This window comes from Phycodurus eques, chromosome 9 (assembly GCF_024500275.1).
Source record: "Phycodurus eques isolate BA_2022a chromosome 9, UOR_Pequ_1.1, whole genome shotgun sequence".
NCBI lineage: Eukaryota > Metazoa > Chordata > Actinopteri > Syngnathiformes > Syngnathidae > Phycodurus > Phycodurus eques.
Genome location: NC_084533.1, coordinates 15143861 through 15288039, shown reverse-complemented (window position 1 = coordinate 15288039; position 144179 = coordinate 15143861). Strand labels below are relative to the sequence as shown.

General features: G+C 41.5%; 7 protein-coding genes across 11 annotated transcripts; 3 read left to right on the top strand and 4 right to left on the bottom strand.

The window, feature by feature from the left end:
* Positions 1-29162: 29162 nt before the first annotated feature.
* On the top strand, positions 29163-29726 carry LOC133408087 (neurogenic differentiation factor 1-like). The gene has a single exon (XM_061686581.1). It carries the CDS (start codon positions 29163-29165, stop codon positions 29724-29726), a length of 564 nt encoding a protein of 187 aa, XP_061542565.1.
* Positions 29727-35181: 5455 nt separating this feature from the next.
* ddx41 (DEAD (Asp-Glu-Ala-Asp) box polypeptide 41) lies at positions 35182-52069 on the bottom strand. Its single transcript, XM_061686233.1, has 17 exons — positions 51900-52069; positions 49030-49125; positions 48764-48914; positions 48593-48667; positions 48438-48498; positions 48214-48350; positions 48007-48079; positions 44830-44983; positions 44544-44680; positions 43983-44145; positions 42725-42856; positions 42576-42647; positions 42392-42488; positions 39153-39302; positions 36145-36216; positions 35626-35736; positions 35182-35543 (listed from the first exon to the last, which is right to left on the bottom strand). Exons 1-17 carry the CDS (start codon positions 51924-51926, stop codon positions 35407-35409), a joined length of 1845 nt encoding a protein of 614 aa, XP_061542217.1. The 5' UTR covers positions 51927-52069; the 3' UTR covers positions 35182-35406.
* An 84-nt stretch (positions 52070-52153) lies between these two features.
* On the bottom strand, positions 52154-90520 carry fam193b (family with sequence similarity 193 member B). 4 transcript variants are annotated; one of them, XM_061686181.1, is made up of 15 exons: positions 90140-90520; positions 87775-88032; positions 86306-86492; positions 84329-84382; positions 84164-84226; positions 75536-75705; positions 73181-73438; positions 71686-71872; positions 67326-67544; positions 60497-60908; positions 60224-60404; positions 59889-60122; positions 56635-57658; positions 56472-56547; positions 52154-54706 (listed from the first exon to the last, which is right to left on the bottom strand). In XM_061686181.1, exons 1-15 carry the CDS (start codon positions 90296-90298, stop codon positions 54610-54612), a joined length of 3579 nt encoding a protein of 1192 aa, XP_061542165.1. In that variant the 5' UTR covers positions 90299-90520; the 3' UTR covers positions 52154-54609. The 4 variants fall into 4 exon arrangements, with proteins under 4 accessions (XP_061542165.1, XP_061542163.1, XP_061542164.1 ...); XM_061686179.1 differs by having other exon boundaries at positions 84164-84382; XM_061686180.1 differs by having other exon boundaries at positions 56659-57658; positions 84164-84382.
* Positions 90521-91197: 677 nt separating this feature from the next.
* mxd3 (MAX dimerization protein 3) lies at positions 91198-103433 on the top strand. 2 transcript variants are annotated; one of them, XM_061686184.1, is made up of 7 exons: positions 91198-91415; positions 93663-93762; positions 93882-93911; positions 93993-94107; positions 96396-96476; positions 99449-99614; positions 102395-103433. In XM_061686184.1, exons 1-7 carry the CDS (start codon positions 91337-91339, stop codon positions 102511-102513), a joined length of 690 nt encoding a protein of 229 aa, XP_061542168.1. In that variant the 5' UTR covers positions 91198-91336; the 3' UTR covers positions 102514-103433. The 2 variants fall into 2 exon arrangements, with proteins under 2 accessions (XP_061542168.1, XP_061542169.1); XM_061686185.1 differs by lacking the exon at positions 96396-96476.
* Positions 99362-108922, bottom strand: prelid1a (PRELI domain containing 1a). Its single transcript, XM_061686186.1, has 6 exons — positions 108798-108922; positions 108287-108401; positions 106296-106521; positions 105418-105531; positions 105231-105309; positions 99362-104157 (listed from the first exon to the last, which is right to left on the bottom strand). The coding sequence occupies exons 2-6, from the start codon at positions 108376-108378 to the stop codon at positions 104048-104050; spliced, it is 621 nt and encodes a 206-aa protein (XP_061542170.1). The 5' UTR covers positions 108379-108401; positions 108798-108922; the 3' UTR covers positions 99362-104047.
* An 8064-nt stretch (positions 108923-116986) lies between these two features.
* npy7r (neuropeptide Y receptor Y7) lies at positions 116987-122038 on the bottom strand. Its single transcript, XM_061686006.1, has 3 exons — positions 122001-122038; positions 121464-121615; positions 116987-119686 (listed from the first exon to the last, which is right to left on the bottom strand). The coding sequence occupies exon 3, from the start codon at positions 119632-119634 to the stop codon at positions 118519-118521; it is 1116 nt and encodes a 371-aa protein (XP_061541990.1). The 5' UTR covers positions 119635-119686; positions 121464-121615; positions 122001-122038; the 3' UTR covers positions 116987-118518.
* A 7959-nt stretch (positions 122039-129997) lies between these two features.
* Positions 129998-143613, top strand: trim105 (tripartite motif containing 105). The gene is given in 10 exon segments (XM_061686580.1): positions 129998-130010; positions 134232-134341; positions 137819-137914; positions 139202-139416; positions 142775-142841; positions 142843-142894; positions 142950-143008; positions 143099-143164; positions 143166-143311; positions 143313-143613. Coding segments are annotated over 10 exon segments (1125 nt in total).
* Positions 143614-144179: the final 566 nt, after the last annotated feature.

The window sequence follows — 144179 nt, the reverse complement described above, 5'->3', positions numbered from 1 at the left end:
AGCATCTGGCAGGACTAATCACTCGACATCACACATCTCTCAGCACGTGGAGGCAGTGCTTCAAACTGTCCACATTTGCGCCTAATTTTCAAGCTCATTCACACCATTGCTGTTGATGACCTGTGGTGACATCACTGAGCAGCGTGTTGGAGGGGAAGCATCTGCTGAGCACTCGGTCCAAACGCTTATGGAGAGTAATTTGCTTTTTGAAATTCATTTACGGATTTCATCATTTTTGGTTCTTCAGGGGTAATCACATAAGAGCGCTGAATGAATGATGTCGAGTATGCTTGATTTTGTTATTTTCGGTTTGAAGCGCAGCTATGAGAGAATCATTGCATCATTGTGCAAGATTCTTGCAATGATAGTTTCGTCAAAACAACACTTAATTAGTCTTATTTGTTGTGATTGCACTGCTTGTTTCTCTCGTCTGACCTCTTTCAACATATTTTTGGGACTGATCTCCTCGCTAAGGATGTAAGAAACTAATATGTAGCACTTGAAAGGGAAAAATGAATGTGGTAGGCCTTTGAAGATTAAAGCCAATTCATCTCCAATGAATAGATAATTTTCCTTGGAGTACAATGGTTTTTCTTATGTTGCTCTTTACTAATCCTTTATAATGTGTCATGTTCATTCTTCCAGAGGCCCGATAAATGCTTTTCTTTCCCTTTTTTTCCTCTTCTCCCGAGCTGTAATTTAAGCATGCCTTTATTCACTGTTCCTTTGCAATGCAGACAGACTCTGCTTCTCCCTCTAAGCAGTGATATTCTTGACACCGCTCATGGCAGCCATTCACCTAAAAGATATCCTGCTCTTAGAAGTTTTATGAATACTGAATGGTAGCGGAACGTTCAAACAGCACCAACAGTGCTCTTGTGTGCGGCTTGGAGACATTGAGACTTTGACAACTTCAATTGGACGTTTTTACAAGGGGTACACGGTCAGAGTATAAATGTTTAGTGAAAGGAAAACATGACAGTAGCTATTTAGTACAGTTTGACAAATTATTACTCAAGTATTTTTTGTGTTGTAAAGCAAACTATTACACCTGTCATCACTGTAAAAGCACTAATACTGTGAGAGACTGGCAATTTGCTCTGTTTGTCATGACTTCTCAGTGCATTTTGGTTTGCTGAATTTCCACAGATAGGGCATTTATTTACTCAGATATAGGGAGGTTTCGTTTAGGGGCTTTTATTTGTAGACATCAACTTATGGAATAATATTAAAGATTATGATATTTCAAATGTTGGCATGCAAAACTAGAGTTAAAACAAATTTTAAAATGACTTTTACAGGAAATGTACATCAACAGCAAGAACTGGGGCAGACAGGATGGTACAGATTTGTCACATGGACGTGGACAACACTGTGGGGCAATGACATTGTTAGAGTCAACTGACACGTCACCACATGACATAGACTCCACACTATCGATCATCTGACTGCTGACATGCTGGTGCTGTGGTCTGCAACGGACTTACACATTTAGCTATTTAATACCCGTGTGAATGATAGCACCTATGAAGTGAGATTAGTGATGCACTGAATTTAAAAAAATGTCAGCTGAAAATGGCCTAAAAGTGCATTTTGGACCGAAACACTTTTGTCACCAAAATAAAATGTTGTTATGATGCAAGCAAAAAAAGTGACCAGCTCGTGGCCATGTACACTATATTATTAAACAAAAACAGGGAAAATAAAAAAACAGCACATCCCCATTGAACAGTCCAACCTCGCTGATTTCCGCTGTTTCAGTACTACGGGGGAATGTTTGTTGCACCCTATTTCGCGCCGGCCCAGCTACCTATGAGCTATGGATATCGCTGCTAAATACGATGCCGAGTTGCAGAGGTGAATGTTCACTTTGCGACCAGTTTCAACACAGCTTCATTAAGTCACTTCACTTGCCTCAGTGGCAGCGAAAAAGCTATACTTCTGGCCAGTATCGTTATCACAAAGGGAGGATGAGGATTAAGTAAGCTATCGTGACACGAAGTCGCAAAACACCAAAATAAGTGACTGGGTGGTACAGCACCCTGGTCACATGGTCTGGGTGGAACCACGTTACAGCGCGGACTGAGTAACCAACTTTGAAGTGCAAAATAGCAGGCAAATTACTCAGTGTCTAGAGAGAAAATACTGTTCATTCATGCATTTTCTGTACCGCTTCTCCTCACTAGGGTCATGGGCGAGAGGCGGGGTACAGCTGAATTGGTCACGAGCCAATCGCACGGGACATATAAACAAACAACCATCGCACTCACATTCACACCTATGGGCAATTTAGAGTCTTCAATTAACCGACCATGCATGTTTTTGGGATGTGGGAGGAAACCGGAGTGCCTGGAGAAAACCCACGCAGGCACGGGGAGAACATGCAAACTCCACACAGGCGAGGCCGGGATTTGAACCCCGATGCTCAGAACTGTGAGGCAGATGTGCTAACCAGTCGTCCACCATGCCACCAGAGAAAATACTGTAATACACAATAATGCTAAAGAGGCCTAAAAACAGAGCAACCCCCCACTCTTATTTAGAGCCATCGGGTTTATATGGGAGAAATGAGGCTCGTGACCTTGGCTTTCTACATGGTCAAGTGCTTGTTTCATTTCCTCTTTGTTGATGGGTAGAAAGGCTGGCACTCCGATGGAAAGCCCACTCAACGGAAGGTTTAGTAATTACACACTGGAAACCAATCAGCCTGAGCAGTGCTTCTTAATTAGCCGAACAAAACAATAGTGCATGGATTGAAGGACCCTGGAGGTCACACTCTCCCCTCAGGTGTCCCACCAAGGTGTACTTGAAAGCGGCCCAGTCCTCTTTTCTTCACTCGACACGTCATTGCTGCACTGCCTGCCATCTAGTGAACACAGATGGATCTCAGCAGGCATCACGAGCTACAGCATGCAAACAAACCACACTGGATGAGTTGGAGGCAAAGTTGACACTGTCTGATGGGTAGAACAGATGAGCATTTAAGGTCTCTCTTTATGGATGCCCACGGGGGCGAGTAGAGGTCACAATCCATTCTAATCAAGGCTGCAGCAGCAACACACATGGTCTTCATTAGTAAACAAGAGAAAGAGCTGTTCTACAACAAACAACTTGACCATAATTAGTATGGAGTGGGTCTTCCTGTGGACAAAGCCTCTGATAGGGGTCAGGATAAACAAACTTCTATGTGGCAAGGAGCCAACTTTTACTTACCCTTATGATCACGCAGTGCTGTTTCAGCTTTGATGAATGCCTAACACAAAAAGGCTGTGCACAGTCCTCATGTACAGTATATTTGATATTTATATTTTTGGAGTCCTTGGAGGGGGAGCTGGAGAGGACTCACGCCATGGATTCCCTTGTTCTGCTGGGGGACAGGGACATGATTGGGAGGAAAGGCACCCCTGACCAGAACCTGAGTGGTGCTTTGCTGTTGGACTGCGCTCATCACAAATTGTCCATAGGAAACACTGTTTAAACATAAGGGTGTCAGGGCCAGGACACCCTAGTCCGGAGTCGGATGATCGACTTTGTGGTCGTGTCGTTGGACTTGCAGCTGGATGTCTTGGATACTCAGGTAAAGACGGGGTTAAGCTGTCAACCGATCACCATCTGGCGGCGTGTTGGGGGATAATGCCGGTCAGACCTGGCAGACATGTCGGCAAGGGTCTGCTAACAACATCTAGCAGTCTCCTGTCAGAAGGAGTTTCAGCTCCCACCTCCATTAGAATTTTAATCATGTGCCAATGGAGGCAGGGGACACTGAGTCAGAGTGGCCCCTGTTCCATGCCTCCATTGTTGAGGCACCCAAACGGGGTTGTGGCTGTTAGGTGGTGGGTGCTTCTCATGGCATTTGTGGACACCACCAGTGAGAGATGCTGACAATCTTCAGAAAGAGTCCTTTCTGGCCTTTTCGGCCTGTGGGGCTTGGTGGTTGCTGAGGAAACAACTATGCCATGCCACCAGGCTATGGAGAAAGACTTCCAGGTTACTTTGAGGAAATTCTGGTCCACTATCTGGCATCTCAGGAGAGGGAAGCACTACAATCTGTATTGGGGAAGGGGAGCCCTTTGTCACTGATTCTGTTTATTACCTTTATGGATGGAATTTCTAGGCGTTAAAGTGTCTGGTTTGGTGCTCTCAGTATTATGTCTCTGCTTTTTGCAGATGGTGTGGTGTGATGTTTGGCCACTTTACAGAGGCCTTATGATTTGACCTGTCTGCTGCTGTTACTTTCTGGAACAGTGAAATGTCTGGCCAACAAGGCGACATAGCAGTGTTGCCAAATTTGTGACTTTCTTTCTAAATCTGGAGAGTTTCCAATTTCTCGTAGTGACATTTTTTCTCAAAAGTGACTTTTCCACGTTTTGGGGACACAAAAGCACGTATCATGCTGCAGTTAATGTCCTCAACGAACAGCGGGTTTCACAGCAGCGCCTGTTCCTCCTCTTGTGGCTGTTCTCCGTCTCACTCAGTGGCTTGTGTTAGCATCTGTGTGAAGCACAAAGCAAGAAAAAAAACATTAAAAGAAAAAACTGCTCATAACTGCGACTTGGTCCCAGTTTCATCATTTATGTTAATGAGCCAGTCAATAGATTTGGTTCATTTGTGAACGTAACAATCCCTCCAGTCTTTTGATCAAATTTGATACTCAAACATTTAACAATGCAGAACAAATTATTTAAATTTAAATAAAACAAACTATGAATCAACAGAATAAAGTTCATTTTGCAGATCTAATCACATTGCATTTTTGAAACTCACTTTTTATCTCTCTCACAACATTATTCCTCTCCCCGACAGAGTCTGTTGCAAGAAATTATGCAAATAGGGCTATAGCATCATCTAGTAACTTCTAGCGACTTTTAGGACAGCCAATAGCTACTTTCCAGCCAATAGCTACTTTCAGGACTGGCGGCGAGGAATGAGGGCAGCGGCATGAAACTCCATTTTCATCACAAAAATTTTAATGCACAGACAATAACAATAACGTTATCCACCATAGCACACACCAACATCGTGACACTTGAGTCGCTTCCTGACACTGAAAGGGAAACTTGTCACTTTATGACACTGCCGTCAGTATATACGGCGGAATGAATGTTATGTATGAGTGGAAATATTTTGCAATAAATGAGACCAGTAGCAAGTATATCCTCAAATAAAATAAAAGCACAAGTGAAATTGAAACAGTGAAACAGAGAGATGGTTCATTTATTGCAGCTTGCCTACGATGCCCTGTTTTACAACACGCTTCGACATTGTTGTATAGCGACACTAGTGTTGTTTTCTGTCATAAAGCGACGTAAGTGGTGTCGGTGTGTTGTAGTAAACATCTGCTATGATGAATAAAATTCTGTCTAGCTCACAGTTGTCTGCAATATAAGACAAAACATTTTGGCAGCAAAGATGGGGTTTCACTTTGTGCCATTGCCCTCGTTCCTTGCCACCATGCAGTCCCGAGCTTCTGCTGATATGACTCTATCAAGACAAGCGGCGACTGAAATAGCAGACGTGATTAAGGCTAACTGCTATTCTCATCCACTGCCATCTTATTTTTGTACTCTCAAACCCATGCAGATGTAGCCTATGAATACACGCCTTTTTGGCTGGAGGTTTTGCTGCTCCACACAGCATTATGGTCTGATGACGGCAACAGATGGGTAAGTTTAAAGTCCTCCCTATGGAACAGTTGTGACCAGCAAGTTTGTTGTAGAGAAACCTGCGCAGGACTCAAACTAATTACAACTACAATTAGCGTAATGCTAAAATGTATTTTTCATGATCTGTTGTAATTTGTTTCTATGCCTGTCCTCAGAAATATGTCTTTACATGAAACATAGTGAAAATGATCAATAACGTCATTGATTTATGAAGTTCAACTTGACTTTCACCACATTACTGTCGACTACAAAAAAATTGTATTTGTTCAACCCCTAGTCCAGGGGTGTCAAACTCTTTTTTGTCTCGGGCCGCATTGTAGTTATGATTTTCCTCAGAGGGTGGTTAGAACAGTGAAACCATATAAATGTTTAATCATCACCAAAGCATATTACCCTTACACAACAAATTGAGGGATAACTAGTTTTGAAATCAGAAGACAAGGATAATAGTTGGTTCAAGTATTGTTTAAGTTACTGTAGAGGAAGGGTTTGGTAACAGAAAAATGCAATATCTCAACATTATTGTTTATTATTATGACAATTTGGAATTTAGGTACAGATTTTAGCAAAAATTACAGAAGTTGACGAGTATGATTTGCTTTTGCGGGCCACATAAAATGATGTGGCGGGCCGCATTTGGCCCCCGAGCCTTGAGTTTGACACATATGCCCTAGTCCGTTATTGTGAAGAAGGAGCTGGGCCAAGAGGTGAAGCTCTCGATTGACCGGCTGGTCTACATTCCTACCATCACCGCTGGTCAAGAGCTACACGTCGTGACCAATAAAAACAAGATCATTGATTCAAGCAGCCAAAATTAGTTTCATCCGCAGAGTGTCCGGGCTTTCTTTGAGGGATAGGGTGAGAAGCTTGGTCATCCAGGTGGGGCTCAGAGAAAAGCTCTTCTGTATCGAAAGGGCAGCCAGATGGGGTGGCTCGTGCATCTACCTAGTTAGGATACTTGCAGGACAGACTTTCTCTCCTGGCTGACCTGGGAACAGCTCAGGATCCTCCGAAAGAGCAGGACAAACTAGCTGGGGAGAGGAAAGTCTGGGCTTCCCTGCTTAAGCTGCTGTCTCCGCCACCTGAACCCAGATAACAGAAGAGAATGGATGGACTGATGTATGCTGGTGATAGTGTTAGTTAACTGAGCATTATGGTTATAGGGTGATTATTATTAATTATTATAGAGTGTTAAAATCAATAAATCTGGAAAAAACTGTTGACCTAATTAGGGTCACAGGTGAGCAGAATCCTATCCAAGCTGACTTTAGGCGAGAGACTGGTCACCAGTCAATCCCAGGGCACATATTGACAACCAAATACTCCTGCTATACATACTATCAATTGAGAGTCTTCAATCAACCAAACATTCATGTTTTTGGAATGTGGGCGGAAGGAAAAGCACCTGCAGAAAACCCACACAAGCACAAGAGAACATGAGAAATCCATACACAGAAGTTCCAAAAAAGAAACAAAATCTCATGACTGTGAGGCAGCCATGCTAACCACGACTTCACTGTGCTGCCATGACAAAATATTTAAGACAACATTAAATAATGTATGCTTTACATTATGATATATGTTGACTTGAGAAAAATCTTCCTAAACTAGACCTCTTTAACGGAACTGTAATTGAGTACACTTGCTCTACAATCTGTGTGTGTGTTTTTCAGATAGCAATTGGAGCTGACATGCTGCCACACTTTATTGTTCTCTCCAATTAACATCTCGCTAGAGCATACTAGTAACCACTTTTGCATGTCTGTTAATGTCTTTGTCCACAACGTGTGCAGCTACAAGGTGTTTAATGAAAGGTTAGAGCACATTGGATCATCCATCAACTCTTTGATAGCTCACGTTTGTCAATAACTGCTCTGATTTTTATTATTTTATTCTCTCAGTATTGATCAGTCCATGTACTGCAGGCATGGAGGAGTTTACTTGTTTCTTCATTGTCAGCTTTTAAAGTACAGGTAGTTTCATTGGGTATCTCTATTTGCACTGTTCACAATTGAAAAATGTGCTTTCACTCAGGTCGTGATTGCAAGTCATAGTAGCTCTCCCCCCTGCTGTGCTAATTCTTTGTGTGGTGTTGTTATGCAGGAAACTATTGTTGGCTTGTTGTATTTCCAGGCAATAAAACCCGGAGCAGTCATCTTTCATTTATGTCTAAAAAGTGGATTTAAATGAACTGATTTGGACTTGTGAGACAAACAAAACAGAACGCGCGCGATAACTTGTGTGAATGTGATAGCCTCTCTCTTTATCCGCCATGTGCTGCTAGTTTATTGCTTTATTTTTTTTTCGAGTAGACGTCAGTAACAAGATTAGGCAAGGTACTGTTGTGTTAAAACAATATGGGCTAGTGACTAGTGCAAATCCAGAAATGTGCTTGGCCTCCAACTCTGCGAGGAGGCCGGTGTTGGTAATTTTGTGGATCGGCGTACCCCGAGCACCTTTAAAAGTGGGATGTCTGCACTGGTCTGTGTCTGTTCACAGGCGACTTCAATCATGTCCAATCGAAGCAGGTTCTTTCATTCCCTTTAAAATAGTCTCGCATGGAGACGTCTTTATATTCGGAAGAGCTGTCTGACCTGTCTGTCTTGTCTGATGTGGCAACAGACCACTGTATTAAATTCAGTATGCGCTGGTGATAACCACTTGCAACTTAATACGTCCACAGACCTCATGTGCCTATCCCCCCCACATCGCTTCATCCATAAAATCCAAAATACTGAGGCGATCGTTCTAATATTTTCAGAGGTTGAAGTGGGCATGGCGGCACGGTGGACGACTGGTTAGAGCGTCAGCCTCACAGTTCTGAGGACCTGGGTTCAATCCCCGGCCCCGCCTGTGTGGAGTTTGCATGTTCTCCCCGTGCCTGTGTGGGTTTTCTCCGGGCACTCCGGTTTCCTCCCACATCCCAAAAACATGCATTAATTGGAGACTCTAAATTGCCCGTAGGCATGACTGTGAGTGCAAATGGTTGTTTGTTTCTATGTGCCCTGCGATTGGCTGGCAACCAATTCAGGGTGTACCCCGCCTCCTGCACGATGACAGCTGGGATAGGCTCCAGCACGCCCGCGACCCTAGTGAGGAGAAGCGGCTCAGAAAATGGATGGATGGATGGATGAAGTGGGCATAGGTAAACATGGGACAAAGTACAGCTTGAAATGGAAAAATGAGTTTTAGATATGTGGCTGCTGAAGTGTGGAACCAGTTGTAGGAAAAATTGGGCCAAAGGGAGCAGGTCTCCTTAAATATAAGTACCGTATTTTCCCGACCATAGGGCTCACCGCATTAAGAGGCGCAGTCTCAGTTACGGGGTCTATTTCTGTATTTAACACATACATAAGGCGTACCGTATTATTGGGCGCAGGCATGGTAAAACATACGGTAGCATGCATGCACGCTAAAACAATGTTTTTAAAAAGGCAGCGGGAGCAAAACTGAGTTTGGTTGTACTTTGTTGAAGTATTTAACAATGTACTCATGTTATTTTTTTGATCAATCCTCATCCACAAATCCATCAAAGACCTCATGTTCTGTATCCGAAATGAACAGCTGGGCAAGTTCTCAATCAAACCCCTCAGGTTCGAGTCAGTCTCGTTGCCGTCCGGCTCCTCAGAAATGATGCCGGCTTTTACGAAAGCTCGAACAACAGTGCAAGCAGACACATTAGCCCAAGCATCCACAATCCATTCACTAATTGTGGCGTAACTCGCCCGGCACTGCCTCCTAGTCTTACTAAACCTGTGTTTAAAAAATCTGTCATCCATCGCTCCCACGCCCCTTGCAACTTCACTTTAAACGCCCTGTTTACACCAATGTCCAGCGGTGGGAGTTCATTAATCCATTGCTGGAGTTGGCCTTCCAACTCGGGCCACCTCGCCTTGTTTCCGCGTTTTGTTTTTCTTTTTTTTCAGCGGAAACTCAGCTTCGTCTTCTTGACTTGGCGAAGCTCGTTTTCCTGCTTCCTCCACTTGCGAACCATGTTTTGTTGCTCTTGAATTCTCTCGCGGCTGCTCGATTCCCATGTTCCTCCGCGTAACGGATAGCTTGCAGGTTAAACTGTGCTTCCTAAGCGTGTCTCTTCGTCGATGCAGTTTTCGACTGCGGTCAAGCCAGCCTCCACTCGTAAAGTAGCAGTCAAGCCAGTCGCCCCTAATTTTGTTCATACTAGGCATTACGGTAATAGGTCGCCAACTCGCGGTGAAAGCCACCTTCAAAATAAAAGCGACCCAATAATACGGACGTCTGGGCTCTTCGGGTAAGGAATGCAACCAGCAAAGTTAATTTGAATCTTGACATACATTAAAAATTGTAGTTTATTTGATATCTTAGGAAAAATAAATGGTAACTGGACGGCACTTATATAGCACTCTATCTACATCATCACAGTGCCCAAAGCGCTTTACAAAGCCTCACATTCACACACACATTCATAAACCAATGGGCGACTTGATTGCTACTTTACGAGTGGAGGCTGGCTTGACTGGCGCTATATACCTACTGGGGGCGTGCCTTTAACGCGCACCCTTCCCCCTTTACGTCTGCATGCGGTCCTCAGCCACGTCCGCTTTTCCTCTATATAAGCAGCGTGTCGGCAGGAAATGCTCCCAGTCAGTCAAGCGGAGCGCTCATCACACAACAACATTTAGAGATTTTGGAGCTCGGTGCACACATAAGGCGCGCCGCATTATAAAGCGCCCCGTCCATTTTGGAGAAAATTTACAACTTTTTATTGCGCCTTATGGTCATGAAAATATGGTAATTGAATGGATTGGATGATGATGCAACAAGTTGTAAATGCTTTGATGGCTGATCCTTTGAGATTTCACTGGATACGTTGATATGATTTTTTTTTTTTTTGTATTGTTTATGTTTGTTTGTATATTGTTTGTGTTCCATAACTACTTGTTGTCCAGGACCAGGACACTCTTGTAAGGGATTTTTTTTTATCTTAAATGAGGCTTTCTTGGTTAAACAATTTAAAATAAAGATGAGAGAGAGAGAGAGAGAGAGAGAGAGAGAGAGAGAGAGAGAGAGAGAGCGAGCGAGAGACAGAGAGAGAGAGAGAGAGAGATAGATAGATAGATAGATAGATAGATAGATAGATAGATAGATAGATAGATAGATAGATAGATAGATAGATAGATAGATAGATAGATAGATAGATAGATAGATAGATAGATAGATAGATAGATAGATAGATAGATAGATAGATAGATAGATAGAAATTCTGGTGCATATTGATGGAAGTTTTCTGACATTAAGCAAAGCTTTTTTACGCTTATGTGATTGGGGTTGGGAGGGAATTGTAAACTAGTGATTAAAACGTTCACACAAACTATGGAGTCAATATCACTAACATTTATAATCCAATTTTGATTTTAGTAATTTGTATTGTCTAAAAGCTTCATTACCCACAGTAGGGATGGCAACTTGGGTGGCAAGGCATTTGGTGGGAGTGGCAACTGCCACCCCGCAGATCTGCCAATGCCCACGGCACACCTGATGGTCTTGCACAGCACATTAATGTGCCACAGCACAGTGGTTAGTAGTCGCTGGTGTATATTTAGACAATCACAGAGTTTTTAGGATGTTAAGGTAAACAGACAAAACAGTGCAATAATCTATTCAAGGGACTTTTTCTCAGCATGTTGGCATGGTGATAATTAGACGCACATAGCTTCCCTGAGGACAAGACAGCAGCGCCTCCCACATCCTTCTTCTACCATATTGAGTGCCAAGTTGATATTTCAGTTTCTGCTATGTGACATTTGGCTGACTGAACAGAGGTGTCGGGGACAGCCATTAGCAACAGAGCAGACAGTGCGGAATAGAGCAGACATAACAGACACTGAGCGGGGGGAAAGAAGGCGAGGGAGAAAAATCAGTCGTACCAGTCGTTATCATAGCTCCCTGCAGTTTTCCAAATGCTTCCTTTCATATAGGTGAAGGGGTGTATTAAATATGATGGCGGGCCTTTGTTCAGACTCCCCCTGGATCCGTTCAACTCCTGAATGGCTACATAACTGACCAGACGAGAAGCCCTCACCGGCTTTGAAACAATAGCTGCTTGGAACCAAGAGAATACATTAAAGGAATGGGGTTACACAGAAACAGTGGTGTTTTTTTAATCAAAACAAAGTGTGGCACCAACCATTCATGCCCTTTTTCTACTGTGCTAGTATTATCTCGGCTTGACACAGCTCTACTATGAGGTACCATTTCCAATACCAGGTCAGAAGGGGTTCCAACCGTACAGATTTGATACTACTGAATATGGTTGACGTAAGCCACCGCTATTGCTCAACTGAGATTTGTCATTGCTGTAATATTGTATAATTTGAAGATTTTAAAAAAAATGGCAATGGGAAATGACAAAAATTAACACACGTTAATATTAGCTTGGTCTGTTGCTGTGCCTTAGTTGCCTCAGGCCATCCCCGCACACCAAGCAATGTATCTGATGTGCGACTCCCAGCCGCACATCAGGCAATTGACTCTCGCACATAAAAACCAACTGCCATGGAAAAACTGCAACCCACGGTGTTCTTGCCCCCGTGTGGTGTCGTGCATTAAAATCTGGAGTGGCCCATGGCATTGGGGGGTAACTTGTTGCCAGTAACTTACTGTAAAAACCCTGTGAAATGTTTATCAGTGCACATAAAGCCAATCAGGATGTTGTTTTGCCCCTTTCTGACCAAGGATGCCAAACAGCAGCTGTCTTATAAAATGTCTTATGTCTTATAAAATTATCCTATAAGATTTTCCTTCGGTCTGAGGCGTGTTAAGAGTGGATTTGTCCCAATTTTATGGTCCAAAACAAGTCGGGGTCGACAATCTTAAATATTGAATGTGTTTAATAGTTACGACCAAAACTCTTCGTGCGTCTGAGGGCAGCCGGCATGTCCCGAGTCAGGATGCCGAGAATTGAGATGTGGAACAGAATATAGTCAAACAAGAAGCGCCCTGACTCTTCAACAAGGAAAAGATTGTAAATAAAAACAAACATGTCTTACCCAATGTCTTTTCTGGATAAAAGTGTGTTCCCCAGACAGCAAGAAATATTTTCCAAAGCAAGTCCTTTTTTGAGGACATCGCCATTTTACAAGGCCCGTATCATGGGGTTCGGTACCCCATACTCCTGAAGCACCCCCCACAGGACTCCCCAAGGGACACGGTCGAATGCCTTCTCCAAGTTCACAAAACACATGTAGACTGGTTGCGCGAACTCCCATGCATTCTTGAGGACCCTGTCGAGGGTGAAGAGCTGGTCCACTGTTCCACGGCCAGGATGAAAACCACACTGCTCCTCCTGAATCTGAGAGTCGACTTCCCAACGGACCCTCCTCTCCAGCACCCCTGAATAGACCTTACCAGGGAGGCTGAGGAGTGTGATCCCTCTGTAATTGAAACACACCCTCCGATTCCTCTTCTTAAAAAGGGGGACCACCACCCCAGTCTGCCAATTCAGAGGCACTGTTCCCAATGTCCACGCCATGTTGCAGAGGCGTGTCAACCAGGACAGCCCCACAACATCCAGAGCCTTTAAGAACTCCGAGCGAATCTCATCCACCCCCGGGGCCTTGCCACCGAAGAGCTTTTTAACCACCTCGCTGACCTCAACCCCAGAGATAGGAGAGCCCGCCTTAGAGAACCCAGACTCTGCTTCCTCATGGGAAGGCGTGTCGGTGGAATTGAGGAGGTCTTTGAAGTATTCTCCCCAACGGCTCACAACGTCCCGAGTCGAGGTCAGCAGCGCCTCATCCCCACTATACACAGTGTTGATGGTGCACTGCATCCCCCTCCTAAGTCGCCGCCGTATGGTAGACCAGAATTTCCTCGAAGCCGTCCGGAAGTCTTTCTCCATGGCCTCAGTGAACCCATGCACGAGTTTTTGCTTCAGCGACGACCAAAGCTGCATTCCGCTTGGCCAGTCGGTACCCATAAGCTTCCTCAGGAGTCCCACAGGCCAAAAAGGCCCGATAGGACTCCTTCTTCAGCTTGACGGCATCCCTCACCGTTGGTGTCCACCAACGGGTTCAGGGTTTCCCGCCACACCAGACCTTACGGCCACAGCTCCGGTCTGCCGCCTCAGCAATGGAGGCGCGCAACATGGTCCACTCGGACTCGATGTCCCCCACCTCCTCCGGAACATGAGCAAAGTTCTGTCGGAGGTGGAGTTGAAACGCCTTCTGACAGGTGATTCTGCCAGACGTTCCCAGCAGTCCCTCACAATATGTTTGGGCCTGCCATGTCGGGCCGGCATCTTCCCCCACCATCAGAGCCAACTCACCACCAGGTGGTGATCAGTTGACAGCTCCGCCCCTCTCTTCACCCGAGTGTCCAAGACATGCGCCCGCAAGTCTGATGACACGACCACAAAGTTGATCATCGAACTGCGACTTAGGGTGTCCTGGTGCCAAGTGCACGTGGACACCCTTATGCTTGAACATGGTGTTTGTTATGGACAATCCGTGATGAGCACAGAAGTCCAATAACAGAACACCGCTCGGGTTCTGATCGGGGTGGGCCCTTCCTCCCAGTCACGCCCTTCCAGGTCACACTGTCATTGCCCACGTGAACATTGAATATCAAACATTCAGCAGATATTTGCCTGAGTTATTACAAAAAGGAAATAGGATTTGGTGTTCAAATAAAGTAAAAACTTAAAACTTCCCCGTGCAAGGTCAATACACATAACTGGCTTTCATACATTTTCAAATTAAAGAGCAAATGGGTTCAGTCATAAGCAAAGATTAGTTTTATGTTTGTGGCTGGGGGTTTTTTGTGTAGGTGTTGATGCGAAGTGTCAAGAGCTTGTTTGTTTGTTTGTTGAGTGAAAATTAGTGAAATTTCATTCTGATGTGCATTTATATTTAATACAGAGCAGTGATTCCATTCCAAATAACTGTTTATGTCCTCAAAGAGTGGCCTCTCCTTTAATAGATGTCATGTCGTAATTAGTTGCTGAGAGCATTATCCATTTGAGTAAAAATAAATGCCCCCCTCCAAATAGAAACCCCCCTTAAAAAATATATATAAAAAATAAAATGAGATGGCACTTTGGTCCGGTTCCATCAAGAGTGTCTTGTAAATAGACACTTCCTTTAACTAAATGCCTGGTACTGTCTGCAGTCGTAGAAATAAACACTTTTGACCACTATTTGGAGAAATAGTCCTCAGTTTACATCACTCCAACATATGACCCTTTGAGCAAAAGATGGCACGTTCAGTTAGTTACGACCGTACATGCTTTTTTTCATTTGATTGTGTAATATTTATTACCTTTAAGGGGTTTTCCTGTAATTTTGACTTTAACTACTATCATGACCTTCTTCTTTAGTGCTCTGCCTTAATGGAAGGTCTTCCTACAAGTCTGACACCCATCATCTTTCTCTTTCTTCTGCCAGTTTTATCCTTTGTTATTTGCTGAAAAACTCACCTATTCGCTGTTTTTGTGCCAAAGCCAATGGCATGTCTCTTTTTAAAAAAAAGTGTTTTGCTGCAATATTGTGGCATCTCTCGGCAATTACAAACCTTTTGGGGGTGGGCGTCAACTACTTGCCGATCTTCGCTATTCGTGGCATGGCTCAGTCCTAGTGGGGAATTTATTGCCGTGCTGTTCTAATGAAGTCTATTATCATCCATTGGAGGTTGCACCCTATAAACTATGCCTAGCAAGAAGGGGCAAATGTGTGATGTGGAAAAGTAATACTGTGGTTCTACGTATCTGCAGGTTGAGCCCATTTCTTTCTAAATGTTGTTAATAGCACCCTCTTCAAACCTCTTATTCCACTTCCTCCAGTCTCTTCTTCTCAACCTTGACCTATGCCTCACCCATCTCATCCATCTCTGGTCACCCCTCCTACGGCCAAGAGGCTCCCGCATCACTACTTTTCCTCCCCCGGCTCTCCTACTTGCACTTTGCAAAATGAGTATCACAATGAAGGACAAGGTGCTAATGATTGTCATACAGTTTAACCATGGGCTTGGAAATATATGGACCGTATAAATCCTGAGACATCAACAAGTTAACCTCCACTTAAGTGTGGGGCGACTAAGGTGAGGGCTGCTGGGGTTGACAGAAGTGCAATCATGGCTTCCTTCACTTAATCCTTAAATACTTCTACCAGCTCACTAATACATCACTTACCGGTACGGATTACACATAGATCCAACACAATTTTATTGACTTCCAAGTTAAAAAAAAAAATAATAAAAAAAACAGAATCCCCAAGGAAATTTGTTCCAGGCACAAAACACTTAATAACTCAACCAGTAAATATTTTTTGTGACATTCTGACAGGCCTTACCGTCATACACATATGAAGAGGAGTAAACCACTTCAAAATAATACAAAACAATACTAATCCCATCCCTGAGAGACACATTCATGAAGAGGAAACAGGATGTTTGCAGGATCATAAGAGCACATCATCATTGCGGTTACATTTTTTTTTTTTTTTATGTTCTGTTCTGAAATTGATACTCAACATTGTTGGTTGTGAATAATGTTTTAAGCGCCTCTGTTCATTTGCATGTTTTTCCAGTTTGCCGTCACAAAAAAAAAAAAAAACACTGAAATTAAGCTCCAAGACAGGGGTTTTAAAAAATAGGTCAGCAGTGAGATGTGTCTAATTTCTTTTGAATGGGTATTATTATAAAAAATAATAAACTTGTACAGTTCAAAGGTCAGTATTGTATCGCATGAACAAATCATACCATTCGTGGGGTTAGATTAGCGGCCACAACTATGATTAGAATATGATTTACCGCAAAATAACTTGTGCAAATTTGTCTTTCCGGGAATGTGTATCATCGTGAAACTGGTAGCTCTTTGCATTAATCAGTACAGAAGAAGTACTGTAGCTCTCAGTTTCAAAAAGGTTGATGAATGCTGCTCTATCATTTAGACGATTCCATTCACAAGCAGAAGTCTCACTCAGCCTAGACCTTCACTCAATTTCTCACCTTTTTTTTTTTTTTTTTTTTTTAAATCTCATCAAATCTGCTTTAAAAGGAGCGATCGCACCAATGTGAATTATTAGCGCGGCAGTAAGTATTCAGGTGCCAACATATTTTTTCTTTTTTTTTTTCATAATTCTGGTTATTTATGTGTGCCGTCTGGTTTGTTTTCTCTCGCGCGTTCTCAAAAGCAAACTTACAACTTGCAGAAATAAAATATCACACCCGTGGATATATGCAACAGCTCAGACTGAGACATCACTGATTTCCAATCCAATTACTTTAATCAACCATAGAAAATCATACTGAAAGTTGATGAACAATCCTTTGGAGCAAATTTCAGGGATTCAGTGATTATAATTAAAGTTGGTTGTGGTTGTCACTATGTGTCAAATGAAATAGTCTTGTCAAAATAACCTTCTGACCTCCGTTGTGACAAGACTGAATTATCAGCCTATTAGAATTTTTTTTTTCTGAAACAGCTCAGTGTGGTGTGTCAGTCAAATGTGACAAAGACATCATGACAGCCTACAACACAGTCAAAGATGAGCCCTTTTTCACGCATTTTACTGACTACGCGTGTGTTTAACACATGAAGGTCATGCATTTTGTACAGGAAAAAGCCTCATGTGGCTCATCACGACTCCTCATTTTGTATTGCACCTTCAATTGACAAGGTCAAAGATGTCAACGGGTGAAGTGTTGCTCATCTCGGTAAAGACGGAAAGAGCAGAGTGTTGCTGCTCCCTACTGACCGCTGAATGTGTTGTGTTGAAAATGAGTGAGATAGTTGAGTCTACCCTGTACATGGAAAACATTCCAACAGAGAAGTGGAGCAGGCCAGGATTGGGAGACGATCATCACAGGTTGTCTTGGCCTGGATCTTGCGGGATGTAATCACCCAGGGAAGTGAGCTGGGCCGTGTTATGATAAGACCTTTAGCCATTGCAGTTAATGGGCGTCTGATGACTACACACTGCTGAGCCCCCTTCCAAATGTTTGCCCTCCCAAAAGGACTGTTGGATTCATTTCTGGAAGCTGGGTGGCAAATAAACTGATTTATCTAATTTCACAAAGTCTAATGTGCAGCTGTGCGCATCAATATGTTCTATTAGAGTTTTTGGGGGTTTTCTTTTCCAAGCAGCTACTTTCTTATCAGAGACCGCAGAGATTTCTGGAGCAAGGGTTTGGCGCTGTTGCCATCTAGTGGTAGCTGCCGTCGAGGCCGACAGTGAGAGTGATTCGATAGTGACTCAAATTTAGTTTTAATCTTTGTTGCGTCACTATTTTTTTTTTTTTTTTTTTTACATGTTTCGATTATGATGAAAGCATTATGACACTATTTGTTTTATTAATAAATAAGTACAAATCAACGTTACATATGGTGTCTGCTGCAAGGCAGGAAATTCATGCTGCATTTCTCTTTGGGTTCTTTTACCAGTCTTGGCAACAACAACAACAAAAAAAAAAATTAAATACAAAAACATGAAGACCAAAAAAGAAATACTCAAATGTGCTAAACTGAAATCGTTATCCACCAACTGTTTTATCCCGCTTGTCCTCATTAGGAGTTTTGGCAATAAGGCAGGTACACCCTGGACTGGTTGGTCCCCAGCCATTGCAATCACAGTGCTCATATAAGCAAACGACCGTTCTAGTCACATTTGAACCTATGAAAACCAGGGTCTTCAGCTGAACTAACATGCATGTTTTGGGGATGTGGTAGGAAGTCCAAGTACCTGCAGAAAACCTACCTAGAACTTGCAAAGTCAACACAGCAGAGCCTCAGATGTGATTCACAGCCAGAACCAGAGGCAGACATGCTAACCACTCTTCCTTCTATAGTGCTGAGATAAAGTAATCATGAAAAAAAAAAAAACATAAATCAATAAAAGTCGACAAAAAGTTCAACCTTGGTTTCATTAGACCATGACAAAATCTCCCAAACACATGTGGGAAAATGTGTTGTGGTTCGCGGCAACCTAGGTTGAACCTTTTGGCCATAATTCCAAAAGGCATGTTTGGCACAAACACAACACTGCTCAACACCAAAAGAACACCATACCAAAAGTGAAGCATGCTAGTGGCAGCATCATACTTTGGGGGACTTTTTCTTCCGCTGGAACTTCGACCTTAGAGAGGCTGGAAGAAATTATGAACAGTTTGAAATAACAGCTGCTTTTAGCATATAACCATCAGACTTGGGCTGGAAAACAGCAACAAGAAAAATGCATGAAAAGCCACCGACAACAGCTGGAATTTATTTGGGGTTAATCAGAGGCACTTTAAATAGCAGCAGGTGTGTGCCACTGCTGACTCCCGTTTACATTTGTTTGAATGTGATTGGTTAACTCTGAACACAGCCAAATTCCAGTCATAATAGGGTGTGCATACTTTTGCAACCACATTATTTCAGTTGTTTATTTTTACTTTCCCTCTCGAATTTTTGTTAAAAAAATTTACTGATTTGTACAACTTGTAAGTCACATTAATGGTTGAAAACGTTTTGAAATTTCATTTTATACTTCATATAAACTGCATTTGAACAAGGATCTGGAGATTTTTTATAGCCACTGTATACTGTATATTTTTCAAAAACCCATACACAGACACAAACACTGTAAAAGCCAAAGAACAGTGTTTATTAAGTCCATTAATCTTTTATGCAACATTTCAGTTATGTACAACCTGCAGTCCATCATACTGAGAGCTGTGTCTAATATTTTTGATGCCTTATTTGACTAAAAATAATGAATGAATATAGTTGGAAAATTAACTCCACCAAAACTGTGCTTACACGTATCTTAATATAGGGAGGATTTTTGACACAGTCCTTGGATCTCATTGGATTGTGCACAGTTTTGTGACAGGATTAATAAAATTTGTATTGAATAACACCTAAATCCATCTGCATATGCTTAGGATCCATAACCCCCCTCTTACGGTATTTAATCTATTTTGCATTAAACCTACTCCCTCCTCATTAGGGGCTTCATCATTCAAAATGCTTAATTAACGTCGCATGTGACAGGCTCTACATGTTGGACTTAGTTCTTTTCTTGCAATAGCGCAACATATGGCAGATAGTGGAGCGCAGTAGGCTCTTAGGACGCAGTCCATCAAAAGAAGAAGAAAGGCTCTAGACACTTCAGCACCATGCAGCCATGCTGAGAGCTGTCACTCGTGGATTAGTATTTAACAATGCATAATGGCGGCTCAGCCTATTGTTTGTCATGAGATGCGTATATCTTGTTTTGATGCGCATATGTGGGAACTAAAAATATCTACAACATGGGTCCAGTTCTACACACAATAGTAGTGGCAAGTCATAAGAAAACACACATGACCACTGGACTTACAGTGCCGGTCCAAGTGCCCATTTCTAATGTAATGTTTATATCAGATTTTTTTTCTTTACTGTCTAATAACGTACATTTGAAGCGACACATCGGATATGGCTGTGTTGCACCACGGATTCCCAACCACTGTGCTGCATGCAGTACATTGGTGTGTCTTGAGCGGTCATGTAATTTTACTTCAAGACCCATCCATCCATCCATTTTCTGAGCCGCTTATCCTCACAAGAGTCGCAGGAGTTCTGGAGCCTATCCCAGCTGTCATCGGGCAGGAGGCGGGGTACACCCTGAACTGGTTGCCAGCCAATCGCAGGGCACACAGAAACAAACTACCAATCGCATTCACATTCATGCCTACGAGCAATTTAGAGTCTTCAATTAACATGCATGTTTATGGGATGTGGGAGGAAACCGTAGTACAAGGTAACCCTTTGTTGTATTGGTTTTTTTTTTGCTAAAATCATTTATTATTTTTTTTCCTCATTAATGTACACACAGCACCCCATATTGACAGAAAAAAAAAGAGATTGTTGACATTTTTGCAGATTTATTAAAAAAGAAAAACTGAAATATCACACAGCCATAAGTATTCAGACTCTTTGCTGTGACACTCATATATATATAACTCAGGTGCTGTCCATTTCTTCTGATCATCCTTGAAATGGTTCTACACCTTCATTGGAGTCCAGCTGTGTTTGATTATACGGATTGGACTTGATTAAGAAAGCCACACACCTGTCTTTATAAGACCTTAAAGCTCACAGTGCATGTCAGAGCAAATGAGAATCATGAGGTCAAAGGAACTGCCTGAAGAGCTCAGAGACAGAATTGTGGCAAGGCACAGATCGGGCCAAGGTTATAAAAAATATTCTGCTTGCACTTAATGTTCCTAAGAGCACAGTGGCCTCCATAGACCTTAAATGGAAGACGTTTGGGACGACGAGAACCCTTCCTAGAGCTGGCCATCTGGCCAAACTGAGCAATCGCGGGAGAAGAGCCTTGGTGAGAGAGGTAAAGAAGAACTCAAAGATCACTGTGGCTGAGCTCCAGAGATGCAGTCAGGAGATGGGAGAAAGTTCTACAAAGTCAACCATCACTGCAGCCCTCCACTAGTCAGTGCTTTATGGCAGAGTGGCCCTACGGAAGCCTCTCCTCAGTGCAGGACACATGAAAGCCCGCATGGAGTTTGCTAAAAAAAAAAAAAAAAAAAAAAACACCTGTAGGACTCCAAGATGGGGAGAAATAAGATTCTCTGAGACCAAGATAGAACTTTTTGGCCTCAATTCTAAGATGTATGTGTGGAGAAAACCAGACACTGCTAATCACCTGTCCAATACAGTCCCAAGAGTGAAGCATGGTGGTGGCAGCATCATGCTGTGGGGGTGTTTTTCAGCTGCAGGGACAGGGAGACTGGTTGCAATCAAAGGAAAAATGAATGCAGCCAAGTTCAGGGATATCTCGGACCAAAACCTTCTCCAGAGTGTTCAGGACCTTAGACTGGGCCAAAGGGTCACCTTCCAGCAAGACAATGACCCTAAGCGCACAGCTAAAATAATGAAGGAGTCACTTCAGAACAACTCAGTGACTGTTCTTGAATGGCCCAGCCACAGCCCTGACTTAAACACAATTGAGCATCTCTGGAGAGACCTAAAAATGGCTGTCCACCAACGTTCACCATCCAACCTGACAGAACTGGAGAGGATCTGCAAGGAGGAATGGCAGAGGATCCCCAAATCCAGGTGTAAAAAACTTGCTGCATCATTCCCAAAAAGACTCATGGCTGTATTAGCTCAAAAGGGTGCTTCTTCTAAATACTCAGCAAAGGGTCTGAATACTTATGGCTGTATGATATTTCAGTTTTTATTTTTTAATAAATCTGCAAAAATGTCAACAATTCTGTTTTTTTTCTGTCAATATGGGGTGCCGTGTGTACGTTAATGAGGGAAAGAATTTACTTAAATTATTTTAGCAAAAGGCTGCAATATAATAAAGAAGGAAATATTTAAGGGGGTCTGAATACTTTCTGTTCCTAATTATCTATCTATCTATCTATCTATCTATCAATCTATGGTTAGGGTTAATTGAAAGTTCAGCTTTTTGGAAGGTGTGTCTCGTTACATCTGGTGTAAATGTAGCTCAGGATTGCAGAAAAAGAACATCATACCAACAGTCAAACATGGTGATAGAAGTGTGATGGTCTGGGGCTGCTTTGTCCTTCAGAACCTGGACAACTTGCTGTGATTGATGGAACCATGAATTTGGCTCTTTAACAGAAAATCCTGAAGGAGAATGTTCATGTTTGTCGTGATATTGTCAAAGGATGAGATTTTTTTTCCATCTTTCAGCTGACATCAAAACCATCTGACATCGCTTTGTGAGCTCTGAAATTACGAGGCTTTGCTCTTTCTTGCTGCCAAGCAGGAAAGCTACAAAAAGGTAATCCGTTGTTGATTTTTTTTTTTTTGCAATCAAGTGACAAGGTGCTGCACCATGTAACACAGCAACGTCTCGCATACTTAAAATCGAATGACAAAATATGAAGTTAACAGTGACAATGACAACATATGAAGTAAACAGTGAGACAACACCACAACAGAGCTCGTCTTCTGTTGTAAATAAAAAACCTAGTCACCGATTACGCCCATGTATCAACGTGGTTTGACAACACATTTTCAAGCCCTATGATGGTGTTTTAAACAAATAATCACACCCTTAAGGATAAAAGAAAATGGAATCCAATGTATATACAGGACACACGTCATGGTGGGACACCTATGATCAGCAATGCAGGCAAGTCGTGGTTCGAACAATAGCTTTGCTATATTTTCGAAGCCCCTTAAGGCCCTTTCTACTTCCTGCATAACGAGCCCCATGGTGGTGCACCCTCGTTAGCATCATCACAGCGACGATACATTACTGCCAAACGACAGAATAAAAAAATGTTACTTAAATAGGTTTTCTATGGATCATAGTCCTTTTCCACCATCCGTCAATTAGTACAACTGACTTAATGAAGCGTTGCTGTGTCTAAGATATGACTCCTCCTGAACCAAATTAATGAGGCACCTAATTGTTCTAATTTTCTTGTGGAATGAACCCCTGCATTAAGATTTGTAATGTACTGGACTGTATGTGCCAGAGAAGAAAAAGGAAGCACCTCTGTCGCAAGGGGGGGGGCTGATTAGTTACTTTGGGTCAACAGGTGAGGCTGGCCATTATGTATGGATTAAAGACAGTTGCACTAAAGAGACAACAGGAAGCAGAGCTGAACGTGGCAGAAATTAAGATGCTAAGGTTCTCTCAAGGAGTGAGCAGGTTGGATAGGGTTAGAAAAGAACTCATCAGAGGGACAGCCAAGGTTAGATGTTTTTGAGACAAAGTTAGAGATAGGCAGCTTTGATGGTTTGCACATGTCCAGAGGAGAGATAGATACAATTTAGAAGGATGGTGAGGATGGAGATGCCAGGCAAGAGAGCTAGTTAGTTAATGTTAGTGGAAATTAAAACAGCAGTACTTTTATGTCCAGAACAACAGTGGGATATTTCTTTAATTCTTTTGCTTTTGAGTTTTTGTTTTTTTTTTAAATTGTTTGTATAGAGGAATTGTTCATATAGCTGTTTTATTTTTGAGTGGATAAAATCAGAGAGACACACAAAAATAAACAAACCATTCAAATGTGTAATTATAATATTACACCGCCACTGCACTTTTAATCTCAAGCACCCCGAGGGTTGCCAGCACTGCATCAGCACAGTTTTTGCCTTAGTTTAATTTACTCCGTACTATTGCTATTTACTGGCAACTTTGGACCACAATAGTTTTTATATTTACAGTACTACCCCAATTCCAATGAAGTTGGGTCGTTGTGTTAAACATAAATAAAAACAGAATACAATGATTTGCAAATCATGTTCAACCTATATTTAATTTAATACACTATAAAGACAAGATATTTAATGTTCAAACTGATAAACGTGATTGTTTTTAGCAAATAATCATTAACTTAGAATTTATGGCTGCAACACGTTCCAAAAAAGCTGGGGCAAGTGGCAAAAAAGAAAGTTGAGGAATGCTCATCAAAAACCCTGTTTGGAACATCCCACAGGTGAACAGGTTAGTTGGGAACAGGTGGGTGCCATGATTGGGTATAAAAGGAGCTTCCCTGAATTGCTCAGTCATTCACAAGCAAAGATGGGGCGAGGTTCACCTCTTTGTGAACATGTGCGTGAGAAAATAGTCAAACAATTTAAGGACAATGTTCCTCAATGTACAATTGCAAGGAATTTATGAATTTCATCATCTATGGTCCATAATATCATCAAAAATTTCAGAGAATCTGGAGAAATCACTGCATGTAAGCGGCAAGGCCGAAAACCAACATTGAATGCCCGTGACCTTCGATCCCTCAGGCGACACTGCATCAAAAACAGACATCAATGTGAAAAGGATATCACCACATGGGCTCAGGAACACTTCAGAAAACCAATGTCAGTAAATACAGTTCGGCGCTACAGCCGTAAGTGCAACTTGAAACTCTACTATGCAAAGCAAAAGCCATTTATCAAAAAACACCCAGAAATGCCGCCGGATTCTCTGGGCCCGAGCTCATCTAAGATGGACTGATGTAAAGGGGAAAAGTGTTCTGTGGTCCGGCAAGTCCACATTTCAAATTGTTTTTGGAAATTGTGGACGTTGTGTCCTCCGGGCCAAAGAGGAAAATAACCATCCAGACTGTTATGGACGCAAAGTTCAAAAGCCAGCATCTGTGATGGTATGGGGATGTGTTAGTGCCAATGGCATGGGTAACTTACACATATGTGAAGGCACCATTAATGCTGAAAGGTACATACAGGTTTTGGAGAAACATATGCTGCCATCCAAGCAACGTCTTTTTCATGGACGCCTCTGCTTATTTCAGCAAGACAATGCCAAACCACATTCTACACGTGTTACAACAGCGTGGCTTCGTAGTAAAAGAGTGCGGGTACTAGACTGGCCTGCCTGCAGTCCAGACCTGTCTCCCATTGAAAATGTGTGCCGCATTATGAAGCGTAAAATACGACAACGGAGACCCCGGACTGTTAAACAAACTGTACATCAAGCATGAATGGGAAAGAATTCCACCTACAAAGCTTCAACAATTAGTCTCCTCAGTTCCCAAACGTTTATTGAATGTGTCATGAACGGAACAGAGGATAGGACCCAAAACTCTGAGCGGGGGTCACGGGACAAATTAAACTCGCATCACAAGGCAACACTGTACATAAAAATTTGGGAAAGATTCAGGAACAGACACAAATGTAATATGCAGTCACATTATGATGATGGCGCTGATCTGACAAAACATTCATTCAACATTTCACGACAAGATCCTTAGCAATCCTCAATTTACACACTTCCTGTTCTAGTTCATCCCAAAGGTGTTATTGAGTCTTTTTTTTTCAGATTGTTAAGGGAACGCGTAAGAACGAGTTAACTCTTCTTTTCATGCTTTCAGTTTTCATGCTTGAATGCAGTCTCTTCCTCATCATGCTCCACTGAGAGTTGCACCAGTGTCAGCATGTCTCTCCTCCCTTGGCTGGTCCGTGCTGGGAGGCATCAGTGTCGCCCCTGCAGGAGGTCACAAGGCGCTGACCTTCAAAATGTTCCTTACACCTCCCTGCTCGGCCCGGCAGCAGATGGGAAGTGTGGCTGCATTTTTTTTAAAGGCAGCGCGCAGGGCTGCAGGCTGTTGCTCTGCCAGTGGGGCTGAAGGAATGAAATATTCATGTAGCTCCCGAATTGAATGGACACCCAGGGACGGAGTGTGCCAATTTATTCAACTAAAAGCAGGCCTCATTACACTGCTGGCAGCAAGGCAGGTCACGGTGATTTTCTCTACTGGTGCTCAGTCATGCTTGTCACACAAACAGCAGAAGAGAAAGAGAGATGCTTAATTTGTTCAAGTGTGCATCGTCACAAACATGTCTGATGTTGTGCGCCGGTGCTGAGGTTCCTCACTTGTAATTGATGGCCTAATGAGGCATTAGCTCTTGTGTCAGAGTATCTCACGTCGGCATATGGGAGACGTAGGCGACTAGTCTTGTGTTGAGGTGCCAGGGGATGGCAGATGATAGGCACGCTGGCCTCAGAAAGGAATTTGTCTCTTGGTCTTTATCTCTGATTTGTATAGAATAATAAGCTAACTCAAGGCGTTCAGACATACAGACCTCCGCCAAGGCTAAACTGTTAGCAAAAAGAAAAGAAAAATGGTGGAGTAATGCATTTTTCCATTTGTATTTGTATGTATGGAGAGATGGGCAAATTATGGCATGCGGGCCACACCAAAAGATGCAGTTGGCTAAGACGGCAGACGCGAGTTACCGACCTCATTTAAAAAAATAAAAAGCCTTCAATGGAAATGGGCTGGCCACGTTGCCTGAAGAGTTGACAAAAGGTGGACCACAGAAACTATCAATAGGATACCACTGGACACAAAGTGACCACGGTGAAGACCTAAAAGTAGATGGATAGATGAAATCATTAAACACACCGGAATACATCCACCCATCCATCCATTTTCTGAGCCGCTTCTCCTCACTAGGGTCGCGGGCGTGCTGGAGCCTATCCCAGCTATCATCGGGCAGGAGGCGGGGTACACCATGAACTGGTTGCCAGCCAATCGCAGGGCACAAACAAACAACCATTCGCACTCACAGTCACACCTACGGGCAATTTAGAGTCTTCAATTAATGCATGTTTTTGGGATGTGGGAGGAAACCGGAGTGCCCGGAGAAAACCCACGCAGGCACGGGGAGAACATGCAAATTCCACACAGGTGGGACTGGGGATTGAACCCAGGTCCTCAGAACTGTGAGGCTGACGCTCTAACCAGTCGGCCACCGTGCCGCCCACCGGAATACACGGGCAACAAATTGTAAAATGTCGTAGTAGTTGGAAACTGTTTGTGAAAATGTTTGTATAATGTGTCTCACAAGTCATTTGCCACAATAAAAATGGACAAGAGTTTGCAACCACAGTGTAGTTACCAGAAAAGCTAACAGTTAGCTTAGCTTCTACAGGATATGTTTTCATTTTACGACTTTTTTTTTCTTCTTCTTTGTATTTCCGGCAGTCTGGATGCCTTGTGGCACCGTGCTGCCTCTTACAGGTCAGCCTTGGTACTTCAGGAGAGTCGTGCACATCGGTGGAAATATTGTCGTCATTCTCTCACATTTCAAAAATCATTTAAGATGTGAAAAATGATTGCATATTCCACTTGAGATATTTAAAATTGGTGTGTCTCCATATTCAGCAACTAACAAACCGCAGTCAAAATGATACATTATGGTTTGGCAGAGGTACTGCCCATGAGAAGAAAAATAGAAATATACAATATGATGGGCCTATTTTTTTCCCCTTGCAGAAGTCTGAACATCATGCCGTGGGTGTATGATGTATTTAACAACCCATAAATGGCTTTACTTATCAGTTATCTTGGACAGGTGTGTCTGGGCCCTTTTGTCTTCCACCTGTTCCTTTATTATTCTTTTGCAAATAGTGTTTACAATTTGTTTGAGAACAAACCCGCCTTTAAGGCCAATTAACAAGCATGAGAAATACATCTGAATCCATTTTCCACAAACTGCCATGACAGACACTTGCCAACCTAAACCTCAAAGTTTTTTTTTAACCTGGTTGATTGATTGATTGATTGATTGATTGATTGAATGATTGATTGAACGAACAATCTTCTTCTGAGCTTTTCACCATTTTCGATAACCCTTCTCCAAATGTTCTTCCTCCTTTTCTCGACTTTCTCCCTCCTTTTGTTTAAAGGGGAGATAAACCTTATATGTCAACATTTTGTGTTATATTGTAATTGTGCATACAGTAATCAGTGGAAATATCACAGTTCACTTATTGCGGATTCAGTGCAACATGGATTTATTTATTTAGTTTTATTTTTTTAATTGATGAATTCATTAATTGTAGTGCAGTTACTGGCGTGCACATTTCTGGTTCAGTTAGCATTATCAGCAATTTGACTGTAATGTTGTAATTTTAACTCATACATTTGGTAAGTCACCAAATTGCTTCGTGATGTGATGTGGTCATGTGAGCAGGTTGATGTGACGTTAATTTCCCCGCGATGGTTGCGTGAGTCACATGACCAAACCTGGAAGTATTCGCAGGAAATACCTGTTAGTAGACTGCCTGGTATGTTGCGCTTCCCGACGTGTTCGTTTGAACAACATTTGATCAAATTCAGATTCAAACGATCATGTCAGCAACCTGCAGCATACAGAAAGTGTGCGAACCTGTTTTCCGGGTTGTGTGTAACTATCACAGGGGTAGTTGTGTTGTTAATTTCGGTCACCAGCGGAAGGTGATGTTGCCTAAGACATTGTCTGCTGGTGATTGATTAATTATTCTGTTTCTTTCCTATTTTCTTTCTTTCCTAATATTAACCGGAATACTGTTTTCTGATTAGTGGTGGCACATACAGTTTACAAAAGAAATTATCTTACAAAAGAAATAATAATCTTACAAAAGAAATGGTGGGGTTACTTCCTCTTCAAGGCTTGTTTCCGTATACACTACTCACAAAATGTTAGGGATATTCGGCTGTTGTGAAATGTCAGGATGAACCTAAAGTGCACTTTAACCTTCACGGGTGAATTTTAACACACCTCCTCTAAACTTTTGAGCACACATTGAAACTGTTTGAATCCCCCCCCCCCCCCCCCCCCAAAAAAAAAAAAAAAAATAATAATAATAATAATTGAAACAACCAACTCATTTAGGGGGGCTTAGGAACTGCAGCCCCCTCAAATAGGCCTCACGACGCCACTGGTTTAAAGCACGACTGTTATCTATTCCACTTTGTAAAGAGTAATCCTCTCAGCGTACGCTTTTAAATGATTCATACACTGGACTACCTTCTGCGTGGAGTTAATAATAAGGTGCTGATTGAGTTACAATGCACAATAGGTGACAAAAAAGACGCTGCTTTTGTTTAATTGCTTTGTCAGGCTCAGAGGGGATTGGCTGCTGCGGACCTGTCAAGAGTCAGTGACACTGGGGGCAGGGGAGGGGGGGGGGCAACTTGGGAGGGGAGGTTGTGGCACTTGTATAAATTATTGCGTGCGTGTTGCAGTGGAAACAACTTGCGAACATCGCAGCGATGAGCACCACCAAGACAGAGCTTCCAATCTGGATACAGCATGCGGAGGAGCACAAAAGTTGGATTCGCCCCAATCCCCTGCGCGTCTTTTCCACGGAGCGTCTCGAGCCGGAGATGCCGGGCCGCGAGGAGACGGGCGAGACGCCGCCACACTGCGGCCCGCACAGACACCGGCGGGTGGCGGCCAACGCCCGGGAGAGGCGGAGGATGCACGGCCTCAACAAAGCCTTCGACGAGCTGAGGAGCGTCATCCCGTCACTGGAGAACGAGAAGAAGCTGTCCAAGTACGACACCCTCCAAATGGCGCAGATTTACATCACCGAGCTGTCGGAGCTCCTGGCCGGGATGGTCCAACAACACCCGGTCTCCGCGGACAAAACCTCCTGTAGGAGGAACATGATCCACACTCTCATCCCGGAGCAGAACCCACGCAGGGACTCGTCCCCTCACCTCATCATACTCGGAGCTAAAAGTGAGCTTCAGAAAAGCACCTCCTGTCACTGCAGTGATGGAGAATCTTCTCATCTCAGTGACGTAGAAGAAAGTCAAAGTGGAAGACATTAAAGCAACAACACTGGAAGTACAACGAGCCCAACTATTACGGCAAAAAAAATAAAAATACTAAAAGTTTGGATTGTACATTACGTTTGGGCAGTTCAACAAAGGTCCATTGTTTTTAAGCTACGAGCCTACCAAATGCCAATTGTCACTTGATGGTAAAAAGAAAAGAAAACAGGAATTAAAGTTACTACAATGTAACTCTAAGAAAGACCCAGCTCAAATGCTTTAGCACATTGGATAGTAACTGATTTTTGGTTTGTTTGTTACTATTTCATTGCAGTTTCTTTCAATACATGCAAATATTGCTGACAATATTACACATTACCATGTAGTAACTATTTATATTTCCATTTCATCTGTGTAGGGTGCAACAGGATTCCTTTATTTGAGTTATGCAAAAACATCGTGTTATAAATCATTCTTTGAAAAACAAAAAACAAACGGAGGAGCTGTCATCGCTGGTCTTAAAACTGATGATTTGTTTTCTTAATGTACTCTCCTGATTGGTTGATCCCAATGGTTAGCTGAAAAAAAAATTCCTGAATGTATGAAAATATCAGTCACAATGAACTCTTAGAAGCCTTTTTTTTGTTTTTGTTTTGTTTTTTGGTTTTTTTTTGCACTTTACATGGGCTGAACCATCAAAAATGTCATTATTTTCTACATGTTGGTTGTTATTTTGGTATTTCTGTATATATGGGATTTATAAATATTTTTGCGACAATAAAGAGAATATGGAGCTATATTTTGTAAATATCACAGTATATTAATTTATTGCCAGCAAATTATATTCAGGTCATAAAAGTGAAAGAGGGGAATTGCATTTTTGGAAGTCACCAATTTAGTGTTTTTATATAGAATCCAGGTCTGCAGCAGGTAATACAATATTTAGCCTCCTTTTTTGCATTTGCTTCACAATATAGTGATGGTGCACTGCTTCCCCCTCCTGAGACGCCGGATGGTGGACCAGAATTTCCTCGAAGCCGTCCGGAAGTCGTTCTCCACGGCCTCGCCGAACTCCACTCAAGCCCGTGTTTTTGCCTCAGCGACCACCAAAGCTGCATTCCGCTTGGCCAGCCAGTACCCATCAGCTACCTCAGGAGTCCCACAGGCCAAAAAGGCCTGATAGGACTCCTTCTTCAGCTTGACGGCATCCCTCACCGTTGGTCTCCACCAACGGGTTCGAGGATTGCCGCCACGACAGGCACCGACCACCTTACGGCCACAGCTCCGGTCGGCCGACTCGGCAATTGAGGCGCAGAACATGGTCCGCTCGGACTCGATGTCCCCCGCCTCCCCCGACACGTGGGTGATGTTCTGCCGGAGGTGGGAGTTGCAGACCTTCACAATATGTTTGGCCCTGCCACGTCGGACCGGCATCTTCCACCACCATCGGAGCCAACTAAGTGTAACTTATGGTACAGTACATATGCATTTAAAAAATGGATCTCCTGCCTTGTCACGAGGTGTGTGGTGTCCATTTCAACTCAACCAAATTTGGGTCCCCTCTCTAAAGGGTTAAAAAACCAAGGGTTACTGTATATCAATCCAGTAGTATGTACCAGGATGACATTTTTAGAAATATATATTTTTTAAATCTTACTCCACTTGTGTAGCTAAATAAGGTAAGTTATTGCACAAACACAAGCTAGAAGTGCTCTCTCAAAGTAGAAGAAGGCAAATAAAAAGAGAGACTCAAATAAAGCTAATGATGCTGCATGGTTATCTGTCACAATTAAAGTGGCTTTTCCTAGCTCCAGTAATGGCTTATAGTGAGAACAAATGGGAACTGCCTCTCTGAAGGAGAGAGCTGCTTGGAACTTTTCCAACCCCTTAGAAGTGCTTTCTGCCAGGCTGTGTGTCAAATTGGCCGAGACCTCTGTAGGGAGGGGGGCGTCAGCGGAGGAGCTGATGACCTCCTCGTCTTCCTGCGCCGTCTCCTTGATGTCATTCGCAGGCTGGATGTCGCTGCTTGCAGGGGGCTGGTATAGCAGGGAACTTGCTGATAGGTCAGGATACAAGGGAGATTCTAAACCTACTACGGCTACAGGTTCTCTCTATGTCAGGCTGCTGACCTTTTTTTTTTTTTTTTAGACATAATAAGGCTTGTCATCCGTGACATTATCCAGCCTCGGAGGAATGTCTCCTCTCATCCTCACCTCCAGCGGTATTTGCCTTAAGAAGAAAAAGCCGCTTTGCAAATACTACAGAGGCGTCATTACAGTGGACCCGCCTGATCCTCCATGTGCATCATCAACAGGTTGGCTGGTTGTGATTAGTAGAAGAAATGGAATATGGTCACCTTCTGTGGTGGGTTGGTAGCAGGCTGCACGACACGGTAATTGTTTTTCACACATTCCTGGTTTGATATATTGTAGCTTGGAAGAGCTGTGTAGCACGAAGAGGAACTCTCCGAGCACACTATTGGCCGGCTTCAAACCACTTAAGTCCTGCACGACCTGTTCCGTGACGCCAACTGCTTTCCAAGTTGTTCAAACTTGAAATTCAAACCCCAATGAAGTTGGGATGTTGTGTAAAATGTAAATAAAAACAGAATGCAATGATTTGCAAATCCTTTTCAGCATATTAAATTGAACACATTACAAAGATTTAATGTTCAAACTGATGAACGTTATTGTTTTTTGCAAATATTCTCTCCTTTTGAATTTGATGCTTGCAACACGGTCCCAAAAAGATGGGACAGAGACAACAAAAGATTGGAAATGTTGAGGTATGCTCAAAGAAATGCCTGTTTGGAACAGCGCACATGTGAACAGGTTAACTGGAAACAGGTGAGTGTCACGAATGGGTATAAAAGGAGCATCCTCGAACGCCTCAGTTGTTCACAAACTAAGATGGGGTGAGGTTCACCAGTTTGTGAACAACTGCAAGAGCAAATATGTTTCTCAATGTACAATTACAAGAAATTTAGGGATTTCATCATCTACTGTAAATATATGTAAATACAGCGTACCCTCGTTTTTCGTGCTTAATGGGGACCAGAACCCCCCACAAAAGGTGAAAAACCGCGAAGTAGGATTTGCCCCCCCACCCCCCCCAAGGAATTTTCATGGATGTGTATGTGGGTACCAGAATGTTTAAAATATGTAAACAGTATTTATACTTTACATATTTGAGACAAAGATTACAACAGTACACATATTTACTTAAATCTTTAATCTAAAATAAAACCTTATACAATAATTAACATTGACTTTGTCCTGATAATATTAGTGTGCAAACTCACTGTCTTTTCCCTGCAATCAGCAATCCACAATGCCAATGCAGCTTCCATTTTTACAATTCTCTTATTACGCGGAGGTACCACACGTTTCGCTTCCTTATTGAAGGTTATTGAAGCACTTTTGCGGGTTTTCTTCTCCTCGATTTATTTGGCATTGCAACAATTATTTTTCATGCAACATTAATTGGCACCAATGAGTCAGCAGTTTTGCCATTGACATGCAACACAGAAAATGAGTCCACAAATGGTGAATGATGTGGAATGTGTCAGATGAACTACTATAAATAGAAATCATATAAATCGTATGACAATAATAGACCTTAATTGTAACCACCTCACCAAATCCACTTGCAAAATATTGCATTTTCATTTTAAAGTAGTGTCTGCAAAATTATCATTGTGTGCTTCACATTTTAGTCTCTGTTTTCCCCCTCCAAATCTCTCATAACTGGGGCATTCTCCTTCTCTGAGGTCAAAGCACAAATGCATCAGCAAAATGGCATAAACACATTTTGAGGCGAGGCTCACTGAAAATCCTTGCATTCTACAAAAGACCTCATGTGCCTGTATTTTCTAGCTGACGTATAATCCATTAGGAAGAAAATAAATAGATGCATCTAAACCAGCACTGAATAAATTAGTGGCTGTAGCCACTGCTCAAATTGCGTTTTTGCTGATCACACCAATTTATAATGCACTGAAAGCTGCAGTTTTGCTTCTAGATGTTGCTTTCAAAAGGTATGCATTCTCAAGTCAAGGAAAAATTGTGGCATGCTTTGATAAAATGAGGTGGTGGGTCTTGAGTTTGACGTTTGTGCTCACTCTATCATAATGGAGACAACACTATTAAAGTTGCAATCTTGTCAAGTTAGGACAGGGGTTTGGTTTCCAATATCACTGACATGATACCCAGACTGTCAGTCATGATTTTTGGACTGATTAGCTGTCATGTGAAAGCTCTTATTGGTTTTCCATGTCTAATAAAGATCATTGTTCTTCACAGTCAAGTGGTTTCCTCTCTCGAAACCCCCTTTGCGTGATTCACCACCAGGATCTTTCTGCAAACACAGTGGCATGGTAAATATGACACTGCAAGCACTCCACCTTCTTATCACCGCTTTATGGCTTTGAAAGAATGAAGATGCAAGAAAGTCCAGAGCTTGTGCAAGCATAAGAATTGGAGAAGTGACAAGTCAGGAGTTGGAGCTTCCGCAATGTGCTATCTGCTGTATCTCTCCACAACATAGTATACACAGATTACAAGGAAAAGGGGATGGTTGTACTGGTCTAGCCCTTATCGACACTAACTACAAATATAATAATACATTGTAAAATGAGTTCCTTGCAGTGGAATCACAACAGAGAATTCCTGCTTTATAAAGTCAAAATATTTCATTACAAATCAATGGAAACACTTGCTGACCTTATTAGCCTTATTATTTTATTGTTTGAACTTCTTATTTTTTATGTTTGAATATGAATGAGTGACAATTCGGAGTCACTCGCGAGTCTGGTTGAAAAAAACTAATCCCGAATCATAATTTTTGCATTCAAATGAAAACGACTCAAAGTACGTATTTTATGCTGAAAAGGGCTGCAATGCTTTGTTTACTTCCGCCACCATTTTGATTTACTGCGCAGTTGTGGCCACAGTTCGACCCGATCACGTGGATCACGAGGCCGTGAGCAGCTGCATGGATGTTCATGGTAGACTGCGTTGATATTTTCGGGATGTCTTGCTGCAGTCCATTTGCGTAAGTAAAACTGTAATTTGTAATTAATACAGGCATCTATTTTAGTTTGCACCTATTATATGCACCACCCTTTTGCATAACTCACCTCCACTGACCGAAAAGTAACACGAATGTGCATACGTTGATGCCTTGCAACTAAATAACCTGTATATATGTAAAGCAGGGGTGGGCATAATATATGCATACTTATATACAATACATATGGTCCGATCCATCCTTTAATCAGGCCCAATGAGCATTTAAATGATCAAGATTAAAGTGATATTATTTGAATGCATTGAGCTGATGTCCCTCAAATTGGTTAAGTGAAATGTCCTTCCTTTTTGTATTCATTTCTCACAAACCTTTGTCGTAATTTTGCATACTTTTATTAAATGGTTTATAAGAATTTAATAATAAATCAAATAAAAACAGCATGATTTTTCTCTAAATCAACTTTCATTTAATTAATTTATCCAGTTTTTCCTGACGCAAAAGTAGAAAAGCATTCTTTTCTCAAAAAGAGTGACATTTATTTACAATTTGTATAACAATTTTACAAGAGAACACTGCTGATGTTCATACAGTAATTGGACTGCACAGATGTACCGGTACTTGCTGGTTTGAATGATATCACATATGAGTGGACACGTAGTATATAGTTCCTCAGTAAGTGGAGGACAATGTTTCGTTTCCCAAAAGAAACTTAGAAGTCCATTGAGCTGTGAGCCAGGTAGTCCTTCCTCCCGATGTTGGTGACCTGCTTGGTCTGCATTGCCTCCAACTTGGGACAGTCTGTAATACGATGACCAAGACCACCGCAAAATGTACAGCCCCTCTCCCCTGGAAAACAGCACGAGTATCGTTCGTTAGGACAAACAGTCAAACAAACAATTGTTTAGCGGATATTTAGTGAATGACTAACCTCCAATATCCAGCATTGTTTCATCTCCTGTCTGGAGCACCTGAAGAACTGGAGGAACCTTTTGCTTGGCTTCAATGAGCAAGGCTTTCAAATCCATCAACACAGACTCATCTGAGGTACATGGCAAAAAGAAGATGTAAGAAGTTGTGTTAGAGATAATGACAAATATTATTTTTTCCAATTATTTTTATCATGAAACTTCTCTCTCTGACCTTAACGAGGAATTATTTTGGATGGCGGTTACTTCTATCATAATCTAATCAGCTATAAATTTAGACCAAAATGGTTCAGACCTTTTCTCACTGCAGACATATGTGAACATGCAACTTTTTGTCAAAATGTACCAAAAAAAAAAGTCTGACTTTCCACAATTCTTTATCTCATTTAAAGACAAAATGACTCAACAAATAAAAATTAACAAATAATTTGGCCAGGGTATGAAATTATGAATAATTGTGGACAATACATGTGGCTGATTACACTGTAAATGTGACTCTTATTATTGGTGCAGTAACTTACCACAGCCTTTATTGATGAACGTTGTGGCGATACCAGTCTGACCAGATCGCCCTGTTCTTCCAATTCTGTGGACTGAAATAAAAAAAAAATTATTGGGGCAGGTTAACAATCAATCATACATGCGAATCAGTCGCCTCTCGGCGAAATTCGCCATTTTGAACTCAAAATAGGTCATTTATGTAAATCGTATAGATCCGATGAGTTTTTCCTGGAGTGGGGGCTGTTGCCGTCACTGACGTCATTTCGTACTCCTTGAACGCTGGTAGCTAGATCCATTCCACACATCCGCCATCCACACAGATGTAATTGTGAATATTACGCCACGGCGGACTAATATGCGGCCTGAGGTTCCGCCTGTGCTCTCAGGACCTGGTTTGGGTGAGTCAAAAGGAGTTGACAAGACCAGAATAAAAATGTCTGCCGCTTTTGGTGTTAATTAGTCACGGTACTTTTACTTCATTACAATGATCTAAACGTCACTCGCTTCTTCTATTTATCAATTATTGCTGATTTATCAACTATTTCGTGCGCGAGACTACGACTTCGACTTACGCATCAGGCGTTGTTTGCGTCATCCAATTTAAGCGATAGCAACGTTTAAATCTAGTTCAACAATCAAACGACACAAGAAAGTCACATGACCTCACACAACATCTTCCATTGGGCTTCCCGGACGTAGGTAATCACACTAGATAAGCTTGGCTCATTGATCGTTGTGCATATGTGGCAGCCATGTTGGGAAGGTCGTCGTTACCATGAAGGGAACGGCGTGCTACTCGTCTTTACATTTAGGCAAACAAAAACAACAGCTTTCATGGATTGTAGTAGTATACTGTCTGCCAAAACGTGGGTATTTCAGTTCAGTTTTGACTGTGGATACACACACAGAGCAACATCGGAATTTGTACTTTCACATATTTTGTAATTTTTTATAATTTTTTTAAAATTGATGTTCATGCTGTTGTAAATACATCAGAAGTTACTCACTATTTACTCAGTACTTGAGTAATAATTTCACTACATACTTTTTACTCTTACTCAAGTAATTTTTTGGAGGACTACTATTTACTTTTACTTGAGTCACATTATTGTCTAGTAACAGTACTCTTACTTGAGAACAATGTTTGGCTACTCTACCCACCTCTGGAGCGGACATCCTCTATTGCTACTCTTACGTTTAAGCAGTATGGTATTTGTTGCGCTGGTCTTTTACATTTACGCATTGAGGTGCTGTGGGTCGGGGCCCTGGTTGTGGTCCCAAGTGGAATTGCGAACCACATGTAACATCGGCGACAAGAGCTGATCCGCTAGTACATTTTGTATTAATTAGCAAACACGGCTACAATTATCTAATAAGTTTATTGATGTTAAATGTATTAAGCGACGGAGCGCTGGTAAGGATTATGTCACAAAACTTCAAATTCAGAAATCGCCAATAAAAACAGAAAAATACTGTACTTAATATTTTCCTGGAGAATGCATTTGGGATTAGCTTTTGAAGTTGGTAATAGTGAAAAATGTAGTCAATTCTGTTCCAGAATGAGAGTGCTTAAAGAGGAGGATGCCACTCATGTGGCACAGCTTGAAGCAGGCATCAGGTGCAGGTGGCGATGAGCCTGGCTCAAGTAGGAGGCCAGAACAGAAAAGCAAAGAAATAAGGTAAATTTAATTTTAATCTTAAATTTGTACATCAACATGTACTTGAGCGGTGTAAATACGTTTTTCTGCGTGAAGAATTATTATTATTATTATTTTTTACTGTACTCTTTAGAGTCTTCCAGATTGCTTAATTTATGTTAAAATAAAATAAAATTCTCTGCGGGGGATCCCCCAGACTCCCCCTAAAATGTTTAGTTTGTTTTTTTTGGTCACCTTTTTCATGCCTGTGGTGTTTTCATGTCTGAATCAATGCAAATTAAATACATTATTTCAGTTTTTGAATGCTGATGAAGTCGAAACAGAAACGGGAAAAGGCTATTGAGAGTGAAATGTGGTCTGATAGTTGACTATTAAAAGGATAATATATATTGAGGCGATTTCTAAACTGACATTTTGGAGTCCTTTCATGTTATGCACATAAACTGCTTTCTGTACAGCAGATGTGGGTGCCAGCCTGCTCTGCTTTCATTTATGACTTTCTACACTTCTCTTTTGCATTTTTAGTGACTATTTAAAAACTTAGACTCTTAGATTGTCTGTGATTTCTCCAGTAGGTCAATTAAACAAATGTCCAGATTTAGCCCACAATTCACAGTTTGTTGTCACATAGTACCAAGACCCACTTACCAAACACCAACTGGAAGTGTTTTAAGCACGTGACCTTCGTTACAGGGGGTCCTCGGGTGTTTAATTTGATTATTTTGCATTTACGGCCTAGAGTGGGGTGGAAAATTGATAAAGATATGGTGTTGGTCCATTTTTTTTAAGACAAACAGAGCTTCTACTCTTCTTGGAAGACTTTCTGCAAGAGTGATATTTTTCTCCATTCATCAAGACGAAAACTTGTGCGGTCATCTTTCATCTCAAAACTGCTAAGATAGGCACCTTTTTATCGAGAAGTACAATGTGCTTTGAATTAGTCAGTGAACAAACAAACTATTACTGAAAACATAGTAAAATACAAGAGAAAATGATTAAATAAACAAATAGATTCAAAAATGCAATTTAAAAAACTTAATTAAAAACCAGCACTGTCAAGAGAAGGCAACAAGATGAAACTGAATTTTAAGAAGAGATTAAAAAGCGAAAGCTGTTTGCCTGCCTGAGATTTCCTGGAAGGAAGTTTCTACGGGCCCCAGACAGCAAAAGCTGATGGATGGCGGTAGGCTGGCTGGCCTTCTCAAAACTACTCTTATAGGTCTAACTCAACAAACCCCCAATTGATTAAGAGGTATTTCTCAACACATCACATGGACTCATGACGCTGGTGTGAAGGAATTGACAGATTGACCATGTTACACCATTTTGGGAAGCGACTACCATCGTAAACACAAACCGTACTGTCTCACCGTAGTTTTCGATTTCCTCAGGCATGTCATAGTTGACTACATGCTGGATGGCCGGGAAATCCAGACCCTTGGAGGCCACATCAGTGGCAACTAGGACATCCTTCTTTCCTTCTTTAAATGCTTCGATGGCTTTTGTTCTTTCCTCCTGATCTGGAATAAAAAAAGAGACTCAAATTAACGTAACTGAAAAGGGCCAGATATTATTTTACTGAAAACTTTCTTTTTAATAGATGAAAAGTTCAGTATCAGAAGTGCCTGCCCACCCATCAAGTACGAAATTAAACAACCCCGTCTTTTTATATCTGCCTATTTCTGAAAATGTGTCAACAAACAAGCCACTCTGCCCCACTGTAACACAACAGTGGGACTAATTTACACAATAAGCACCCCTGCACAGAGTTCCTCTTCCCCCCATGACTTGACCTGCTAAGCTGGGCGAAGATCCAGAGCCACTTTCAAGAGCCCCCAGACAAGAAATAGGGTCTAAAGTGTACTATAATTCCTGATTGTTGATAAATACGCATGCCACTGATGTTATTAAGAAACCTAGTGAACTCTTTCAAATTGTGAGGAAAAAAAGCATGTCTCAATTAAAAATTATTGGACTCAATTCAATGGAACACTTTCTATGAAAAAGATGAAGCAAACTTGACATCTAGTGACAAAAATGAGGAATTACAGCCAGGACTGAGTTCAGCGGCAAACCTTTGGCTGTTTTAGATTTTCATGAATTCAACACACAGGGCAGCAACAGTGGTCTGCTTGCATGTCTGCCTCACAGTTCTGAGTTTCGTGATTCAAATCTCGGTGCGTTCTGTGTGGATTTTGAATGTGTTTTCCCCAGCTACACTGGCTTGTTCCTACATTTCAAAAATGGTAAGTTCATTGAAGGTACTGTAGATCAGAGGTGGGTAAATAGCAGCCAATTATATCTGGCCCGCCAGCTGACGCTTGTCAAGGAACGATAATGAGCCGTGCTGCTACAGCAGTGGCAGGGAAAAAAAGCTGCTACAGCACTCGCTTCACTTCCTTGTTACTTGATTGAGCACGTAACCCATGTGACAATCTCAGAAGAAATATACTGTTTGGCTGACTTCCCCATGTGACTGCTCAAGAGACCGAAATATGCCGTTCAATGCGGATGTCTACAAAACAGCGGCTGCAACTTTTTGCGAGGGATGTACGTTAATCACCCAATAAAGAAATAGTGGTGACAATTTATGGGGATTGCAGGACACATCATCACAAACGATTGAGCGAGACGTGACCCTCGCCGTGTAACGGGAGCAAGCGAGTCTGTGCAGATATAAGTTGAGAAACCTCACAGTATTTAGGCATTAATATTTCACCAAAACTCACAGAACTAACCAGTCTAAATTATATACCACTTCTGAAAAGATCCCATCTGATTTAAAATGCTGGAATAATTTAGCAATATCACTTCTGGGAAGTAAAAATGAAAACCTTACCGGAAATAAACTATTCTCAATGATTCCAAACCTTGGATTCTGCCATAATATTTTTTTAATTCAAAGAATAAGAAAAATAGAATAAGTTTATCCTCACTTCAAAAAAGTAAACAGGAAGGAGGCCTAAATGATCCCAGCTTTAAACACTTTAGCTAACCAATTACAATACCTTATGAAATGGATGCGCCACAATGATGGCGCATCGTTCTTGGCTAGAATTAGAACAGACTACAATAACATCAAACTCTAAAAACTCCCATTTATTTCTACAAGTTTCAAATGCCATAACTCTTTCAAGAACCCAATAATTGCATCCACCTTAACGGCTTGGTGGAAAAATTTAGAAGCTAAAGAATCTCAACTAGCTCCCAGTATGCTCTCCCCAATCTGGTACGATCCAGATTTTGAAATTAACAACATATCCCTTTATTTTAGCACATGGGAACAATGTGGAATTGACCACCTACAACAACCATTTAATGATAATATTTTTATGGTGGGAGTGGGGGTGGTAGTGCAGGTGACGGTACTCTCTCCCTGTGGTTGGACCCTCCCTCCATACACTGTAAATATTTTTTCCACTAATCACATCCGGGCTAACACACATACGCAGGGCTTCTTGAGGGACTCGTGCAGGGTCGGGGGATGCTGGCATCGGACCGGGATTCAGTACGTTCGGTTCAGACGGTTTGCTCCTCCACCCTGTCTGCCCCCCAGGTCTTTTAATACATTATACAGACCCATCCCCCTTCTTTTTTAATACACTGATTTCTGGGTGGCGGTGGCATTTGGGTCGGGAGGGTTTGGCTGCATGGCACCATTGCCCGGCAAAGAATTTACCTTGCCGTTCCAATACTTTTGCAGGGGAATGTATATTGTCCTGTCCTCCCTTCACAGGGGGTAGCACCACTGGCCCATACAACACTCGGATCTAATGTGCCATTGTACTAATTTACTTTCTTTTTACTCTTACTCAAGTAATTGAGTAAGATTAAATTGTACTAATTTACTTTCCTCATTTTTCTTATAGCTAATGTCCAGTCTATCATTGTCTTCTCTTCCTATATTATTTAGTTATCTTTTAACTGTTTCTCCCTTTTGTTTTTCCCGTCAATCTCCTTTAAAACTTTGCTCTGACCGACAGAAATTTTGAAGAAAAATCCATCAGAATACAAAGAACCACAGTGGCAGCTTAAAAACTCCACTGTGGCACAATAAAACTGTTCCAGCATAAAAGTCATACAGATCCTCCTTTCTGCTTGACCTAACAGCCGAAGAGGAGAGGAGGGTGGGAAAAAAATAAATAATAATAATTAGGGAAACATCACTCTCCAATCCTTAAAAGAGGGTGGTGGCCGCTGAGCTGGCGGCCTGGGCTTTTAGCTCAGCGGGCAGCACACTCTACTTCAAACCGGTGACAGACTGTGGCTGGACGGCACGGGATTGCCACAGTTACACTCGCGCCATGAAAATTTTTTCCCCGAGGCCTCACTTAGTTGCCGACCCCACCCCTGCTGTAGATAGACTAAATTGTCCATGTGTGTCCTGTGATTGGCTAGCGATCGGCTCCAGACCACCTGCAACCTTAATAAGCACAAGAGCTATAGAAATTGGATGGATTAATTCCACATAGTCTGCGATTGGCTGGCGACCAGTTCAGGGTATACCCCGCCTCTCGCCCGAAGATAGCTGGGATAGGCTTCAGCGCACCCGCGACCCTAGTGAGGATGAGCGGTACAGACAATGGATGGATGGAATTCCACATAGTACCTTTTCCTCCATGGATAGCCACCGCCTCGACACCTTTTAACAGCAGATACTCATGGATGGCATCAACATCAGCCTTTTTCTCAGCAAATATCAATACCTGAAGGAAAATGTTTTTGTTTTTTTCCCCAATATGTATACATTTTGTGTATGCGTGTCAGAGCTTGATGGAGAAAAAGGTACTGACGGGAGGTGTTGTTTTCTGGAGACACTCGAGCAGGTACACCATCTTCGCTTCCTCTTTGACGTATTCCACTTCCTGTTCATACACACACAAAACAGCCTCAGAATCAACATTTACATCAGAAAGTCTTCGGCAGATGAATCAGAACATACCTGAATGACATCCAAGCTGGCGGCACCTGCTCTGCCTACGTTAATAGTAATGGGTTTGACCAGAGCACTCTTGGCGAAATTCTGGATTTTCTTGGGCATGGTGGCACTGAAAAGCAATGTTTGCCTTTGACCCTTGAGGAAGGAAAAAAATATTTTAACACTGTTCCTCTTTCACTTATTGTAATGCAATCTTTAAATAAGAATAAATGATCGATAATAAAAAATGTACTAATAAAAATTCTATTTTATCGAGGGCTAACTGAATAAATATGCTTTTACAAAGTGCAATCACGAATTGCAACTTAAGGGAAACAAATTCAGTTAATGCATAAAACGCAATAACATTAGGGTGGAAGCGCCGACTTTTCATTTGAAAATTCTGTGAATATAGTGAATTGCCAATGAAGGGTACGTCTCTTGTTTTGCTTGACCATTGGTCAGTCATGCAGGGTCACAAACTGCAAAGAATTTGACAGTTGTGATGTCCCTCTCTATTTACTTCTGCTGTTTAAGTTGAAGTCGAGGCAGCGGCTACAATGATTGTAATAGTGTCTTACTATGACACGTTGCCTCTCCGCCAAAGTGCTGAGAGGGCCCTTAACGAAGCCTGAACCATACGTTGGCTCCCAGGTGGTTGGCTGGCTCACTAGGTTGCAGGCACTGATGCAAATTAAGCACTTTTCATATGCAGCAGTGACCGCATTTTATATGTAAAAAAATAAAACATACAAAAATCACCGACGATCAGCTTCATTTAATTGGGGCAGCCAAAATGGGGGGCAATTGTGGCTCAAGCGGGTCGTCCAGTGACCGTTCCAGCTCTGACTGTCTGCATGTCGAAGTGTCCTTGGGCAAGACACTGAACCCTAATTTGCTCCCAGTGGGCCTGGCAGCGCCTTGCATGGGAGCAGTCGCCCATTGGTGTATGAATGTTTGCGTGAGTGGGTGAATGTGAGGCTTTGTAAAACGCTTTGGGCACTGTGATGGTGTAGATAAAGCGCTTATATAAGTGCAGTACATTTACCAGTTTACCATTTACCTAAATCACGATTAAAATTTGATTAATTGTGCAGCCCTATTACAAGCAAAAAAAATATTTAAAACTCAAAAATGATCTCTATATTTGTAATAGTTTCACACACTCCTGGGAACCAAACTTAAGATTTAAAACTTGAAAGATCTCTGTTAATATGCCATTTTGTGCCAGTTACTGTCGATTAATCTTGGATAGTATATATGTATACAGGGGGGTCTTTACCTTAAAATAGGAAAAAATGGTCCTGATGTCCTCCTCAAAGCCCATGTCAATCATCCTGTCAGCCTCATCCAGGGCCAGGTAGCGACAGATGTCCAGACTCACCATCTTCTTCTGTAACAAGTCCATGAGACGCCCAGGGGTGGCAACCATCATATGCACACCACTGCAAGCAGAAAACATTGAAATTGTATGGGCTAAGCTTTTTTAGTATCTTCATTTGGTTATGTAATTTCACACTTGATGGAAAGGCATGCACGCCCGAGAGACAACTACGGGTGCATCTCAATACATTAGAACAGTGATTTTTAAAGCGTGGTACGCAATCGCTCGAGTGGTACACAAAAGAATCACTGAATTAAATCATCCATCCATTTAAAATATAAATGATTTAATAGTATTTAAAAAATATATAAATTGCACTATAAAGAAAGTTTTTTTATTATTTGCAGTTCAGTTAAAAAACAAAGCCACAATTTGCGTAAATAAGGTAGTTTGATTTGCAGGTTCTAAATAAAAGACATGAGCTGCTGCTTTTGTATTCCACCTTTGACCTTAACTTACTGTTTCACAACCTCCATTTGCTCCTTGACGGACATCCCTCCGATACAGAGGGCTGTTCGCATCTGTGGGGCTCCCTCCTCCTCCAGCAGTTTGCAGTAATATTCAATGATGCCGTGTGTCTGTCGGGCCAGCTCTCTCTGTGCAAAGTCAAATCATAGATAGTTGAAGAACAATGTTGGTAGCCACTATCATTTGAGCTATCAAGATTCACAGATCCTGTGCATTGTCAAGGGGTTGTAGACAATGCTAATTAATGTGCGCAATAAGAAAATTGGCTAGGACTTACTGAAGGACAGATGATGAGTCCATAAGGTCCCTCTCTTTTAAAGAAGGGCAGCCTCTTCTCCTGCTCCAGGGCAAACATGATGATGGGCAAAGTGAAAACCAAGGTTTTGCCAGAGCCAGTGAAGGCAATGCCGATCATGTCGCGACCTGACAGACTACAAATAGAGATGAAATGGTATGAAAAACTAATATCATGTATAGAGGGACCAGAATTATCACAATTATTTGTATTTAAAAAAAAAAAAAAAAAAGTAAATTGGCAGATACAATCTAAAAATATTAAATCAGCAACCCTTTTTGCACATTAGATATGGTAAACACCAGCAAGCAAAATTAATATTCATACAAAAAAATGTATGAAACCAAATTTGTCCCCCAAGTGGAGCACAGTAAGTATCTTGGGGTCTTGTTCACGAATGAGCAAAGAATGGAGCAGGCGATCCACAGGCAGATCGGTGCAGCGTCTGCAGTGCTGCAGACTCTGTATCGGTCTGTCGTGGTGAAGGAGCTGAGCCAAAAGGCAAAGGTCTTGATTTACTGGTTGATCTACGTTCCTACCCTCATCTATGGTCACGAGCTATGGTTTGTGACTAGGGTTGGGCATCGAGAATTCATTGGAACCGGGACTAACGTTCCGGTTCTCCTGGAACTAACGTTCCGGTTCTCCTGGAACCGTTCAAATTGTAAAATTTCTGTTCCCAGTCTAGATGCCTAGTTCTCCAGCCGCGAAGAAGTGCCGAAAAACAACGAAGCACCATAAACCAACGAAGAACGCGCACGATAATGCGCTTGTGCCCAATGGCGAACAAAAGTAGCTCTTAACTTGGTTAAAATTAGTGACCAGTGACCAGTGTAACACTTGGAATAAGATTGCATTACGCAAAGGAGGCTTTTCACGTTTTAGCGTCTGACGCACTCCGAGCCTCAGCCTACACCGCGGAGCTTCAGTGAAGTCAACTCTCAGTCAACTGGCTGAGTGAAACAATAACATAAGTCTATGTCAACATTGAGTCAGCTAAGGTAAACGGTTGCTTGCACTTTTGCACTGATGGTTTTTAGTGTTTATTTTAGTCTCAAAACCAACGCGAGCGCTGATGACAAAAACAATAAAATAAAATAATAATAAAGAAGCTTAATTTAATTTAAAACCTCACCATAGCAACTTTACATCACAATGAATTGGGACAAAATTCACATAAACGTCGTTTCACAGTATCACAAACACTAACCTTGTGCCTCATCGGTGGGTAGGGAAAGGAATCAGCGTTTTATAGCATTTGGTGCTATCCGTTAAAAAAAATTAAATAATCACCGGTGCTGTGTGAAGTTACTACTTTTCATGCCAAAAGGCTGAGTTCCGGTGCGTACCGTTCAAAATAAAAGCCTACAAGCTTAAAACAGGAAGTCAAGTTAAAACCTGCACATATAAACCATTTGACATGATGAAACAGTCCCACCCACCCATCCATCCATCCATCCATCCATCCATCCATCCATTTTCTGAGCCGCTTCTCCTCACTAGGGTCGCGGGCGTGCTGGAGCCCATCCCAGCTATCATCGGGCAAGAGGCGGGGTACACCCTGAACTGGTTGCCAGCCAATCGCAGGGCACATACAAACAAACAACCATTCACACTGACATGCACACCTAGGGGCAATTTAGAGTCTCCAATTCATGCATGTTTTTGGGATGTAGGAGGAAACCGGAGTGCCCGGAGAAAACCCACGCAGGCACGGGGACATGCAAACTCCACACAGGCGGGGCCAGGGATTGAACCCCGCTCCTCAGAACTGTGAGGCTGACGCTCTAACCAGTCGGCCACCGTGCCACCTGTCAGTCCCAAATAACTATTTTAACAATGCTATATTTAACTTTTAGCTGAAACAGGAATTAATAAATATTAATTCTGTTGGGTTAGTTCCACACACATTGCCTTTTAGTTCATGGGTTTGATATTGATTCTGGTTATAAAGAACCTCAAGTCAAATGTTCATTTTAGTCTATGCTGCGGGCTGCTAAGAAAATGGTGTTCATAATTTGGAGACCTTTTATTTAAACCATGCAAACTTTTTTTACCCCGCCCCCTAAAAGAATCGGAATCGAGAATTGATTGGAACTGGAATTGCTCAAATTCAAATGATACCCAACCCTAGTTGTGATCGAAAAAACAAGAAACCGGCCGACAAGTTTTCTTGGCATGGTGTCCGGGCTCTCCCTTAGAAATAGGGTGAGAAGTAACAGATATTTTAACACAAACGATGCATCATCACATGTAGACAGACAGCACTCATAGGGACCTCTGTGAAAAAAAGACTCATGTTACTGCAGTTTACTGAGTCACTTACAGTACTTTAAACTCTTGTTCAATTGGATCTCTATGACTGCAGTATACTGCCCCCGGTGGCCAAGTCAATCAGACTAGAAGAAGCAGCAATTATTTAATCATGATGCATAAACTACTTAATTTTTTATATTTTATTTAATTATGTTATTACTATAATATACAAAGTAAAATATAGAGTCCTATTTCCCTTTAGGGGGAGACTGGAACAGATGAATGGCATTTACATTCATTTCAAAGGGGACAGATTATTTGACATACAAGTGTTTTGAGTTATGAGCATGGTCACGGAACAAATTAAACTCATATCTCAATTTCTAGGCACCTCTGTATAATCTAAACACAATCTGGATGCATATATTTACTACTACCACTCCCGCTCATCTAAAGCACAGTCTTTACAGAGCTAATACTCAGATTTGATTGTAACTATCAGAGAAGGGTTAATTTAAGAATGTTTATTATCACAGTTGCATGTTTGCAGCAACACGGAACTGTATTGTATTGTACTGAGAGGAATTCCTAATTTTTAGGCTCTTTTTAAAACTATATGAATCTGAAAACAACAACAAAAACAAGATTTAAACACCTTTCCAATGAAGTGCAATTCTACATAAAATAAAAAACTATCATCATACGATATCAGTTCATTGCTGTAAAAGCAATAATTGCTATGATGTTGTTGATCTTAAATGTCAATCATTTAAGATCTTAGATTGACATTTAAGATCTTAAATGTCAATCATTTAAGGTCTTAGTGTAAAAAAAACTTGAGTATTATTATTTTTCTAAAATAAAATACCTACCTACCATTGTATGTGTGTATAGTTCACTTACACTGTTGGAATTCCTTGAATTTGGATTGGTGTTGGATGTACAATTCCTTTCTTCTTCAAACCTTTAAGAATTGCTGCAAATATAACGACATAAATGTTATCAGACATAGAAGTCATGCTCATATAAAAGTGTGTTTTGTGTGTGTGTGTGTAAATAGGCTGTGGTGTTGGGCAAGTTTGGTGGGGGATTAAGGATATACAGTCCAACCTGGCGGAAGCTTCATCTCCCTAAAGCTTTTAATCGGAGGAGGGATGCCGTCTCCATCAACTAGGATGTGAAACTTCTTTCTGACGCGCTCATTTCTGGTCTCTGGCATATTGAGTACATAGCGCGGAGCCTTCCAGCTACAAAGAACCACTGGGTTATGTAAGGTAGGCCACAAATGGTATTTAACTACTATTAAGTAATTACTTTAAGTAAAATGCTCCCACCTTGTCTTGATTGGATCATCATAAATGATACCCTTGGCCATTTCCTTCACGGACATCAAAGCTAGCAGAAGAAAATGGAAAAGTTCTCAACATTTGCCTTGTAAAGGCTTTGAAATGATCAGTTTTTTTTGTTGTTGTTTTGTTTTTGTTTTTACCTCTGCCCTCTGCGACACTTTCCAGAATCTTTTCTTCTTCTTTCAGTTGCTTCTCCTTGGCCGACTCTTTGCGTGCTGTTAAATTAAAACAAAACAGGTTTAATGGGTAGAAAAAAATACATGTAACGGTGAAATGTTACATTCCAGAAAAGGATCTCTTGAAATAGAAACCTTCTGCTTTTTCCTTGAGATGCTGATGCTGGTCAAGGAGACTGACATTGGAACGTGGACCGAGCCCTTCGTCTTCATCCCTCTGTTCCTCCCCACTGTCTCTGTGCTCCTCATCCACTGCTTTACCACGCAATCGCAACATCTTCTGAACCTGTGAGGTGAGCAACTGGTGTATTATGCGATTTCAAGTATAACTTTTTATTTCAACATCTATGACAAACACAACCATTGATTCAACGCCGAATGAATGAGGGGTGATAACTTACCATTTGTTGCTTTCGGATTTTGACGGGAACGTAAGGAACATATTCTTCATCCTCTGACCCTTCAGCCCCAGAACCTTCATAGTTTCCATTAGATCTCTGTTTTAAAAAAATAAATAAATAAAAAAGAAGAAAACAAAATGACATTTACAAATGTCTCCCAAAATTTTTTTAGTTGCACCAAATAGTTAAACATCATTCTTCATATTGAAACTGGCAATATAAATGACGCTAGGTTCTGGGGTGTTTGCTTTAATGAACAGCAGAGTGAAAATTGAATTTCCCTCTGAAGGATTAGAATTAGTGCAGTACAATAATTAAAAACAAAAAATAAAAAACTAGCGAGAAAAAGATCTACATGTCATAGGGCTCGATGAAGCTAACCCCTACGTGTCTGTGCCTCACCAACTTATCTGTTTTGTGCATGTCGTCTTCATCCCTGCAAATGGCAAACATTAAGACCATGAACTACTGCCAAGCCCTGCAAATGAGTTTCATGCTGCAAAAGGCCTGCACTGTCTAGCAACAACTAGAAGTGGGAAGGGATTGCAATCTCATGCTCCATCTCACTTATCCTCTTCGTGGCAGCAATTGAAGTGATCCTGATTGGGGCAAGGCACGTGGTGGATGGTGTTTGTCTGCCGGCAGGGTAAAGGCTTTCCCTACTCAGGAGTTACATATATGATCTACCGTATTTTCACGACCATAGGGCGCACCGTATTAAAAGGCGCAGTCTCAGTTACGGGGTCTAGTTCTGTATTTAACACATACATAAGTCACACCGTATTATTGGGCGTAGGCATGGTAAAACATACGCGAGCTTAAAACATACGGTAGCATGCATGCACGCTAAAACAATGTTTTTAAAAAGGCAGCGGGAGCATAACTGAGTTCGGTTGTACTTTATTGAAGTGTTTAACAATGTACTCGCGTTATTTTTTGATCAATCCTCATCCACAAATCCATCAAAGTTCTCATGTTCTGTATCCAAAATGAACAGCTGGGCATGTTCTTCAACAAAGAGGCACGATATACCTACTGGGGGCGTGGCACGCACCCTTCCCCTGTCCTCAGCCACATCTGCTTTTCCTCTGTGTAAGCAGCGTGGCGGCAGGAAATGCTAAAAAAAATAAAATAAATAAAAGAGGCAAGCGGAGCGCTCATCACACAACAACATTTATAGATGTTGGAACTCGGTGCACACACAAGGCGCGCCGCATTATAAGGCGCCCCGTCCATTTTGGAGAAAATTTAAGACTTTTAAGTGCACCTTATGGTCGTGAAAATACCGTAACTTGCCTCCTATGAACAGCGCTATGCACATCCAGGCTCTTGAAGATGGACGATCTTATCATCTGGGGGAGGATGAAATTCAAGCCACAAAAGTCCAAAAGCCTCTCCCTTTGGAAAGGAGAACGGAAGGACAGGGTCATCTTCACCATTGGAGGAGAGGACATTCCCTGCATTGTGGACCAGTCTATCCACAGTCTGGGAAGGCCATACAAATTCAGTCTCTCAAACAAGGAAATGGCCAAAACCATCCTTCAGCACCTTTCAGAATGTCTGCAAAAATCTACGCAAGCCAACTACCCAGAAAGTACAAAGTGTGGCGTTATAATTTCCCTTTACACCAAGGATAGCGTGGCCTTTGAAGCTGTGCTTAAGTTTCCTCATCAGCCACTCGCAAGATGGATGGCAGAGGCAACTCATTCATCTGCAAATGGCTCGCTCTTCCAAGATGCTTTTCGCCGACTGGCCTGTTCGGGTAGAATTTTCTCCCTCTGCCCCGACAATCCATGTCTCTTGGCTTTAAGTTGGACAAGGGCAGGCTGGTGATGGAGTTCAAGGGCTCCCCTGACAGCACAGTGAGCGATATACAGGTGAAAGTCGCAACTAGAAGGACATGGAGGGCTGAAGAGGAAGTGCAGAAGGCGGTGAGAAGGTTCCAGCACCACGAGGTGGTGGGCAGAGTCCAAACAGGGCGGGCTGGCCTTGGTTGGGGCGACCCACCCCTCCCTAAGATGGCTGAAATGGTGGAGAAGAGAAGGCAAGAGGCAAACCACACTAGGCCAACAGGCGACCAGCAGAACACTCACATCCTCAGACAGGTTAAAGTTCCTCCAAGTACAAACTGGAGACAAGCACCTAGCCAGCAAACACTAGCAGCAGAATGGAGGTTGGAGGTAGACCTAGGGAGGCAGCTCCTATTCCCAAGGGAGCTCAGCAGCACCTCCACATTGCAACCAGAAATCATGTTGTCTTCTCTCACCGGAAATACTGCATTAATCATTGAGCTGTCACAAATCGACAGGTCTAGGCCCAGCAGGATCACCATATTTCCCTGCATTGCAATATCCATCCATTTTCTGTACAGCGTATACTCACTAGGGTCGCGGGCGTGCTGGACCCTATCCAGCTATCTTCGGGCGAGAGGTGGGGTAGACCTTGAACTGGTCGCCAGCCAATCGCAGGGCACATATCAACCCGGAGAAAACCCACGCAGGCACGGGGAGGACATGCAAACTCCATACAGGTGGGACTGGGATTTGAACCCCGGTCCTCAGAACTGTGAGGCAGATGTGCTAACCAGTCGGTCGCCATGCCAACTGTATTGAAATATTAACTATTTTTTTTTAAACTACGTTCTCAGCGTTCTCGTAGATATGGTGCGTTAGCTTGAGTTAAGTTAGTTAACTTTTAAAAATACAGTTGACGCTGACGTGCCTCCTTTGCGTCACATACGAAACAATTATTTTAGTTTTACTTTTTGCGTGAAACCGGTGGAGGAGTAATTGTTTGTTATGCTAGCGAGTTAGCTAGCCGCTAATGTTTCCTGTCTACCGCACGAACGGCGACTTTTAATTGGAACTTACCTTTTTGAGTCGATTATCGTCTTCCATCTTATTAAAAACTATGTGCTTGCTTGGACAATTGTGGCACTAGTTGACCAAATTATCTAGATAACGTACTAAAATATATGTAGCATACGCTCGCGTAGTCGGACACTGGACAATGAATGCTGCTGAAGTACCGAAAGCCAAAAGGATCAAAACTGTTCGTCCCAGTGACGTCACTTGACAATGGACGACAAATGCACAGAAATACGCCACACTTTAAGTACTTTTGCCAAAACCGCACCATTTTAATCTTCCGGAAAGAAAGATTTTTCACAGTATCAAAACTTTTTTCCCCAAATAAAACCAGCCAGCATACACTTAGCTATCATTGGAATTGTATAAATCTACATTCAAATTATTACGATACTCTTCTCTAATTGAATGAAACCGGGAGAGCATCAGAGTTGTCTGTACGGAAACAAAATGACAGAATTAAGATAGAATTTATCTATCCCAATGATAACCATCAGCTAAAACGTGGCTATTGATGCAGCTGTTCTTCGGAAGCTATTAAGATTTTCCTTAAAAAATGATCAAACCTTAGAAGTCCAACACGAAAAAAAAAAAGTTTTATGATTGGTTGAACATGTTTCACCTCAAACATAAGCTCTTGTAACACATGTCAAAGGCTCAAAAGGGCCCCAAATAACTACCTTATATGTCCAAGCATCAAAATGAATTGAGTTGAGATTCAAACGATAAAATAATCCTTGCCTCTGATGTAAAGGGCTAATGTTTGGATTATTGAACTATTCTGGCTAACAGCTATAAAAGACAGTTGTGAGCAACAAGTCATGACGTTGAGGCAATACATTTTGACTGAGTGACCACATTTTCTCTGATAACACATAATGCAAGGGCACTTTATTAATAACCTTCATATGTGTTGGGGTGCAAACAAATCTTACAAAGTGTTTGTGTATGTAAATGGATTTGCTTAATCTTATTTCAAACTAATACAACAGTATATTTTTTCCATAGTGCATCTTTTTCAATGCCCATTTCACCTGGAGAAAGTCACCAAACACACCATGTGTAGAATTATTCGACAAGTGAGTATTTGGACCATACCATCACTTTTAGGGCATATTTCTTAGCTCTCAGCTGGCTACACCTGAATGCTTAATAGCCTTAAGCATAGCAGGTGCTGTGTAATGTGTGGGTGTGGCCTTAGAAGATCAACACCCTGTATAAAGGTGTGCATATTAATTAGGCAGCTTATACTCTTTAGGCAAAATGGGCCAAAAAAGAGATTTAACTGACTCAGAAAAGTAAACAAATTATCAGAAGTTTCAGAGTGATGCAGCGCTCTTGAAATATCTTCAGATATTGGGGTGTGATTGCAGAACCAGCAAATGTTTTGCTGTGAATAGTCAACAGGGTCGCAACAAAGATGCGTGAGAAAAAGATGCAAATTAACTGCCAAGGATTTGAGAAGAATCAAGCGTAAAGCTACCATGAACCCATTATCTTCAAGTTCTGTCATAATTCAGAACTGCAACCTACCTGGAATACATTGAAGTACAAGATGTTGAGTGTTCATAGACAAGGTCAAGGCAAGAAAAGCTGAAAAAAGACCACCACTGAACAAGAGACACAAGCTGAAGTGTCTAGACTGGGCCAAGAAATATCTGAAGACAGATTTCTCAAAGGTTTTATGGACTGAAATGAGAGTGACTCCTGACGGACCTGTGGCCAGACCACTAACGGGAACAGAAGTCCACTTTGACTCAAAAGATGCCACCAAAGTGGAGGTGGGACACTGGAATGGGAAATGTCCATAGAGACATGGAAGAGAGATTGATGCGGGCACAAAAGCGCTTCTGGAAGATTGGTCAAATATCCCATAAACGCATTCCTAAACCTTGTGGACCCTTCTGAGAAGAGTTGAGGCTCTTATAGCTGCAAAGGGTGGTCCAACGTCATATTGAACCCAATGGATTAGGAATGGGATGTCACTTAAATTTGATTCAAGGCAGGTGAGCGAATAATTTTGGCAATATATAAAATCAGTTTCTTCTGGAAAGTTTTAAGGTGTTTGTTGATAGTTCTCACTTAAACAAATAAATATAAAACTGAGTTTCAGCTACTTACATATTCTTGTTTGAGGTTTATTAACATTTTGGATTAATCTAAAGTAGTGGTTGGTGATTTAATAAAAATCCTTAAAAATGAGTCTTGCCTAATAATTCTGCACATGGTGTATATTGTGTTCTGCTTGTGAGTAAACATTGACATTTGTCAAACATGCTGAATGTAAAAGCTGGTGTGTAACATCATGGGGGAGCACCAGAATAGAAGTCCAGAAGTTTAACACTGTTAAAATGTCAAATTTCTGATAAAAACATTTATTTAATGTAAGGTAAATGTTTACATACTACATATTCCATAACATGGATGCAGTGGACAAACACACTAGTTTTGTCATTTAGGACCTGTAACTTGGTGAAAATTGCCATAACAGCAAAAAAACCCCCCCCAAAAAAAACAAAGTAGAGCTGTCCTTAATATTGATCCCTGGCTGACTAGCCACCGGTTGAATGTCAGTCTTTTGACTGAGTGCGATATTGTGAATAAGTTCCCTCTACTCAACAAGAAGAAAACGGAATGAGAGAAGGTCTCAGGCCAAGCACAGCTCTATTGAAAGAGTTTGTGGTGTGAAGTTTTATTTCCTGGCTCTTGTCAGCTATTGAGCTGCATTGGAGGGAACTTTTTTGAGGCTGAAGTTGGACCAATTCACAGCGACCTTCTGGCGGGTTTGTTTTGCCGAATCAAGACAGAACCTAGAAAGATGACAACAATTAAATGAGGAGGAGAGGCAGAGGGAAACAACATGGGAAATTTTACATTACATTATTAAGCTCAAAGTACAGCGTAACCTCCAAAGTTGAACGCTTCTTCCATCCATTCTCTGTAACCGCTTATCCTCACCAGTGTCACGGGTATGGGGGAGCCTATCCCAGCTGACTTTGGGCGAGAGGTGGAGTACACCCTGAACAGGTCGCGAGTCAATCGTAGGGCACAAACAACGGTTCCTACTTACATTCAAACCTACGAACAATTGAGAGTCATCACTTAACCTATCGTGCATACTTTTGAAATGTCGGAGAAAATCGGAGTACCCAGAGAAAACCCACACAGGCGAAGGCCGAAGCCCGCATTTGAACCCATGAGTCCCGAACACAGATGTGCTAACCACTCGGTCACCATACTTCTTGAAGTGGCACTAAACTGATAGTGTTTTGTTTCTGAATAAATGAAATATGTTTGAAGTGGCCGGCACGGTGAACGACTGGTTAGCAGGTCTGCCTCACAGTTCTGAAGACCCGGGTTCTAATCCGGCCTCGCCTGTTTGGAGTTTGCATGTTCTTCCCGTGCCTGCGTGGGTTTTGTCTGGGTACTCTGGTTTCGCAAAAACATGCATGGTAGGTTAACTGAAAACTCTAAATTGCCCATACGTATGAATGTTGAGTGTGAAGCACATTTTTGCTATAATTATAGTTAGTTTTAGTTAGCTTTGTAAACGTAAAATGTAGTTTCAGTTAGTCATCATTAAAAAAAATAAAATAAATTAAAAAAAATATATATATATATTTTTTCAGTTTTAGTTATTTCATTAATTTTCATTTACTATAATAACCTTGGTGTCAAGGAATTATAAGTCACTTATCATCGCCTCCATAGAACCATATTGTTATCGCCAAGGGAGGAAGAGGGTTAAGAACATGAACTAGCGTGGTAGCCAACTGACCTTTTCCCCAAGGTCCATCTCCCTTGCTTCCTGTACATGCATCATGTTACCTTCACGACCCCCCGGACAATCGGAAACCACAGACTCATGAACAATGTGCAAGGTTGCTACAATACTTTCCCACAAGGCAAAAATTGAATAATATTACTTGTTCAGTTGGTTAAAATATGTCTCTACATATGGAGTAAAGTGTTTTAAATTACTGGGTAGAAAAGCATAACATTTGTGATTTAGTACTTACTTAGTGGAACTAATTCATATTATTGCCCAAAACAGCGTTTTTTTTAAATTGCTACACAAATCTCAGCAACTGCTATGCGAAGATAATTTTATATTGCAATAAATGCTGTACAATTTCTTTTTTAAATATTTCGGACCCTGAACCACAATTTCTGGAAAGCCTTGGATGTAGAATCAACCATCAGAATCCATGACATGCCTTTGATGTGACCAACTCTAAGACTTCATCTTAAGTGGGGTACACACGGGATAAACGAGCAGAATTTGATTTGCATTTTTCCTCTCTTCTGATCAAAGCCAGCAAAGGCCCAATTATCGGATGTCTCAAAGATAATATTGACTGTGGTGTTTGACGTGTTAAGAGTGACTCCCACGCAAAACAAATGGGGTGAGCATTTTAAGGATTACCTGTTACATCCGTTTTCAAATACAACTGATCTCAATAGGTAAAGTTGCATTAAAATTGTGCCAAATTGGATGTCCACGAAAGTCAGAGAATGAATTGTGGTCAGTTTTGACGGTTTCAATGCATTGGGATTTGCTGATGTGCTCTTTACCTTTTAAAGTATTCCACTTCCCGATCAATTTCATCCATTTGTGTTGGATCTACATCTTTCGGAAGAAATACATCATCTAAAGAATAAATAGAAAAAAAATAGAAATTACAAAAAGCATGCACAAAATATATACATAGACATAAATATCAAGATTCTCCCGCACCAATAGCACTAGTGGATTTTTCACCCTTGTTCTTGTTCTTCTTATTTTTCCCCTTAGATTGCGTCGGATGCTGCCCGTTTGCCGGAATAGCGGGATGAGCCTTGCTTTCGGAATCCTGCTCACATCGCCTCGTTCGCATTTCTGTGTCACCTTTAACCTTGTGTGCATTTGAGAGGGCAATGTTCGCTCCATTGGCTGCAGCATTTCTGGATGATCTGCTCTCCTCAGCTTTCTTCAGCCCGTTTTTCTGGGTGTCCGCTGCTTGCTGAAGCTGTTTGAGTGAAGCTTTTGAGCCATTACAGATTATTTCAGCTACCCTTGACTCGGTGACTTTAGAATTGTGCTCTGAAAACGATTGCTCCTGTTTTTGCTGTTGCTGCTTTTTACTCTTCTTTGACTTTGTGCTGCCATTCCCAACAGTGCTGTTCTTAGAATCTGAGATGTCCTCCTTTGATTTTGCTGTAACTTGGGCCGGTACGTGTGGCAAACTGTCAGAACCGGAGGAAGTGCATTTTTCCGGGGAGTGGACTCTAGTGAGCTTGGAGACACTTGGCGTAGTGTTCAAGCGTTGGACATCTTTGGACACGCCTGTGATCCCAGTGGCTGTGGTGGTATTTGGGGAAGCATTTGTGTCCTCCCATCCATTGACCAGGTCCAGATGGTTCTTAAAGGTTCCCAGCGAAAGAGGGGCCAAGTCGAGGTCTATCTGCTGCAAGTCAGAGGAGCTGTTCAGATGGGACAGTAAATGGTTGCCCTCCAGCGTGGCCGCTTTTTTCGGGAAATCGTTGACGTCCAGATTTAGATCGTACATGCTAAACGAGGCCCGGATCGAGTCTTTGATGGTGTTTTTTATCTCTTCCAGCCGACTGGTGAGAAAACTGTTGACCCGCTCAAGTTCCAACTGGGGCCAATCCAATAACCGTGAAGTCTCTGCTGTGTCAGGCGTGGGCTCGTCTATGCACTCTGATGGATTGGAGAGGGGATCACTGCTTGCAGCACTCACGTTGCCCTGCAGAGCTTTTTCCTAAAATGAACATGATGAAGGTTAAATCATCATCTTTAACACTGAAGATCAGTCCTGAAATTATTACCACAAGTTCATCAAAATCATTATCATGCTTATTTTGTGTTCAATTGAAAGTAAGTGAAACCCTTATTATCTGCTTTTATAACGACATCTAGCATTTGGAACATTGGCTTTGTTTGTCAAAAACATAATACATGAAGACATTTCTTAGTTATATTCAGAGAAAGTATTCCTCTAAGATTGAGCACCCCAAAAGTGGTATAAGTCTGAGTTGAACCCCCCCAAAAAAAATTATACAAAATCAAACCAAACGTCAAGGTCAAACATACCTGACGTAAGCCAATCTCATGGGACTTTAGCTTAGTGTTTACATTTTTCTTAGTCTTTTTCAACGATGTAACCATAGAATGATACCACTGATAGAAAAAGAGAAAGTGTGATACCCGTAGAATCGGATTTGGAACTTTTAGCGATATAGAAAATGTTGAAAGGCTAGTTGGTCCAATTCGTGCAATGCAAGTAATTAAAGGTCCCCTTCCACCAGAATCTATTTTTTTCCCACTGTTTAATGCATGAGTCACTGATGGTGTAGTGGTGCACTCGCCTGACTTTGGTGCGGGCAGCGTGGGATCAGTTCCCACTCAGTGACGGTGTGAATGTGAGTACGAATGGTTGTCCGTGTCTATATGTGGCCTGCGACTGACTGGCGACCAGTTCAGGGTGTAGTTTGCCTTTCACCTGAAGTCAGCTGAGATAGGCTCCAGCACCCCGCAACCCTAACCAGGATAAGCGGTGTTGAAAATGGATGGATGTTTAGTGCATAACATACGTCAAAATGAGTATGTGACATGGTTTAAGTTCTGAATCTGTGCGGTTTGTCAATTGTATACAAATGTCAATAAACGGCATAATGTTTGCAAAATGGGTGGATTTGAAATCTCTGACATTGTGACGTAATTTTGTCAATTAATATTCAAGTACCTACCCACTTCGTGTTTGGTACCCACCCACTCAACTCAGCTGAACGGCGACACGGCATTTCTGGGTTTTAAGCGAGCGAGTCTCAGCTGCTTTCCCAGCCCGGGGCTGGGAAAGGAGTAAAACTAGGAAGAGATTTAAGAAATAATAATAAAATAAATTCAAAGGAACCAGCCGGGCTGACTTGTCATGCTGGCTGTGGTGGCGCACAGCGCTTCGTTGCCTGCCCTGAGCATGCCTACAACCCTTAAGGTGGAAGGAGGATATCAATGTGGCAAAAATGAAGGGAATGCACATTCAGTCTGTACAAATAATCCTGTGATCAAACTCTTGCGAGAGACGAGAGTTTGAACGTTGCATTGACGGATGCGATGCTGTTATGAAAATGAGAATTGGGGAAGATGAGCAATCCAATCAGAGCAAAGCTCATTTACATGTTGCATAATTATGAGAAATCCGACCAGCTCAAATGCAAAGTGGAACAGACCAACTTGACTTGCTTGAAAAAGGATATTTTAGGCATTTCCAACCAATTCAACATGCAAACCCAAAAAAGGACATCAAAAAGTGATAAAAATTAACAGTGATGGAAGGGGATCATTAATAATTTAAGTTCCCACATGGGATGAATAAATTATCTAAGCAACTATCACATACACAAATAATTCTTACTGAGCACATGCTAATGTATATAGCATGAAGCCAAAAGCATCGTGGCTACAAACTAGCAAGTAATTGACCAGCGAAGCCTCCCAAAGAATGGGACATTATTAATGCGCTGAAAACAATACTAACAGCGTTGAGTAGCAGTTTCTTAAATGGTGCATACCGCCGAAATAACACACACCTCAACGTGTTCAAATGAAACATCAATTCCAGTGACACATATCAAATGCTGACAGTATCGCTCTGAAAACTCACTCTTCCTGTTACCCCTTCATTACTATCAGGGTCTCGAAAGGTCAAGTTGGGTAAAAAAAAAATGTATTCTTATTTTGGTTTAACTTAATTATTTTCATTATATTGAGAACTTCTCATACTTATAGTTATGTAAAAATGCCTCTTGAGCTGATTTACACGTTTGGAAATGTGAACAACTTTGAAGTCAACCACCATCACTAAACGATTGTATTCGAGGTTCCACTGTTTTAACTTTTGTGAATGATTGCAAAACTGAACACATTTCAATGAATGAATTACATCGAGTATTAGAAAATTAACTCAAAACCAAATTTTATTGATAGCATACCTTCTTCTTTTGTTTGTGCCGAGCCCTTTTAGCCGCTTTGGCACTGTTTACAGGTTTGGGCTGAGAACTGTTGATGAAGTCCAGCAATTCATCCACATCCCGGTTGTCAATAGCACCGGACCCTGTCAATTCCGAGTCCTGGCGCTGAGGCAGCTCCTCCTTGCGTCGGGTGAGTCGCGATCGGAGCTTCTCTCGGATCTCAGTATAGTTCCGACTGGTTGGAGCGGCTGGGGGCTGTGCACAAATAAATATTTCAAAATAAGCTTTTCACAATTCGTGAGAATTTGCAAAATAATCCAAAACCCCTATTCTGAACAGAGGTTGGCAAATTGTACCGCATTGTGTCCAAAGAACTCGCAATAACAGCAGTCACAGTACTTCCCATCCTTCTGGTTAGTGGAAGAGGAGGCACAAGAGCTCCTCTCAGAGCTGCTGTCTTCGTCCTCCACTTCCTCTAACTCTATTGTCTCACACATTGTCCCATTAGTCATCTTGTGCCCTTTACATGCTTGGTCCCTGCAAAAAAGATCAAGATCATTTTAGGAGAACATTGTAGTCACCAATCAATCATATTTATCATGTTCCATGGTTACTTCATAGGTACTGACCTGCAGGCCCCACTTGACAAGCTGCCCACATTTGTAGAGGCCACCGTTCCCGTACTGTGCGCATTACAAGGGTGGTTACAACCTGCCACTGATGGGCCCAATTTGCCGTGTTGTGTATTCACAGCAGGAATGTGGGAGTTTTTGCACGGACTGGGCTTGTGAACTAATGTTGGGCTGTCTGGACTGGGAGAAGCCCTTTTAGCTGTGGGCCCATGGAGGTTTGGTACCAGAGGGGTGAAGGGGGTGTGGCCTGCGACACCAGTGGCAGATGACGAGGTTACGTGGTTGTATTGTCCCGAACTCGGCTTTGGGGGCAAGAGGGAGGAATGCTGGGAAGACAGGCCCGTGGGACTATTGGGGGGTACTGACAAGTCTGTGTGTTGATGATGGTCGCTGGCATGGAAGGCTTCACCTGGAAGAATCATGTACCATGTCACAATTAAAGCAAAACCATCTTATAATCATATTTTATATTGTTTAATTACTCTAAAGCAGACATAGGCAAACTATGGCGTGTGGGCCACATAGGAAAACTATGGCGTGTGGGCCACATTCGGCCCAGTCAGTTCTTTCTGGCCCACTGAGCACATTATCAACAGTGCTATAATAAAACTGGTTATTAAAAATGTTCCAGTTAATTTTTTAAATCAATTTATCTTTTTCAATAATTGGTTCATTTTGTTTAATTGTAAATAAAAACATTAGGCGGCACAGTGGAAGGTTCTGAGGACCCGGGTTCAAATCCGGCCTCGCCTGTGTGGAGTTTGCATGTTCTCCCCGTGTCTACGTGGGTTTTCTCCGGGCACTCCGGTTTCCTCCCACATCCCAAAAACATGTATGCTAGGTTAACTGGCGACTCTAAATTGTCCGTAGGTGTGTGTGTGAGTGGGAATGGTTGTTTACGTAAATGTGCCCTGCGATTGGCTGGTGACCAGTTCAGAGTGTACCCCGCCTCTCGCCCAGAGTCAGCTGGGATTGGCTCCAGCACACCCGCGACCCGAGTGAGGATAAGCGGTACGGAAAATAGATGGCTGGATAAAAACAAACAATTTTACATATAAATTTAACAATTGCATTTATTTATTGTATTAAAATAATTTGATATGAAATTACAAACAATAAAATTAAAACATTTAATTGTTAAAATGAACTCATTTGTATATTTTACATACACAGCTTTTTAATTTTTTTCATCTACAAATGACCTGCCCGTTTAAAACAAATAAATAGATAAAAGGTGTCCCTTGAGCACAAAGGTTTGCCCACCCCTGCTCTATAGGGATCCTTTTATGAAAAATAGGCATTGTTGTTTCTGCCAACTTCATAAATAATAGGGGTGTCCCAAACCGATCTTTGAGCTCAGAAATCGGTCAGCTGCCAGGGAATTTAAAAAAAATTATAAAATAAAAGTATCGGATTGGACTGGATCTAAAATCTCAGATTTTACCACACTTATACAAGCAGTCCATTCAATGCTCCGCTCCAGCACTTTTATCCAGCAGCACCCGGACGGCATGCAGAGCCCTCATGATCACAACAGCAGCTTGCTAAGATCCTAACATAGGGCACATTTGGAAATTCAATCTAACGCTCTCCCTGCGCTCTGAGAGTCCAGTGTTCAGAGAGGTAGAGCACACTCCATTTTCTATTAATTTACGAACAAGCGTGTTGGCCATTGGCAGGGATACGTCAGTGCATCCGCCATATTGAATGAGTCAGTTGTGCCTGTAAACATCTTGTCATGCCTGACCGCTCTTTCTCTTCAGTTAGAGAGGCGGGGCTCCGTCACTCCCAGAGTGTGGTGCTAACGGCACACTCCAACAACGCTCTGAGTTTCCAAATGTTCCTTAGTGTAGAGAGCGCGCTTGGAGTTAATTTCCGAAAATAAAACCCTGAAAAAACACGTCATCGGTGTGGGACTATTTTGCGGTGTCTCAGACAAACAACACGTACGTTATTTGCAGTCTGTGTACAACTGAAGTACGTCATGGGGAACGTCATCTAAATGCTTCAACACAACGAATTAGATCGGGCACCTGAAGAATGCAGACAAGGAGAGGAGCATGCCACAAGCAACGCAGCGTGGGGGTGGGGAGGGGGGGTCGGTTGGTGGCGGGGGGGGGTGGGGGCAAGGAAAAGTGAAACAGACGCAAACTCCAGACAACACCCGTCCATATGGCCAAGACAGTGAGAAAGTTAGAGTAAGCATGTAATTAACAGTATTTGTTAAAGTAATTTTATTACAGTAAATATATAAATAAATATGTTTGTTATTGCCAATTTATTATTCAGGATTTCCCAATATAATTAAAATTAGATTTTATGCAATTGTAGTACATTCTGATTCTTAAAGTTACTTTATATAATCGATTGATTAATAATACGTACTATTGCTCATTATTGTTCTCTGTTTGAGTAATATCACTTCAAGCCTTTTCTAACTTTCCATACGACTAAATAAGTATGTATGTGAAAATCAGACAATGTGATTTTCTGGATTAGTTTTTCTCATTTTGTCTCTCATACGTGAGGTATACGTATGATGACAATTACAGGCCTCTCTCATCTTTTTAAGTCGGAGAACTTGCACAATTGGTGGCTGACTGAATACTTCTTTGTCCCATTGTAGTTAATATTAAAGCTGTACAAACGATAAAATAATTCTAACTTTAATGACAAATGATGAAGATGTAATGAGGCCCATCTGTGACAATCGTTCTTGTCCCACAAATGTAAAAATAGCTAAAATGGAAGGAGAAAGTATGTGAACCCTTTGGAATTCCTTAAATTTCAGCATAAATAAGTAAAAAAATGTAGTCTGATCTTCATCTAAATTACAAGAATAAACAAATATCGTCTGCTTAACCTAACACCACCCATACAATGATTTGTTTTCATATTTTTGTTGAAAATAACTAGTGATGCACAAAATAAAAATTCTTGACCGAAACCAAAATCCGAAACTGAGGAACCCAAGGCCGAAAACCAGAAGCCTAAACACCTTAAAAAAAAATTTTTTTTTAAATGTAACAATCAAACCTTTTGTTTTCCTCCCAAAAATATGGAACTCAAAGCACTTTACATGAATTAAAATATGAAAAAAAATCAAACCAGACAATTATTGATGATAAAACTATGCTAATAATAAGTAAAATTGCATTTATGGCTATGACTGCAAAGCTGGCTACATATGTAAATGAACTTCCAGAACAATTTGTCTGAATTTCCATATTTTTTAAATTATGTCAAGAACACTACCTTAGGACAGTTATTCCAGGAATTATGTAATATCTCCATACTGTTCAATTTCACAACATGATCATTACTGTAATCGTAATCATGAATAAATTATGGCTTCAATATTTGTTATTTTGAAGTATTTATTGCATCAACCGGCGGACGCATTTCCAGCCAAATGTCTTCTCTTGCATAATATTTTTGCATTTCCTGTATCCACAATTTATCCAAATTTCCCCACTGTGGGACTAATAAAGGTCTTCTTAATCTTATATCATAAATATTTGTTATATTAATGTACTTTTAAATTATATGTTCATTTTCACAAGTGACGCAGCAGGGTGACATATAATTCGGTTCCTGTTTCCGGTCCCTGTTATGGCTGTCCAGCATCGTATACTGTATTACAATATTTTCCTCTCAAAACACTTACTAATTTACAAACTATTTTTCTCTTCAAAGTTGGCTAACCGTCGCTGTAACGCAGTTCCACCCAGACTCATGTGACAAGTGTATCGTACCACCCAATCACTTATTTTCGTGTTTTGCAACTTCATGTGATAGCTTATCGATTAGCATGGTGTTCCATTCTGTCTCGTCTTATCCTCCACCTGTCCTTCATGATAACGATATTTGTCTAAAAGTGTAGTTTATACGCTATCATGGAGGCGATGATTAGTGACTTATGCTGCGCTGACAACGGACACGAGGTGCACGTTCGCCTACGTGGCTCGGCATCGTATTTAGCCGCGTTAGCTTAAGCTCGTAGGTAGCTGGGCAGCGCAAAATAGCATGCAACAAACATTCCCATTACCCGAACAGTGGAAAGCAGCGAGGTTGGGTCGCTCCAGTTTGGGCTAGTAGCCACTAGCATGAAGACGGAAAAGCAGACGTGGTTCCCGTAATTCATCGCAACATGCGAATTTTAATTGTTACAGGAAAAATTATGTTTATTTGTTATTAATGTGTTTTATGTTACCAGTGGTTTGTTGACTATATTATTTAACATTTATTATTCAGATTTATGGCTGATTTATGGCACTATGTCATGATCAAACTGTGAGTGTAGGGTGTGTGTAATAAACTAACCTCGCAGTCAATTCAAATATATATTCAGCAGTGCTTGTTAATAGTAAACAATTTTTACTTTGAGTTGTACACACGTGTGACATGTTATTTCGGTGAAAAACGTGTTTCAGTCTGAAACTGAAAAGGCAGTTTTGGGCTATTATCTGCAAGAACATTTCAGCGGCCGAAGTTTTTGTGCATCACTAAAAATAAGATTCACAGACAGTTGTTCATCAGTCTACGCTGAGACTAATTGTCTGTAAATGAAGAAAGTTCAGCACTGTTGCTCCTCTCCCAAGAAGTAGCCGTCCTGTAAAGATGAGTGTCAGCTGAAGACTGAAAGACTGAAATCACTGGCACATTCCAACATCTGTTGGCAAATCCACCATATGTAAAACAAACAAGAATTTGGTTCATGGGAGAACACCAAGGAAGAAGCCGTTGCTACGTGACTGAAGTTTGCCAAGCAGCACTTGGATGTTCCACAGCACAACTGGCAAAATATTGTGTAGCCTTTGCACCGATCTGATCGGGTTGATCGTATCGGACGATAATTTGCATTTTATGCGGATCGGCCGATCGGCTTTCATGTCATAATTCGCCGATCCGATCAATGACGTTATTGATCGGCTCCGCAAAAGACATTTACACCGCATTGCCGTCGTGTATGAATCCAAAAGCTAGTTTATTTTTAGCCTTGTCACGTGTCTTGTGGTGTAGTATTGTAACTATCGGACGGCCAATAAACTTTTTTTCAGTCTTGTCTGGGAAAAAATACGTTGTCGGTGTGGGACTGTCTCAGACAAACGGACAAACAGACAAACATTTGATGTCTGTGCACAACTGAAGTACATTGTGGGGGACTACATCTCAATGCTTCAACACAACAAATTTGATCGGGCACCTGAAGAATGTACACGAGGAGGTGCATGCCGCTTTCAAGCAACGCAGCGTGGGGAGGAGGGCGGTGGGGGAAACCCAAATGGTTGCACACTCTGGACAACACCCGTCCATATAGCTGGCACAGTGAGAAAGTTAGAGTAAGCATGTCATTAACAGTATTTGTTAAAGTAATTTAATTGCAATAAAGTAATTTAATTACAGTACGTTAGCACCCATTATTTCTGTCATGTTGTAATGTTGATTTGACCTAAACTTATGTCAGTGGCCAATCCTTGAATGCGCCCTAGAGGTCACTGATGTTTAACTTTTGTCTAAAGTGCTAGAGAATACTTGAAGATACTCAGTGTACAGTACACAAGTATATACAATAAATGAACAAGTCATACAAATAGGGTCAGTGATCGGTTATCGTTTTTTTGCCAACTTGCTGATCGGTGATCAGCCCCAAAAATGCTGACGTGTAAAGCCTAATATTTTGTGGACAAATGAAATCAAAGTTGAATTGGTTGGGAGGAACACACAACACCCTCTGTTGCGGAAAAATGGCACAGTACACCAACATCAAAACATTATCCTCACTGTGAAGCATGTTGGAGGGAGCATCGACAGCTTGCTTACATCAATGGAAAAATGAATTCACAAGTTTGTCAAGATATTTTGCAGAAGAAGTTGAGGTCATCTGTCCAACAGTTGAAGCTCAAAAGAGGATGAGTGTTGCCACAGGACAATGATCAAAACAAAGAAGCAAATCAACAACAGAATGGCTTCAGAAAAAAAAATGTTTTCTGGAGTGGCCCTGACCTCAACCCTATTGAGATGCTGTGGCATGACCTCGAGAGTGATTCACACCAGACAGCTCAGGAATCTTGTTGAAGTGCAACAAATGGAATGGTCCAAAATTCATCCTGATCGCTGTGCACGTCTAATATGCAGCTACAGGAAACGTTGGGTTGAGGTTATTGCTGCCGAAAGAGGGTCAACCAGTTATTAAATCCAAGGGTTCACTGAATTTTTCTTCCATGTTCTGTGAATATTTACATTTTCAATAAAAATATAAAAAATGTATAATTGTTTGTGTGGTATTATTTTAAACAGACTGTTTGTTTATTCTTGTGATTTAGATGAAGATCATACTACATTTGATGACTCATTCATGCAGAAATTAACAAAATTCCAAATAGTTTAGATATTTTTCCTCCAACTGTAAGTCAGTGTAAAAACAACAAAACTCACTCAGGTGCATTGTGAGGCTCCAGCCTTAACACTTTGAATGCAAGTCTGCTAAATTCACATGAGTTTCAATGTGCAGTAAATATTCTTTTGGAATAAAAAAAAGCCAAAGAAAAAGAAAAACGTAGAGTAAAATCATTTGATGATAGCTGGACTGTGTTTTGTGAGGTAGACTACTGTCTCCTGCAATATTCTGATCAACTCTGTGCCACTCATTCGGAACATTTTTCTCCAAAAATATTGTTCAAATCCTGAATCTTATAACTTCAGAGGACATGCAACTTTTGAGATTGGACTCTTATGTGATAATTTGGCAGACTTGGATTGAAAGTCAGTCAAGGGCGATTTTACACTGGATCCCAATGTATAATACAAAAGAAGCATTACACACCTGGTGGGGTTGGTCGACGGCACACGTTCTTGAAATGCTTGGGAGTGGTCTTGCACAGGTCAGCTGAGGTAGAGAGAGGGGTCCCAGCAGAAGAGCCACTGGAATTCTGAGTTAGCGGGTGACTGTAGGGGCACACTTTGGCTACCGACGTTTTAGCAGATTTACCAGGTGCTTCGTGGAGTCCTCTTTTCTCATGACAAACTGATGCTGTTGTTATACCTGCATGTGGACAACACAGAGTGTTGGGGTTATAAATGTAACGTCACCCAGGCATGTTAGCAGGAACACACAAAACTGTGTGGCACAAAGAACCTATTTAATTTGATGGCAAATGCAGATGTGTGCAAATGTTTTTTTTTTAAAAATTTTTTAATCTAATCTCTTATTTCTCAGGAATAATGTCTTCACGGACATCTTTAACAGCTCCTTGAATCAGTGTTGTCCCCACGTGCTTCAAAGCCACCACCATCATCCCGGTCCCGAAGAAGTCGTCTCCCTCCTGCCTCAATGACTACCGTCTGGTAGCGTTCTCAAGTTGCGGGGAGTGCACATCACTGAGAACCTCTCCTGGACCAGCAACACCTCATGAGTGGCCCAGAAAGCTCACCAGCGTCTCTATTTCCTGTGCAAGCTGAGAAGAGCCAGAGCCCCGACCCCCATCATGTGCTCGTTCTACAGAGGGACCATAGAGTGCATCCTGACCAACTGCATCACTGTGTGGTACGGAGCCTGCGGCGCATCCTCTCGCAAGATTCTCCATCGCATAGTGAGGGCAGCTGAGAAGATCATCGGAACCTCTCTTCCCTCCCTGCAGAACATTTACAGCACCCGCCTCACCCGCAGCAGGGGATGCCACCCATCAATCACACAGCCTCTTCAGTCTGCTGCCATCAGGTAGGAGACTGCAGAGTCTGCGAGCCAGGACGAGCCAACTCAAAGACAGTTTTATTCATCAGGCGGGCAGGAATCTGAACTCTCTGCCCACTCTGCCCCCTCTACCTCTTCTGTCCTCTGCCCACCTGAACTCTTGACGCCCCACATACACGCACGCGCGCGCACACACACACACACACACACACACACACACACACACTAGAGTCAGGGTCGCACCACCAGCCACTTTAGCAGCATTGGGGGTTTGTCATCTAATTTATGTCTTATTTGCCTTAGTTCTCTGACCTTGACTATGTTGCACACGTCACCTGATCTTTGATACTGCACATTAAATTAATACTTTGTATACTGTATATACCATAGTTTTATGTAGCATTTAATATTGATATTATTTATTATTTTTCTTTGTAGAATCGCGGGCCCTTGAGTACCGTAATTTCAATCCTCTGTATGTGTTACGCATATTGAAGAATTGACAATAAAAGCACTTTTACCAGGTGAATGAATCCTAATTACAAAATTCAGGGAAATGCAGGAGGCATTTATGTGCTATTCTATATTGAAACTGTCAGGCCTTGGTGGAGGTTTGCTCGCTCCTGAATAAAATTTTAAGTAGCTGGAAATAATTCCACCAATAATCAAAATGTTTTAACTCAATAAAAAAAAATTGAGCACAGTTACAATATGACGAGATGGAGATGACTTAAAGATAGTGTCCTTTTTTCACTTGATATATTTTGCTTAAGTCCTGCTCTTTTGTCCTATTCAATTGTTATGTAAATGTTATTCCTCTGCCAAGCAGGATATGTTGCCAGGAGCAAAAAAAAGACTTTAAATGATTTCCACAAAACCGTGGGAGTGAGACGTGGGCCAATGTATATATTTTAGTGTGGCTCCAGAATTTTTTATTTTTACACTTTAATGAACATTACGAGATGTGGCAGTACCTTGACATTTGCCTTTTCTCAGAGAACAATGCATGAATCCAAATGTATGCATATGTAAGAGAGTATTTATGAAGGTTGTGTAGGTATTAATGCTGATACAAATCAGGGTTGTTTGGCCTCACATTCGGAATTGTCCATCCGTCCATTTTCTGAGCCGTTTCTCCTCACTAGGGTCGCGGGCGTGCTGGCGCCGATCCCAGCTAACATCGGGCAGGAGGCGGGGTACACCCTGAAGTGGTTGCCAGCCAATCGCAGGGCACAAACAAACAAACAACCATTCACACTCACAGTCACACCTACGGGCAATTTAGAGTCTCCAATTAATGCATGTTTTTGGGATGTGGGAGGAAACCGGAGTGCCTGGAGAAAACCCACGCAGGCACGGGGAGAACATGCAAACTCCACACAGGCGGGGCCGGGGATTGAACACCGGTCCTCAGAACTGTGAGGCTGACGCTCTAACCAGTCGTCCACCGTGCCGCCACATTCGGAATTGGCATTTGACTAATTGTCCTTTATTGACTGTGTGATAAATTAATAATTCATTTGTAGAAAGTATTTTTTAATCATATGGAGAATCTCTCTCAATGTTCTGAATTCCTGTTACCATGCCAGTGTAATTGCTTTCAGCTACAAATTGATTGGATACAGTTATTACTAGACTTTATACCGATTTTATCGACCTTATCGTTATCGGCTGATCTTGAGCATTTTATGCTGATCGGCTTGAATGTCATAATTCGCCAATCCGATCAATGATCGACTCCGCAAAAGACATTTACTCCGTGTCGCCATCGTGCACAGTATATTTGAATCCAAAAGCTACTTTATTATTAGCCTGGTCGCGTGTATTTTAGCGTAGTCCTGTAAATATCTGACGGCCAATAAAGTTATTTAAAAAAAAAAAAAAAAAAACATGTTGGCGGTGTGGAACAGACAACACGTCTGAGACAGACAACACGTAATGCCCGGATCAGACTACAAGACAAATTTGCTCTTTCGAGGTTGCACTGTCAGACTACTACAATAAAATCTTGTTTTCCGATACCACCGCATCCCGTTTTTTACAATCATTGGGCTTTATCTTGTCAACTCAAATGCGACCGGATACACTCGTTACAGTGGCGGCGACAACAAGAGTGGATCGCGCTCTGTGTTTGTAAGAACAAAATGGGGGAAAATGTGTGTTGGTGGTCACCGGTTCTCAGGACAGGAGACGACGTTTGTTTAAGGCTTGCTTAAGGTATGTCCATGTACTTTTAATACGATACGGCTCGCAAGCAGGCAACAAAAACGTTATGTAGCCAAGCAAGCTAGCGGTACCACGAATGGTTTGACGTAAACATGCCGCCGTTCTGTCAAATCATGCGCTAATGTTTCGGTGTGGGTGAAGTCATTTAATTAAAAATAAAGTAATTTAATTACAGTAAGTTAGCACCTATTATTTCTGTCATCTAATGTTGTGTACAAAAAAGTGAAGGGGATTGAGAACCGAAGAGCCCTGCCTGAAATGAACTCTTCCTTTTATACTTACTGGTACTACTGGCACATGCGCCTCACAGTTCTGAGGACCCGGGTTCAAATCCAGCCTCGGCTGTGTGGCGTTTGCATGTTCTCCCTGTGCTTGCGTGGGTTTTCTCCGGGTACTACGGTTTCCTCCCACATCCCAAAAACATGCACGGTAGGTTAATTGAAGACTCTAAATTGTGCGTAGGTATGACTGCGAGTACGAATGGCTGTTTGTTTATATGTGCCCTGCGATTGGCTGGCAACCACTTCAGGGTGTACCCTGCCTCCTGTCCGCGGTAAGCTGGGATAGGCTCCAGCACGCCCGCAACCCTAGTGAGGATAAGCGGTGTAGAAAATGGATGGATGGATGGATTTAGGACAGTTTTTATGTGCTGAATCCAAATATCACTTTTGTTTTGCTCAGCTATGGTCAACTTTTTAAACTATAGCCACGTTTTTTTGGCTTAGGGGGTTCAAATAAATGGAGGTTCATGCCCTGAATTTTGAACAGTGATGACGTAACATTCAATTTACAGATAATTACTTTTATCAAGGTCTATTATTCAATTTACAGTAAGCAAAGTTTGTAATATTTGTAAACTAAACAACTTGGCATGAAAACCTGATGTGAACAAGAGAAAGATGTAATTTGCAGATTCAGCGCAGCAAAATTGTCCTCAATCAGTTGAAAAAACAGACAACTTGCAAAAAAATGTTTTGTAACCCAGTGTAATCATTGTACTGTTACGGTTTAACTGTTACATAAATCATCCATCACTTTTTGCTCAAGTGCCATCTTGCGATTCATTGATTTTACATCCATTTATTACCGAATGAATGTTATTAGAAGCATTGCATGTATTCTAAGATTAAAACATTAACGATAAGGAAATCAAATGAAATAAAAATATATTGCGGAGGAATTAAGTCAGTTCAATTTTTGTATGCGGGTGCTAACCTGAGATTTGAATGTTCAATGATGTTCATTGTTGTTAAACGAGACGACAAACCTTGTTCTATGTGTAAGGAGGCATTGTGGTTGCAGTGTTCCCCTCCATTGGTGTGAGCTGAGTTCCAGAGCCCAGACAGTTTGTGGGCTGACAGGAAGGAACTCGGGTCCCAATCCACAGTACTTTGCTCTGGGTAACCATTCCCACAGCCCTGGAACTTACAGGAGGAAGAGTGTGACAATGGTACCTGCAATAACAAAACACACACACACATACAATTACATTTTTTAATCACAGACCTTGTATTTTATCCCTGCGACAGTAAGAAGGGGCTCCAACTAAATACAAATGTTAGTGACTCAATATGTGTGGAAGAAAAGCACTGTAAAAGATCCTCTTCATTATGTGCCAAACAAATAGTTTCTAAGTCACAACAGGAGACTCTGCTGCAGTCATCCCATTCAACTATGTTTAGCATTTTTAACTGCCAAAGGAAAATTACAAAAAAATGTCGAACATTTTTCGAAGGTTGCAGTAAACGGAAACAATTATGTAGTACTCAGACAAGAGATTTACTGCAAACCGTCCAAAGAAATGTATCCATACGTCTTGGAAAATGTGCCTCTAAAGTCACAAAAAAAAACTTGGGAGGTTGAACCGTCGTCATTGGTGGCTTCAGCAAATCTTGAAGGACTTCAGAAAATCACGTGAAGATTTTTGCTCAGTGAGCTCCAAACAGATGAGGAAAAATGTGTGACAAGCTGAGAACCGCCAATTAACGCCTAGTGTAATGCGTCTCTGTCCTGGCTGCTCTGAACAATATTGTGCAGCTAAAGTGACAATAAGGTGACATTATTAATTAAGGAAGACGGAATGGATACCCCAAAGTCAGTTCTGTTACGGGGTAATAGATTAATGTGAAGAGACTCATAGACTGTTGAGTCAGTCGGGATGGCTGTCTACCATGCCGTTAGTTCAGTGTAAAGGTCTACCCGATGCTGCTTTTGAGTGTTTCCATTTTGTATTTGTGTGTTTGAATGTTTGTCCTGTTCAATAATTAATTGAAAGTAAATCGGCGACTGTAGCTGTCCTTTTGTTTTTCACTTCTTTCGAGCAGCATTGTAGCTGAAGCTCGCTTGTAACTCAAATTCTGGTGCCAAACACGAAGCAAAAAATTTGACCAAATAATGCTTGTAACTCAAAAAAGTCTGAAATTGATGCACTCGGAAGTCAAGGTGCCATTGTATTTTGCCTGTTCAGTTAATAAATCTTTACAATGTCACTGTTTCACTTTGAATTATTTTAATTATTCATACTTATTTTGAAATACAAACATATGGGAGGTTAGCAGGTATCACACAATGAATTTTGTTTGACTTTAGAGGTTTCGCTGTGTCTACTACGTAAACAAGCACACACACAAGTAAGATAAATACAGACTATGTAACCTTGGTAAACAGACAGTATGCCTTCATTTAAATGTTAAAAGAAGCAGTCCCCCAAAAAAATAAAAAAATTAATTAAAAAAACAACCGATTTCCCTGCACTTATTTACCCCTGTTGGCTGCTCCTGGGCACTCCGTCTCTCCTCCTCCTCCACACTCTTGCAGCAGCTCTGACAGATCCATAGAGGCAGCTCTCCCAGCAGGGACTGGGCCAGCTTACCCGCCGGCGCCTCCCACGATAAGGCCTGGGAGAGTGCAGGTACGGCGTCTGCCAGTTTGGTGCCATGTCCCCGAGGGAGCCCGTTCACAGAGTTCGCCCCCCAGTCCTTAAATTCACGGTGGCATAAAAGGCAGCAGGTATGCATCGGCTACGGGAATAAAAGGGTACTGATGTGAGTTAATAGCACATGATTAGCTGCCAAACTGTAACACGGGACGGATCACTTTGTTTATTAAAAAGACATGACACAACAGGGTGTGCTACCTGATGCAGGTAACTAATAGTTAAATCGAACCAGCAATTACAGTGGCCATTTTTCATCTCATGAGACTTTATGTGAATTTCCATGAATTTCAAGTTATTATTAGATTATTACTATAGTTTTATAAGCGATAACATTTTAATTGTTGGAAGAGATATCTAAGTAGATACGAAGATTGTGGTCTGGAATTGCTGTATGGCATTGGAAATTAATCTTTATATAAACAAACTCGCCAAAAGGTTAAGTCCACATTAAATGCAAAATATGTAGATCCAATTCTGCCTTTACAAAGATAATGCTCCATTTTGTTGACTATATGGGGACAAAATATAACTCCACACAGGAGGACCTGAGCCAAGATTCGAACCAGATGTGCCAACCACTATTCTGATGCGCTACCCACTATTTTGGACATGCTGACCGCAGAGAAATGAATGATTACAGGAAAAAACCTGATTAAATCAAATTCAGTTGAAATCATACTGTGTGAGAACATCACTGAGTGTTTTGTATACAACACCGAGCCAAACCACCTATGTAGGTCTATCTGACATCACTCGCATCTATGGGATCTTAGAGCAGCACCCATTTGACACAAGAATCTCATGGCACGCCACCAAACAAAAATACGTACTGAAATAATGAAGATATCATCTCAATTTACTCACAAACTGACTTACTCAGTGTGAAAAATGAGCCTGTTTAATTGAACACAAAGCTGATATACTTGCAGGAAGCCATGACTAAAATGGCAACAGGCAAAATACACAGGTTTATTGTACCTTCTGCCATCTATCCATCCATCAATTTTCAATACCGCTTATCCTGTTTAGGGTTACGGCTTGCTGGAACCTATCCCAGCTGACTTCGGGCATTAGGCTGGCAGACAACACCCTGGACTGGTCAGCCAGCCAATCGCAGGGGATTCTGTCATCGATTGAAATGCATTTAATGCTTCTCACTGTTACTATACGTCACTGGCATATATAGATGAGCAAATATATATTTGTAAGTAAATCATAAATAAAAAAAATTGACAAATTAACTGAAATTGGGTAATTTCCCACGGCACCTTGTTTGGGAATCACTGATATAGTGTAATTTATATATGTATCTTAAATAAAAATAAATGTAATCTGTCGCAATTATTGCGTTATTCCAGCGGGTTGAAAATAAATACAACGCTATTCTATCCTTCGTGCTTGGGTTCAGATGTTATTACTCGTGAGCAAGAAGCCAAGTTCAGAGGTCCCAGATTAGGTGAGTGGGCTTGACAGATGTCTTGCCTGAAGCATGCTATCATGAATTTCTATCATTGCTTGTTTCGCATCAACTTTATATTTGTGCTACATTTTTGCACCGTGCATTCCAGTGGCTGAGAGTGGATTAAAAACAACAGTAAAGAGTGCCTCAGCGTGCACTAAAATGTCGAGCGTTAGCGACACTGTTACAAAGCCGTTATGTAGCCTACAGGCGCGATCTCGCCCGATTAGCTTGTAGCTGGGTTAGCCGCCGTTTCCTGTGGTGTGTAAAAGTAGAGATAGTAAGCACGTTTGTCTGCTAGCCCATAGCACGGTTAGCCTTGTGGCTAATATTAGCGGGGGTGGTTGAACGGTTGCGTGTTCAACGTTGCAAACGGGACGACCTGTCTGAAAGCACAATGTCACCTGTCTGGCACACAAGATGGGCTTTGAACGGCCACGATGCCAAGCAGATGAGCAAGGCAGTATGGCACACATCTTTCAAGCTACTTGAAACACGTTTGCGTGAATGCTTGTCAGGCTCGAGCGTTCCGTTCACTATTACTGCGTTAATATATACGATAGCTTCTCACCCAGTCAATTGATATACACTACAATTAAGCTTCTGGGGGGCGGGGGTGTTGGGTAAAAATGTTTTCATTAACCATATAGTATGGGGGCTGGGCGAGGAGGGGCTAACCGTGGTCAAATTAGCCCATTGTGAAATGAGTAAGTAGCTTGCCTGGTTCGCCCTGGTGGTGGCCAGGCTCTCCACTCCAGCATCTCCTCCTCCGCCGCCAGTTGCATCGCCGGGAGACACTGGATTCTTCGGTACGGTCTGCTGCCCAGGTACAAGCTCCTTCTGAGCGACGCCTTGCTGCTTGCTTTTCTTCCTTGCCATCGCGATTGTGTCTGCAAAGCGTTTTGGCAAGTTTGCACCAGTTTCGGTAATTCCAAGAGCACACTTTCGTTTATTTTTGGACCACAAAATGTTCTCTCTCTCCTCCAGTCAAGACAACAGTCAATATGGCGGAGGACTGGTCTGGCACACTCGGGAGTTCATAGGTTACAGATACTGCTGGCGAAGCGGCTTCGCCTTCATAAGGAAAATACAACTGAAGTCTACGTGGTTATTGAAGCTAGCGCCGCCATATTTACTAAGGGCAAGCGTCTTTTAGTTTTATTTTGACATCATACCATTTTATTAAAGTACTTAATTACATTCTAAAACCTTAATACACATTTTCAAATTAACAAAACAAAATAAATTTTAAAAAATGGGAAAAAAATGTGTTTGAGTCCTAGGAACATGCCTACTTTATTCAGAAATCATAACAATGTGAACGTTTAACATGTTTTTCTGAAAAAAATATATAAATGCAGCATAAAATAATAACTCTTAGTTATTGATAAAAAAAAATAAAACAATAAGCTACTAAGAAAGCGGACGGCGGTGGAGAGGGCGCGACGGTAAAGTTTTACGTTGTGTCTGAATGCATTCTAGATATTAATAGTGCGGTCGCAGACTTTTTGATGGAAAAAAATCACACCACAAAATGGGATTTTCTCGACATTCTTGCCGCAGGTGTCATGTTTATTCCGGATATGGTTTTCTAAAAATCGAATCGATTCTTTTTGGGATCCTTTTGCACGATTACATTTTTAGAAAACAAATGCGTATGTGTGTTTCTATACTCAAAACATTAATAAATTCGGTACGTTTATATGGATACTGACTGTACTGGACTTATTTATTGTGTGAGAGTTCTCAGATATCCGAGTTTTGTCTGAACCGTGAAGGCAGCGCCAGTGTTGGGTCTCAGCGAGTGCTGTGGGTGGATTGGATTGAGCCGTTGCACACTTGCAAAGTCAGTCGGTCAGAAACTGCTTCACCAGCTTTAGGCTACAGACTCCTTGAGCTTGTTCTTTGAACAAAATCAAGAATGAACAGAATGGAAGGGTCCATTTGCAACATCCAGGTGCCTCTTCGCGCTGCCGAGTTCCTGGAGAGGAGAGAGCGAGGTCAGTGTCTATTTGTTCACAACAAACTTTAGTCTATTGGTGGCGAAGTTGCTTATTGTCAAAACAACAAAACGTACAATGAAGCGAATGCAACTATGAGGGCGAACTGAAGCGAGACAGCATGCGCACTGATCGATATACACGGCAAGCCATTTTGGACGAGCTCTCCATTTGACTCAGTGACTACATACATATCGCTCCCATCATTGTACCCAAGGGCGCCAATCTGCCCTAGTTTCAAATTGGAGCCAAGCGGCTTTGTGCGGTTCTGTCGGCGAGTGAACATGTCAGGGAAAACGTTTTACGCTGCCCACTTTAATTCAGTGGCAGTACTTTGGTCGCATTTAAGGAGATTTTACAGAAGAGGCTTCGGACATTTGCAACAGTTGGAAAATTTGTGGCGGGCGATGGCGCCAAAATCAAACACAGCTGATGCAGATGACAGTCTCGCCGCTGTCTTTTCGTCCATTTTAGACGATGTTATTTACGTGTATGTTTTAATACAGGGGGTGCTCGGTGACATATGACTGTTAAAAAATAGCTATAATAAAGAATAGTTAAAGTGGCACTAAGCAGGCCCAAAAAATGGCATGTAAATTTGACACACCACAGAGAAGAGTTATGTAAACAAGCCTGCCAAATTTGAATGAATAAAGAAAATCGAAGTATGTAAAATCAGGTTTCAAAACTTTAATAATAAGGGCCAGCTCTCAGATGCTCTGGGCGTGTCAAATGGATGTGACAAAAGCAAACATATTGAAGGGGTGATAGCTTTTATGATGTAAAATCACATGAGGAGGCTCAACTTCACAATTTAATGGTTATTGTGGACTATAATCATTAAATTAAGCACCCACTAGTCAACTTACCCTCGTCGCTGGTGACTTAATGTCACAGCCGAACACGGCACCTGACGACAGCGGGACGGTAGGAGGAAGCCCAGGTAGTTAGACAGTCGGCAGTGCCCCATTCACTTGCATCAAGTTATGCACATAGCCATGTTGTCTCTGGTGAAAGTTTATAAAACTATCCGTCGTAAAATGTGCACTGCAGTCGGGTGGTGGTGGTTGATGTTCAGCTCGCCATCTGCGTGTGTCTTTAAAGAGTCAATCCATCGCTTTCTTATTTCCTCATTTTTTGGGAGCTTAAAAAAAAACGTCACTGAGCTGTTGTGTTAATTGAGGCATCCAGCGAAGACGCATTTTCGGGGTGTAGCCATTGTTAGCTTGCTAATTGCATGCCGGAGTGGTAAATGGGCCTTGTTATGGAAGCTTAGCTCAGCTAACTCACAACTGAGCAGCATAGCCAAATAGAATGACGTCACTTTGTCCTTATATAGTGGGGGAGGAAACTTGCACGAGAAAGTATATGATATAGTATATTGATGTCATGGGGCTGGATTTTAGCTCCACCCACAAAATCAGGGAAATTCAAACGGTGAAAAAGATGCTTAAACTATATCTCAACAATACAGCACTATATTATGTCGTTGCCTATGTTTTCAGCACTTATCTTCAAACATATTTAGTGTATTTAGAACAAGCCATGTAAATAGATACATTGCTCCATCTGGTGATCGGATCAGTGATAATTTTTTTAAACTTGCCCAAAAATCCTGATCGTGTAAAGCCTAAACAATACTCTCTGGCATTTATTCTTAAAACTCTGTGAATAACAATATTCGATCGTGACTTTCTACTTTTTTTGTTACTGCAAGTGTCTATCCCACTGCCCCTCAGAGACCAAGAGGTACAGCAGGAACAGCGATTGTCAATAAAGCTAAACCCGTTGCATCAAGGAAGTTCAAAAGTGAATTGCTGGGCATGTGGAGAAAGCAAATTATGTTCCCACTATATACTGACAATAGAAAAAAATTAATTGAGCTTTATTTTGCATTTAAAAAGTATAATTTGTATTTATTGTTTGAGAGTATTTTTCATGCTTTTACAATTCATTTTTTTATTTAATCTGTTCAAATGCAGAATGTGTTTAAGTTAACCAGTGGTTATGTTGCAATTTCAATATATTAAATATAACTAAATATGTTTGTTATTGCTAAGTTATTATTCAGGATTTCCCAATATAATTAACATTTTATGGAATTGTAGTACATTCTTATTCTTAGTTACTTTATGTCACTGATTGATTAATAATACGTACTATTGCTCATTATTGATTCTTACATTCCATATTATTACTTTCCATACTACTAAATAAGTATGTATGTAAAAAAATCAGACTGTGATTTTCTGGATTAGTTTTTCTCATTTTGTCTCTCATAGGTGAGGTATACGTATGATGACAATTACAGGCCTCTCATCTTTTTAAGTGGGAGAACTTGCACAATTGGTGGCTGACTAAATACTTTTTTGTCCCATTGTAGTTAATATTAAAGCTGTACAAACAATAAAATAATTTTAACTTTAATGACAAATGATGAAGATGTAATGAGGCCCATCTGTGACAATCGTCCTTGTCCCACAAATGTAAAAATAATCAAAATGGAAGGAGAAAGTACGTGAACCCTTTGGAATTTCTAAAATTTCAGCATAAATAAATCAGAAAATGTAGTCTGATCTTCATCTAAATTACAAGAATAAACAAATATAGTCTGCTTAACCTAACACCACCCAAACAATGATATGTTTTCATATTTGTTGAAAATAACTTGTGATGCACAAAATAAAAATTCTTGAGCGAAACCAAAAACCAAAACTGAGGAACCCAAGGCCGAAAACCGGAAGCCTAAACACCTACAAATAAAAAAAAAAAAAATAAATAAAATCAATCAATCAAACCTTTTGTGTTTTCCTCCCCAAAATATGGTACACAAAGCACTTTCCATTAATTAAAATATGAAAAAGGAGAAAAAACCCAAAATCAAACCAGACAATTATTGATGATAAAACTATGCTAATAATAAGTAAAATTGCCTTTATGGCTATGACTGCAAAGATGGCTACATATAGAAATGAACTTCCAGAACAATTTGTCTGAATTTCCATATTTTTAAATTATGTCAAGAACACTACCTTGGGACAGGTATTGCAGTAATTATGTAATATCTGCATACTGTTTAATTTCACAACATGATCATTACTGTAATCGTAATCATGAATAAATTATGGCTTCAATATTTGTTATTTTGAAGTATTTATTGCATCAACCTTAGAATGGCGGACGCATTTCCAGCCAAATGTCTTCTCTTGCATAATATTTTTGCATTTCCTGTATCCACAATTCATCCAAATTTCCCCACAGTGGGACTAATAAAGGTCTTGTTTGTCTTATATCATAAATATTTCTAATATTAATGTACTTTTAAATTATATGTTCATTTTCACAAGTGACGTAGCAGCGGTGACATACTAATTCGGTTCCTGTTTCCGGTCCCTGTTATGGCTGTCCAGCATCGTATACTGTATTACAATATTTTCTGTCATGTACTGCTCTTCAGTACTGTTTTGGAGCCTAGATGGCGTTTTGCGCCCTCTCGTCCTTTCTCTCCCCTCCCCTCTCTGTTTCAGCTTGTCCTCAAGCCACGCACCTGTCTCCAATCAACCCTCATCACCACCTATATTTAAGCCTGCCTGTTCCCGGAAATCCTCGCCAAAGTATTGCAGCCTCTCCTAGCGGTACCACGACCCACCGTACTCATGTAAGATACTCAACTCCTCGTTCCCTTGTTAACTCTTGTGTCTCCTCGTTCTTAGAGTTCCTGACCCACGTCATTCCTGCCAGCCCTCTGTTCTGTCCGCCACCTGTCCACGCCGCCGCCTGTCAACACTTCCATAACCTTTGCTGAATAAACTAAATCATTTCATCATCTCTTGGGTTCAGCTACTTCCCACATGTGACATTTTCCTCTCTAAACACTTACTAATTTGCCTACTATTTTTCTCTTCAAAGTTGGCTAACCGCCGCTGTAACGCAGTTCCACCCAGACTCATGTGACAAGTGTATCGTACCATCCAATCACTTATTGTCGTGTTTTGCAACTTCATGTGATAGCTTAGCGATTAGCATGGTGTTCCATTCTGTCACGTCTTATCCTCCGCCTGTCCTTCATTATAACGATATTTGTCTAAAAGTGTAGTTTATACGCTGTCATGGAGGCGATGATTAGTGACTTATGCTGCGCTGACAACTGACACGAGGTGCACGTTCGCCTACGTGGCTCGGCATCGTATTTAGCCGCGTTAGCTTAAGCTCGTAGGTAGCTGGGCAGCGCAAAATAGCATGCAACAAACATTCCCATTACCCGAACAGTGGAAAGCAGCGAGGTTGGGTCGCTCCAGTTTGGGCTAGTAGCCACTAGCATGATGACGGAAAAGCAGACGTGGTTCCCGTAATTCATCGCAACATGCGAATTTTAATTGTTACAGGCAAAAGGATGTTTATTTGTTATTGTGTTTTATGTTACCAGTGGTTTGTTGACTATGTTATTTGTTATTGTTATATATATATATTATATATTGTTATTTAACATTTATGCTTATTTCATATTAATGGTTGATTGATGGCACTATGTCATCATCAAACCGTGAGTGTAGGGTGTGTGTAATAAACTAACCTCCCAGTCAATTCAAATTCAAATATATATTCAGCAGTTTTACTTTGAGGTGTACACACGTGTGACATGTTATTTCGGTGAAAAACGTGTTTCAGTCTGAAACTGAAAAGGCAGTTTTGGGCTATTATCTGCAAGAACATTTCAGCGGCCGAAGTTTTTGTGCATCACTAAAAATAAAATTCACAGACAGTTGTTGATCAGTCTGCGCTTCGACAAGTTGTCTGTAAATGAAGAAAGTTCAGCACTGTTGCTCCTCTCCCAATAAGTCGCCGTCCTGTAAAGATGACTCCAAGAGCACAGCACAGAATGCTCAATGAGGTAAAAAGAATCCTGGAGTGTCAGCTGAAGACTGAAATCACTGGCACATTCCAACATCTCTGTTGACAAATCCACCATATGTAAAACATTAAACAAGAATGGGGTTCATGGGAGACAAGGAAGAAGCCGTTGCTCTTGCTACATGACTGAAGTTTGCCAAGCAGCACTTGGATGTTCCACAGCACGACTGGCAAAATATTCTGTAGACTTTACACCGATCTGATCGGGTTGATCGGCTTTCATGTCATAATTTGTCAATCCGATCAATGACGTCATCGATCGGCTCCGCAAAAGACATTCACTCCGCATCACCGTCGTGTATGAATCCAAAAGCTAGTTTATTTTTAGCCTTGTCACGTGTCTTGTGGCGTAGTACTGTAACTATCGGACGGCCAATAAACTTGTTTTCAATCTTGTCGGTGAAAAAACACGTCGGTGTGGGACTATTTTGTTGTGTCTCAGACCAACAACACGTAAGTTATTTGCAGTCTGTGTACATTGTGGGGGACATCAAATGGTTGCAAACTCTGTGGACAACACCCGTCCATATAGCTGGCACAGTGAGAAAGTTAGAGTAAGCATGTCATTAACAGTATTTGTTAAAGTAATTTTATTGCAATAAAGTAATTTAATTACAGTACATTAGCACCCATTATTTCTGTCATGTTGTAATGTTGATTTGACCTAAACTTATGTCAGTGGCCAATCCTTGAATGCGTCCTGGAGGTCACTGATGTTTAACTTTTGTCTAAAGTGCTAGAGAATACTTGAAGATACTCGGTATACAGTACACAAGTTTATACAATAAATGAACAAGTCATATAAATAGACACATTGCTCCATCTTGTGACCGGGTCAGTGATCGGTTATCGTTTTTTTTTCAACTTGCTGATCGGTGATCAGCCCCAAAAATCCTGATGGTGTAAAGCCTAATATCCTCCGCCTGTCCTTCATTATAACGATATTTGTCTAAAAGTGTAGTTGATAGGCTGTCATGGAGGCGATGATTAGTGAATTATGCTGCGCTGACAACGGACGTGGACAAATTAAATCAAAGTTCAACTGGTTGGGAGGAACACACACCACCCTATGTGGCGGAAAAATGGCACAGTACACCAACATCAAAACATTATCCCCACTGATGTTGGAGGGAGCATCGACAGCTTGCTTACATCAATGGAAAAATAAATTCAAGTTTGTCAAGATATTTTGCAGAAGAAGTTGAGGTCATCTGTCCAACAGTTGAAGCTCAAAAGAGGACAATGATCAAAACAAAGAAGCAAATCAACAACAGAATGGCTTCAGAAAAGAAAATGTTTTCTGGAGTGGCCCTGACCTCAACCCTATTGAGATGCTGTGGCATGACCTCGAGAGTGATTCACACTGGACATCTCAGGAATCTTGTTGAACTGCAACAAATGGAATGGTCCAAAATTCATCCTGATCGCTGTGCACGTCTAATATGCAGCTACAGGAAATGTTGGGTTGAGGTTGTCCTGTGAATGTTTACATCCATCCATTTTCTGAGCAGCTTCTCCTCACTAGGGTCGCGGGCGTGCTGGAGCCTATCCCAGTTATCAATGGGCAGCAGGCGTGGTACACCCTGAAGTGGTTGCCAGCCAATCGCAGGGCACAAACAAACAAACAACCATTTGCACTCACATTCACACCTATGGGCAATTTAGAGTTTTTCAATTAACCTACCATGCATGTTTTTGGGATGTGGGAGGAAACCAGAGTGCCCGGAGAAAACCCACGCAGGCACTGGGAGAACATGCAAACTCCACACAGGCGGGGCCGGGGTTGAACCCCGGTCCTCAGAACTGTGAGGCTGACGCTCAAACCAGTCATTCACCGTGCCACCTGAATGTTTACATTTTCAATAAAAATATAAAAACGTATCATTGTTTGTGTGGTATTATTTTAAACAGACTGTTTGTTTATTCTTGTGATTTAGATGAAGATCATACTACACTTGATCACTAATTCATGGAGAGATTAACAAAATTCCAAATAGTTTAGATATTTTTCCTCCAACTGTAAGTCAGTGTAAAAACAATAAAACTCTCTCAGGTGCATTGTGAGGCTCCAGCCTTAACACTTTGAATGCAAGTCTGCTAAATTCACATGAGTTCCAATGTGCAGTAAATATTCTTTTGGAATAAGAAAAAGCCAAAGAAAAAGCAAAACGTCGAGTAAAATCCTTTGATGATAGCTGGACTGTGTTTTGTGAGGTAGACTATTGTCTCCTGCAATATTCTGATCAACTCTGTGCCACTCGTTCGGAACATTTTTCTCCAAAAATATTGTTCAAATCCTGACTCTTATAACTTCAGATGACATGTAACTTTTGAGATTTCACTCTTATGTGATAATTTGGCAGACTTGGAGTGAAATTCAGTCAAGGGCGATTTTACACTGGTTCCCAATGTACAATACAAAAGAAGCATTACACACCTGGTGGCGTTGGTCGACGGCACATATTCTTGAAATGCTTGGGAGTGGTCTTGCACAGGTCAGCTGAGGAAGAGAGAGGGGTCCCAGCAGAAGAGCCACTGGAATTCTGAGTTAGCGGGTGACTGTAGGGGCACACTTTGGCTACCGACGTTTTAGCAGATTTACCAGGTGCTTCGTGGAGTCCTCTTTTCTCATGACAGACTGATGCGGTTGTTATACCTGCATGTGGACAACACAGAGTGTTGGGGTTATAAACGTAACTTCAGCCAGGCATGTTAGCAGGAATATACAAAACTGTGTGGCACAAAGAAGCTATTTAATTTGAGGGCAAATGCAGATGTGTACAAATGTTTTTTTTGTTTTTAATCTAATCTCTTATTTCTCAGGAATGATGTGTTCACGGACATCTTTAACACCTCCTCGAATCAGTGTTGTCCCCACGTGCTTCAAAGCCAATACCATCATCCTGGTCCCGAAGAAGTCGTCTCCTTCCTGCCTCAATGACTACCGTCTGGTAGCGCTCACTCCCATCCGATGAAGTGCTTCGAGCGGCTTGTCATGCACCACATCAAGTCCTCCATCCCCCCATCCTTGGACCCTTCCAGTTTGCACACCTGGACTCTAAGGACTCATATGTCAGACTGCTGTTCATAGACTTCAGCTCAGCATTCAATACCATCATCCCTCAACTACTGATCTACAAATTGGACCAGCTGGGGCTCAACACTTCGATGTGCAACTGGGTGCTGGACTTTCTGACTGGGAGACTGCAGGCAGTACGGGTCGGCAGCAATACATCCAGCACCATCACTGTGAACACGGGGGCCCCTCAAGGTTGAGTGTTGAGTCCCCTCCTCTTCAACCTGCTGACCTATGACTGCACACAGACATACAGCTCCAAACTCTTCATCAAGTTTGCGGATGACAACTGTGGTGGGTCTCATCAGCAACGGGGACGACACAGACTACAGGAGTGAGGTGAGCCGTCTGGCCGGATGGTGCGCGGACAACAATCTCTCCCTAAATGTGGAAAAAACCAAGGAGATTGTTGTGGACTTCAGGAGAGCGCACTCCCAGCATGCTCCCCTGAACATCAACAGTACTGCGGTGGACAGAGTGCGGAGCACCAAGTTCCTGGGAGTGCACATCACTTATTTCTTTTTGCGCCGCCACGGTGGACGACTGGTTAACACATCCGCCTCACAGTTCTGAGGACCCGGGTTCAAATACAGCCTCGGCTGTGTGGCGTTTGCATGTTCTCCCCGTGCCTGCGTGGGTTTTCTCTGGGTACTAGGTTAATTGAAGACACAAAATTGTGCGTAGGTATGACTGCGAGTACGAATGGCTGTTTGTTTATATATGCCCTGCGATTGGCTGGCAACCAGTTCAGGGCGTACCCTGCCTCCTGCCCGCGGTAAACTGGAATAGGCTCCAGCACGCCCGCGACCCTCGTGAGGATAAGCGGTGTAGAAAAAGGATGGATCGATGGATTTTTTTTTTGCAGATTTAGGACAGTTTTCATTTGCTAAATCCAAATATCACATTGGTTTTGCTCAGGTCAGGTCAACTTTTGAAACTATGGCCACGTTTTTTTGGCTTTGGAGGTTCAAATAAACGGAGGTTCCTACCCTGAATTTTGAATAGTGATGATGTAACATTCAATTTACAGATACTTACTTTTATCAATGTATACTATTCAATTTACAGTTAGCAAAGTTTGTAATATTTGTAAACTAAACAACTTGGCATAAAAACCTGACATGAACAAGAGAGAGAGATGTGATTTGCAGATTCAGCGCAGCAAAATTGTCCTCAATCAGTTGAAAAATCAGACAACTTGCAAAAAAATGTTTTGTAACCCAGTGTAATCATTGTACTGTTATGGTTTAACTGTTACATAAATCATGCATCACTTTTTGCTCAAGGGCAAATCTTGCAAAACATCCATTTATTACCGCATGAATGTTATTAGAAGCATTGCATGTATTCTAAGATTAAAACCTTAACAACAAGGAAATAAAATGAAGTAAAAATATATTGCGGAGTAATTAAGTCAGTTCAATCTTTGTATGCGGGTGCTAACCTGAGACCTAAGATTTGAATGTTTGATGATGTTCATTGTTGTTAAACGAGATGACAAACCTTGTTGTATGTGTAAGGGGGCATTGTGGTTCCAGTGTTCCCCTCCATTGGTGTGGGTTGAGTTCCAGAGCCCTGACAGTTTGTGGGCTGACAGGAAGGAACTCGGGTCCCAATCCACAGTACTTTGCTCTGGGTAACCATTCCCACAGCCCTGGGACTTACAGGAGGAAGAGTGTGACAATGGTACCTGCAATAACAAAACACACAGACACACGTACAATTACATTATTTAATCAGATTTTATTCCTGCAACAGTAATAAGGGGCTGCAACTAAATCAAAATGTTAGTGACTCAATATGTATGGAAGAAAAGCACTGTAAAAGATCCTCTTCATTATGTGCCAAACAAATAGTTTCTAAGTCACAACAGGAGACTCTGCTGCAGTCATCCCATTCAACTATTTTTAGCATTTTTAACTGCCAAAGGAAAATTACAAAAAAATGTCGAACATTTTTCGAAGGTTGCAGTAAACGGAAACAATTATGTAGTACTCAGACAAGAGATTTACTGCAAACCGTCCAAAGAAATGTATCCATACTTCTTGGAAAATGTGCCTCTAAAGTCACAAAAAAAAACTTGGGAGGTTGAACCGTCGTCATTGGTGGCTTCAGCAAATCTTGAAGGACTTCAGAAAATCACGTTAAGATTTTTGCTCAGTGAGCTCCAAACGGATGAGGAAAAATGTGTGACAAGCTTAGAACCGCCAATTAACGCCTAGTGTAATGCGTCTCTGTCCTGGGTGCTCTGAACAATATTGTGCGGCTAAAGTGACTATAAGATGACATTATTAATAAAGGAAGACGGAACGTACACCACAAAGTCAGTCCTGTTACGGGGTAATAGATTAATGTGAAGAGACTCAGACTGTTGAGTCAGTCGGGATGGCTGACTACCATGCCGTTAATTCAGTGTAAAGGTCTACCCAATGATGCTTTGAATTTTGTATTTGTGTGTTTGAATGTTTGTCCTGTTCAATAATTAATTGAAAGTAAATCGGCGACTGTAGCTGTCCTTTTGTTTTTCACTTCTTTCGAGCAGCATTGTAGCTGAAGCTCGCTTGTAACTCAAATTCTGGTGCCAAACACGAAGCAAAAAATTTGACCAAATAATGCTTTTAACTGAAAAAACTCTGAAATTGATGCACTTGGAAGTCAAGGTACCATTGTATTTTGCCTGTTCAGTTAACAAATCTTTACAATGTTACAGTTTCACTTTTAATTATTTTAATTATTCATACTTATTTTGAAATACAAACATATGGGAGGTTAGCAGGTATCACACAATGAATTCTGTTTGACTTTAGAGGTTTCGCTGTGTCTAGAAAGTAAACAAGCACACACACAAGTAAGATAAATACAGACTATGTAACCTTGGTAAACAGACAATATGCCTTCATTTAAATGTTAAAGAAGCAGTCAAAAAAAAAAAAAAAAAAAACAATACAACCTATTTTCCTGCACTTATTTACCCCTGTTGGCTGCTCCTGGGCACTCCGTCTCTCCTCCTCCTCCACACTCTTGCAGCAGCTCTGACAGATCCATAGAGGCAGCTCTCCCAGCAAGGACTGGGCCACCTTACCCACCGGCGCCTCCCACGATAAGGCCTGGGAGAGTGCAGGCACGCCGTCTGCCAGTTTGGTGCCATGTCCCCTAAGGAGCCCGTTCACAGAGTTCGCCCCCCAGTCCTTAAATTCACGGTGGCATAAAAGGCAGCAGGTATGCATCGGCTACGGGAATAAAAAGGTACTGATGTGAGTTAATAGCACATAATTAGCTGCCAAACTGTAACACGGGACAGATCACTTTGTTTATTAAAAAGACATGACACAATATGAGACAACAGGGTGTACTACCTGATGCAGGTAAATAATAGTTAAATAGAACCAGCAATTACAGTGGCCATTTTTCATCTCGTGAGACTATATGTGTTCATGCCCATGAATTCCAAGTTATTATTAGATTATTATTATCGGTTTTTTTTGGAGCTAAATTTTTTATTGTTGGAAGAGATATCTATGTAGATACGAAGATTGTGGTCTGGAATTACTGTATGGCATTGGAAAAGAATCTTGATATAAACCAACTCGCCACAAAATTAAGTACACATAAAATGCAAAATATGTATATACAATTCTGCCTTTACAAAGATAATGCTCCATTTTGATGACTATATGGGGACAAAATATAACTCCACACAGGAGGACCTGAGCCAAGATTTGAACCAGAGGTGCCAACCACTATTCTGATGCGCTACCCACTATTTTGGACATGCTGACCGCAGAGAAATGAATGATTACAGGAAAAAAAACGACTAAATCAAATTCAGTTGAAATCATACTGTGTGAGAACGTCACTGAGTGTTTTGGATACAACACCGAGCCAGACCACCTCTGTAGGTCTATCTGACATCACTCGCATCTATGGGATCTTAGAGCAGCACCCATTTGACACAAGAATCTCATGGCACGCCACCAAACAAAAATACGTACTGAAATAATGATGATATCATCTCAATTTACTCACAAACTGACTTACTCAGTGTGAAACATGAGCCTGTTTAATTGAACACAAAGCTGATATACTTGCAGGAAGCCATGACTTAAATGGCAACAGGCAAATACACAGGTTTATTGTACCTTCTGCCATCTATCCATCCATCAATTCTCAATACCGCTTATCCTGTTTAGGGTTACGGCTTGCTGGAGCCTATCCCAGCTGACTTCGGGCATTAGGCGGGCAGACTACACCCTGGACTGGTCAGCCAGCCAATCGCAGGGCATTCTGTCATCTATTGAAATGCATTTAATGCTTCTCACTATCACTATACGTCACTGGCATATATAGATGAGCAAATATATATTTGTAAGTAAGTCATAAATACAAATTTGAAAAATTAACTGAAATTGGGTAATTTCCCACGGCACCTTGTTTGGGAATCACTGATATAGTGTAATTTATATCTATATCTTAAATAAAAATAAATGTAATCTGTCACAATTATTGGGTTATTCCAGCGGGTTGAAAATAAATCCAACGCTATTCTATCCTTCGTGCTTGGGTTCAGATGTTATTACTCGTGAGCAAGCAGCCAAATTCAGAGGTCCCAGATTAGGTGAGTGGGCTTGGCAGGTGTCTAGCCTGAAGCATGCTATCATGAATTTCTACCATTGCTTGTTTCGCATCAACTTATATTTGTGATACATTTTTGCACCATGCATTCCAGTGGCTGAGAGTGGATTAAAAACAACAGTAAAGAATGCCTCAGCGTGCACTAAAATGTCGAGCGTTAGCGACACTGTTACAAAGCCGTTATGTAGCCTACAGGCGCGAGCTAGCCCGATTACCTTGTAGCTGGGTTAGCCGCCGTTTCCTGTGGTGTGTAAAAGTAGAGATAGTAAGCACGTTTGTCTGCTAGCCCATAGCACGGTTAGCCTTGTGGCTAATATTAGCGGGGGTGGTTGAACGGTTGCGTGTTCAACGTTGCAAACGGGACGACCTGTCTGAAAGCACAATGTCACCTGTCTGGCACACAAGGTGGGCTTTGAACGGCCACGATGCCAAGCAGATGAGCAAGGCAGTATGGCACACATCTTTCAAGCTACTTGAAGCACGTTTGCGTGAATGCTTGTCAGGCTCGAGCGTTCCGTTCACTATTACTGCGTTAATATATACGATAGCTTCTCACCCAGTCAATTGATATACACGACAATTAAGCTTCTGGGGGGCGGGGGTGGTGGGTAAAAATGTTTTCATTAACCATATAGTATGGGGGCTGGGCGAGGAGGGGCTAACCGTGGTCAAATTAGCCCATTGTGAAATGAGTAAGTAGCTTGCCTGGTTCGCCCTGGTGGTGGCCAGGCTCTCCACTCCAGCATCTCCTCCTCCGCCGCCAGTTGCATCGCCGGGAGACACTGGATACTTCGGTACGGTCTGCTGCCCAGGTACAAGCTCCTTCTGAGCGACGCCTTGCTGCTTGCTTTTCTTCCTTGCCATCGCGATGGTGTCTGCAAAGCGTTTTGGCAAGTTTGCACCAGTTTCGGTAATTCCAAGAGCACACTTTCGTTTATTTTCGGACCACAAAATGTTCTCTCTCTCCTCCAGTCAAGACAACAGTCAATATGGCGGAAGACTGGTCTGGCACACTCGGGAGTTCATAGGTTACAGATACTGCTGGCGAAGCGGCTTCGCCTTCATAAGGAAAATACAACTGAAGTCTACGTGGTTATTGAAGCTAGCGGCGCCATATTTACTAAGGGCAAGCGTCTTTTAGTTTTATTTTGAGATCATACCATTTTATTAAGGTACTTAATTACATTCTAAAACCTTAATACACATTTTCAAATTAACAAAACAAAATAAATTTTAAAAAATGAAAAAAATGTGTTTGAGTCCTAGGAACATGCCTACTTTATTCAGAAATCATAACAATGTGAACGTTTAACATGTTTTTCTGAAAAAAATATATAAATGCAGCATAAAATAATAACTCTTAGTTATTGATAAAAAATTAAAACAATAAGCTACTAAGAAAGAGGACGGCGGTGGAGAGGGCGCGACGGTAAAGTTTTACGTTGTGTCTGAATACATTCTAGATATTAATAGTGCGGTCGCAGACTTTTTGATGGAAAAAAAACACACCACAAAATGGGATTTTCTCGACATTCTTGCCGCAGGTGTCATGTTTATTCCGGATATGGTTTTCTAAATATTGAACCGATTCTTTTTGGGATCCTTTTGCACGATTACATTTTTAGAAAACAAATGCGTATGTGTGTTTCTATACTCAAAACATTAATAAATTCGGTACGTTTATATGGATACTGACTGTACTGCACTTATTTATTGTGTGAGAGTTCTCCGATATCCGAGTTTTGTCTGAACCGTGAAGGCAGCGCCAGTGTTGGGTCTCAGCGAGTGCTGTGGGTGGATTAGATTGAGCCGTTGCACACTTGCAAAGTCAGTCGGTCAGAAACTGCTTCACCAGCTTTAGGCTACTGAGTCCTTGAGCTTGTTCTTTGAACAAAATCAAGAATGAACAGAATGGAAGGGTCCATTTGCAACATCCAGGTGCTTCTTCGCGCTGCCGAGTTCCTGGAGAGGAGAGAGCGAGGTCGGTGTCTATTTGTTCACAACAAACGTTAGTCTATTGGTGGCGAAGTTGCTTATTGTCAAAACAACAAAACGTACAATGAAGCGAATGCAACTATGAGGGCGAACTGAAGCGAGACAGCATGCGAACTGATCGATATACACGGCAAGCCATTTTGGACGAGCTCTCCATTTGACTCAGTGACCTACATACATATCGCTCCCATCATTGTACTCAAGGGCGCCAATCTGCCCTAGTTTCAAATTGGAGCCAAGCGGCTTTGTGTGGTTCTGTCGGCGAGTGAACATGTCAGGGAAAACGTTTTACGCTGCCCACTTTAATTCAGTGGCAGTACTTTGCTCGCATTTAAGGAGATTTTACAGAAGAGGCTTGGGACATTTGCAACAGTTGGAAAATTTGTGGCGGGCGATGGCGCCAAAATCAAACACCGCTGATGCAGATGACAGTCTCGCCGCTGTCTTTTCGTCCATTTTAGACGACGTTATTTACGTGTATGTTTTAATACAGGGGGTGCTCGGTGACATATGACTGTTAAAAAATAGCTATAATAAAGAATAGTTAAAGTGGCACGAAGCAGGCCCAAAAAAATGGCATGTAAATGTTACACACCACAGAGAAGAGTAATGTAAACAAGCCTGCCAAATTTGAATGAATAAAGAAAATCGCGAAGTATATAAAATCAGGTTTCAAAACTTTAATAGTAAGGGCCAGCTCTCAGATACTCTGGGCGTGTCAAATGGATGTGACAAAAGCAAACATATTGAAGGGGTGATAGCTTTTATGATGTAAAATCACATGAGGAGGCTCAACTTCACAATTTAATGGTTATTGTGGACTATAATCATTAAACTAAGCACCCACTAGTCAACTTACCCTCGTCGCTGGTGACTTAATGTCACAGCCGAACACGGCACCTGACGACAGCGGGACGGTAGGAGGAAGCCCAGGTAGTTAGACATTCGGCAGTGCCCCATTCACTTGCATCAAGTTATGCACATAGCCATGTTGTCTCTGGTGAAAGTTTATAAAACTATCCGTCGTAAAATGTGCACTGCAGAGTCGGGTGGTGGTGGTTGATGTTCAGCTCGCCATCTGCGTGTGTCTTCAAAGAGTCAATCCATCGCTTTCTTATTTCCTCATTTTTTGGGAGCTTGCTAATTGCACGCCGGAGTGGTAAATGGGCCTTGTTATGGAAGCTTAGCTCAGCTAACTCACAACTAAGCAGCATAGCCAAACAGAATGACGTCACTTTGTCGTTATATAGTGGGAGAGGAAACTCGCACGAGAAAGTATATGATATAGTATATTGATGTCATGGGGCTGGATTTTAGCTCCACCCACAATATCAGGGAAATTCAAACGGTGAAAAAGATGCTTAAACTATATCTCAACAATACAGCACTATATTATGTCGTTGCCTATGTTTTCAGCAATTATCTTCAAACATATTTAATGTATTTTGAAACAAAATACAGATCTGTTGAGAGCCCATTTAACGAATGAGTTTGACGGCTGCATGGTGTACTAGTGGCTAGCACGTCCGGCTCACAGATCTGAGGGTCTGGGTTCAAGTATTGGCCTTCCCTGTGTGTAGTATACATGTTCTCCATTACGTAGGTTTACTCGTTGACTACTCATTCCAAAAATATTTACGTTTGGTTCACGTAGCTTCTAAAGTCTAAATTGTGTAAATGCTTGTTTGTAGGCAAGATTCAAAGTATAACTAGTAGGGGAACATGTTTCCCCTGTGGAATAAAAATCTTTGTTTGCTGTTCACATGGATGCCATCATAATATAAGCTATAAAAACTGATGAAAAAATACATAACACAAAAACAATGATTATTAATTTTATGTCGGGGTTGCTTTTATGCCACCCAAGGTCACCTTACAAAGTATGTGGTAAAATGAAAATAAGCATCAATAAAAGAACAGAAACAGTAAAACCGCAAAAATAAACATATTTGACAACTGTACAACTCTTGCAAAATTAGATTGTGCAGTGTATTGCGCAACTTTAGCAGATTGTTCAAAGGTAGTATCGAAACGCACTGAGAGGCTACGTGCGTGGACTCCAACGCTTTCTCCCGTCATGTTCCTTGCGATTGTCTGGTGACCAGTGTAGGGTGCACCCGCCTCTCACCCAAAGTCACCTGGGATAGGCTCCTGTACACAAGCGACCCTAACAATGGAAAATACTGTAAATGGATGGATTGAGTCTGACATATATATGTGATGTGTTTTCCAGAGGCGGAACATGGCTACGCTTCACTACTGCCTCCCAGTCCGACTCTGTCTTATGACATAAGCAAACAGAAGAGCAAGAAGATCTCTGCTGGTGGAAATAGGTGAAAGCATTGCATAACACACAGCTGACAAGAGGTTGTGGTTTGCTTGTTTTACTTGGTGTGGTGGTTATTGCCATTATTTATTTTTCATTTACCTGACTTTCATTGTGGAAATGCAGGTCCGTGCACAATGAGCTGGAGAAAAACAGGTGACTAATATGGTAGTGTTTGGAATAATAAGCCACATTTGGATGACTTGCGGTCGTACAAGCTGTTGTTGTGCTTCTCAGACGAGCTCAGCTGAGGCAGTGCCTGGAGCAGCTCAAGAAGCAAGTTCCTCTGGCGTCAGACTCGATGAGGAACACCACGCTCAACTTACTCAGGCGAGCCAAGCTGCACATCAAGGTAGAAAAATAGAAACCGTGGCTATTGTAAAACCTTTACGAACTGCACAGGTGATATTTTAAGTAACATTTTAAAAAAAAATTCCCACCCATACAGGTGTGATAAGTTTACTGTTAATGTAAAAACAATGGGCCTCATTCACTAGCCGTGCATACGCACAAATTTGTGCTTAAATTGTATGCGCATTTGACGTAGAAATCTGTGATTCATCAATATTTTTGTACTTGTTTTTTTGTGGTACTCTGCAAAGAAATTTAGTACCTCCTCAGACCATGCGTACGCAAATAATTATCAGCTTTTGGGGAAAAAAAACATCCAACACACATTTTTTTACCCAAGATGCACAATGTATTCGAAATAGTCATTCATTAAAAAAATGATAATTTTATTGATAACTTAAATTGGGAATTTGCTAATGAGTTGACTAATGTCCTAAATAACCGTTAAAAGGACACTTCTCATCATTTTTACCCATGTTCAGTTCAAGTGCTTATAAGTGCTGTATTTATGTACCTGTATGTGTGTATCCGTCGCTGTCTGTGTTGGCAGTTGTCACGCAACGAGCAGATTGCACGGCATGCTTTGATTGTCCACCCGGAAAATCCATCGAACCGCTCTCATTAATCCAAGGCTTCAGAGTTTGTGTATCAATCAAGTAGGGGTGGGCCATATGGGGGGCGGGGGGGAGAATCTCATTTTAAATTTTTTTTACATACATGCAAATCAGTCGCTTTTCAGCGAAATTCGCCATTTTGAACTCAAAATAGGCCATCTACATGAATCGTATAGATCCAATTAGTTTTTGCTTGGGTGGGGGTCGCTGTCGCTAACATCATAGGCTGTTTCGTATTCCTTGAACGCTGGCTGCTAGATCCATTCAACATCCACACACAGATGTAATTGTGAATATTACTCCGCGGCGGGCGAATATGTAAACGCATTGGCCTGAGGTTCCGCCTGTGCGCTTGGGACCTAATTTAGGTAAGTCACAGGAGTTGACGAGACCAGAAAAAACACTTCTGCTGTTAAGAAGTACCAGTACTTTTATTCCGCTACAATGCCACGTCTCACAAATTTCAACCTTTGTGCATTAGCTGAAGTGCATCAAACGGACGTTGTGTTATAGGGAAATTGTGGCATGGCTTATGCAGATTGGCTCACTGTGGCCACCAGCGCGCCATTAAAAATGGATTCTGATACATTAACATAGGCACGGTGGTGCGAAGAAAATTGCCTGCTACGCATGTCATGAATCAGACTGTGATTTTGCTTATATGCTCACCTTGTGCGCAGAGTAATAATGTTGCTGCACATTTGTGAATGAGGCCCAATGAATGATTGATTGAAAAAATAATTAGTAACACTTAAATTAGATGACAGCTGTTTGTTCTCCAGAAAGATTGTTACCGGCACACTAAACACAATCCATTTCATGGTGTTGTTCTTATTGTCAATGCCTCCAGAGAGAAGCAGTATTTTGGAGGAAGCCTGTGAGAAAACAACAGAGCTTTCGCAAAACGCATTCAGTAAATTGGCAGTACGTTAGCTAGTGGTTAGCATGTCTGCTTTGCAGTTCTGAGGTTCGAATCTTGGCTCCAGGCTTCCTGTGTGGAATTTGCATGTTCTTCCCGTGCTTGTGTGAGTTTGTCTCTTGCTTCCTCAAACATTCCAAAAACACACGTAGGTCATTTAAGACTCTGAACCAAGGGTCAGCAACCTTAAATAGTCAAAGAGTCATTTGGACTGTCTCCCACACGCACACACAAAAAAACATTTTGACATATGTTACAAAAGCACCATCTTTAAATTTAGAATTACATTTAATAAATAAACTAAATAAAATAAAAATAAATGAAATACTCCATCCATCCATTTTCTACACCACTTATCCTCACTAGGGTCGCGGGTTTCCTGGAGCCTCTCCCAGCTCACTGCGGGCATGAGGCAGGGTACACCCTGAACTGGTTCCCAGCCAATCGCAGGGAACATATAAACAAACAACCATTTGCACTCACATTCACATTCATACCTACGGGAAATTTAGAGTCTTCAATTAACCTACCATGCATGTTTTTGGGTTGTGGGAGGAAACCAGAGTACCTGGAGAAAACCCACGCAGGCACAGGGAGAGTACCTGGAGAAAACCCACGCAAGCACAGGGAGAACATGCAAATTCCACACAGGCAAGGCCGGATTTGAACCTGAGTCCTCAGAACTGTGAGGTGGATGTGCTAACCAGTCAGTCACCGTGCTGCAAATGCTAAATATTCATTATTTATTTTCCAAAGTCACAGAGAGCCACAGTAGAAGGAAGAAAGGGCCACATGCGGAACTGGAGCCGTGGGTTGCAGACCCCTGCTCTAAAGAAAGTGAGTGTGATGGTCTATTTGTCAACATGTGCCCTATAATTGGCTTGCGATCACTCCAGGGTGTAGTCAGTCTACCTCTCGCCTAAATTAGCTGCATGGGATAGACCCTGCTCACCCGTGGCAATAATGGGTGGCTATTCAGAACATGAACAAATTATTGATAAAACTGTAACATAGACGTACAGTACTGTATGTGTAGCATAAAAAAAGTGTCAATCTGTCGCCAAGCGATGAGATTTTACTATATAACTATACAGAGTAATTGTTTTATAAATGTTTTATATTTATGGCTTAGAAGTGTTTTTCAGGGCGGCACAGTGACTGACTGGTTAGCACATTTGCCTCACACTTCTGAGGACCCAGGTTCAAATCCGGCCTCGCCTGTGTGGACTTTGCATGTTCTCCCCGTGCCTGTGTGGGTTTTCTCTGGGTACTACGGTTTCCACCCACATTCCAAAACATGCACGGTAGGTTAATTGAAGACTCTAAATTGCCCTTAGGTGTGAATTATGAGTGTGAATGGTTGTTTGTTTGTATGACCAGAAAAACGTCTTTGTTGTTAATTTAGCGTCCGGGTGAGAAACCAGGTTCCTGTTTCTCTCGCTGATAAGTGGCCCAGGCTTTTCTTAGATGTCTTGTGTACGCAGACGTGCTCAGCAGGGCTGGAGAGGCAGGAATGTAGAATAGCGAGAGATTGGGGGTCGCCGGGTGCCATCTGGTTAGGTCGCATGTCTGTTACACTAACAAATGCCAACAAAAACAAACTTTAGTTATGTTTGACTAAAGTTTGGCCCTTGAAAAACACTTGTGATAGCACTTACCCCTTCATGACAACACACAAAAAGCAGTGTAGAGTGAGAGTAGAAGTGTTGTGTTTAGGGTTGGGCATCGAAAATTGAGAAGCGATTGGAACCGGACCAACATTCTGATTCTCCTGGAATCATTCAAATTAAAAAATGTCGGTTCCCAGTTTTGATGCCTACAGTCCACCGACCCCGAAGAAGAATGTAGCAAAAACCAACAAAGCAAAACGCGCACAAAGACGTACTTGTGCCCAACGGCGGTAGCGAACATGTTCCTTATTTGTTAAAATAAATGACCAGTCGTGTGGAATTTGTAGAAGTCTGACATGCTCCCTCTTGCTCCGAGCCTCAGCTTACACCGTGTGGAACTTCAGTGAAGTCAGTTGGGTGAGTGTGAAACAATAAAATACGTCTGTGCCAACACTGAGGCGGGTAACAAGATAAACGTTGGGTTGCACTCCTGCACTGATGGTTTTTAGCATTTATTTTAGTGTTCAAACCAACATGAGAGATGATGACAGCCACAAAAATTTAATTTTATTGGGATAGGCTCCCGCGACCCTAACCAGGATAAGCGGTGTTGAAAATGGATGGATATACTGGAAAGAAAGTAGAAACAGTCTCATTACATTGAAAGGTCAAACTAACAACTTTACATCAGAATGAATTGGAACAAAATTCACATAAACGTTGTCTCACAGTATCACAAACGCTAAACTTGTGCCTCATCGCTGGGTAGGTAAAGGAATCAACGTTTCACAAAGTATTTGGTTCCTACTTTTGATTTCACCGCTGTCGTGTGAAGTTACCTTTTGTGCCAAAATGCTGAGTTCTGGTGTGTACCCTTCAAAATAAAAGGCTACATGCTTAAAACAGGAAGTCAAGTTAAAACTTGCATATATAAACCATTTGACATGATAATTTGCAAATAACTATTTTAATAATGCTATACTTAACGTTTAGCTGAAACAATCAATGAATATTAAGTCAATTTGATGAGACCCACACACTGTGCCTTTTAGTTCATAGGTTTGATAGTGATACTAGTTGATATAGTACCCTGATTCAAATTATTTTAGTCTATGCTGCGGGCTGCTAAGAAAATTGATGTTCACAATTTGGACACACCTTATTTAAACCATGCAAACTTTTTTGACCCAGCCCCCTAAAAAGAATCCGAATCGAGAATTGTTTGGAACTGGAATCGAAATGAGGAACCGGAATCTGACCACTAATAAAGTTATTTTTTTTGAAAAACATGTTGGTGGTGTGGGATAGACAACACGTCTGAGACGTGCGCTCACACAAAAATAACTTTATTGGTGGTCAGATATTTATAGCACTACATCAAGAGGCGCAACAAGACTAAAAAGAAACTAGCTTTTGGATTCACATATACTGTACACGATGGGGACGCGGCGTAAACTTCTTTTGCGAAGTCGATCAATGAAGTCATTGATCGGATTGGGGAATTATGACATTAAAGCCGATCGGCATAAAATGCTAATTACCAGCCGATACCGATCAAGCCGATCAGATCGGTGTAGTTTTTTTTTTTTTCTTCTCTTTTTGCAGTATACAAAACAGAATAAATATCCCATCCTCCCCTTGTTGGTACACTTAAAATGTTACCTTATTATATATTGTCATGTTAATTTATTCAATCAGCAGCTCATACCCGTGCAAACAAATTGCATGCCAGTAATTAGGATTAAAAAAAAAAAGAGTTTCATATTTCCTGATTGTCCACAGATCGAAAGCCCGATTTTTTTAGTCTTGAAAAATAGAGATAATTCAGCCATTGTATGTACGAGGTAAAATAAATGTCCAGCATAATAAAATTATTAGTCTTTGGGCAAGAATTGTGGCAAATGCTATGGTGTCTTTTTTGTGAAGAGGAGAAGTCAAGTGGGGCCAGCAGGACACCAAGAGCTGTTTCTAATATTTTTTACTCTCACATAACCACAAGTGGTAACATTCGACTTGGCTCTCATTGTGATCATAAAAGTCAAAATGAATACATCTCTGACCCCACTAATCAAAACTGCACATTATCTTTTATTGTTACTTGTTCAGAGACAAATGATAACTTTTCCTATTATGGTCGGTCCTCACAGTTGTCCCCCGTCTGCTCACTTCTCCACTGTGCTTGTGTGTTTTTCATGACAGAAGCTGCAGGAGCAGGATGCGCGCGCAGAGCAGCTGAAAGGTCGTCTGCGCTGGGAGCAGAGGGAGCTGCAGGTGCGTCTGGAGCAGCTGCAGCGAGGTGCCGAGCGGATGAGGAACGACAGCCTGGGCTCCACCATGTCGTCAGAGCGGTCGGACTCAGACAGGGGTGAGTTTTATCGTAGCCATTAAAGTTTTGTCCACACATAAATGTGTATTTTCCCCACCATGGGCTTTCCTATTGAAAACGAATGCCCACGCCATCACACTGATAAAAAGCAGTGTTTCCCAACCTTTATCGAGCCAAGGCACACATTTTACGTTATTAAAATCACGGCACACCTCTAAACAAAATGTCATATTACTGAAATAATGACGATTTTGTCTCAATTTACTCACATATGTACTTGGTGTGAAATCTGGGCCTGTTTAGTTGAACACAGCTATTGTTCAGTTGTATTAATGGAAACAGGTTGATAAACAGGTTAATTGTATAGACATAGATAAACACAAGATGCATTATTTGAATTAAATAATTTTGGGACCAATTAAATGAAATTGGATCATTTCCGTGGCACACCTGATGATCTCTAACAGCACACTTATGTGCAGCTGTACAATGGTTGGGACTTTGTGTTAAACAAATAAAAACAGAATACAATGATTTGCAAATGATGTACAACCTATATTTAATTGAATACACCACAAAGACAAGATATTTAATGTTCAAACTGATCAACTTGATTGGTTTTAGCAAATAATCATTAACTTAGAATTTTATGGCTGCAACACGTTCCAAAAAAGCTGGGGCAGGTGGCAAAAGACTGAGAAAGTTGAGGAATGCTCATCAAACACCTGTTTGGAAAATCCCACAGGTGAACAGGCTAATTGGGAACAGGTGGGTGCCATGATTGGGTATAAAAGGAGCTTCCCTGAATTGCTCAGTCATTCATAAGCAAAGATGGGGCGAGGTTCACCTCTTTGTGAACAAGTGCGTGAGAAAATAGTCAAACAGTTTAAGGACAATGTTCCTCCACGTACAATTGCAAGGAATTTAGGGATTTCATCTACGGTCCATAATATCAAAAGGTTCAGAGAATCTGGAGAAATCACTGCATGTACGCGGCAAGGCCGAAAACCAACATTGAATGGCAGGGACCTTCGGTCCCTCAGGCGGCAATGGATCAAAAACCGATGTCAATGTGTAAAGGATATCACCACGTGGGGTCAGGAACACTTCAGAAAACCAATGTCAGTTCAGCGCTATAGCCGTAAGTGCAACTTGAAACTCTACGATGCAAAGCAAAAGCCATTATTTCAACAACACACAGAAACGCTGCCGGCTTCTCTGGGCCAGAGCTCATCTAAGGTGGACTGATGAAAAGTGGAAAAGTGTTCTGTGGTCCGACGAGTCCACATTTTAAATAAATTCATCCATCCATTTTCTGAGCCGCTTCTCCTCACTAGGGTCGCGGGCGTGCTTGGAGCCTATCCCAGCTGTCATCGGGCAGGAGGCGGGGTACACCCTGAACTGGTTGCCAGCCAATCGTAGGGCACATACAAACAAACAACCATTCGCACTCACAGTCACACCTACGTGCAATTTAGAGTCTCCAATTAATGCATGTTTTTGGGATCTGGGAGGAAACCGGAGAACGGACAACCCGGACTGTTGCACAGCTTTAAGCTTTACATCAAGCATGAATGGGAACGAGTTCCATCTACAAAGCTTCAACAATTAGTGTCATCAGTTCACAAACGTTTATTGAATGTTGTTAAAAGAAAAGGTGATGTAACACAGTGGTAAACATGACCCTGTCCCAGCTTTTTTGGAACGTGTTGCAGCCATAAAACTCTAAATTAATGATTATTTGCTAAAAACAAAGTTTATCAGCCTGAAGGTGGGGCTTGAAGGCGAGCGCCTGGTGGCCGGGCCTACACCCATGGGGCACAGCCCGAAAGGGTAACGTGGATCCCCCTTCCCATGGGCTCACCACCTGTGGGAGGGGCCATAAGGGTCGGGTGCAGTGCGAGCTGGGCAGTGGCCGAAGGTAGGCACCTTGGCTCTAAAGAAGCTGGCTCGTGGGACGTGGAATGTCACTTCTCTGGCAGTGAAGGAGCCCGAGCTGGTGTGTGAGGTCGAGAAGTTCCGACTAGATATAGTCGAACTCGCCTCCCCGTACAGCTTGGACTCTGGTACCAGTCCTCTTGAGAGGGTTTGGACTCTCTTCCACTCTGGAGTTGCTCACACTGAGAGGCGCCGAGCAGGTGTGGGTATACTTATTGCCCCCCCCCCCCGGCTCGGCGCCTGTACATTGGGGTTCACCCCGGTGGACGAGAGGGTAGCCCCCTCCGCCTTCAGGTGGGGGGGGGGCGGGTCCTGATTGTTGTTTGTACCTATGCGCCAAACAGCAGTTCAGAGTACCCACCCTTTTTTGAGTCCTTGGAGGGGGTGCTGGAGAGCGCTCCCACTGGGGACTCAATCGTTCTGCTGGGGGACTTCAATGCTTACGTGGGAAATGACAGTGAGACCTGAAAGGGCGTGATTGGGAGGAACGGCCCCCCCCCGATCAGTTATTGGACTTCTGTGCTCAGAGAGACTACGTCTTTCGGCTGGCCTGTGAATGCCTCTGGATCCCCCCGGAAGAGCTGGCTGGGGAGAGGGAAGTCTGGGCGTCCCTGCTAAAGCTATTGCCCCCGCGACCCGACCTCGGATAAGCGGTAGAAAATGGAGGGATGGATGGAAAGTTTATCAGTTTTGAACATTAAATATATTGTCTAGTGTATTCAAATAAATATAGTGTGAATATGATTTGCAAATCATTTTTCTGTTTTTATTTGTTTAACACGTCTCAACTTCATTGAAATTGGGGTTGTAGAAAATGGACGTATGGATGAACTTAAAATGTCCTGCTCCTTGTTTGATGACATGTTGTTTGCTGCTTTCAGAGGATGTAGAGGTGGACGTGGAGAGCATCGTGTTTGACTGCATGGACTCTGAAGAGGTGCACATTGCATGCAGCGCTGCAGATCACTGTTATTCTACTTTGGACAAAGCCTGGCTATGACCGCAGCTATCATCATCATCAAGGCAGGGGTATGGAGGGGAGGAGGAGAGAACATTCCAAAAACCAAGAGGGTGAGGACAATGATATTGCACAAGTGAACGAACCCCATTTTTTTTACAACGGCAGTTTTTCAACATTGTTTGAATGTTACATCACAGGCGTAATCATGATGTTGGTTATGAATGAGCTGTGTCGATTTGCACTGAAGAGCAGTTCTTATCACTGGGCTAGGATGGCTATATCAAACAGATCCAAAGCCATGAAGAGTCATTCATTTTGTAAGGGATTTGTTTTTTAAAAAAAACAAAAAAACATCCCCCCCAAAAGTAATGCAGACTTCTCTTGTCTTCAATATGCCTACACTGACTTTAGCCTTAAAACTATATTTGGTCTCGTTTTTTTTTTTTTTTTATTGAGCTTCTCCTAAGCATTACAGTATGTCTCCGTAAGGGCATACGTGGCCTGCACTTAAAACATTAATCACTGCTATGGTTTATATATGTCGTAAAAAAAATTCTTTTGCTGCACACAAACATCCTCACATTGCACTTGTCTTATTTCCTAAGAGTTGAGTATATTGAAAGTGAAATAACAGGTAACAGGAATGATTTGGTCATTATTGCACAATCATGACTGTGCCTGATATTCATTCAGTGTATTTGCACACTCAAGTCTGTTATGACGTGTGAGGGTTTTGATGCCCGGTGGATGGAAAGCATCAATTCTTGCACAGCCATGGTTCTTCTTTATCACTATTAATAACTTTGTCATGATTTTGCTGTAATACATGTATTATATTGCTCTATATTTAATAACCAAAGGCACATTTTGCCCTCCTTTTGTATATGCAAAATGCCTTACCTTGTATGCATTCACTCTCCGCCCAGTAATATTATGTAGCATTTTTTATAATTGTAACCTTTTTTTATGAATAAATATGTTCTATATTTAAAGAACTTGGCTTTATTTAGTCAACACAAGTAAAAAGATGATTGATTATTATAAGGAGAGTCCATTGACTGCATTTTTGCTTTTATTCATTTATCTGAGTACTCAATTTTATCTCAACAATGCTTCAATTGTTATATTACAAAGCATTATTTGCAGGAGGAACAAGTTATGTTCAGCTAATTCAATCATTTAAAAATAATAATAATACTTGAGGTAAAAATCTGACCCTGATTAATCTGCATTAATCATTGATTTCTGAAATGTTGACCATAGCATACCAAAACAGTCTAAAAAGAAACATGATAGGCATGGAAGTTGCATGAAGGCAACAGGAACAGTTTTCTATCAAATTACAGCACCTGTGAGCTGATGTGAAGAGGAACATGACCAGGATGACTGACGCAGGTACAAGTGGGCTGGAAGAGGCTCATCTTGGGCCTTTATATGGTCCACCCACCGCATCAAGCAGGCTGCTTCATCACAGAGGCATGTAGTCGGAACAGTTAGTCTCCACACAATGAATTGAAGCACTGGGGAGGATTTAAAGAAAAAAGTGTCCCCGAAATCTGAGGCAAAGGAATCATCACACGTATTGTTTCTTCTGAGCCTGTGAGGCTAAGTCTTTAGCTTTCTCCTTAGCTGCCAGTGCCGTCTCTCTCGCCGCTTCTGCCAAACTCCTTGATGGCGTTTCACCTGCACAACAGACAATTCGGAAGAGAGAATGTAAAATCAGCTCCAGTCAGTTTTAATACACAGTGGGAAACTCAGATATGTTGTTTATAAACCAGTAATGAGAATAATATACACAGGATGTTCAGTGGACTCATTAAAAGCAGTTGGACTCTCTAGTCATGTAAAATTATATATTTATTATATATAATAGACCTACCATTTATCCACCTTTGCCTTTTACACAAAACGCAGTGATCCACAACTACTGTTATGTGGGCTTTCGCACGGCAAAATCGCATTTGACATGAAGTACAAAACTTGTTGGACAGCAATAATTGCTTTGAGAAGTGAGTGCCAGAAGGTAGATTTCACACCCTTATCTTTGCATCGCTGAATTCCCTTCTACACATGCGCCTCTGTTACAGCTCTGATATCCCTTAAAAGGTGGAAAATTGGCTACGCATAGTACCCTGAACCATATTTTGTTTTGTGAAATCTCATTTGCATTTTTGATTGGCTAATACATCTGTGGCGTCGTTCACCACCGATTCAAATTTTTATTCGCAGCAAAACCAGTGGCCGACAGTCAGCCACTTATGAAAACTAGTTGCCGAACCCCGCACACTGCGAGACAGGTTTGACTGCGCCTTAGCCATTAAAAATACAGACAATAAAAATCAGGAAAGAAATGGGCTTATGAGAAGTACTTTCCGATATGTTTGAATCTGTGGGAGTTTTAGTTTTTGAATTGAACTACTGAAACTTTTCTACAATTATTTTTAATCAATTCAGATGCCCCTGTAGATAGGTTGTCAACTTGTATTCAGCAGTGACTATTTAAAGTAGTCTTGTCGAAATGCCCCACTTTTGAGCACCGTTACACAACTCTAGCTTTGTGCAAACATTTTGCGTCCACTACTAGATAAAAGGACAATATCACTGGCAGGCAACCAAGAAAGCTCCACAGAATACATTTGACTTGATCACTAATAGTACTGCTTTACTTTGAACAAATTATGGATGGTGAGAATACTTCATCTTTCGTAAATGAATCACAGTCAAGTTGCTGGAGGAGCTCATTAAATGTGTTGTACCTTGCATTTTGGCCAGCACATATTCAAAACCCTTCATTGTCTTGGTAACACTCTTCTTAAACCTTGAAAGACCAAATTCCTGCAAAGAGGCAAGAAAACATTGAGTAGTGCCAATTATTCAGAAGGTGCATACCTGCAATACAACTTATTCCCTTGTGTTTCAGTTAGTGTGTTGTGCTCTAATAACCTGAACAGCCCTCGAGAGTCCATACATATTGGAAGAGATCCAAGCCTCCCTATTGATCTCTGTCCAGCTGCCATTCTCAGGGTTAATTCGGTATTCGCACCGCTCTTCCACAGACTGGGGACAAAGAGGGAGAAGCATAGGCAACATGGTCATTTACAGTTGACATGAAAAGTCCAGTAGAAACAAAGCTGATGAAGAAAACCAGTCAGGGAGGCCTACAGCAACTTTACAGGAGTTCCAGGAATTTCTGGCATGTACTGGCTGTGTACTACATGTGGCAGCAACCAACAACATTTGTCAAATAGTGAATCCCGAAAGCATTAACAGTGCTTTTTTTCCTACCTTTTGTTACAGCCTTATTCCAAAGTGGATTACATTTTTGTCCGTCCCCCCCATTTGGCTGAAGAATGCGACCGCGGCGGCAGATGTAATAGGAGCCTACCATAGAGACAATATTACATCCCAAATACTAGAAAAATTTGGTTTAGCAAAATATGTCCTCTTTAAGTACTGTTGAAAAACACAAATGTATACGTCGTCATGTATTTGAATGGCTTGGGGGTGGTGCAGTGGCTGTTCCGTGTCTTGCTCGCTTTAAACCCGCAAATCTATGCGTGTCCATAGATTAACAAAAGGTACTGTAACTACGCAGTAGTTCTAACACGCATATGGACTATATTGAACTGACAATTTCACTCCATCCGTATTATTTATGCCGCGAGTTTCAACAGCTCATTTTTACATTGGTGTATATTCACCCGCGGAGGGGTGGGGAGGTGACAGCTGTTGTTGTAATGCAGAATTCCAGCGTAGGGGGCAACATAACTTACATACAATTGCTTTAACTTGACAATGTGCCAATTCTGTGGTTGTCATACCATGAGACGAGCGTGGCTGATGTTCCACGTAAGCGTGGTCATCGTTCTTTTCTGAGGGTCCACAACAGAGTCCTCCACGATGTACGCACAGCTAGCCATGTGCTTTGGAAGATAGCGCTCCATCCAGCGTGGAGCCCGGCTCGTTTTGGTCAGTAAACGTCTGGAAATGAGGCAGTTGCTGGGAGTCACCTCTCGGAAAATGATGTCCTCAGTCAGTACATGGTTACTGAAAAGCATACAAAACACAAACAACCGCATGGATCAGGCTATCTGAATAACCAACGATTGCCTCGCAACCAGTACAGCTCACCCTCGACCCTATGGAGGACAAGCGCTATCAAAAATGGATGGATGGTATGGATGCATCGATAGCATTTTTTTTTTTAATAAATATTGTTCAAAAACAGAAAATACAAACTTTTTTTAATACGGCTTAAGTTTCACTCAAATATAACACTTTTTAAAATAACAACTGACATTTCTAACGGTATTGTGTCACATTTCATTATAACTATAGCCTGTAACAAGGCATTTCAGTGATGTGGTGTCTCAGTCAATTTTGTGTGAGAATTTTGACATTCAATCATTATTTTAAAAAACAAAATAATATAACAATTTACTCCCGTAAGTAGGGCTGGGCAAGATCAATTTGTTTTACATTATTTTCTTCTTTCTTTATTATTTTTTTAACAGCACTGCTTACACAAACAATATGGCTACGAAAATAGAGGACCTCATTTATATATATATAAAAAAAAAAAAGTAAGTGTTGCCAACATAGCGATTTGGCTGGTCAGACCCCTCTAAGCTTTTTAGATAGATAGATACTTTATTAACCTTGTTGGGGAAATGCAAGGATCTTGCAGCTCATATTCATGCTATTTTTGGTACAGTGACAGTTTTTTTTTTTTTGGCAAACCGTTCGTCTATAGCAATGGATTTGGAACTCGGACGCACACTAATTCCTCACAGCTCATGAAAGCGATTCGCCTATGATGAGTACTGTATGTCAACATTGTCACCATGACCAAGCAGACCGGCGTGGTAAGTTTGTATAAAATATGAAAGTTTCAAACATTTTCAAGCTTTTTTTAAAAATATTTATTTACAATACCTTTGTACTATACTGGGTGTTTTCGGACAACAACAACAAAAAAAACAATTTTATACTGTACAGTAATATGGGTGCATATGGCCTAAAAAAAAAAAAATTATAACCGAGGTTCTACTGTATATGCACAAACACATAAATAAATAATTAGCAATACACCATATAAGACAGCCTAATCAACCACTAAGTCCAGGCATTTAACAGTCTAACTGCCGTCGGGACAAAAGACTTCCTAAAGAAGCATTCAGTCCACGAGCGTACTGAGATGAGCGGCACGCTGCGACTGCTGCTCTGGCCCACTAGGGTATAGTGAAGAGGGTGATTGGCATTGTCCATAACATATGCACCAGCTAAGTCATGCTGTTTCAAGGTCCATTTAATGATATTTAATTGTTAAAACTTAAAAATGATCATTTATTAAGGATCAAGATTACATACATGTTTTGACAAATGGGACTTCTTTCAAGCAGAAAACTTATTTTCACATTATCGGCAAATAAAAAAAGAATTACATTTCTGTTAAGTTTATGAAAGTTAAGTTAATCCTTACCCAAATTCCAAATTGTCATAATAATAAACAATGTTGAGATATTGCATTTTTCTGTTACCAAACCCTTCTTCTACAGTAACTTAAGCAATACTTGAACAAACTATTATACTTGTCCTTTCAAAACTAGTTGTCCCTCGATTTGTTGTGTAATGGTAATAATATGATTTGGTGAGTAAACATTTCACGGTTCTAACGACCCTCTGAGGGAAATCATAACTACAATGCGGCCCGAGACAAAAATTTGTTTGACACCCCTGAGTCATAACATATCGAGTGTACTTTTGTACAAGCTCAGTGTCAAATGGACAAGAGTGTTGACTTTGGACTCACCTGTAGGGGTTTGGATACCGTTGCCAGAAAGCAAGGCAAACTTGGTCCCAGGAGCTTTTCAGCGAACTTGCACAGCAGAAATACTTTACCATTGTTCCCTACGTATGGAAACAACCTGTGGAGGGGGGAAAAGCTAGGTGGAGTTAAAGAAATTAAAATGTGTTCCGTCATAAAATGAACTGTAGCCGGTTTGTGAATAAATGGCTATACTCCATCTCACCCACTCGCCATACAGCGAAAACATTTTAGTCTCAAGAGAGCACTATCCATTTGAGAGTAAGAGCTTAAAACCTTTGGCTACCCACAGGAGAACGTGGTCATAATTAATAAGCTAAATTATATGTCCAACATCGCAGCTGTCATGTGTCACGTCCGCACTCATCTACTAGCATTGTTAGCATGCGCTAGCCTAGCATAAGGAAAATTATATGAATGAGCGGCACAAGCCCAATATAATAGCCTAATATCCAGAAACTGATAGTCTCAGGTAATTCTCGTATAAAATATTTACCTGTACGGCAAAAATATTCATAGGACAAATATTTTACTTAAAAAAAGAAAAAAAAACTTAAATCCCACTAGGATGCAATTCCTAGTTATCCGTGTGACAATGCTGTGAAAACCAGAAAACAGCAGTCAAACGCCACACGGGCCAAACGGAAGGTCACACCTTGATGTCATATCCGGTCCATATGTAACTGCGATATCTCCATTGGACCACTTGAGGGGATAAAAGGACTGCGGTATTTTGTATTGCTCTTTACAGTCAGTCACTTCGTACGATTACTAACTAGGATTAGGCTAGATTAGTTTTATAGTTTTTGGTAAAGTATGCCACGTACTTTGTTAGTATTTTTAAAATTATTTCTAAATGTATTTTGAGTTGATTGATTCGTGTTTTTTTTTCTTGTATTAACTTAAAATGACAGAGGTTGTAACTCTAATATTTTATATACTGTGTGTTGCTGTAGTCCAGCATGCCCAAAGTCCGGCCCCCGGGCCAAATCCGGCCCGTGTTCATATTTCCACTGGCCCGAAGCCTCTGTCATAAAATCAATAATATGTGGCCCGGCAGTACAAAATACACGCGCAATTTTATATTTCACCACAGGATGGCAGTAAACTTGTGGCTGAACTCTCGCGTGGCCGTTTTGCGCATGATCTGTTTTTTGACCATTTCTAAAATGGCAACTGGAAGTAAGAAAAGGAAAGTTGATAGCGAGGGCCGACATTTCCAGGACAAATTGAAGTCTGAATATTTTTTCACTGAGTTTAGAAACAACTTCCTAATTTGCCAAGAGACTGTGGCTGTGTTTAATCTCTGCAAGAAATAATGACCCGTTTTCCAGCGCACAATATCAGTGCGCAAATGAGGACGTATGCCGCAAACATCTCATCTCAGACTGAGGAGTTTCAACAGCGTTTCAGGGATTTTGCAACTATTGAAAAGGAGATCACGCTTTTTTCTTCTCCCGTTTCCGTGGATCTCAGTGACGTTCCAGCCCACCTGCAGTTGGAGCTCATTGAGCTGCAGTGTGACACGGAGTGTCGCAGTCGGTACCAACAACTCCCTCTTGTCAACTTTTACCAGCAGCTGTATAAAGACAGGTTCCAAGAGATTCGTACATTTGCTAAGAAAATGTTGAGCTTGTTTGGCTCGACATACTTGTGTGAGAAGACATTCTCTGTCATGAACATGAATAAGAACCGCGTGAGGACTAGACTAAGTGACTCCCACCTGCGTGACATCTTGCGCTTTAAAACCACCGCTTTTGAGCCAGACCTGCCCCATTTACTGCAGTCGAGATCTCAGTATCCCCCTTCACATTAATGCAAACATGTTGTTTGTTGATTCTGATGAATGAAGTTTGAGTTTGAGTCAAATTTCATAAAAATACTTTATTTTGCATTTCATTAATTTTTATTTTAACCTTCATTTATCCAGGTCAGGAAGTTATAAGATCTACCTAGCAGCAGACAGCATAGTAAAACAAAGTAAAATAAAAATAAATACAAAAAAGCATTCCCCTCGTCGGTAGCATGTAAAATTAATGCTGGCCTGCATGCCAATTTTTTTATGGCAATGTGGCCCCTGAGCCAAAAAGTTTGGTCACCCCTGCTGTAGTCTATGTGAAGCACTTAGAGAGTCCACTCTGTGAAAAGATAAAAAATAAACTAAATATTTGCATACAGCCTGCTCACGAACTTACATTATCAGGAGTCGTTTTCCCCTAAAATTTAACATTTGATTTGATACTCTTGGCGAGTGACAAGAATGGACAGCATAAGGAATTAGCTCATCAGGGGGACAACACAGACTAGAAGGTTTGAAGACAAAGCTAGAGAGGCCATCTTGAGATGGTTTGGACATGTTGAAAGGAGGGATAGTGGCTGGATCAGTCCAGATGCTGGAAATGAAGCTGCCAGGTAGGAAGCAAAGGGCAGATTGATGGATGCAGTGAGAGAAGCCTTGTAGATCGTTAAATTTGAGAAGATGCTTCTCGGTTTAAGGATTCGAATCTCTACTAATTCTTATTACAATATATAATTGTACAATATAGCTAGCTGTACATGCTGTACTTTATCATTAAGCAAGCTCCAGTTTCCCCGCCACACTAAGCAGGATAAGCAGTTCAAGATAACGGATGGCTAGATAACACTGTACATACAGTACTAATCTTAATGGGTCAATATTTGCTCCAAATTATCCAATAAAATAGCTCTCAAGATAAATTGTCAATAGGTGTGGCAATAAATTTGAATAATTTTGTCTTAATCACATGCTCAGCCATTGACTGGCAACCAGTTAGGTTTACAACTCACTCTTGACCCTAATTAGGACAAGCGCAACAAAAACTGGATGGATAGATAGTACAGTATAATAATCTTCACTGCCAGGCCTCCATGTTAACATGGATATTTGAATTCAAGTCATTGGCAGTGAATGAGTTATATGTATATATGTTTGCGCCAAATTAGCGAAGAAACTAGCTCGCTGATTCTGAATTAACAATTAACTACAGTAAAGCCCCACTGTGTCGCGGTTCACTTAGATTTTTTTCTTAAGTGTTATGACAGTTTGTTAATCTATTTTTTTTTCTTTTGCAGTGTTTGTACTGTACAATATTTTTGTGTTATCCATTGTTCTTGCCATCTCGATATATGTGTTTAATCAGAATCAGAATCATCCTTATTTGCCAAGTATGTCCAAAAACACACAAGGAATTTGTCTCCGGTAGTTGGAGCCACTCGAGTACGACAACAGTCAATTGACAGAGAACACTTTGGAGACAGAAAGACATTGACAAAAAAAAACAGTCACTGAGCAGTAAAGGGTGGCTAGTTATCTGGTAATGCCGGTAAATTTTTTATTAATACATTTTAAATGTGTTTGTATTGTTTTAAAAGTGTGTTTAAAGACCTTAAAAAAATTCAAGTGGCGTAAATGCTATAAAATCTGGTCAGTGTGTATTTAAATAGGGTATTTCTTTATCACAGATTTTCAATAATCACGAAACCTAACCCCAGCGCTGGAGAGTTGATAACTGTACTTATAATTTTCATGAAATGTTGTTTAGAGTGGACTGCATGAGACAAATGTTGTGTATCAGTAAAACAAACAAACAAACACACACACAAATAAACAAAAAACAACAACAGTAACACAGAGTGGCATATTGGTTAACAGAACAGTGCGAATGTGAATCATACTAAAGTGGGTACTCTGTTTATTTTAAAAAAAAATTATAATCACCTTTAAGCATTTTCCACTGGGGAACAGATGGCTAATGAATTTTGAACAATGACAATATTCCTCAAAGCATCTGAAAAAAACATGTAATGCATGGCACTTTGCATGTCTTTTTTCTTCTTCAGATAATGTAGGTCAAAGACTGCAGCTTCTATATGTGACTCTCTGGAACATAAAGGAATATGTAGGCTAAGCCATGAAATCCATCCTGTGGGTGTATAGATACAGTATTACTTCTCTGGTTAGAGGCATTTTATTACCAGGAAAATAAAAACACACCAATGTGTGACCCACAATTGTTCTGTTTGGTTTTCAAATGCTTTATTTGCTGTTAAGTTCTCTGTTTCATCGTTCAGAAAGCACTCTAAAAGTTTATGGGTGGAGTTACTTAGCTGAGCAAACTGTCCTTTTTTTCCCCGTGACTGTCTCTTTGGAGGTTTGGTGGTTGCCTGTCACCACAATGTCTTGTCAGTGGCTATTACTGTATTTACTCACACACTTCTTACCTTGACACAGTTGTGACCAGAGGTTTCTGTTTGACATGGTGTCACATTTTCTGACTAGCAGTTTAGCTCATGGGTGTAAGGTGTGTTGTTGATAACACACAACCAGCAAAAGCACATGCAGCTCAGCTGCTGAGAGTTGAAAAACAAAATAGAGAGCGAGTCTTAATCTAAATACCTTTTAAGAGCCCTCCTACACATTCTTCAAGACACTTCATTGCACTTCATTCACATGATCCCGTTTCTCACTTCCTTTAAAAGGAATCATGCTGGTGCATCTGATCTGGAGCACCTTCAAGTCAACATAATTAACTTCCTGTGGAGAGAGAAGCAGCAGCAACCTTCTGTGGACACTTTATATTGATTCAATGTCACTCGGTTTGCAGTAAACGCCACCACAAAAAAGTCAGCAAATACATAAATTTGTGTTTTAAAAGTAAAATTGGCCTTGTAATCACAAGAACATAGCATCTTCCTATGGGAAGCAGGAACACATGATTAAATAAATGCAGATGACTTCATAATTAAGTGGACATTACTCATCAACAAGTCATTTACATTAATAAGGAACACGTTACATAAATAATTAACTTGTGAGCATCATTTGAATACACTGGGTTCACTATGAACATTCACAAATTAAATACAGTAATTGCTTTACAAAAAAAAAAAAAAAGCATGACACAAACTCAAGGCCAGATCGTTGAGTTTAAAAGGCTCCCTTTGTAAAAGGGATGGGCATAACAATCGAGTCATCAAACTCAAGGTCCGAGGCGAATCATGTGTCAACTTCCACAATTCTTGCTAAAAAAAATTACATTGTGGATTGCAAGCATTTTTTTGTTTGTTACCAAACCCCCTTTTAAGTTAACTTGAATCATAGTTGAAAAAAATATTGTCCTTTGACTCAGATTTAAAAAATAGTTATTCATCAAGCTGTTGTGTATATGTCATAATATGTTGAGGCATACAAACATTTATGTGGCTTCACAGTCATAACGGCCCTCCGAGGGAAACCATAACTACAATATGTCGTGGCACAAAAATTTGTTTGACACCCCTAATGGATTGTAAGGAATTCTGACTATTGTGGGTAATCAACTATTGATTAATCACATCTTGAAACAACTGAGACAAAATGGCGTGCATTGCTTGGCTGCAACCAACAGAGGCACTGTTGATTCAGTCTCAACTAGTTTGTGGTCTAACGGGCCTATCTTACTGGCCTGGAGACTAGTTTGCTACCTGATGGCGACTTGAGTCTCAGCTGGTTGCGGAGATGTCTCTGTGATGTCTCCTGGAGTCTTTTAGAGACTAGCCAGATTGCCAGGGAGTTGCCGAGAAATCAAACATGTTCAATTTCACTGGATACATTTTGGCAACTCCCCTATATGCTCGCTATAGCGAAAAACCTTAACGTACCTCAATGCCACAAAACTGCAATCAATCATCACCCAAATTTATATGGACATATCTACCTGTGCCCACCTCAGCCTCTGAAAATATCAGAATGATCACCCCAATATTTTGGATTTTATGGACGTTAAGCGTTTTTGCTCATTATATAGAAAAAGCTTCACGTCACTTAATGTCCAAAACTTTGATCAATCGTCACCAAAATGTAAATGCACATCTCTATTTACGCTCAATTCAAACTCTGAAAATCTAAAAAAGATGGCACATCTATTTTGGATTTTATGGACGTTAAAGCATTTTCCAATATGTGTATATAGAGAACAATCTTAACGTTGCTTAATGTCATAAAACTGCAATCAATCATCACCAAAATGTATGTGAATATCTCTACATATGCTCACTTCAATATAACACCTCTGAAAATATCAGAACAATCGCCCCAATGTTTTGGATTTTATGGACGTTAAAGCCTTTTCCTCACATTATCTGTGTTATATATCTATTTAAATAATATATATACTGTATATCGGCTTATATCAGCAATTTCTAGGTAAAATGTTTGTCACGTTGTCCGGAGACGTCTCCCAGACATCTTCCTGGTGAGAGCGCAACCTATATTTTGGTCTCTCTGGTCCCGGGGTCGCCGCGGTTGATCAGTCTTGGCATCATGGTGACATCTCTGCCAGTGAGATAGGCCCTCATTGAAGAACAACATGACATGGGAGCTACTTCCACGCTATGTCAACTCCTCCTAGCCAGGGATGGACTTACCATTAGCCAAGCACAGGCAACTTCCTGGAGTCCGGAGATTTCCAGGGGCGCATAAACGTTTCATAAAAACTGATTCATAGTTTTATTTGATTTAAAACAATCATTAATGTTTTAGTCTTAATTCACACGCTTAAAAATACATGAAAATGCTTATTCTATTATCATTGTCTCAAGCGTCCCGATTGCCTCTCATGCAATGGACTCCTCCATTATCTTACTGCACACGTGCTGACTTAATTCAGGACAACTAACTTGTTGGCACGTAGTGATAAAATTGAAGCAGAGCGATTCCAGTGGAGTCAAGAAGGTGAGAGAAAAACAGTTTTCATAAGAACTATCAAAGGTTTCAACCTTTGCTGACATCGAATGTGCGTAACCGACAAGAGCCAGAGCCAGACGCTCTTGTCAGTATCAGTAGCACTGGTACAGCGGTCGGTGTCAACTGAGGAGCAGTAAAGATGAAGTGTTAAATGTTGATAAATGATAAATGTTGATTAATATTCTTATCAATTACAGTTAAAGCGTTGAGATGATTCACTTATTGGACAATAATCCTCAAAAAGGATTTCAAGGTCTTTAGCTCAGGAGAAGAGAATAATTTTCTCAAATTTACACTTTTTAATTGATGATGAACATTAATATTCATTATTTGATGTGGAGGGGAATGTAGCCCTATGGGGGGCACAAGCCAGTGCAAACTGTAGGCCGGTCCCAAGCCCGGATAAATGCAGAGGGTTGCTTCAGGAAGGGCATCCGGCTGAAAACTTTGCCAAACAAATATGATCGTTCATCCAAAGAATTCCAAACCGGATCGGTCGTGGCCCGGGCTAACAACATCCGCCACAGGCGCCGTCAACCTGCAGGGTGCCGGTAGAAATTCAGCTACTGTGGGTCGAAGTCAAAGAAGAAGAGGTGGACAGCGGATTCTTCGGCAGAAAGAGAAGAGGAAAGCACAGAGCCTGGAACTGAATGTGGGGACTTTGAATGTTGGGACTATGACAGGAAAATCTCGGGAGTTGGTTGACATGATGGTTAGGAGAAAGGTTGATATATTGTGTGTCTCGGAGACCAGGTGGAAAGGCAGTAAGGCTAGAAGTTTAGGGGCAGGGTTTAAATTATTTTACCATGGTGTAGATGGGCAGATAAATGGAGTCGGGGTTATTTTAAAAGAAGAGTTGGCTAAGAATGTCTCGGAGGTGAAAAGAGTATCAGATCGAGTGATGAGGCTGAAACTTGAAATTGAGGGTGTTGTTTAATGTGATGAGTGGCTATGCCCCACAGGTAGGATGTGACGTAGAGGTGAAAGACAAATTCTGGAAGGAGCAAGACGAAGTAGTTCTGAGCATCCCAGACAGAGAGAGAGTCGTGATTGGTGCAGATTGTAATGGACATGTTGGTGAAGGAACTCGGGGTGATGAAGTGATGGGTAAGTAAAGGAAAGGAACTTGGAGGGACAGATGGTGATAGACTTTGCAAAAAGGATGCAAACGCCTGTAGTGAACACTTTTTTCCCCAGAAGAGGCAGGAACATAAGGTGATCTACAAGAGCGGAGGTAGAAGCACGCAGGTGGATTACATCTTGTGCAGACGATGTAATCTGAAGGAGGTTACCGACTGTAAGGTAGTGGTAAGGGAGAGTGTGGCTAGACAGCATAGGATGGCGGTGTGTAAGATGACTCTGGTGGTGGTGAGGAAGATTAGGAAGACAAAGGCAGAGCAGAAAACCATGTGGTGGAAGCTGAGACAGGACGAGTGTTGTGCAGCTTTTTGGGAAGAGGTGAGACAGGCTCTTGGTGGACAGGAGGAGCTTCCAGAAGACTGGACCACTGCAGCCCAGGTGATTAGAGAAGCAGGCAGGAGAGTACTTGGTGTATCTTCTGGCAGGAAAGGAAAGAAGTAACCTCACAGTACAGGAAATCATACAAGGAAAAAGGTTAGCTAAGAAGAAGTGGGACACTGATAGGACCGAGGAGAGGCGAAAGGAATACATTGAGATGGGACATAGGGCAAAGGTAGAGGTGGCAAAGGCCAAACAAGAGACATATGATGACATGTATGTCAGGTTGGACACTAAAGAAGGATAAAATTATCTATACAGGTTGGCCAGACAGAGGGATAGAGATGGGAAGGATGTGCAGCAGGTTAGGGTGATTAAGGATAGAGATGGAAATATGTTGAATGGTGCCAGTAGTGTGCTAGATAGATGGAAATAATACTTCGAGGAGTTGATGAATGAGGAAAATGAGAGAGAAGGGAGAGTAGAAGAGGCAAGTGTGGTGGACCAGAAAGTGGCAATGATTAGTAAGGGGGAAGTTAGAAAAGCATTAAAGAGGATGAAAAATGGAAAGGCAGTGGGTCCTGATGACATTCCTGTGGAAGTATGGAAGCATTTAGGAGAGGTGGCTGTGTGGTTTTTGACCAGCTTGTTCAATAGAATTCTAGTGCGTGAGGAGATGCCTGAGGAATGGAGGAAAAGTGTGCTGGTGCCCATTTTAAGAACAAGGGTGACGTGCAGAGCTGTGATAACTATAGAGGAATAAAGTTGATGAGCCACACAATGAAATTATGGGAAAGAATGGTGGAGGCTAAACTCAGGACAGAAGTGAGTATTTGCAACAGTATGGTTTCATGCCTAGAAAGAGTACCACAGATGCATGCATTATTTGCCCTGAGGATGTTGATGGAAAAGTACAGAGAAGGTCAGAAGGAGCTACATTGTGTCTTTGTAGATCTAGAGAAAGCCTATGACAGAATGCCCAGAGAGGAACTGTGGTACTGCATGCAGAAGTCTGGAGTGGCAGAGAACTATGTTAGAATAATACAGGACATGTACAAGGGCAGCAGAACAGCGGTGAGGTGTGACAGACGAATTTAAGGTGGAGGTGGGACTGCATCACGGATCAGCCCTGAGCCCCTTCCTTTTTGCAGTGGTGATGGATAGGCTGACAGATGAGGTTAGACTGGCATCCCCGTGGACCATGATGTTTGCAGATGACATTGTGATCTGCAGTGAAAGCAGTGAGCAGGTGGAGGGACAATAAGAAAGATGGAGACACTGGAAAGCAGACGAATGAAGATTAGCCGAAGTAAAACAGAATATATCTTCATGAATGAGAGGGCTGGTGGGGGAAGAGTGAGGCTACAGGGATAAGCGATAGCAAGGGCTGAGGACTTACAGACAGTGGCACTGAAGAGACAACAGGAAGCAGAGCTGGAGGTGGCGGAAATGAAGAGGTTGAGGTTCGCTATTGGAGTGACCAAGTTGGATAAAATTAGAAATGAGCTAATCAGAGGGACAGCCAAGGTTCAATGTTTTGGAGACAAAATTAGAGAGAGCAGACTTCGATGGTTTTGACACGTCCAGAGGAGAAATAGCGAGTATATTGGTGGAAGGATGATAAGGATGGAGCTGCCAGGTAAGAGAGCTAGAGGAAGACCAAAGAGAAGATTGATGGATGTCGTGAGGGAAGACATGAGTGCAGTTGGTGTTCGAGAGGAGGATGCAGGAGATAGGCTTACATGGAAATGATGACGCGCTGTGGCGACCCCTAAAGTGACAAGCCGAAAGGAAAAGAAGAAGATTTGATGTGGAGGGCCCCGTGCATGGGTTGACATGCGTTATTTTGCTCAGTACAACACTGAAATGGAAACAGGAGTTCAGAACATTAAGAGAGCTTGAAGGAGAGAGATTCTCTCGTCCCATTAGAAATATATTGAGAACATTTTGTGAAATGCCCATTCCTACTTTGCACCACAAGTGCCGCAAAATAGCAACATGTTCAAATGTCTTCTCACACGGCAGCTGGCGGGTGTCCACCATTACGACCGTTGAGCGTCAGCCGCCTCATAGAACGAGTCCTGACGGAGCCTTCGGGGTGGAAAGAATCCGGCTTATCCTCACAGCAGAAGACCATTAAGAATCCATTTCTGTAGTTTTTATTCATCCAGCCGTAGAGGAGCGGGTTGGCAAAAGTGGAACACATAGCCACAATATGGAACACTGTGTATATCAGTTTATATTCCTTGAAATTGAGAACCAGGTCCAGATCACTGGCCAGCTGAAATATGTGGAAGGGGAGCCAACAGATGGCAAACACCACCACCACCAGAGCCAACATCTTGGTGGTCTTTTTGCGGCGCATAATGCTATCGTTGCGAGTAGATGGGCTGATGTGATTCTTCAGCTTGACCCAGATGCAAATATAAGCATAACTGATGATCGCTAGAGGGATAATGTACTGTAGGAGCAGCATGGAGAGGCTGTAGATGACGCCGTCCCTGTTGGTCCCATAAGGCCACTTCTCAGAGCACACAGCGATGTGCAGATTAATGGAGGGGATCTCTTCATAGCGATACTCTCTGAAGATGGCCAAGGGTGCCGCCAGGACCGCCGAGATAGTCCAAGTGAAAGCCATGATGAGGAAGCTGGAATGCCACGTGAGGCGCTGGCCCAGGTAGAAGACGATGCAGCGATAGCGCTCCAGGGCGATGACTGTCAGGGTTAGGATGGACACGTGCACGCTCAGTGCCTGGGCGAAGGGCACCAGGTGGCACAGCACCGCACCGAACATCCACTCGTCAAGCAGGGTGTAGACCAGCGTGAAGGGGAGGCAAAACGTGTCAACAAGCAGGTCTGCGAGCGCTAAATTGGCTATGAAGAAGTTTGTCACTGTTCGCATGTTCCTGTAACGGATGATCATGTAAATAACAAGAGCATTCCCGAGAAGCCCCAGCAGGATGATAAGGGAATAAGCTGTGATGAGGGTGATCTGCACCCCGAGGTGCTTGGTAATGTCTGTATGGAAACCATGATGGTCTAAATCCATGCTTCCGTTGGGCAGAGTCCACACGCCGGTTTCATAAGCCTCCCATTCTCCTGTGCTGTTAGATGTGTCTGGGGGGCTCATTTCTTCCCCAGGTTGTCCACACACCTGAGAGGGAAACAGGCACGCCTTACTTCTGTCAAGGACAAAAAACAGCAAAGAAAGTCACGGCAAGCATATTTGTTTTTCAATAACAATTACTGTCATTTTTACTACACTGAAAGCATACAACATGTCACAATTCATCACATTCAGCATCCCCACCCCCCAAATCATCATGGCATATACCCTGAAGAAAGAAGAATGTTTAGTCCTAATCCTTCAGTGGCCTTCCACGTTCAAACTCTCTGAAATGAAAGTGAACCTCAGCCTTATTTATTTCAATGTGGGTCATTTAAACATCTCTGCTGTTTATTTCCAAGTAAACTCCATTCCTGTTTCTCTCATTATACAAAATATCGTCAAATCAAGTAAACTGAAGCATTCCAGCCTTGACATGAAGGTAAATAAAGTGAATATTTGCTTGCTCCCCACCTTTTTATTGCATAACCATCCATCCGTCAGTCGATCCATTTGTTATCCTCTCTAGGGCCGTGGGTGTGCTAGTGCCTATCTCAGCTGACTTCAGCTGAGAGGCAGGGTACACCCTGAACTGGTTGCCAGCCAATTGCAGGGCACATATAGACAAACAAATATTCACACTCATATGCACACCTACGGGCAATTTAGAGTCTTCAATCAACCTGCCATGTTTTTGGAATGTGGGAGGAAACCCACGTATGCATGGGGAGAACATGAAAATTCTACACGGGCCGGATTTGAACCTGGGTCCTCACAACTGTGAGGCAGATGTACTAACCAGTTATTCACCGTGCCGCCTATATTGCATAAACACTCAATCCAAACTATGTTACGAAAAACCCTAAAGCAGCGTAATTTGTAAAGTGTAATTGATGCTCTTCATGCCTCTTGTTGCAGTTTTCAGCATTTGGTTCCACCTGCTTCCACTCCAAATGACATACACTCATCAGTGGAATCGGATGAAAAGTAGATGCTTCTGTATGCAAGATTCACCAATTATGTGCATTTTGCTATTTTTCTTAAATTTGTGTTTATTTGGTTTGACACCGTGGAACGGTGGGCGACTGGTTAGAGCATCTTCCTCACAGTTCTGAGGACCAGGGTTCAAACCCCGGCCCTGCCTGTGTGGAGTTTGCATGTTCTCCCCGTGCCTGCGTGGGTTTTCTCCGGGCACTCCGGTTTCCTCCCACATCCCAAAAACATGCATGGTAGGTTATTTGAAGACTCTAAATTGCCCATAGGTGTGAATGTGAGAACGAATGGTTGTTTGTTTATATGTGCCCTGCGATTGGCTGGCAACCAGTTCAGGGTGTACCCCGCCTCCTGCCCGAAGATAGCTGGGATAGGCTCCAGTGCGCCTGCGACCCTTGTGAGGATAAGTGGCTCAGATAATGGATGGAAGGATGGTTTGACACCAACCCCCGTGCCAGATTATAGGCTACATGAAACAATGATGGTGTCATGTCACTTCAATGCACCAGAACTGCAGATGCACTATTTTCCCCTCACACAAAAAAAAACATTTTTGAAAGAAATGCCATTAATTATTACGCCAAAATGTACTCTACAATGTCATTGTTTTACTTTATGAAGACACTTTAGGATTTATGCTTCGTTTCAGAAAAATACACTACTTAACAAATTAGGCATGGTGATGCAGCCTTGATGACCTTTTGATAAAGCGGCATTATGCAAGGTAAACTGTTTCGTTATTTCCATTTGGGTTCATGCACACGTCTTTCACATTGGTAGATATGCTTGTTTAAGAAATTAAAAGTCATGCAGCCATTAGCTGTGACATATAAAAGGCAATGTAACACACAATAACTTACCGGAGTTTTGCATGAGCAGTCTGCGTATGCGTCCTCTATTATGTTTATATCACAGCGGGGAAGCTGCAGGCGACACGAGTACTTTACGAAGCATTGAAAACGTGTTCATGGCTTAATGTCCAAACAAGCAGCCAATGCGTCCAATACACCCGCTGCAGCGAAATCCAGAATAAAAGAGTCAGTTATTCCATAGCAATGTTATTTAAATAACCATATGACAGAAACGTATGTATCCAACTCCGTGGGTACATTCTCTCTATCCAAGTGAATACTAGGTTTCCATATACGTCATATTTACGCATGTTCGACAGGTGCAAATTCACAGATAAGCAAACCGTGATTGAAGCGTATTGTTTTGGACTTCTTTTTTTTTTTTTTTTGCACTCTCAAATCCAACCCCCCCCCCCCCCCCCCCCAAAAAAAAACAACTATTTGACGCTGGTACAAGTATTGTCGAACAATTCCTGGTTTAAAATGATACATTTGTGTCACCAGTCCTCATTCAAAAGTTTACAAGCACGCGAGTAGAGGACTCACCTTTCGCTGTATATCTCCTCTCCAAAGCGTGTCTTCGACAATGGCATGAAAAAAGCTGAGCCATGCCAAGCTCCTCCCAAGCTGCGCCCGGTGCGCGTCTTGGTGGTTTAGCGTTGCGTCCCCGAGGCGGTAGCGCGACGTAAGTATCAGGCAGGTCGGAGCCAAACCAGACAGGACAATTACCTTTCAGAAAGGTCTTCTGAAAGGTAATTTCAGAAGTATAATAAGGTGAGTCCTCTACTCGCAGGCTTGTAAAGGTCTTCATCGTCAAGTATGAGCCATCGATTGGGAGGTAAACCCGAGCCATATAGCACAATCAAGTATAATCCGCGTCCTCATAATCAAATAGGTACACCCAGAATCTAGGACAACGTTTTGAGCTGCTCACCCCCTAACCATAATATACATAAAAACTATATATATATATATATATATATATTGTGTTAAACATAAATAAAAACAGAATACATCCATCCATTTTCTGCGTTGCTTCTCCTCACAAGGGTCGCGGGCGTGCTGGAGCCTACCCCAGCCATCATCGGGCAGAAGGCGGGGTACACCCCGAACCGGTCGCCAGCCAATCACAGGGCACATACAAACAAACAACCCTTCACATTCACACCTATGGGCAATTTAGAGTTGTCAATTAACCTACCATGCATGTTTTTTGTGGGAGGAAACCGGAGTGCCCGGAGAAAACCCACGCAGGCACGGGGAGAACATGCAAACTCCACACGGGCAGATTGAACCCCGTTCCTCAGAACTGTGAGGCAGACGGTCTAACCAGTCGCCCACCGTGCCGCCAAAACAGAATACAATGATTTGCAAATCATGTTCAACGTATATTTAATTGAATACACTACAAAGACAATATATTTAATAGATTTGCTGTGATTAGTGACTCCTACCTTGGTTTCATTGTGCAACAAAAAAGTGTAGTTTTTGGGCATGACTTGCATATCGTTACTACGCAGTGCTGTCGTAAGACATCAGCAAGTGTTGAGGGTGCACTGCCCCCCTTGGCCCCTCCTAGAACTGCCACTGGATGAGATCCACACCATCAAGCACAAGGCAGGTGAAGAATGAGGCAAGTCCGACCTACACCAATCAGGTGTGTGACAGGTCCACATCATCAAGCGTGAGACGGTTTCATCAAATATGAAGCAAGTCATCACTATCATATACGAAAAAGGTCCATCAAGTATGCCACAAGTCCATTAAGAATGAGGCAGGTCCACACCATCAAGTACTGGCATGAAGTCAACAGCAGCAAGAATGAGGCAGATCCATCAGCCATGAGACAGGTCTTTTCAGTACAATATTAGGGAGGGCCTCATAATCAAATCGGAGGCAGGCTCTCATAATCAATTTTCCCCACTGTTAACGACTGTCATGAGGATGTAGTAGGCCTTACCCCAGCTCAAGTGGTACATCACTCTATGTGTGACCCTTTCCCTCTGAATCGCTCGTTGCATGATTGCATGTGCGTGATCTGGTTATGTGTGTTGTGTAACATACACTATACATCACAATGTGAGTTGAATTTTCTCTTGAGGGACTATAACAAGTACAATAAATAAAACATTTGAATTCAATTATCATGCAACATCACGTACCAGGCAGGTACAAAGCATGTATGACAGAGGACAATCAAGTATCAGACCCTCATAAACCATCAAATATGAGGCAGTTACTGTATGTGACAGGTCCTTAGTATCATGTATGAGACAGGTCTGTCATGTATGATACAGAGCCATAAAGTATGAGACAGGTCCATCAAGCTTGAGGCAGTTTAACACCATCAAGTAGTGGCTTGAGGTAGGTGTGGAGTGGGACAAAGAAAGAAATCGGCCCCTGGCGTTTTTGGCTGAAACCGGCGCCTCATAATTAGCGGATCACAACTGACTAGTAATTTATGTATGTGTTCCCCGAAGGAATGCATTTTACAAGTATTCAAAACCCAACTCTTCATTATTGTGTTGAGGTGTACAGTACATACGTTATGCAGTATGTACAAACCCCAATTCCAATGAAGGTGGGACATTGTGTAAAATGTAAATAAAAACACAATACAATGATTTGCAAATACTTTCCAAACGTTATTGAATTCAGTACACTACAAAGACAAGATTGTAATGTTCAAAATCCAAAACTGCTTTTTTTGTTTGTTTTTTTTGCAAAAAAAGTTGGGACATTGGCATATTAACCACTGTGTTGAATCACCATTTCTTTTCACAACACTCCATAAATAATTGGAACCTGAGGACACTAATTGCTAGGTGATAAAGTGCCGCATCAGGCAGGTCCTCACAGTATTCTACCATTTTAATTAATGACAGCATAATCAATTAGTGATTGTTTTTAGCATATCAAATTAGCGATTGAACATAATTTTGGGGTGTTGTTGTGTTGATGTGAGTGTGCAACAGTATATGATAGCAATATAAGGTATAATAACCAACTTTAACAAGTCAGTGTTTGCAAACTCAAGCAAGATGGTACTTTTCTTTTTTAATTTCCTGAAAATTTTTAATTTTGGAGGAGTGAGGATTCCGACCAGCAGTGGAAATTAGGGGAAATACTGTCACTTTATAGTATAATACATTCCTTGGTCCACTACGCAGTGAATTTGGTCTCCCGTTCATTTGCTGACATCGCACCAAGACATGGCGACAAACTGTATTGATTTTAGACATGTACTGTATATAGGACATTCCCAGTCCAATTAGTTCTTTACCGATTACTCAAACTGGATTAATATGATTGGAAATGACTTCCACTTTCATTTTCTTGAGCAAAAAAATACATAAAGAGAACTTGTTAGTGAAATATGGGCCATCTGGACGCTATAGGTTCTTTAAGATATGTTACTTTCATGATAATACCTTTTATTATTTCTTCTATTCAGTTCTGATTTTGACCTTTTCTGGCTTTGTCTATCTATTTTAGTTTGTTACCACTGAGTCTTTATTTATTCGCGTTGACACATCTGTTGCCGTAGATTTCTGTTTTTACTTCATGGTTGTTGCTTACGTTCTAGTGCTCCCTTAGTTCAATTAAATCCTTTTGAATTGCTCTTTTTTAGTTGTCTTCTTTGGGGTCGAAGATTCAGCGTATTCGTACCATAACACATATGAGGGCCCGTTATGAACAATCAAGTATGAAGCAAACCCACACCATCAAGCACTGACATGAGGTCGAGAACCTGTATCACGCGTGAGACAGGTCCATCAGGAATAGGCAGGTCCTCATTGTAAAATATCAAGCAGAGCATTAACTGCAAGGGGGTCTAAAATCAAGTATGAGTCTAGGCCAGTTGACATCAAAAGTACTTGCACAAGATCCATAGTATCATGTATAAGGTACTGTTGGTCCATCAAGACCAGCAAGATCACACTTTTTATCATCCCAGGAAACAACACTTGGAGACCTTTGCAGCGTTTGCATATTTGTGATGAGTTTTCCATTTTATCTGCTCATCAGTGTACAGGAAATGAATAATGTTATCTTTATCATTATTTTCCAGGCAGGAAAACTACCAGTCAGTCACATGCAAAACACCAAAGGAACTTTGGAACAGCTATAAAATTAATCTATAAAACTTTACAACAGGTACCCAGTCCTTATTTTAGTCACATGGACTTCGATCGTATAGCAGCATGGTGGCCGACTGGTTAGAGCGTCAGCTTCACAGTTCTGAGGAGCGGCGTTCAATCCCCGGTCCCGCCTGTGTGGAGTTTGCATGTTCTCCCCGTGCCTGTGTGGGTTTTCTCTGGGCACTCTGGTTTCCTCCCACATCCCAAAAAACATGCATTAATTGCCCGTAGGTGTGAATGTGAGTGCGAATGTTGTTTGTTTATATGTGCCCTGCGATTGGCTGGCAACCAGTTCAGGGTGTACCCCGCCTCCTGCCCGATGATAGCTGGGATAGGCTCCAGCACGCCCGCGACCCTAGTGAGGAGAAGCGGCTCAGAAAATGGATGGATGGACTTCAATCGTTTACCCAATGATACGTAAATTTATTATGGGTAAGGACTGAGCCTCATCTGTTATAAATGACGTGTCAATTATTAAGGCATTCACAATTCATTTACAAGGGCTTTTGCCTCAGCAATCGTTTAATAAGCCAGTCATGCTTTTAACCCTAACCCTGACAGATTTCTCTTAATGGTTACCAAGAGTGAATGTGTGGGCCCATTGCTTTTACAAACCTTTCTGCACCTGCCTTATCTGAAGAGTAAACAATTTGTCTCCATAGAGGGTGTTACACATCATTTGTTCTCTTCACCTCCAGCTACGAAGGAACATTAAATCCAAGTAAGTTATTCCCAAACTTTTAAACAGCCCACATTTCATGCACCATATAACATTATTTTGATGCCAAGCGAACCGTTGTAATTGTATTCAATACCAGGGTATGTCGTTTTTTTTTTCTTTTCTTTTTTATGAATTGAAAATTGCTTGATGAGTAGCTTGCCAGCAAAATCCACTTACATGCATAGAAACATTTTCAAAGTTTTAGTTATCAGTCCTGGAGCTCAGAGAGAGAGAAAATTATGCCAACTTTCTTTTTAACTACATCAAAGTTAAAAAACTGGCCAAAATATTTGTCTCCGAGTTCAATTTCATCGCACACTTCAATAACACGGTGTAAATTGGTATAGGTATACTACCTTAAGAACATAAGAACATTGCCAGAGTCTGCCTGTTTCTCTCTCTCTATCTCTCTCTACCTCTCCCTCTCTCTTTCTCTCTCAAAAAAGACACTAACACTAATGTAAGTAATGCGCAGCGTCAATGATTACTGCAAAGCTCTATTCTCTGGTCTTCCTAAAAGCAATACTAGTAATTTACAATTCCTGCAGAATTAAGCAGCCCTTTTGTGGATGAGAACCAGAAAGAGTGAGCACATTATGCTCTGTAATTGCACCCTGTGTGTTTTGATTTTAAGGTTCTTTTACAAATTTATGCAACATTTCATGGTCTTGGGCTCTCTTATTTAGCTGATCTTCTCATACTATATCAATCCTTACGGACCCTCAGGTGCTCTGGTACCACCCTTTTAGTGATACCTAGAGTCAGAACTCAGACCTATGGCTGTGGAACTGACCCACCTTTTGAGTGTAGTGCTTATTTTAAATATCTTGTATATTAACTTATCATGGGTGGCTCGGTGGCCGACTGGTTAGACCGTCTGCCTCACAGTTCTGAGGACCGGGGTTCAATCCCCAGCCCCGCCTGTGTGGAGTTTGCATGTTCTCCCCGTGCCTGCGTGGGTTTTCTCCGGGCACTCCGGTTTCTTCCCACATCCCAAAAACATGCGTGGTAGGTTCATTAACAACTCTAAATTGCCCGTAGGTGTGAATGTGGGTGCGAATGGTTGTTTGCTTGTATGTGCCCTGCGATTGGCTGGCAACCAGTTCAGGGTGTACCCCGCCTCTTGCCCGATGATAGCTGGGCTGGAATAGGCTCCAGCACGCCCGCGACCCTAGTGAGGAGAAGCGGCTCAGAAAATGGATGGATTAATTTATAATTTTATTCACATTTTTGCATTTTTTTTTTGCAACATTACTGCAATTTAATTGCACGTCACGTTTTATTAATTTGTGTTTTTTACACATTTTATCAATTTATTTTGGTATTATTGGTCTTATCCTGTTTATTATTTTTATTCTATTTATTATGTTTAAAGTAAACATATTCATTGTCATACTGTCAAACTCATTAAATCAGGTCATTTACAAAATTTTAGTTGGGAAGTCTCAAAGGAAAGATAGCTGCCTTCAGGGAAACATTTGTCTTGCTCGCAAAATGAAAGTTAGCCTACGGCAAGGAGCATAGGCTAACCTGAAAATTACTTTTGGGAAAATAATTGTATTATTTCCAGTCAATGTTTGGCCTTAAAACAAAACAAGAAATAACTCAACTTCCCGCGTATAAATCTGATCTCACACAACAAGGCCAGTCTTAAATGAAGTAGTTGACTGTCCAATAACTGCATGCACACTGACTAAAAATTCTGGGCACATTTGTTAGTTTTTTTGGGATCCCAAAAAGATGACTTGTCTGCTATAAAGAGGTCACATAATTTTAATCGATCTTTAGTCATCTGAGCAAGAGCTACTGATTGTTTAAGCTGTGTCACTGTGTTTACATATAAAGGCACGTACATACTTAAAAGCCATCTCAGTAAGTCCCATAGCTACCTAAAGTACTGTAGTTCTACATGAATTGTTATTTCCAGTTGCAGCATCAAGCAGACACATGCAAGATCATATGTTGGTCTGATTGTTTTAACATTTTGATCGTGCACTTTTGTTTACGGTCACCAACATTGCAGTTGTTTTTATTTTTTTTCATGTTCTGAATTATGATACACAACTTTAACCTTTTGGGTTTGAAATATGGGTGGAAAAAATACATATTTTTGGGGAAATAATATTACACTTTGTGCCAGAGGGTATTTACTTCATATGCAGCTCCAACAGAGAGTAGTGTGATTGTGGAAAGACTGTTTGATGGGGTTTGAGGGTCATTTTGACATTTACACAGCTGGGGCAATTGTATTAGTACCTTAAACAGATGAAACAAAATCAGATTAAACCCATGAGCAAACATTCTCAGCATTCATATAAGGAAAGGAAGTCATTCAATCAGAGTGACTTGGTTTTATGAGACATAAGACCTCGAGATCGTTAACTAATGATAATTCAGAGAAGGAGCTTCCATCAAAAGAAGTTTGACATAAAAAAGGAAGACTTTGACCACCTTGAGAGCCATTTGACCTACTAAAATTAGGTTTCGAGAATTTGATATCAGAATGTCAGGTCATGCCTCAAGGGGTCTTGTTTTTGAGCTGTTGTCTTTTACTTTTCTCACCCAGACTGATTAGCCCAAGTGATCTTTGTGTCATGCAAGTGGTATTTAATGATACAATAATGCTTGTCTCAGCAACATGAGCTGGCCTGGTATTGATTGGGGCATCCTGGCTCTCCACCTCAATTTATTCTTTCAATTATAAGAGCCATCCCCGACCTTTCTCTATGTGTACTGGGTCAATTTGCAGTCAAAGCTGACAGATACCCTGGCTTGACCTGCATGAAGTATGGGAAATATGTCCTTGCAAAAGAAATTGTGATCACTATCAGTTCTCTGAATTGAGGTGGGGAAGTTTAAAGAGTGCTTGTGCAGAGCAATCCACTCAACAAAGGTGATTTTAATCTTTTTTGCTGCTTCATACTTATATACCACTGCTGGTATAAATCCGTGTAAAGCCAAACTGACACTGCATTCATACCTACATTTAATCGTGGGTTCTGACCACTGCTGGTGACTGATTTGAGTGCATAAATCTTCCTGGACGTCTTCTTAGAGTTGTCACACAGCCACAAAATCCAATGTATACTTCTGCTACGGTTTGTCCGTTTCTGTGTGTAGGCCGTGTGGATATTGACTGAGGGAATAAAAATTGAGAAATGTCAAACAGGCTTCTTATGCAACTGTCAATGGAGGAAAAACTTGACCTTGTTGCAGCCTCAACTTCCATGACAGATGAGGGCACTTAGTTCTTCACTCATTACAAAGAATTGATTAAAGGGACTGACAGTGTGTAAAGTTTTCTAATTGGATGGTGGGTAAACAATCGCGTGGGATGCTTTGATTCCATACCACACTTTTTTTCCTTTCGTTCTAAGGCAGGGCCAATAAAGAGTGAGTACTAAATCTTTCATGCAGGACTTTATCAATAATATATTTTATTTTGTTGTCATTCATTTTTTCAACATATTGACAAAGACCTACAGTATTTGATTGAGAACAAAACAACGAAGGGAAAACCTGGACTGGATTCAGAATCATACTCAAATTCAAAGGCAGCTCCAACCTCTGTGAATTGCCCCAAGACAACTCATAATTGGACACAGTCATGTGTATGGCTTACACGTGCCTGTGAATGTTCCTGGTGATGAGATGGTCTCCAGAGGGATCTTAAATTGAACATGGAGGCATCAGGTCAGTCAGCTCCTGCAAAATCTCTCGTGGGTTGTGAATGTGGTAGATGAAACAATATATGTCCTTGAGGGGCTCGATTGTATTCAGGTCTGGGCAGAGCCAGTCAATAGCATCAACACTGTTGTCACTCACTTATCTCAAAGGATTTACAAGGGGTGGCATGGTGGACGACTGGTTAGCACATCTGCCTCACAGTTCTGAGGACCCGGGTTCAAATCTGGCCTCGCTTGTGTGGAGTTTGCATGTTCTTCCCATAGGTGTGTGTTTTTTTGCTGGTCCAGGTCACAAAGGAACCCAGGGCAACATCTAAAGAACTGCAGGGCTCCCCTGCCTCAGTTAAACTCAGTGTTCATGACACAACAATAAGGAAGACACTGGACAAAAATGGCATCCATGACAGAGTTTCAAGGCAAAAACCACCACTGAACAAAAAGAACATACAGTGGGTACAGAAAGTATTCAGACCGCCTTAAACAATTTTTCCTCATTAATGTACACACAACACCCCATATTGACAGAAAAAAAATAAATTGTTGAATTTTTTGCAGATTTATTAAAAAAGAAAAACTGAAATATCACACAGCCATAAGTATTCAGACCCTTTTCTGTGACACTCATATATTTAACTCGAGTGCTGTCCATTTCTTTTGATCATCCTTAAAATGGTTCTACACCTTCATTGGAGTCCAGCTGTGCTTGATTATACTGATTGGACCTGATTAGGAAAGCCACACACCTGTCTATATAAGACCTTACAGCTCACAGTGCATGTCAGAGCAAATGAGAATCATGAGGTCAAAGGAACTGCCTGAAGAGCTCAGAGACAGAATTGTGGCAAGGCACAGATCAGGCCAAGGTTCAAAAAATATTTCTGCTGCACTTAATGTTCCTAAGAGCACAGTGGCCTCCATAATCCTTAAATGGAAGACGTTTGGGAGGACTAGAGCTTACTAGAGCTGGCCGTCCGGCCAAACTGAGCAATTTGGGAGAAGAGCCCTAGTGAGAGAGGTAAAGAATAACCCAAAGATCACTTTGGCTGAGCTCCAGAGATGCAGTCGGGAGATGGGAGCATAGCTGGAGAGGATCTGCAAGGAGGAATGGCAGATGATACCCAAATCCAGGTGCAAAAAACTGGATCATCATTCCCTAAAAGACTCATGGCGTATTAACTCAAAAGGGTGCTTCTACTAAATACTGAGGGTCTGAATACTTATGGCTGTGTGACATTACAGTTTTTCTTTTCTAATAAATCTGAAAAAAATTCAACAATTCTGTTTTTTTTTCTGTCAATATATATTTTTTATATATTGACAGAAAAAAATGAACTTAAATTATTTTAGCAAATGGCTGCAATATAACAAAGAGTGAAACATTTAAGGGGGTCTGGATACTTTTTGTGCCCACTGTAAAGGCTCATCTTACTTCAAAAAAAAATAAAATCTGGATGAGCCTGAAGAATTTTGGGAGAATATTCTATGGACTCACAAGAGGAAAGTTTAATTTTTTGGAAGGTATGTGTCTCGTTACATCTGGCGTAAATATAACACAACACTTCAGAAAAATAACATCATACAATCAGTCAAACATGGTGGTGGTGGTGTGATTGTCTGGGGCTGCTTAACTCCTTGAGGACTTGGATGGCCTTCTGTGATTGAAGGAAGCATTTCTGAATGGCTTTAAAAAATAAGATTTTGGAGTGGCCTCGTCAAAGTCTGGACTTTAATCCAGTTGAAATTCTATGACATGACGTTAAAAATGCCGTTAATGCTCGAAAATCCTCCACTGTTGCTGAATTGAAACAATTCTGCAAGGAAGAGTGGGCCAAAATATCTCCACAGAGATATGAAAGACTCATTGCCAGTAATAGAAAACGCTTGATTTTAGTTATTGCTGCTGAGGGTGACCCAATCAGTTATTAGGTTTAATGGGACATTATGTTTTCACACAGGGCCAGGTAACTTTGAATATTTTATTTTTCGTAATAAAAAAAATAATAAAAAAATCACCCTTTAAAAACTGTATACTCTCTGTTTGTGCCTCGCACTCTGCTTGTATCTCACTCTCAGCCTCCTCACGCTCAGTCTCAGGTTCTTCATCTGTCTCTTTCATGCTCTTTGTCCTCTCTCTATTAAAACCAGTGTCTTCCAAGTCCTCTGGCTCTCACTTTGTGGCAGTATCAACTTGCATCGCTCCAGCTCCATCATCTGGCTCTTTCACGATGTCCTCCTCGTTGTTATTTGTCTTTATGGAAATATCATTTTTTCCTATTTAATTTGAACTATAGACAAATAGCTATGGTGAGAAATATCCAACATGTCAGCAACCTGGTCAATAAATAAGATGGGCTATCGTTGCAGGCTTGCTTGGTTTTGTATTGTGGTAAGGTTATCTAGTATTAGCTAGAAGCAGGTTGAATTTTTCTTTCTGACAAAAATCATACATGGCCCCAGGCAGGTCCCCTCTGTAACATTGGTCTTGAAACGCCACTAACCCAAGAGGTACAGCACTGTTTAAATGCCACCTTTCATCTCCCCTTGTGTGCCTGGATGTGGGTGATCTGGTACTCACTGTGTGCAACACAACAATACTCTGCAGAGTGCCAGGTGAATTTTCTCTTGAGGGCTTTTAAAATAAATGAAATAAGAATATATGTGGGTAGGCCTGACTGACACATCAGACTGATGTTTTTAATCATGTACAGTATATAATGAAAAAGATTTGAGAGCACAACAATCGAGTAAAAGATGCAATAAAGTAATAACAATGGAAGTGAAAAAGGGTAAAAAACCACAACACAAAAATGACAACAGGAACTTGAATGACACCCAAATGGGCCTCTCATAGGAGGGCCAGTGTCAGCGTACTTACAGTGCACTTTGCATTCCCCCCAGCACAATGTGCTGACAGATTTTAACAATAGGTAGATACCAAAGTCTGGACACTCTTTGAACTCACCGCACTGCTCCACAATGGTAAAATCTACGTCACATGGTTTATGGCTGCCATGTTGCTTCTATTCTCGGCATTGCCTTGCATTAGGCTCAAACAGTTTTGGGCCTTTTTAAGCAGATTTTGGGTGATATTTGGCAAAATGTCTGGCTGTGTGGCTGACAGGCTGTTCCACTCATCCCGGACAAGCCGTGCAGCTGCATAGTTTCCCAAATAACCCCAAAAGATGATTTTTCAATGTACATGCATTGCCCTTGATGGTAAAGTTGCCCCCACCAATGTGGCTGTCTCATCGGCACGAAGCTTGGCGGGGCTGCTACAGCACCCTAACGTACCCAGCCTTCTATTCAGATCTATGGGTGCGCTGTTGTGGATGGATCAGCTAAATAAACTGAAGAACTTCAAAGTGTTTTGACTTTAAATCTCCCCAAACTGGCGGCACGGTGCACGATTGATTAGCACACCTGCCTCACAGTTCTGAGGTCCGGGGTTCAAATCCCAGCCCAGCCTGTGTGGAGTTTGCACTTTCTCTCTGTGCCTGCGTGGGTTTTCTCCGGGTACTCCGGTTTCCTCCCACATCCCAAAAAACATGCGTGGTAGGTTAATTGAAGACACTAAATTGTCCGTAGGTATGAATGTGGGTGTGAATGGTTGTTTGTTTATATGTACCCTGCGATTGGCTGGCGACCAGTTCAGGTGTACCCTGGCTCTCGCACAAAGATAGCTGGGATAAGCTCCAGCATCCCTGCGACCCTAGTGCGGATAAGCGGTACAGAAAATGGATGGATGTCTCCAAACCTATTGACAGGGTAAGTCACTTGACGCATCAACAATCGCTATGATCCTACGTGTCCTGAATTACTGTTTGTATTGTTTGTTTGTTTTATTCCACTGGTTTCTGGTGGACTTCGGGCAACGAAAAAAGCTAAATAAAACATTTGAGGGAGTCAAGGCTCATCTCCTGATTCCATTTCAGTTGTCACCTATAGTGTAAGCAGATAAATATTATTTATATTACAAAGATGCACTCCTTGTTGTGTTACCTTCAGATTTATCCAAAATTTAAGTACCTACTCTTGGTATTTTTGTTAGCCCTTTTATTTCCTGTAACAAATCAGATCAAAAATTAAATCTCTTTCTGTCTCTCATTCTGTCTTTTTCAGCTTAGAAAAAGGGTTCCTTCACCATGGCTGCTACTGCACCACTGTCAATGCCACTATCCACTAAAGGCAGCATTAACCCTGACCTGCTATTTGCTGTAACCTTTTCCAGGAGCCTGCCACTACTGCAAGGCATGCATCTCCAGATACTGGAGGGTAACAAAGGGGTCCGTGACCTGCCGACTATGGCGTAAGGAGTTCAACGGGAAGCATGTTCAAGATGTATTTTTTTCACTTTTTTCTTTTTTTTTGTCCTGTTCGGCTGTTGGGTCAAGGAGAAAGGAAGCTCTGTATCCCTTTTGTGCCGGAGCAGTTTTACTGTCACAGTGGACTTTTTAAACTGCCACTGTGGTTTCTTTGTATTTTGCTGGTTATTTATTGTGAATTACAGTCGTTCAGTCGAACAGAACAAAGTCTTTAAAGGGGAATGACAGAAAAAACAATGGAGAGAGAGTGAAAAGTTAACTAAATAATTTAGCAAAAGAAAACAAAAAACAGCACTAGCTGTAAACAAGTTGAGGAAAGTAAAGCATTATATACCTAGTGCAATGACACATTGGATTCGAGTGTTGTATGGGTCAGTAGTGCTGTACCCTGTGAGGGAAGGACAGGACAATATAGGACAGGGACAAGAGGGGAAGCATGCAGGACAAGGGTCGTAGACCCGGCTGTACAACTGAAGTGTGGTGGGCTGCCAGGGACTGCTGCCCTGCAGCCAACACCACCCACCCCTCCCACCCCCAAAAAACCCGCTGCCTTCCAAAGATACAGAGGGGGGGTGGAGTATTCAGTCAGCCACCAATTGTGCAAGTTCTCCCGGTTCAATAATGAGAGAGGTCTGTAATTTTCATCATAGGTATGCCCACCTAGGAGAGACCAAATGAGAAAAAGAAATCCAGAAAATTACATTGTCTGATTTTTAAAGAATTTATTAGCAAATTATGGTGGAAAATAAGTATTTGGCCACCTACAAACAAGCAAGATTTCTGGCTCTGACAAGACCTGTAACTTCTTCTTTAAGAGGCTCCTCTGTCCTCCACTCATTACCTGTATTTATGGCACCTGTTTGAACTCATTATCAGTATAAAAGACACTTGCCCACAACCTCAAACAGTCACACTCCAAACTCCACTATGGCCAAGGCCAAAGAGAACCACACGGGGAGACCGAGTGAATGGCCTGCAGAGAGCTGGACCCAAAGTAACAAAGGCTACCATCGGTAACACACTACGCCGCCATGGACTCAAATCCTGCAGCGCCAGACGTGTCCCCCTGCTTAACCCAGTACATGTAAAGGCCCGTCTGAAGTTTGCTAGAGAGCATTTGGATGATCCAGAAGAGGATTGGGAGAATGTCATATGGTCAGATGAAACCAAAATAGAACTTTTTGTTAAAAAATCAAATTGTCGTGTTTGGAGGAGAAAGAATGCTGAGTTGCATCAAAAGAACACCATACCTACTGGGAAGCATGTGGATGGAAACATCATGCTTTGGGGGCTGTTTTTCTGCGAAGGGACCAGGGGCCTCATGTGAGAACTGCGTGGATTTCCTCCTAAAACATGGCGTACGATCAAATCCAGAAAACGTCGTACGCACAAAAATATTCAGATGTATGAAACTCTGGGTACTCATGAATCCAAGCACATTTCCTTCATACATTAAAATCAATGTGGAAATGAGCACACGTGTTGGAATAGCCGACTCCTCCCTGTCCACGCTCAATTTGAATATGCAAATCATTTTTAAATGAACCCTGCACCTAAGATGCCGATCTCTGCATGATCAGAAAAATAGGAAAATGAGCAAGGTAATGAAGAAAAATATTTTTCTGAATATGAAGTTGCTCAATGAAGTGGAGGCACACAAGAAAATCCTCTTTTGCATGCTGTCCTACGGCGTTAACAACACGCAAAAGAGGCGTGAATGGGACAGCGCGTGTGCGGCTGTCAATGCTGTGGAGACAGAATAGCCGCACACGCTGAACTAAAAAAGAAGTGGTCAGACATTAAGGGGGATGTGAAGCGGAGGACATCTGCCCACTGTCAATGTGTGGCCAAACAAAGGCAGAAGAACCCGCGCGTAGGGCCTCACCTCATTCGAGGAGAGAATCGCTGCGATCATGGGTGACGCTGCTCTCTCAGGGGTGATGGGAGGACATGTGGTTGACTCTGATCACCCCACAAGGTTAATACGATGTATTTTTAGAACTCATAACAAATGTGTTCATACAGTAACCTTCACTCAGCCCTGTGAGATAAAGGTTCATGCGTAAATGTTGTATGTGTGGTATTTGTAATAAATCTTTTGAATTCAAATAGAAATACATCAGCATATCAAAGAGGATATCAAAACCTTTGACTCCTTTTTGATTTCTCCATTTATTATTTTAATACACAGGAGAGAACACACACACTGACAAAAAAATATGTTTTTTTTTAGGAGAAGGGGTAAATTATGTCAATTTAAATACATTTTAATCATATGCAACCGATGCACATCTTTTTTTCAGTGCATGTGCTGGCATCACGAAGCGATTGTGAGGGCAATAGGTGGCATAAAAGATCACCTCGATCAATTAATAGGTGTCCGAACAAATATCAGTGGTTCATTAAATACACTGGTTAACAAATTAATTATCAGTCCTTGCCTCAATTACATTGTTGAAATCAAATGTTGCCGGGTATGATTTGTTCATCAGTGCTAATTATTCATGTGTCTCTGGTGTGCAGCTTTATGAGAACAGTTTCCCAGCATCACCTCTAAGTGTCGCCAAAGGACCAAAAGCTGCAGAAACGTGCGTACGCCAGCCATGCAGTTGGCGTGAGGGACCGCACATTTCCACGGTCATGTCACTCGATACATCTGAACTTTGCCGTGAAAAAGAATGGACGCCACGTTTTTGTGCGTACGCACCTTTTCTACATGAGGCCCCAGGGCGACTGATCTGTGAAAAGGAAAGAATGAATGGGGCCATGTATAGTGAGATTTTGAGTAAAAACCTCCTTCCATCAATCAGCAAGGGCATTAAAGATGAAACGTGGCTGGGTCCTTCAGCATGACAATGATCCCAAACACACCGCCCGGGCAATGAAGGAGTAGCTTCGTAAGAAGCATTTCAAGGTCCTGGAGTGGCCTAGCCAGTCTCCAGATCTCAACCCCATAGAAAATCTTTGGAAGGAGTTGAAAGTCTGATGGAGATGGTTTTAGCCCAAAATATTTTTTTTCACTTTACATGATCTCCTATGGTAAGAATTGTTTTGAAATTAGAACGACTAGATAGTCAGCAAGATGCATTAAATAAAAAAAAAATCTAATTACATGAATTAAATTATTTTGTCCCCCAACCCTCGTGAGGATAAGCGGCTCAGAAAATGGATGGATGGATGGATAAATTATTTTGACTTTGATGATTCCCTTGTACTGTTGCATCTCAAATATTCCTCATCTCCACATACCTCGCCAAATTTGCTAAAACTAAGTTCACCAAAATATCCTTTTGTATCACAGACATTCATCATAACTTAAACACAGGCACTAAGGCACGGGGAGAGGGCTAAAAATAACAAGTTGAAAAACCTTTTGTAGTTATGATTGTGTAGACTTTCATTCAGTTGAGATGAAGATTTTTATGAAAAACAGAAAAGAAACCACTCTTGTTTCTTTGTTGCAGCATTGATCACTTACTCTTTTGTTTTGCAGAAACATCTAAAAAACACAGTGCAGAGCCATCGCCTGAGGAAAGATGACTTCGTCAGTCAGACTCACAGACCCAAAGACAAGGTGGATACCATAAAGGTGCACTACTGCAGAACACTTAGTAGATAAGAATGCATGTGTCGCTACATAATAGGTGATTACAGTATGTCATAGTATATGTAATGATGTTTGCAGATGTACTAAGTGACACGTGCTATGATATGTACAAAGATGACAGTGTTTTAGTTTTATTGTCATTGAATTGTGCAGGTGTACTTAGTTCTTCTCAATTGCTAAGACATTTCTTAAAACCACACATGGTTTTCTCTAAACTGTAAACACAAAACCCAATTTTAGAGCTGTATTTGCAAAACCTCAAACTCAGTGCTCAAAATTAAACATTGCTGTCAAATCATACCTCGAATCAATCAAAATAAAATACAGTTATTAAACACGACATAGAAAAAAGGGAAATACAATGATCAGATCATAACGTTGCAAGAATATCCTTTATTGTTCACAAAAGGAATGCATTTATGCATATATATATGAAAACGTACTAGGCCTACAAATATAATGGAAAATGCACAGATTGAAAAAACGTTTTGTGTACAGCACTGTGTAGAGCAGTGGTCTGCATCCTGTGGCTCCAGAGCCACATACTGTATGGCTCGTTCATCCTTCTGCTGTGGCTCTCTGTGGCTTTGGAAAATATATCATGAGTATTTGATTTAATTCATTTTTGAAATGTAATTCTAAATGTGAAGATTATGATGGGATTAAAATAATTTTTTTTTATTTTTTGTCACTCAAAAAAAAGTGTATATATATATATATATATATATATATATATATATAGTGTCTAACTAGCTGAATTGTGCTTAAGTTTCTACTAAAAGCAATTCAATAAGTGGCTTCAGGGCACTAAGCATTTGGTTGAGACAATACGGTTTTGTGTTTTAGCAATTGAGAAATACTGTAATATTGTCATATATGTTTGCTGCAGTGTTCAAAGAAGACATTAATGGTTCAATGTAAGAAATAAAACAAGTGTCGTTCAGTTAAATGACAAAAGTGCATTACATTAACACAGGAGAGCTTGATGGGATAAAAATGGGAGGGAAGTGCACATGCTCAAGATGATGACCAGGAAATGCTGGCCCTGTGTAAACATTCTCTAGTTGTTTGACAAGCAGACCCATGACTCTAAGAATAAATTTATTGTCCCTTCTTTACATGGTTACTTTTTCAGAAGTGTGTTTCAAGCACTCGTGGAATTTCATCACAGTATTCAGTCTTTGTATTTTCGTGCCGCTCAATAAATTTTTTTATTGAAAGCTGCATCTTGATGAGCTGCGTCAAAGATCCCCGTCGGCCATCCTTTAGTCCAATGAGTCAGTAAATATCTGCAGGCCTGCCTGTATCAGTGGGGAAATTCGAGCCATCCTGCATGATGAGAAGGCCTCTCTGCTGGAGCACTTAAATGGGGAGCGGGAAGAGGAGATGGAGAAAGTCCAGCATCATGTGGAGCACAGTTAACATGCAGTTAAAGAGCTGCAGGGAAAAAGCAGGAGTGCGGTGCCATTGCAGCTTCAACTACGGTAGAGGTGAGACTCGAAGGACAAAATGGTTCTTAAAGTAAGTCAAATGCATCACACACCGTGACAATATTCCACAGGATTATTTGCAATACATTTTCTATTTATCTTCAGTTTTATTGGGATTATTTTTTTCATGTCAAAGCAAGAGCTTTATTCATTTCGAATTTCTTTTCTTTGTTACCTCTCAGACAATTTTCTGAGGATCTGGGAAACAAACTGATTGATTGTGAATGATGCTCAATTCAAGGTGCTCAAAGTCGTTCCCTTAAAACATACACAGGGTTACAAAATTCTGGAAAATGGAGTGCGCTACTTGGATACAACCAGCTGAGGTGCTGCTGATGCAGGAAGAACAACGTGACATTAATAATGGGAATGGAATTGAATGGAGTCACTGATGGTGCAACTGTGCATTCCGTTCCGTGACTTCCGTGCAGGCAGTGTGGCGGTGTGTATGTGAGTGTGAAAACCTGTCTCTATATGTGCCCTGGGTGTAGTCTGCCTTTCATGCTAAGTCATCTGGGATAGGCTCCAACTTTCTGTGACCATGAATAGGATACGTGATATAAGAAAATGGATGGATGGATGGAATGAATCGGAATATCAGACTCAATATGACACTGGTTAGGAAATAAGAGTTTAGAACATTCAGAGCTTGTCCCATCCCATTAAAGTGATACTTTAAAAAAATATTGCCTTACAACAAAATAAAATATTTGTTATGAAGTTGAGATATGATTGTGTTATTATGTTTATTATCCAGAGATGGCAAAAGTGCTCAGAATCTGTAAAGAAGTATTAGTACAAATACTTATTTAAGAAAAAACTTTGGAAAAAGTTCTGATTCATACAGACTCTGAAATGTATTTAAATACAAAAGTTAAAACCTTTTTAACAACTTTGCACACAAAATAGCTTCCCTCGTTTATTAACTTTCATTGTGCTTGAAAGACAGAAAAAAAGCATCACGTTAAGATAGCTAAGCAAGCTAGCGTTGGCTCGACTTATGCTATCAAAACAACATGCTCCTCTTGTTAAGTTAACTTTTTTGGTGGGTTTATTCTGCTATTTACAGCAATCATTAACCATTTACGAGGGAGCGCAGAGTGATGACGTCATGAGTGTGCACGTTGTGGTTGTCTGGGCGGGAGTGACCGTGATGTTATGTTAAGCTGTTGAGAACGATAACAAAATGGACAAAACAACTTGAACTTGTATTTTCATTGGAGACTAACATGGTAGCAGAGGATGGTTACTGCTAACAACTACAGACTAACTCCGGGCTTCGATGAAGGCAAGTCCTACGAGAACTAGAAAAATGAGGCAGAGCAAGGGACATAGCTCTGGAAATACAAGCAGATGATCTGGATAAAGGTAATGGCATGACCAAGTTGTTTCAGGAATCGACAAAGTTTTCTTGAGAGAGGAGTTAAACAACAAAAGAGAACAGTCACAAGCTTGGAGTGGCCAGGCTCGAGCTTTACTCGCAGGCATCAACCCACTGGATAAATACGGAAGAGGAACGAAGTGTGGAATTTGTCAAAGCACATACCACTGGGTGAAAGGCTGTCCTCACAAGAAATAAAATATAAATATGACAACAGTAAACAACCTGATGAGTGTAACATAACACTGTTTATTAAGGAATCTGACTGAAATATACATGGTTTAAGCTTTAGGATCAGCTGTGATAGACAGCCTGCACAAGGACAGTATGTAGAGAATAATGGCTGGATAACTATGTACATGGACTAGATAAGAGTGAAAAGCAGAAAGTGACAAGTGTGAAAAGCAGCAAGCCTTTTAAATTCGGAGATGGAAAAGTTGTTAACTCTACAAAAAAGGTCAAAATTCCAGCAAAGGTGGGAACAAAAAATGCTGCATTGAAACAGAAGTGGTTACAGCAGACATTCCCTTACTACTAAGTAAGGCCTCCCTAAAGAGAGCAGGGGCCGTGCTAGACTTGGAGAAATATACTGCAACCATGTTGAAACAACAGTTAGCTTTAGAGATCACATCCTCAGAACACTACTGTATAAATATATCGAATAAAGAATCCCCAAGTGATGTATATGAGAACATAGTGCTAGCTATTACAGAAAATATGACCGAAGAACAAAAGCACAAAACCTTGTGTAAACTTCAAAAGCAATTTGGCCATGCTTCAGTTGATAAACTCAAGAAACTGCTCATGAATGCTGGAAATGTTAATGTTGAGAACACTACTATTTTAGAAGAGCTAGTGGGCAAATGTGAGATATGTCTCAAGCACAGCAAGCCTAAACCGAAACCTGCTGTTGATCTGCCCATGGTTTCACGATGCAACGAGACTGTACTTACATGAAGTAGAATCAAATGTGTATTACCGTCACATTATTGATTATTGGACAGTGATTAAGTACGTTGTATGTTCTGACATCAGAATCAGAATCATCTTTATTTGCCAAGTATGTCCAAAAAACACAGGCATTTGTCTCCGGTAGTTGGAGCCGCTCTAGTATGACAACAGACAGTCAATTGACAGAGAACACTTTTGAGACATAAAACATTGACAAATACAGTCACTGAGCAATTAAGGGTTGCTAGTTATCTGGTAATGGCGGTACAATTTTTTTATTTTTATTTTTTTTGACAATTGTGCAAAAAGAGGCAGAGTCCTCTAGCACTTAGAGCAGTTCGAATGACTAATCTCACAATAGTCCGGTGCAATGACCATTGTGCATGGTCCTTGCCAGTAAGTAATTGCTTTGCGGGAACAACACACTGTCATGTCGACTCCATGTCGTTTAGTTTTTTAAAAATATTCTATCCACCCATCTGTACTACAAATCCAAATTCCAAAAGAAAAAAAAAAGGTGAGTGTTATGATTAGGTATAAAAGGAGCATCTCCAAAAGGCCGCGTTGTTCACAAACAAGGAGGGGTGAGTTTCAATCTTCATCATCTTCGAGAATCATCTTCATCACATCACATTCTTACTGTAAAAATAATAACACCAATGTGAACATCCATCCATTCATTTTCACTAGGGTCGCGGGCTGCTGGAGCCTATCCCAGCTATCTTCGGCGGGAGGCGGGGTACACCCTGAACCGGTCGCCAGCCAATCGCAGGGCACCAATGTGAACATTTTATCGCTATTTGAGGTTTCAATCAAATGGGATTATTATTTTTTCTTTGTCTCCTCTCGAGCTCCCACAGCTCAGGTACGTTTTCATTTTGTTGCAATGACTAATGGGTTGCTTTTGGCATGCTTGCTTGCCGTCACACTTTAATTTAATTTCCATCTCGTTTCATACTGCAATAGTGGCATGTGTGCTTGAGGAAATGTTACATTACATCTGTGTATTTTATGGAGCAGTGAGCGTGTGAAGGTGGGGGATGCTGCAGAGTTTGACATGGGTGATTTCAGCAGCACATACGTACATGGCTCCATGACAATACATCATATGGAGAAAGATGTTCCTGTTGCAGAAATCAGGTGATCATCTTTTTTTGTGACTCATTGGACACAAATAAGATTTGGACTGTTTTAGCTTCAACAAAGGGAGTTAATTCCTGGAAAGAAAATTGCTCTGGTGTCAAACCTAAAGGGGTAGCTAGACAACACTAATGAATTTATTGTTCCACTGACTGGTGATGTTTTCAATTTAGAAAGCCATTATATAAAATATTATCGGTGCAGCAAGTTAATGGATTCTTTCACCTGAACGGTCCCTCACCATTAACGTTCGATGTGGAGACAGCACATTGCGAGCATTTTCTTCTCCTAAGACAAAACACTGGCAGTGGAATGTGATGACATCAACTCACACAGCGACCACAATAAATGCTTCCTGAAGTGCGTTTATGTCCTCGCCACCCAGGGCTCCCAGTTGGGCCGACACTACAGCAAGGTAACCCAAGTGGGAACTGGGCGTTGCTGCTGAATGGGTCGACAGACACGTTCGGATAAAGATGAGAACCAAAAAAGGCTACTGGAGGCTGTGGTTTCGCAACAAATAATCGAGTACTTGGCTGCCCCGCAGCCCTGGAGGATGACTGACTCTCAGCTGCTCACCTAAGAAGATCTGAGTTTTCTACGTGTGCGAGAAGAGAATGGTGTACTTCAACGCTGATGCCATGAGTCTGCTCTATTCTTTCGGGAATGGGCCACAAGGAAAAGCATTGTCTTTCTTCAGCCCCTGCCTAGATCAATGACAGCGGTCTGAGGGCTTAGTTTATCAATCTCTTCCACTACCCAGCTGTTGACCTCTAAGAATAATGAATTTACAATCAATATGAAGCTACTCCTTCTTTTATCAAACAAAAGCTGTTATCCCTGCTTCTTTAAGTTATCGGCGTTAAGAAGACCAATTGTATTTGAGAGGAGACTGAGGGCAGCAAGGAAAATGGACGTCTGCAGCAACTTGGAGATGATCTCGTACTGCAGCGTCCAGCTAACGCCTGGTACACACTAGTATTTTTCAAATTTCAAAAGCTTTTTTATCTGTGACAAAACCCACACATGAATATAAAAAAATCTCATATAAAGTGGTGTAGATAAATAAAGTCTTGCTTTGAAAAATACTTTTTGCTGTCTGGGGAACTCACTTTTATCCATAAAACGACATTGGGTATGAGACATTTAAATTTTAATTTATGGTCGTTTTCGTGTTCGTCAATCTTGAGTGCTTCTTTGATTAGCTACATTCTGTTCCACGTCACCTTTCTCGGATTCATGACTCCCACACAAATGAAAAGTTTTAGTCGTCCATCGTAAATAT

Coding starts and splice junctions, on each gene's coding strand:
- LOC133408087 (XM_061686581.1), top strand. CDS start 29,163: ATGAGCACCACCAAGACAGAGCTTCCAATCTGGATACAGCATGCGGAG.
- ddx41 (XM_061686233.1), bottom strand. CDS start 51,926: ATGGAAGACGATAATCGACTCAAAAAG. Junction 48,915..49,029: donor AAATCCGAAAGCAACAAATG/GTAAGTTATCAC, acceptor CTCACCTCACAG/GTTCAGAAGATGTTGCGATT. Junction 48,499..48,592: donor AAGTGTCGCAGAGGGCAGAG/GTAAAAACAAAA, acceptor TTCTTCTGCTAG/CTTTGATGTCCGTGAAGGAA.
- fam193b (XM_061686179.1), bottom strand. CDS start 90,298: ATGGCAAGGAAGAAAAGCAAGCAGCAAGGCGTCGCTCAGAAGGAGCTT. Junction 86,493..87,774: donor CCCAGGAGCAGCCAACAGGG/GTAAATAAGTGC, acceptor TTGTTATTGCAG/GTACCATTGTCACACTCTTC. Junction 84,383..86,305: donor CCCCTTACACATACAACAAG/GTTTGTCATCTC, acceptor GTCCACATGCAG/GTATAACAACCGCATCAGTC.
- mxd3 (XM_061686184.1), top strand. CDS start 91,337: ATGAACAGAATGGAAGGGTCCATTTGCAACATCCAGGTGCTTCTTCGC. Junction 91,416..93,662: donor CCTGGAGAGGAGAGAGCGAG/GTCGGTGTCTAT, acceptor TGTGTTTTCCAG/AGGCGGAACATGGCTACGCT. Junction 94,108..96,395: donor GAGCCAAGCTGCACATCAAG/GTAGAAAAATAG, acceptor TATTTTCCAAAG/TCACAGAGAGCCACAGTAGA.
- prelid1a (XM_061686186.1), bottom strand. CDS start 108,378: ATGGTAAAGTATTTCTGCTGTGCAAGTTCGCTGAAAAGCTCCTGGGAC. Junction 106,522..108,286: donor CGGTATCCAAACCCCTACAG/GTGAGTCCAAAG, acceptor TATGCTTTTCAG/TAACCATGTACTGACTGAGG. Junction 105,532..106,295: donor TCAGCCACGCTCGTCTCATG/GTATGACAACCA, acceptor CTTTGTCCCCAG/TCTGTGGAAGAGCGGTGCGA.
- npy7r (XM_061686006.1), bottom strand. CDS start 119,634: ATGAGCCCCCCAGACACATCTAACAGCACAGGAGAATGGGAGGCTTAT.